The 144179-nt window shown below is 44.9% G+C and overlaps 1 protein-coding gene across 1 annotated transcript; it reads left to right on the forward strand.

Moving 5' to 3' along the window:
• Positions 1 to 18680: 18680 nt before the first annotated feature.
• Positions 18681 to 84403, forward strand: LOC309393733 (vomeronasal type-2 receptor 26-like; the record flags this gene model as incomplete). Its single annotated transcript, XM_081956228.1, has 5 exons — positions 18681 to 18828; positions 32941 to 33059; positions 39771 to 39905; positions 82394 to 82520; positions 83493 to 84403. The coding sequence occupies 5 exons, from the start codon at positions 18681 to 18683 to the stop codon at positions 84401 to 84403; spliced, it is 1440 nt and encodes a 479-aa protein (XP_081812354.1).
• Positions 84404 to 144179: the final 59776 nt, after the last annotated feature.

The following is a 144179-nucleotide window of genomic DNA, read 5'->3' on the forward strand; positions in this document are numbered from 1 at the left end:
TCTAAGTTGGATCATGCTTTCACTTGTTACTTTCTGTCCTTCCCTCTTATGCCTCGGAGAATCCCTCTTCTTTATGAAAACCCTTCCAAGTATTGGAAGACAGCTATAACAGAATAACAGAGTTGGAAGGGATCTTGGAGGCCTTCTAGTCCAACCCCCTATGCAAGCAAGAGACCCTACCATTCCATGGCAAGCTGTTCCACTGGTTAATTGTTCTGTTAGGAAATTTCTCCTTAGTTTCAGGTTGCTTCTCTCTTTCTTTAGTTTCCATCCATTGCTTCTCAACTTGCCTTGTGGTGCTTTGGAAAATAGTTTGACCCCATTGTTGTAGGAGTCCCTCAAATATTGGAATGCTTCTATCCTGTCTCCCCTAGTCCTTCTACCCAAATCTCATTCTCCTGGAAAGCCCTGTGAAGAGGGGCGGGGTCATCTCCTGAGTTGTCAGGTTGCCCTGGGCTGATCTGGCCTCCTCTCCATTCTCCATGCTTGGGGATGGGGGGGGAGGGGGAGGTAATTGCTCCTTTGCTCCACTCCCTGCCTTCTCCTCCCCCCTCGCCTGGTCATCCTGTGCCCCCTCTCCCTCACTGAGGGACCCAGGCCTTCCTCATCCTGCTCCTCAGGCCATTCCTCCATCGGCCCTAGCTCCGTCTCGTCCTCCTCCTTGGACTTGGGCTCCGATGGGTCCATGACACAAGCTGTCCTCAGACAGGAAAGCTTTAAGTGGGATTCCTGCAGGGAGGAGGCCCCTGGGCATCGTTCAAAGTTTTACGGGTAAAATCCCACGATGCTAATTCTTAACTCCTACTATTGAAAAAATGTATACATAATTTTAAAATGACTCATGTTTAATGTTGAAGTTAATCCATCATAGTGCCTTTTCTTTCAAACATTGTGCCCGAAATGATTACTCACATTTTGTATCATAGGGAAGTTGAGGTGGTTCCCCTCTGGATCCCTTCTCCAAAGGAACTAGGCTGATGGATCCTTGTCGATACCCCTTACCTGCCACGGCTGCAGCCTTGGAGCCCCCAACCTCTCTTCACCCTCCTTCCTTCTTCTCCTGGATCGGGAGGAATAGGCGGCATTCAAGGCCTGAGCCAGAGTCTTAACGACATTAGAAAAAGGCTCTTTGCTTGTGGTCTGAACACCTATATACACCCCTCCGACATAGAGCGGCTCCTTCTGGGTGCATCTTCTGCGGCCTTTGACAGAGCAGACGTGCTTTGAAAAGGAACAGCGAAAATACTCATCATGGAACTGGCGATCCACGAGGACACTGGGTTCAAAGCCCTCATCTTTAGCTCCGTTTTTCAACTGGGGAGGAAAGCTCCAAAGACTATGGACATACTTATAAAGTTTGTGACTTCTCATGATCAAAACACCCAAGGCTGACAAGATCCAGACTTTCCCTTCAATGGGTCCTGGCAAGCGCATAAATGTTACATGGAAATGACGGATTCTGTCCAAAAGGGGACTATTTTCTATAAAGTGGACAAAGACGTTGACTTGTCTCCACTTGGAGATGGCACCCCTGAGGGATGTTCTTCGTCCAGTTGTTGAGAATCGTTGTGACATAACAACACAAATTCCATTCCGGACAAGAACAGGACTAAAGGTCCTCATGAAATTTTCTCCATTTTGTGTGTCTGAAGCAAAGAGGCCAATCAAGGTCCATCTGAAATGGAGCAGCAGTTGGACAATTGCTGGGTACTGGAATCCTTCTTTTGGGAACATCCGATAGAAAAAAGGGAATTGACTTTTATCTCTTAGAGCCTCTGAAGCAATTCCATACAGAATCTGAAAGTTCAATAGTGATTTATATTGGAGGTCAATTTAAGACCAAAATATTAGCTTTTAAAAAATCCAACCTAGATGACACGTACATATTAGAATAATTTATTGTTTTTTTTAATTGAAAAAGTTTTATACAAACAAATTTTCCCCCTTTCCCCCCCCCCGCCATATAATGTAAATCACATACAAATACTGTACCCCCTCCCCTCCCCCGGTCTTAAAATAGATTTCTCATTCAAATATTGTGCCCCCTCACCTCCCAACAATCATAGTATAAGTTTCTCTTAAAGTAACAATAGCCCAATAACCCCATCATCTAAATTAATTAAACATATATAAATCATAATATAGGTAACAATATCTCATTAATCCCATCTTCTAAATTTATTATGCATATATATTTCCCCACCCTCCACCCTAACCCTCCCCCACCTCCCAATCGAACCCACCCCCCTGACTTCCGCTATACACCACTCTAACAATTCCAAGCATCCCATATATTATTTACTCTGATCACCTGTCAAGAACCCAATCTAAACATTCTTACCTAAAGGCTACATAGTACTTCCTAGTCTGATATTTATTCTGTATATAATCAATCCATTTTACCCATTCCTGTGTATAATTCTCCTGCTTCTGACCTTTTAGAAAAGCTAAAAATTTTGCCATTTCGGCAAACCCCGCCACTTTCTGAATCCATTGATCAATTGTCGGTAAAAAATCTTTTTTCCAATGTTGCGCAATCAACAACCTAGCTGCTGTAACCATATGCAAGACCAATTTTGTTTCCCCTTTAGTAAAATTCTTAGTTATACCCAGTAAAAACATTTGCGGAATAATTTATTGTTGATGAGCCATTAGGCCTTATCAACGTAACAATTATTAATCACAGAACATTATTAGGTTCATGTATTAAAAACAGACTGCAAGAAAAAATTAAGCGGAAAAAAGAATGAAATAAAGAATGTAAATCATTTCTGTATCACCCTGAGGTTTATTACAATCAAACCCACCTATTCAGCTGAACTGTTTTCTCAAATAAGGGCCATATTAAAACAATTTTTAAATTCTGACTCCACAGGAAATCTGCTATTTTAATATATGACCCCAGTAGGTTATTTGTCTAATATGCAAGATGCTGATTTCTCTCTTTCTTGGACAGTTGACATTCCAGTAATATATGTATTACATCTTTCATCCCGAATTGCCACAAATAAAATTCCATTGATTACAAGGGATTTGATTAAATTTTTTGCATTGAACTGCTGCTGAAATATTGGTCAAATAAATACCACCCTAATGTTTCTGCATTTCTGTGTCTCAATACTAGGCAATTTGGAAGTATTTTGATAGCTGCTCATCCGTCTCAATTTGCCAATCTTAGTAAGGATGGCTATATAGTTTTCTGCCTGGTATCCAAAATGCTTGTGGTGCCATTTTTATAGCTTGTTCCTAATACAAATTGTCAGTTGTACAAACCAAGATGTCTTTAATTGAAATGTCAGTTCCAATGCTGAGAATTTTGGGAGTCTGTCAAGTTCCATAGATTAATTGTACTATAATAACTATATACTTAGACAAAGGACAAATTGTATAAATTCCCAATTCAGCTCTGAGGGCAGCAGATGTAGTCCTTTTATCCACCCTCAGGATTCTCCTTAAATGCTGTGATTGTGATTGTTCTAGTAGTGATATAGTAATTTGGTACCAAAACTCAGTTTGGGGCTAATTTTGGAATTACATACTTTAATAAAGGGCAAGAAAAATGGATAGCCATTTTTTTTAAAAAAAGCAATAAGTTCAGTTGTGCCCTTTCTCTAAGCAAGCTGCATTGATGATGATGAGGGATCCAAAAGGGATCCAAGATTCCATCTCAGAGGAAACTAACTCAGGTAAAGAAATGGGTTAGTTGCTCTATTGGTTCACCATCAAATAGTCATGGCTATGATGTCATTTTCCATAGCCCATACATTTTGAATTTGATTTATTAATAATCAATAATCAATTATTGTGAAAGTAGGGTCTAAGTCTTCTTAACAGCCTACATCACGCAACATGAGTAGGATAATATCATATTATCAGCATAAACCAGGGTGTTTCAATATGGTATTTAACACAATAGATAGGTGTACTTCAGGTTCCTTTATTAGTACAGATAAATCATTCATATCTAGACTGAATAACAACAGTTCCTATATGCACCATTGTCATATTCCTTTGGTAAGTCTAGGGTAAAACATAATTGAAAAGTTCACAAAAATGGGGGGAAAAGCAGCTCTTGAAGTCCGGGAGAAGATATGGTTGGATCTATTGCTCATCCATCACCACCTCGCTCACTTTACCAGAGAGAGAACAACACACACAAACCTGTGGGACTTTGTAGCTTTCTGCTAACGTGGACATCTGGATGGAGATGTCCCCTTTAGCTCCATCAATCAGAGCCAGAAGGTTCTCCTTCCTTCCACAGCTGTAGTTGGGGATATTGGCTTCTCCAGTGGAGAGAATGTCCAGCAAGGCATCTGAAGTGCCAAGTATATTATAGTAGTTGTCAAGGATATTATAGCCAAGTGTGAGATTGTGCAGGAGCTGTTGATTTTTGTTGATTTCTTGAATATCAAAAATATAGAATAGTATTCCTGTATTCAGATGATGTAAACTAATATAAAAATGCTCATGTTAGTATCTATAGTCTACCTGTAGTCGACAATGACTAGCGGAGTAAAATCCACAGGGACTCCTTTACCTTTGCATGCTAATATCAGCACCATCCAACAATATCAAAATTATTTTTCTATTTAATCCTCTCTATCCCCACAAGCCTACTGAGTCTTAAGGCAAAGCCAGAGGAAAACTATGGTTACTCATCACCATTTAATATGTGTCAGCATTGAGTAGATGGGTTCAACCATAATATGTAGCAATACTAATTTTCCAAAGCTTATTAAAGACCAATAAGCTTTTGTAAAGCTTATGGAAATGAGCTGGAGAAAGGGAACTGCAACAATCACAATTACCTTAAACAAAAGTCAGTACTGAAGTCAGGAAGTCGGGATAGAACAGGGAGAGGAAAATAGCATGGATTTGTTTAAGGGTTTTTTTCTGTCCCATCTTTGGATCTGAGTCCCTTTCACAAAATGAGACAAAAGAGGGAAGCCATGGAAATCAAAACAATTCAAGAAATTAGTCAGGTCCTGCAATACAGGAGTAAGAGGAAGAAGGAGAGAGCTGCAACGGGAGGGACTGTATCTCTACCACAATGAATGACTTACGATGATGCAGACTTAATAGAAGGAGGCATGTTGAAAGGCAACATTTTATGTGATATTGTTGACGCAGTGCTGATTATAGCAATGAGATGGTCTCCTGGCCTGTAATAGCTCCATGGTTTCTTTTCGTCTTGGTGCTCGAAATGCAGTGGGCATCTCCTTCGAAGCTTCCCAGAGATCGGCTGGGACAGCAACAGCATCAGAACCAGAAGCAGGAGGTCCATGTAATTCATGTAGCCTGGCCTAAGTAACCCTCTGCCTGTTTCTAAAGAGGAGTGAGAAGAATTCAAAGCATCCTCGCAAAATGGAAAAGTCAAAAATTCTCTAACACAAACAGAGAAACACGCAGCTTCCTCTGGAAAGGAGAGAAAGGTACATTCAAGAGCAGAGCCCCTGCCTGTCCCAACAGTTGAGGCACAGAAAGTGTCACCTGAGGCCTTTATCCTTTCCTGATGCAAGATCCCTTCCCTGTTGCTTCAGTCTGATGTTTACATCAAAGGAAAAGAGACAAAGGCCACAATGTTGATAATTACAGTGAGGAGCGACTTTTCCTCTGGGCATCCTGAAGTCCTTTGCCAGCACCATAAGCGGAAAAGAAGCTGGAGAAAAGAGTGTTAGTGACAAGAAACAGATACATCTCTGGGGGAAACTTACCTGCATTGGTTGCCTTGTCTGGACATGTCCAGAAAGTGATTCTGTAGGAAGATAGTTCAACACCCAGAAAACTGACTCTTCTCTCCAGGGGTCACTCAGAGCCATGGAGTTTGGGGCAACTCTAGATTGGTGACATTTAACTCTGGAGCTGCCTATCTTGTAACAGCTAGGAAGCCATTGCTACTTTTCAACCTGCCTAATGTTCAAACTAATAGGGACACGGTGGCTCAGTGGCTAAGACGCTGAGATTGTCAATCAGAAAGATCGGCAGTTCGGCGGTTTGAATCCCTAGCACTGCGTAACGGAGTGAGCTCCTGTTGCTTGTCCCAGCTTCTGCCAACCTAGCATGTAAAAATGCAAGTAGAAAAATGGGGACCACCTTTGGTGGGAAGGGAACAGCGTTCCGTGTGCCTTCGGTGTTCAGTAATGCAAGCCACATGACCACGGAGATGTCTTCAGACAGCGCTGGCTCTTCAGCTTTGAAACGGAGATGAGTACTGCCCCCTAGAGTCGGGAACGACTAGCCCATATGTGCAAGGGGAACCTTTATCTTTACCTTTAATGTTCATACCTGTGTTGGAAGAAATGTCCTTCTGGGTTCAGTTCCAAGTGGGGAAAAAGACACTGGAAACATGGAGACTGCTTGGAAAGATGGTTTTAATGGTGGACAGGACAACATGGCTTGAGCTCCTGAACAGAAAAGGGGGATCACATGCTTCCAGATGTTGGGTGAAGAAGAAAAGAGAGCGATATTCTGAAAGTTCCTGGTTTTATGACCTCTTTGGCCTTTGATCTTCATCTTGTATTCTGATTGGTTGTCAGACTCCTATGGGGCCATGCAGGGCCAACCCTCTAGGCTGTGTTTTGAGTCCAAGTTTAGTTGAGCATTGCTTCTTCCCAGGTGCCCTGTGAATGAGATGGGTAAAGCGCTAGTACTATCATGCCTTAATCCCATCACCCTGGAGCTGAAAGGGGGAGACCTTTGTTATGTAGAATAGACGGGCTCTGGCATTTTAATTGCCCATTGACAAAGGTGGGGGCTATTAAGAGTGAGTCTGTTTCCTGCCTTTCTTGCCTGGATTTCTGATCCAGGAAAATGTAATATTTTGCTTTTTCAATATTTCCCAGGATATTTCATTTTTCTAGGGGGGAGGGATTAATTTCCTACACCTCTTTGGGATTTTCTGCAGGACATGGGCAGGCTGAGCCTGAAGGCTTAAAAGAGACCTAAGCCCAGCCACCCTTGAGCTCCATTGACTCTTGTCTAGTGCCAATTTGGCTTGACCATAGTAGATCAGATTCTTCTTTACAGGTAGCAGGTAGCAAACTTTTAGTGCTTTGAGCTGTACTGCTGTTCCTCTTTACTAGCACCTGAGCTTTTCTCTTGAATTAAATCTTCTTATACTAATTTTACATTGGAGCTGATTGTAAAATTATTTGTGCCATTTCCCATCTGCTCTAAAAATATTTCATTTTTGGATGACAGCTTATTAAGTAGCAGGAAAGTGACAGAATTTGGATCGTATTATTGGGTAAACAGGAAGAAAGTTACAGAAGTGGGTGAAGAGCAGATAGGATGATTAAAAAAAAAGTCCATGAGAGAAATCTCCAGAAGCCAAAAGAACAGCCAAGTGATGGTAGAGTTGGTCAGAAAATATCATAACCTGTCTGCATTTGGTATTTTCCAGATACTCCTCACAAACCAGAGGGGGAGAGCCGACTGTCAACTTGGAACTGAGCCTGACCGCAGCCATCTCTCTGTTCCTCAGCTGCCACACTGGGGGGAGGGGGGGAGGTTGGAATGCATTCCTAGACACAACAAAGACCTTTCTCCTGAGAACCAAGGTCATCTCTACTGGCAACTGATAAGGTTGGGAAAGAAACACCTGAAGAGTCCACCAATTAACCCAATTGGCCAACGTGGCCTGTGACAAAAGGGGTTGGGGTTATTTCCTAGTTTAATTATACCGAAACCACGGGAAAGATTTAGATTTGGTTTTCCATTGAAGCTGTTTTCCATTGAATGGTTTTCCATTGAAGCTTCTTTAATGTCCCTTTGAGAAGGAGCCAAGTCTCAGAGTTCTGATTTGCTTCATTAGTTGGAGCCTTGACATTAGGCTGATGTAACATTATTAGCGATTCAGCTAACGTTATTAGCTGAAAGTAATATCCCCCTCCCATCCAAAAAAGCTAAAAGAGAGAAAGAAATTAATGAATGACATCTTATTTCCTTTTAATCCTACGCATGCAAATCTAGGAGCACGTCTCAGGGAAAGGAATGGGACTTTTCAAAGATATGTATAAGAGAAGCATTTTAACACACACTTCAGCTGCCAGCTGGGGAAGGTCTTCTCAACCTGGACCTCCAGGGCAGGGCTGCTGGGCTGCATCTTCCTCCCCAAATGTTGCAGGATTTTACTAAGACTGGACCTGGACACGATGGGAAATCTAATAATCAAAGTGAAATAGAAAACCTAAAGCCTCTGGATTTTTATTCAGGAAAACAATTTAATATAATTAATGGGTTTCAAGGAATCTAAAGATATTCTATAGTTTGAGGTGATATTCTGGTAGTCCTCGACTTATGACCACAATTAAGCCCAAAATTTCTATTGCAAAGTGAGATATTTGTCAAGTGAGTTTTGCCCCATTTTACGACCTTTCTTGCCACAGTTGTCAAGTGAATCCTTGCAATTAAGTTAATAATCTGGTTGCTAAGTAAGGAAATCTGGCTCTCCCATTGTTTTTGCCTGTCAGAAGTTCACAAAAGTTGATCACATGACCCTGGGACACAGCAATGGTCATAAGTACGAACCAGCTGCCAAGCATATACATTTTGATTACAAGACTGTCATAAAGAGGACCCAATTGCCCAATATCTAAATTTTGATCACGTGACCATGGGGATGTTGCGATGGTTGTAAGTATGAAAAATGGTCATAAGTCACTTTTTTCAGTGACATTTTAGCTTTGAATGGTCACTAAATGAACTGTTGTAAGTGGAGGACTACCTGCACTGTTTCTGTCTATTTTCTGATGCCTTCATTGAAGGTCCCAAAGAGGAAGAGGTGGAAAAGTGGAGACGCAAGGCAAGGCTTCCACAGGAGAAACCTCCCCGAGGGCTGCTAACCCTCCTCTTTTCTTCAGTTTACTTTTTGTGATCTTTCCATCCACACTTCAAATTCCGTCCTTTGCATTTGCACCAAGAGTTCACGGAGTGTCTGTGCATGTGCAGAGTGCAAAGCCTGCAACTTTCAGCCACCAGGAACCACGAATCCTCGAACAGGACGAGAGGTTTACCGAGTGAGATGCTGCACCAAGAGAACTGAGAGGAGCCTTGGGATCCAGAGCAGGGGTGGGCTGCTGCCGGTGTTACTGCCAGTTCTCTTCGCACTCGCTTTGTGTGTGCACAGCGTGCGTTGCTTGCACATGCCCAGTTGCCTGTAAATTGTTCTGTGTATGCGCAGAACATTATCAAAAGACTAAAGAAACATGCCGGCAACAGCATGGGTGACTGGGGAACCGGTTCAGGGACGTGGCCAGCCTGCCACCCCTACCGGTTTGGTAACCCAGTCCCAATTTCCACTACCGGTATGCCCGAACTGGTGCGAACCGATAGCAACCCACCTCTGATTCAAATGCCACAGAGGAGAAAGAGAAGATCCAGAAAAAGAGGCCATCGCACAAAAAGTATCGGCCATGCTGGTCACACACAAACCCAACAAGACACTCAGCCCAGAAGGAGCAACGCTCCTTGAAAGGCCGGAAACAAGATCAGGAGGTTATTATTTCACGGTCAGGAAAAGGCCTCTCAACAGTGGTGATGAACCGCTCAGATCCTGAACCTAAGACCTTCGCCCTCCTCAAGGATCCCTCTGCATGCAGACCAGCAAAAGCACCAGAGATGGGAATGACGGTCTCACAACTACACACTTCTCTCACACAACTCAAACCAAAGAAGTGAATAATGGAAAAGGAGTGTTGGACAATGAGAGTTGCAGTGAGATTTCATGGACTCCCCAAGATACCCAAAATACCCAAAATAGGAGCCCCCCTCAGACCTATTTAGCACTGTGAGAGACCCCTCCCTACAACTGACACAACTCTTAAGCTTCTGACCCCCCCCCCCTCCCCTCGAACAGCACAGTCACATCATCCACACCAGTTGTGAGAAAAACTACAAGGCTTCAATGTGCTCCTGGTGAGATCATGGTGATCCTTGAAGGTAGTATCTCTATTTCCATCCCTCCCTCTCCATCCACCATGCAAAAGAATAGATAGAAAACTAGAAGAGGACAACACAGATCAGAACAATACAAATCAGGAAGCTACTCCAGTATTGCCAAGATCCCTTCTTCACTTTCAAAAGGGAAATGTAGGAGCAAAGAAAAGGGGTACTTGAGGGACCCCCAATATCAGGAGTCATTGCATAAACTGTCCTCCCTGAACTAGAACACTGTGTATTTCAAAACCACACCTACATTTTGCTGCCACTTCACGGATGACCTGTGTGTCGTCATCAAAAGAAATGCACTGAAAGACTTCCATACCCCTCTGAACTCCATCTTCCTACGCAGACAATTCACAACAGAGGAAGAAAGAGCCAGACAATTGCCACTTTCAGATGTCCTTCTCCACTGGCAGGAAGATGGAAGCCTAGAAACCATGGTTTATCCCAAGGCCACCAACACTCTATGTATTCTTAGTTTCAATAGGAACCACCCACTGTTACACAAAAAGAGTTGGGTCATCCAATTGAGTTTGACACCCCTGGCTTAGAGCATTGTAAGAACCAACCAAGATGGCTTCCAAACCAGGATCAGGATCTTAGGGTTATATGTAAGTCCAATTATGGTAATTGTGGACTGTTTCACTTTTGATGGTCATACGAAATTGTGGTTTGTACATTACAGAAAATTGGTTAGTAATGAATGATCTCTTCAGTTGTGTTTGTTCTTTTCAAAATGGAGGTAACATCTTCAGGCCATTCTGGGGGCTCTGGAAGGCCCACAGGGACCCCCATCTTCCTCAGAGTCATGGAGAATCCCCTCCAGGGTGAGACTGGTCACTTTTCCTCCCGGTCAATGCTAGATCCCCCTTGGAAGACCCAGCCCTGCATGGCTTCTCATAAACCAGGTTAGTCTCTTACCAAGAATGGGGGGTAGGGGGCTCCCCAAGGTGCCCTCCTTCTTTCTGGCCATCTTGGGCCTTTTCTATGGGTCTGGGCTTTGCTTACCCCTGAGTGCCCCATGCATGGAAAGGGGTGGCAGTGGGACTTGGGCTCCTCCTTCCCAGGTCTCAGAAAATGAAAGTTGGAAGAGCATTTTGCATGTCTGCTTTCCATCTGCAACACGAAGCTCCTGAGATCCCCTTCCCCCCTCCCTCCCTCCCTTCCATGGGGAGAGGAGCTTCCTTTCTTTCTCCATCTCTTTTCACTTCACTTTCTCTAACTTCTCTCTCTATGTTTGTGTGTGATTTTTTTAACAATTCAAAGTTATGATAACTAGTTTTTCACTAAACTTGATTTTGTTCAATGCACTATTGCATCAGCCCTTTTGTGTGGTGCCCTTGAGCATTAGCTTTCAAAATAAAGTAAATTTTGGCTCTAACTCAGCAGGTAGCTATTTCAGATCTGTGACATACTCAGGCATTAACTGCCTCCCCCCCCCCCCCGTTTTGTCTTTATGCAAACAAATCTCAGATTTATTTGTTTCTTCAACCACAGGTGCCGTGTATTCCCTCCGGGACCAGTTTCAAGGATGGAGACCCCAAACCTCTAGATTACAGATTTAATTCTATCTCTGCCCCTGTTATTATGAATCACATCGAGATTATTTCCCTTTCATTTCCCTCCAGAGAATTTCCCAACAATCTTTGAGTCCGAGAGCGAGTTGAATTATCCAGGGATCCCTCCTGAGAGGGAGAATTATGATAAAAGTTTCAGCTCTGCTCTTTGGCCGAATCCTCCAGGGGAGACTTTGGGCAGAGAAATATGGAGTTTTGGGACAGGCAGGGTCTGTGCTCTTGAATGTCCATCTCTCTCCTTTCCAGATGAAGCTGAGTGTTTCTCTGTGTTTCAATCAGGAAAGACACTGGATGATATTCCACCTTGTGAGAGTCCTTGGAATTCCTCTAATTCTTCTTTAGAAACAGGAAAGGGATTCATTGATTCACCCCATGAATGATGGACCTCCTGCTTCTGCTTCTGATGCTGCTAGTGTCCCATCCAGTCTCTGGGAAGCTGAGAATGAAATGCCCGCAAAGATTGGAGCGCCAGGATGGAAAAAGACCCCAGAGCTTTTACAGGCCAGGAGATCATCTCCTTGGTATAGTCATCAGTGGAGATGAAATATTGCATGTAAAGTTGCTTTTCAATGTGGCTCCTTCTGTTCAGTTTGTTTTCCATGATTCGTAAGTTATTCAGAGTAGTGGAGTTGCATTCCCTCCATTCTAACACTCTCCTTCTTTTCTGTTCTTTATTTTTTATTTATTCCTATATTGGGGAGATATGTCTAATTTCCTGAATGATTTTGATTTCCATGGCTTCTCTCTTTTGTCTGATTTTGTGAAAGAGACTCAAAAATGTGTCTGAAAAAAGCTGAAAGGGCTGCAGATTATTTTCCTCTCTCAGTTCAATCCTTAATTTATCCCTTGGATAATGAATTTTATTTAAAGTAGTGGTGGAATCAGTTGTAGTTGATGTACCTCAGCAAATTTACATGTTTGTGTAACTGATCATTGCTTTGGATCAATGTTGCCTTAAGGCTCAGTAGGTGTCTGGAAGATTATACAATAAAAGAAGTATTTGTTGTTGCTGTTGATTATAATAATACTTTTTTTTTACAATAGGGATGTTTATGATTTTACATATGGCTTACGCTTCATTTTCGCCATTCAAATGGTCAACAAGCATTCCCAGCTCCTGCACAATCTCACACTGGGCTACAACATCCATGCTAACTATTTGAGCAGTTTCTGCACTTCAGATGCCTTGCTGGACATTCTCTCCACTGGAGAAGCCAATGTCCCCAACTACGGCTGTGGAGGGAAGGAGAACCTTCTGGCTCTTATTGATGGAGCTAGAAGGGACATCTCCATCCAGATATCAACATTAGGAGGCATCTCAAAAGTCCCACAGGTTTGTGTGTGTTTTTCTCCATCTGGAAAAGTGAGTGGTGGGGGAACAATAGATGGAATCATGTCTTCTCCATGGAATTCAAGAGCTATTTTTCTCCATATTAGCAAAAATGTCAATATTTTACTACATTATGTTCATGAGTCGCGGTTGCGCAATGGTTAGAGTGCAGAACTGCAGGCTACTTCTGCTGATCACCAGCTGCCAGCAGATCAAATCTCACCAGGCTCAAGGCTGACTCAGACTTCCATCCTTCCGAGGTTGGTAAAATGAGGACCCAGGTTGTTGGGGGAAAGAGGCTGACTCTGTAAACTGCTTAGAGAGGGCTGTAAAGCACTATGAAGCAGTATGTAAGTGCTATTGTAAGGATCTACCTCTCCTTCTTTCCCAAGAAACTATAGACTCTTGAAACGTGATATTTCAAAAGGAACCTTTTATTGAGAAGAAGTGATAGGAGGACAGGTGAAGCAGACTCTAAATTCCCTCCCAAACTACACAGTTAGAAATAGGGCTTTAGAATCCCTCCAGTCCGAATGTGGATTAGCCAATCCACAGGTGTGAAGATGTTTCTTGTAAAGGCTGTCTTGAGAAACAGGTAAGGAGCTGTTCCCAGGATCTTCTTCCACTTTCAGCAAACTAAAACACTCCACATGGCCCTCCCTCCTTATTAAATTTCAAAGAAGGTGAGAATGCTGCAGGACGCTTAGAAGCCAGGAAAAAAGTTATAAATATACAGCTTAACCCCATGTTCCCCCCCTCCCTCAATTCAAATGGCAATATCATGTTGGAGCCTCTATTGGCATCTTCATTTTCACATATAAAATAATGCCAGCCCTATCCACTCGGATTGAAATTGGCAATAATAGCTTTTTATCTCTCTAAAAATTGGAATTAAAAGGACTTTAGAAATTATAGACCAAATAAACTAGCAGATATTGTGGCTAAAATTTATGCCACAATCCTCTTAGTTAAACTTGAGAAAAATTCATTCCTTGCAGAAGAACGAAAAGATTTTAGGTAGAGTTAAAAGCTATATAGATTTTATATGAAATAATGCATGTTAATAATCTACTATTGGCAACAAATTTGTCTTGAAATATCTAATGCATAGCAGTGAGGTAAAACAAGGTTTGCATGGCATGCTTTCTAGATGTTAGTGCAGCATTTGACTCAATAAACAGAGAAATATGTTGGAGGAAATTGATTGCCCTCAAAATGGAGCTCAGACTGTTGGCCCTGATCCAAGCCCTTGCTTAAGAGGGAGGTTTGGGCTCAATGGAGCCATGAGAAGAAGGACCTATGCTTACCAAGGAGGAAGCAAAAGATGCATATTTGAACCCTTGACATTGAGTATAGATACGAATGACTTACTGGGACTGACGCAGGATCAAAAAAGAAATCATAAATTAATGTTATTTCATTATTAGACAAAAATTACTAAATTAGTGGACCAGTGAAATGCAGTGCACGTAGTATACAGTACTTGGATTTCAAAAAGGCTTTGATACAATAAACCACAACCTCTTTCTCAGTTAAGCTGAAAATATGTGGGATAGACAGCATCACCCCCAGATGGACTCAGCCTGTGGTCCTCAATGGAACTACATCTACATGGAGGGAAACAAGCAGTGGGGGACCCCAAGGTTCTATTTTGGGCCCAGTCCTCTTCAACATCTTCATCAATGGTTTGTGTAAGGGAAGAAATGGGGAAATCATCAAATTTGAAAACACTAAAGTGGCAGGAATAGTCAACACCCCAGAAGATAGGCTCAAGATCCAGATGGATCTAGATGGACTTGAACCCTGGACCTATATAACAACATGAAACTCAATGTAGAGAAATTTAAGGTTTTACACTAAGGCTAGAAAAACCAAATGGACATTTACAGATTAGGTGAAACCTGGCTCAATAGCAGTAACTGTGAGTGGGATCTTGGAGTCCTAGTGGACAATCACTTAAATATGAGCCAGCAATGTGTGGCAGCAGCAAAAAAGCCAATTCCGTCCTAGGTTGCATTAACAGAGGGATAAAATCAAGGTCATATGAAGTATTGGTACCGCTTTATAATGCCTTGGCAAGACAACACTTGGAATAGTGCATCCAGTTTTGGCCACCATGTTATAAAAAAGTTGTAAAGACTCTGGAAAGAGTGCAGAAAAGAGGAACTAAGACGATGAAGGGCCTGGAGACTAAACCATATGAGGAACAGTTGCAGGAATTGAGTATGTCTAGTCTAGTGAAAAGGACTAGGGGTGACATAATAGCAATGTATCAATGTTTGAGGGGCTGCCACAAAGAAGAGGAGGTCAATCTATTTTTCAAAGTACTAGAAAGCAAGACAAGAAACAATGGATGGAAACTAATCAAGGAGAGAACCAACCCAGGAATAAGAAATTTCCTAATGGTGAGGAATGGAATGTCTACCCTTCAGAAACTGTGGGTTTCACTGGAGGCTTTTAAGAAGAGACTGGATGGCTGCTTGTCTGGAATAGTGTAGACTGATACAGATTAACAGAGTTGGAAGAGACCTTGTAGGTCGTCTAGTCCAAACAGACACCATTTCTGACAGATGACTGTCCAGTCTCTTATTGAAAGCTTCCAGGGATGAAGCTCCCACAGTTTCTGAAGGCAACTTCTGTTCCTTTGGTTATTCGGTCTCACTGTCAGAAAATTTCTCCGTATTTCCACGTTGAATCTCTCCTTGTTCTGTTTCCATCCATTATTCCTTTCCAGCCTTCAGGTGCTTTGGAAAATAGCTTGACCCCCCTCCTCTCTGTGGCAGCCCCTCAAATATTGGAAAACTACTATCATGTCTCCCCTGGTCCTTCTCTTCACTAGACTAGCCATGCCCAGTTCCTGCAACCATTCATCTTATGTTTTAGCCTCCAGTCCCCTCATCATCCTGGTTGCTCTTCTCTGCACTTTTTGGCTGCTGCTGCACACTTCTGACTCATATTTAATAGGTTCTCCACTAAGACTCCAGGATCCCTCTCACATTAAGCCTGGTTTCACCCAGTCTATATGTGTATAGGGTCCGCTGCTTGAGCAGGGGGTGGACTAGAAGACCTCCAAGATCCCTACTAACTCTTTTATTTTGTTGTAAATTGTGTTTTAGGTACAAATTTCTAGCATGCTAAATTCATATTGGAACATGCTGATTTACACTGATAATGTGATATTATCATACTTACACATTGGATTGTAAAGAAGACTTGGCTATTGGCATAAAATTTAATCTATGGAAACTAACAGACTCTGAAAATTGTGGCTGTTAGAACAGACAAAACTTCAATTAAAGACCAATCTTGGATTCTACTACAGACAAATTGTATTAGGAACTGAGGTCTCCCTGTTTCTTGTACAACTGGAGAAGAAGCTAAAAAGTTTCCTACACAAAGAATCTTGGCCATAGAAGCAGAAAAGAATTGTAATAGGACTTTTATTTCAATAGAATCCTTCAGTTGGCATTTGCACATGTTAACCTAATTGCAATAAATTGTAGGGGTGATACAGTAATATGATTTACATTTTTATAGTTTTTTTATTTTTTTATTTTCCACTTTTATTATACAATCTTACTAATATTCTGACTTTAATATTTTAAACAATGTCTAATTAACAAACTATTCTAATACATTCATGAGAACCAGGTTGGATTTATTAAAATGTAATATTCTGGATTTGATCTGACCCCAAATATAACAGAAAAAACACATTTTTCAAGTCAATCATGAAATAGCTGAAGAGGCTCTGAGTGATAAAAGGAAATTCCCTTTTTTCCACCGAATGGAGCCCAAACAAGGGTTCCAGTACCCAGCAATTGTCCAACTGCTCCTCCACTTCAGATGGACCCTGATTGGCCTCTTTGCTTCAGACACAGAAAAGGGAGAGAATTTCATGAGGACTTTTACTCCTGTGCTTGTCAGGAGTGGAATTTGTGTGGTTATATCACAACTGTTCTCAAAGACTGGATATACAGCAGCCCTCAGAGATTCCCTCTCTAAGTGGAGACAAGTTAATGTCTTTGTTCATTTTGTAGAATATGATTCCATTTGGGACAGAATTCTTCCTTTCCATTTAGCACTTATGCGTTTGCCAGGACCCATTGAAGGAAAAGTCTGGATCCTCACAAATTTTGAAGGGTATGAAATGAACAAGCGCAGACTTCTCAAATACATCTATAGTATTTCAAACTTTAGTTATCTGGAAAAAGAAAGTGCAATGGATGAGGCCATTGAACTCTTTTTCTTTGTGGAAGAAAAGTTTCAAGATCATTATTTCCGCTGTTCACTTTCAAAGAACGTCTTTTCTGTCAAAGGCCGCAGAAGATGCACCCAGAAAATGTCACTGGAGACCCAGGAGAAAAGGAACAGAAAACAGATCATAAATCACTACCAACCTTACAGTCTCATAAAGACTCTGGCCCATGCCATGAATGCTGCCTATTCTTCCAGAACGAGGAGGAGAACCAAGGAAGGTAAAAAGATGTTGGGATCTCCAAGGCTGCAGCCGTGGCAGGTATGGGGGTACTGATATGGATCCATTAATCTTAGATCCTTTGGAGAAGGAATCCAGAGGAGAAGGAGGGGAAGCATCTCAACAGATCTGGCCAATTTAGTTAATCAGGGAATCATGGTTCCAAAGAGTAGATTCCATCGCATTTTTATATTAAACACTGCTAATTTGAAAATGCTGTATTCTTTTAAAAATGATTTCCCATATGTAAGGGACGTGGTGGCTCAGTGACTAAGACACTGAGCTTGTCAATCAGAAAGGTCAGCAGTTCAGCGATTCGAATCCCTAGCACCGCGTAACAGAGTGAGCTCCCGTTACTTGCCCCAGCTTCTGCCAATCTAGCAGTTCGAAAGCACGTAAAAAATGCAAGTAGAAAAATAGGGACCACCTTTGGTGGGAAGGTAACAGCGCTCTGTGCGCCTTTGGCATTTAGTCATGCTGGCCACATGACCACAGAGACGTCTTAAAGACAGTACTGGCTCCTCGGCTTAGAAACAGAGATGAGCCTAGATCAGTGTTTCTCAAACTTGGCGACTTTAAGTCCTGTGGACTTCAACTCCCAGAATTCCCCAGCCAGCTATGCTGGCTGGGGGATTCTGGGAGTTGAAGTCCACAGGACTTAAAGTCGCCAAGTTTGAGAAACACTGGCCTAGATGAACCTAGAATTGGGAACAACTAGCACATATGTGCGAGGGGAACTTTACCTTAATTCAACTTGGTAAGATTAGAGACCTATAATCGTGATTACCTTGGCAGGGACCCAGGCCGCTGTATAATTTTGGGCATATACTAGGTCCCCACTGTTAAATGATCGGTGTTGGTTGGTCGAATCTGTGGCTGTCTCTGTGTTATAACTTGGGTGTAGTCTGTCTAATTGTGATCTGAGTTTGCAGCCCATCAGCAATTTTGCTGGGCTGCGGTTTGTAGTTGCGCTAGGGGTGATAAGTTGTACTAGCAGGTATTTGTCAAGTTTGGTCCCATTTTAGCTAGTAAATTAAACAAGCAGAGAACTTGGCCCCCATTCCCTTAGTCTCCACATCACTGCCCACCACCAATTCGACTGCATGCAGCTCCAGACGAGCCATGGCAGAGTGGGCTGAGGAGAGTGCCATAAGCCAGGTCGATCAACGCAGCGTGCTGCTGCAGGACTCCGCACTTGAGCGGCTTCCACCTGTAGTTGGCGGCTGAAGCAGTCCGGGTGCAGTGAGCGCTGCAGGGCCAGGAAGCATTGCCAGAGCTGGGACAGGTCCAGGGAGAAGCCACACGGGCAGCCCAGCAGGGTCTGCATGGGGCTCTGGCAGCTGCAAAGCGTAGCATGAAAGGCGGAAGCCCCCAAACCCAGCGGGGCAATGCAGCTCCAGCAGCAGCAGCACCCAGCCACCTGGGATCGGGTTTCCACGGGGCCCTCATGTACAACGTCTGCCGCCACATCCGCTCCGGCAGCTGGGTGCCCTGTGCATGCAGTAGGGGCTCTTCACTGTTCTGCTCGGAAGACGGAGCCCAGGGAGAAAGGAAACAGCGGTTCAGGCAGTCCCGCTCTGTATCCCCACCAACTAGGGAACACACGAGCATCAACTGAAAGGATTAGCAATTGTTGGCAGCCAAACAACTACTTTTGTATTAACACTCCTGGCTAAAGTAACATTGCCATGCATTAATACATGATACGTAATTTTGAGGCAGTGGGGAGGTTGCCACTCGATTCTAAGATATGGGAAGAATGCATAGATATTTTAGCCCTGTAACATTTTGCAATCCACCAACCCCTTTCTCTGAGAAGTCCATTAAAATGTAGGATGTGCATCATCATCATCATCATCATCAATGACATTGATATTATTGGGCTTTTAAAATTGTTGATCAAATTAAGAAAGAAGCCAAGTGGGGCTGGAGGAGGCGCTGCCGCAACTGACGACCCTTCACTCTGGATTTTGTGGCTTTTTCAGGATTTTCTTTTTAAAAAGCCTCTCCAGATAAGCCTCTCCAGATAAGGTTGCTTCTGGAGGGGGCAGGAAAATGGGCAGCATCCTCCCCCGCCCCCCGTTCCCAGGCACCTCCAGCCTTGGAGCCTGCAGCAAGTCCCGTCCCTTGCACAGTAAAGGCAATTAACAACTTCTCGCACTCATGAGGGCTGACAGTTGCTCCAAGGCTTCAGGCTCTGAGGCTCCAAGGCTTACAGGAACCCAGAACGGCGGGGGGGGAATGCTGCCCATCTGCCTCCTCCCAAAGCAACCTTGAAGGTATTCAAGCTCGTCTGGAGAGGTGTTTTTTTAAAAGAAAAAGCCGAAAAAGCCGCAAGATCCGGAGCTGCCAGTCTCCGGTAAGATGCGCATCTCGTGGCCTCGCTTGCTCAGAGACCTCCTACCCTCCCGCTCACCCAGCCCCCCCCAACATCCCACTGCCTGGGCGCAGCCACTCAGCGGTTCTTTCTTCTTCTGTTTCCAAACTAAGCCCCGGTGGGTTGATTGGTTGGTTGAAGTGCAGTTGGATCCTAATGCTCCATCACTGGAGGCTTTTAAAAGGGAGAACTTTTTGGCTACCAACTGGTAAAGAAAGCTCTCAGCCATGACCAGCGCTGCTCCTGCTTCCCCTAGCTGGGCAGGCAAAGGGAGCGGGTGGCGGCTGCAGCCTCAGTCTGGTGGGAGCTGCGGGCCTGGTCTGGGGAGTTGGGGAGCGCCTCTCCCGGGCGGCTGCTGCGACATCTGCGGGAGGAATTCCCCTTCTCACCTCTGACAGGCCTTCCTTGCGGTTGTAGCCACAGCATGCCGCTCCTGCTGGCATGCTAAGCTGGGCTACAGGAACAGGCGGGTCCCATCCCGCATGTTGCACCCCCCTCCCAGCCTTCGCCCATGCCTTCATGCCATTTTTGGGCGTGCAACACGCGGGAGATTTGAGCTGCAGTTTACTCATGAGCAACATTGGCTGGGAGAGGCAGGGAGAAAGGCCAATAGTACTCACAAGTACACTGAGGCTCCTAAGTGGGATCAAGCCAGGGGTGGGTTCCAGCTGCCGCTACTGCTGGTTACTCTGCGCATACGCTGAAGACAAAAACAATATGGTGGCACCATAAGAGGCACCGAGAGAACTGGTTCAGGGGCATGGTAGGCCTGGGTCACTGCTGGTTCCAGCAACCCAGGCTGTGAAGTTACTACCAGTTCGGCCAAACCAGTCCATACTGGTAGGAACTCACCTCTGACATGTACCCTAGACCATGGTGACTTAGGGGCCTCCCATTCGTGAGGAGACGCAACAGGGGAGGGGGGTGCTGGTCTGGATTCCTGACATGGTATACATGTAACGACCCATTCTATTATGCCCTTGTCCATGCTTGGCCACCAGATGTAACTCCTGGCTAATGCTGGAAGTGACTAGCACACATGTGCAGGGCAACCTTTACCTTTATGTGTGGGTTTGTGATTAGCTTCACTTTTGTTCCATCCCCACTGCACATGGGTCCATGTGCAGCTCGACAGGCAGCTAAATCCCCCTATGTGGATCAGGATGCTTTATTGGGAGAAGAGGGCAGGTGAAACTGAGGAGATGCAAAGAGTGCAAATCGAATAGAAAGACGAGATAGGCAGCATTCACTAACAGCCAGCAAAGAAGCAGCTGGAACCTCTCCAGCGATGCTCCGTGTGAGGGAGGGAGGCCGTCTCCGGATGACCAGGGGTCTCGGTCACAACGGCTGCTTCCATCTTCTCCAAAGGCTGACAGAAAATGGAGTCTGGCTTCAGACCTTATAGTGAGGCTTATCTGCCCCCGGCCACTAGGTGGGGCTAGAGCAACAACAGCATAACAGTTACATGTTGTGGCATGACAACCTTTATAAATTAGGAGGAGACCCTGAGACCATCTAGCCCAACCCCTCCTCTCTGCAGGAATCTCAGTTCAAGCTTCTCTGACTGATGGATGCTCCGTCTTTGCACTCAGATAATCCATGAAGAGGAAACTGAACTTCTCTGCTTTACTAGCTCAGCTCTAAAAGAGCTCATCCTTTCATCTATTCCTGGGCTTCATTGTCCTTCCCTGATGTAGATTTTGTGCAAATTCTCCTCCACGTGTGGTGCCTGCAAGGGGACCTGGTCCTTGAGTTGGGGTCTCCCCAAACCAGAACGTTCACTTCCTGAGATTCTTACGGCTGCATTTGCCTTCTTTCCATGGGCATCTCCCGGCTGACTCAGATTCTGTTTCCAGTTAACTATGATTTTGAGATCATTTTCACAAGCATACATATCAGGTTTTGATAGATCGGCGCAAATGCAGCAGGCGACTCGCTAGTGATTTCAGGACTTTTTATTTCCAGCAAAATGTGACTCCACTCTGCCGGCTGGGCTGCCGGAGCTCACCCTTTAAGGAGCTCCAGGCAGAACAGCCAGCCAATGACAACAGGTTAAATCTCCCACGGTCAGCACACCCAATCAATGGAGAGCATGAAACCTTATGTAGATTCCTGACGTATGTACGTACGTACATAACAGGTTTGGTATCCCTCGTCTTTCTTCCAGCCCATCATTCATGTTCTTATATGAGACTCTATTGTTAGTCAAGTCCTAGTTGCTAAAAATCAGATATTGTTCTACTACTTTTTACTTATGCACCCTTTTCTGTGTGCTAATCATAAATATTGTTTCTGGAAACTTGATATTCCTCTCATTATATTTTATTTTATTTGGAACAGTAAAATACAAGTTTTGGGAAATAAAACTATTGCAAAGACAAAACAAAATGAGACAGATTTTTTTTAAAGTGTGCATTAAAAACAGAAAAAAATATGCATATTGTCCCCCCAGTTGAATACAATACAGCTATAATAGTTTCTCCCCCTTGCAAAACAGGCCCACAATTATAAACTACACATCTATTTCCAACTACTTGACTTGTCATCTACTGTATTTGCTGTATATAAAAAATGTAGTTAACAATCCAACAATAAAGTTACATTTCAAAAATTCAAAATTGTCTGTTATCTGCTATTGTATTTAACTCACAGAAAATTTACAGGGGTTTCTTATCTACCACAGACCACCACAATCATTACCTCTGATCCATGCAGAATTTGTCCAGGGTTAAACATCATTGTTTGATTCTTAATAATAATACATTTCCTTAAAATTTTAATTAGGATCTTTCCCAACAACTGCTTTCCATTCCCCAAAGTCATAGGACCTCCTGTAAATTGAAACATGATGACATTTAAGACTTGTTTTCCAGGTAAATATGACAAGTTCATTCCCCAATCTCCCTCAATCTTCTTGAAAGAATCCATTTCATCAGTCATCCGTTCTGTCCACTTTGAGTCTTCAGGGTCCATGGCCTCTCCAACCATCTCCAAGCAGCCTGCTGTCAAACTAGACTCCTTCCTCAGGGATGCAAGTTAATTTCCAGTCCATCCATCCAATCCATCCGATTCAACGATTGTTGCTTGCTTCTGATTATCGCCTTGTTGATTTAAAACCATTGTTATTTTTTCAAACTTTTAAAATGATGTTTCAAATAAGGCTTCTAAGTTGAAAGACTTTATATTCTTTAAATCACATCAAATTAGCTTACTCTAAGATCGTATTAATGACCATGTTAATGACAACATAAAAAAATTGATGACCAATGGCAAATTGTTAACCATCACCTTTAGGATTCATAGGAAAGATTTTAAAAGGTTACAAATTATTTGAGTATCATTTTGAAGACAGTTTTTATCCACTTAGTTATCATATCATCCACCCCTCAAATTTATAATCCCATCACACAGTTGTTTGTGGGTCCTATATTGAAATCCAGTTCTATCACCAGAGTTCCCATAATCTATTCAGGAAGTGTAATGATATCTGAGAATGACTTTTGGGATGAGGGGAAGAGAGGCTGCCTAGGGAAGGATCAGAGAAGAGGGGAGAATCCTGCAGCTGCATAATGGGAGAGAAAGAAACTCAGAAAGGATCCTCACTAACTTTTCAGGATGAGAAAACAGTTGGTGAGAGATTTGTTCTTTCAGATTTTCAAAATTTTGTTAATGTCGCATTACAGTTAATTAGAATTAGCACATCTGGAGATGTTTTCCATCAGGATGACCAGGGAGAAGATTAGCCTGACAGATTTCTTCTTGATCAACCCATGCTTTCTGGCAATCAACCTGTTGTTTTCAAAGAGTTTATGGATCATCTTTTTTTCTCTGTTCATTTTAGCTGTCATCTGCTCTAGAATGTTTCCTGTAATTGACCAATTGTGTTGATTATATTTTCTCTATATTTTGTCAGTATATGATTGGCAAATTTTTGTCAAACTTTTTCATTCACTTATGAAGATATTGGCAGTATTTGTACCCTATTTAACCATATTTGGAGATTGGATAATTATAGAAGAAAGATTCAATGTGGGATAAGAAACAAAGTTTTCTGTTTTTCAAGTTATTGGATGTTCCCATTCTAGTTTCATCCCTTTCTGGAGAAGAATGAATTTTGGAATATTTCCAGCATTGAATTGTACTTGGATCAAAATGGGGAGATAACAGCTGATCTGGGCATTGATATCTTCTTGGTTCTCTCCAAGGAGGATGCCTGGCAAGAGATTCTGGCGCATTTTGAGAGACAGAGACTGACTATCAACCAAGATGCTCTTTCACAGCTAAAGTTGCTCAATAAGGTAGGATAAATTTTGGTGTCTTTTCTCTGTTTCCCAAAGCCTGAGGTCCCATTTCAAGTGGGCAAAGTCTATAGTCTTCAGGGTGGTTGGCCTTCCATGCCAGTTGGTGTCATGCAATTTGTCAGAGTTTGAGGCAGAAATCAAATCCAGAAAGCACACATAGGTAACTAATTCAGCCAGATTCATTAACTTCTCTTTATATATAATCAAACACATGAAAATAAATATACAATACCAATGGCTGATTGTTCCAACATGGTAGAGAGTACAAGCAAAGACAGGCAGAGGAAAGAACAGTTTCAGTTTCAATTCAGCAGACAGACTGGACTAGTTTGCAGCTTTTGCACAGACTCAGAGCTGAACCATGCCTAGCCTACAAACTGTTTCAGTTTCCAAACAGTCCCCATTGGCTGACTCAGTTGCTATGCTTATTCATTGGCTGACCTTGTTGCCATGTTTCTGCCAGTCATGAATTCTCTGACACTCCTCCCTTCATGACTGGGGTAGACATAAATCCAATTAACTTAATATTTCCCCATGGTGTACTCCACCCAATGGCTTGGTCATTTTGCCTGCCAAATTGTCCTCTGAAGAACAGTGAAGCAAGCTAATCAATTTATGGTTTTTCGAATAGAGTTTTTATTGTTTTTTAGTACAAATAACATATTTATGAACAAAGCATTGTACAGGTTTTCATCTTTTACTTCCTCTTTTATACATAATCCCTTCCCTCCAGACTTTATTAAGTAGAAAAATATTTTTTTTCCAACATGATATGCTAGAAACAAAAGAGAGGAACTAAATGAAGAATCTGCCAGGGTCACATCTCCTACACCTGTTTGGAAGGAGTCAGAGATTTCATATTCACCTCAATGAAGCCTAGAATCTACTTATCTAATGTCCATTTCTCACACACACACACCCGCAATTTTCCATGGATGGAGAGTCCTAACACATTTTCTTTGCCATTCCTTGTTTCTCTGCTCAGTCCCTGCCTCAGTCCAAATGTGCGGAAAATTGTCATCCTGGATTTGTCAAGAGGGCTCGAGAAGGAGAGCCAGTTTGCTGCTATGACTGCGTTCCTTGTCCGGAGGGGACCTTCTCCACTCAGGAAGGTGGGTCACACTGAGGAAAATGGGAGGCTTTGTGGAACTGGATCAATCCAGAACATTTTGATAGAAAGGGCAAGTTAAAAGACAGATTGAAGTTCACCTGTTTTTTTTAACCTGCACAATTTCTTATCTAAAAGTAAGTAAATCAAAAAGACTTTGAAGGAGGGGCTGGGAAGAGATAGGAGGAGGGGGTGGCAGACTGGGCAAGCTTTACTAACAGCAGAGGAAATTTCTCTTCTGCTTTTTAGTTTGGACTTGTGCTGCTAAATTCACCTTTCTAGGAAGATCTGAGTTCTTTGAAACTTGATGAATTGTTTTAGGTCCACCTTCTGAAAGGCCTTGCAATTCACTGTTTATTGGATCTTCCCTTTGAGGATCACTGAGAAGGTGTCACTGGTCCATAATATGGTGTGGTGGATAGTTATGAGGGGAACTCATTACACAAATAGTCTGCCAGTCATGTAGATCAATAAATGAGAGTAGAGCTGGAAGGGACCTGGGAGGTCTTCTAATCCTACCCCCTGCTCAATCAGGAAACCCTATACAATTTGAGACAAGTGACTGTCCAGACTCTTCTTAAAAACCTCCAAAGTTGAAGAACCAAAAACCCCTGGAGGCCAGTTGTTCCACTGATTAATTGTTCTCACTCATAGGAAGTTTCTCCTTAGTTCCAGGTTGCTTCCAGATGTTACAAGATACTGTAGGTATCCTCCAAGTCCAGTATATTAACTGCTATGTGGCAGGACCCAGGATGTTTGCCTTAAAAGATTATATGATTCAATATTAACCTCTAATAATGTAGCTTCCTATGAATTACATTACACATTACACTTGAAGAAATTAACATCCTAGGACTTCCCTCAATTTCATATACTAGCTACACTTTTAAAAAATATATATCCTTCTTATGCTCTTTTTAATGAAATCATTAAGAAATACTTCTTGGAAAATGCCCTTGGTATCAGTTGTTATCCAAAGAAGGTATTTCTTGTAAGATGAAAGGACAGAATGTTAAAGAAATATTGTTTTGGGGTTTTTCAGATACAGAAAAATGCACCAAATGTCCAGATGAAAGATATCCAAATGAAAACAGAATCCACTGTATCCCCAAACTTATAACCTACCTGTCTTATGAAGAACTTCTGGGCATCATCCTGGTCTCTTTTGCTCTATTCTTCTTCCTAATCACAGGGCTTGTTTTAATCATTTTCATTAAATACAGAGAAACTCCCATTGTCAAAGCCAACAACCGGGACCTCTCCTACATCCTCCTGGTCTCCCTCCTGCTTTGCTTCTTGTCTCCTTCTCTGTTCATTGGTCAACCCAGGAAAGCCACCTGCCTTCTACAACAAATGGTTTTCAGCTTCGTCTTCTCAGTTGCCATTTCTTCTCTCTTGGCCAAAACCATCACGGTGGTCTTGGCTTTCCTGGCCACAAAACCAGGAAATCGAGTGAAGAGATGGTTGGGGAAGAGCTTGGCCAACTCCATCATCCTTTCTTGCTTTGCTGTCCAAATTATCATCTGCTCCATCTGGCTGGGAGTTTCTCCCCCCTTCCCTGACTCTGACCTCCACTCCCAGCCTGGAGAGATCATCCTGCAATGCAACGAAGGGACCGTTGTCATGTTCTACGTCACCCTCAGCTACATGGGCTTCCTGGCTGCCATCTGCTTCACGGTGGCTTTCCTGGCCAGGAATCTGCCTGGGGCCTTCAACGAAGCCAAGCTGATCACCTTCAGCATGCTGGTCTTCTGCAGCGTCTGGGTGACTTTTGTGCCCACCTACCTGAGCACCAAAGGGAAATACATGGTGGCTGTGCAGGTCTTCTCCATCCTGGCCTCCAGTGCTGGTCTGCTGGGCTGCATCTTCATCCCCAAGTGCTACATTATCCTTCTGAGGCCAGACCTGAACACAAAGGAGCATCTCACAGCCAGAACAAATGTAAAAACATAATACCATTATGACATTGGAATTATTAATTGTTTTTATTTGAAAGGAGATATTAATTCTTTCTACAGTATGCCGGAGTCAAAGAAATCTATGTGTTTCAAAATGGGAAATTGCTGAATGACTGGAATTCCTGTAGTTTCCTTCCCTTTCAATAAATCTTGTTAAAGATAACTCTTTGAAAGTTATTCAGAGTAATTTGCTGTTCAGCAACAGCTACTGAGTGTGACATCTTATAAAAATAATTTGGGCACTAGTCACTATGGCTGAAAGTGTGTGTGTGTGAAAGAGTGTGTAGGAAAAAAGGTCAGAAGGAAACTGTGGGAACCAAGCACCAGCCTGGTTGCCTGATCCTCTCCCTGAGAATGCCAGAATGATGTGAAATGCCATGTTTCACTGGCTCTTAGCTGGGGAGAGAAATCTTCATCCCTTTTATATAGTTCTTTCTTGATTTCCTGATAAAACCTCCTTTGCCAAAAGTGGTCAGAAGAACAGCTGTCTGGGATTTCAGTTTGGAATTGTTTTTATTTTGGTATGTACTTCACAGCAAAAGAATATTAAATAAATAAAATGTGTAAAGAAATTTCCACTGTATTTTTTCTTTCTTTCATCAGCCAGAGAAACAAAATAGCAGTTTTCAGATCCTTTAATTTTCCACTCTACAATTTCTACCTAAAGCATTTTCTCTTCTCATCTTCCAAGCTTGTATTGTCTGTGAAGGGCTGGAGAAGATGCCCAGAGAAAGGGGACCTTGAGACTCTCCCCAGGAGGAGGTTGAAGGGATCCTGTCTAAAGGCAGCCGCATCATTGACCAGGTCACAAACCTTCAATGCTGCATAATACCCTCCTGAGGAAACCTGCCCATCTCCCCAAGCAAGGCAGGGACAGCAAACCTTCAATGCTGCATAATGCCCTCCTGAGGAAACCTGCCCATCTCCCCAAGCAAGGCAGGGACAGCCTTCACAAACCTTCAATGCTGCATAATGCCCTCCTGAGGAAACCTGCCCATCTCCCCAAGCAAGGCAGGGACAGCCTTCACAAACCTTCAATGCTGCATAATGCCCTCCTGAGGAAACCTGCCCATCTCCCCAAGCAAGGCAGGGACAGCCTGTGCTCTGTGGCTCTTCTCCAAAGGACGCTGGGGGGTTGCGCTTGGGGGCAATTACTTGAAGGGTGGCAGAAACGGTGAGTGGGTAGTGTGGGATGTTCTGGCTAACCCGGGGGTGTGGGAGCAGTGCAGGTGAGGGGCGGGCAGGATGGCTTTGTGTTTGGCTGAGGGGGGAGGGGAGAAGGGATGCTGCAGAAGATGCTTGTGGAGGGGCAAGAGGGGCGAGGGAGGGAGATTTGCTAAGGGTAGCGGGGTGTGTGTGTGTCTATGTGTGTCTGGGATTGTGTGTGGGAGGTTGGTTGTGGGAGGTTGTTTTTGTTGTTGCCTGTTTTGTGGGTGAATGAGAGCATTTGAGGAGGGGGCTTAAATCCAGGGAGGGAATGGGAGGGAAAGTGAGAGCAGTGGGTGAAGATCGGGCAAAGCGTGTGAGAAAGGCTGCGGAGGAGTTGCAGGAGAAGCGAGTTAAAGAGGCCAAAAGAACCGCCATTCTCCTGGAGCGTCTTCGGTGCTCAGCAGGGATGCGGAGGGCAGGGGAGTCTTTTCCTCCCTCTTTCTCCCCGTGAAGAAAGGTCGGGCTCTCCCCATTCCCCCCCCTTCTCAGAACCCCGGCCCCTCCCTTCACTTTGCTCTGCCCGACAGTCCCATAACTCCCACAGCTCCGAAGCCTCTTGGCACCCCCTGCTAGCCTAGCCAGAGCGCTGCGTCGCTCTTCCCACAGGGGGCGCTCCGATCATACTGTTCGCGGACGCAGCCAGGCGGAGCTTGTACTGATGTGTATGTTTTATGTTATATCTTAAGTTCAATTGTTATGCCCAGTTCTTTATGCATGTTAGGAAACAGTTAACATTTCTAGTCATGTGATCTGGGGGCAGGAAGTAGCTGCTGCTGAGTAAAGACAAGCCTCTGGTTCAAGCTCCTTGCTGTCTGCCTTTATTTGTATTAACTCATCACATGGTACCAGGAGTGGGATGAGAAGAGGCATGGCAGCAAACAGCAACACAAAGAACACTCCTTCCCTGGATTTGGAATCAGGGAACATATCTGAAAACTGGTTAAGGTGGAGGGAGCTGATAGAGCTTGTGTTTGCAGGACCTGATACAGACAAATGGACTAATCAGCAGAAAGCAGCACACTTTCTAATATGTGTGGGACAGAAAGGATGTGATGTGTGCAGAGCCTGGCAAGCAAGTGGGGAGATCACTGCACAGAACAAAAAGAAAACAGAGGTACTGTTTGCAAAGTTTGAAGCATACTGCAACCCGAGAAAAAACTCCACAGTGCAGAGAAAACTGTTTTATGAGAGAAACCAGTGTGGAGGTGAATCTGTGGATGATTGGGTGACCCAGCTCCGCTTGCTTGCCAAAGACTGTGCTTTTCATGATGCTGGAGATATGATTAAAGACCGTATTTTGATGGGCAGCAAGTCTAAGGAAGTCCAGGAAAAACTGCTGCAGGAAGAAGACTTAAATCTTGAGAAAGCCGTAAGGATTGCCAGAGCATATGAAATATCAAGAAAAGACATGCAGATACTGGAAGGAACACAGCACCAGATCATTGCTATAGAAACTCAAAGCAGTAGATATGGTCAAGAAAGGGTATACAAAGGAATAAAAGGCACCTATGGCACTGGAACAAGTAACAGAGAAGCAGCTTGTGGATATTGTGGAAATATGCACCATAAAAACAGTGTCTGTCCTGCAAGAGGGCAAACATGCAACAAATGCAGGAAAAGAGGACACTTTGCCAGGGTGTGTAAACTGTCTTTGCAAACCGAAAGGCCACAAACATGGGCTGTATATGCTATAGAGGACAATGATGACAATGCAGGGTCAAACCCGGACTGCTCCTCAATATATCTTGCAGCGATACAGAAAGCACATCAGTCTGCAGATGAAGCCAATGTAACATTACAGATAGGGGCCAACAAAACTCCAGTCACATTCAAAATAGATACTGGAGCACAAGTAAATTGTGTGCCGAGCCACATATATCTGGAACACCTCAGGAATGAATCCCCTTTAGAGACTCTGAACCTACCGAATTTAATGGGATATGGTGGTGAAAAGCTGAAAGTAATGGGTCACTGTCATGTACAATGTGCCTACATGGGATTGGAAAGGGCTTTACAATTGTTTGTGATAGAAACGCAAGCCCCAGCTGTGCTAGGTCTCAAAACAAGTAAAGAGATTGGACTTGTGTAATGACTGTGGATGGTGGGCACAGAGGTCTGATGGAAGCTGACATTAAATGTGAGTACTGTGATCTATTCAAGGGCCTGGGGTGTCTCCCAGGCATAAGCCACATACGTATAAAAGAGGGTGCACAGCTTGTCATCCATGCGCCAAGGAAAATACCTCTAACTCTTGTGGATAAACTCAGACAGGAACTCACTAGGATGGAGAAGTTGGGAGTAGTAAAGAAGGTCACTTAACCATCAGAATGGGTCAGTTCTATGGTTGTGGTGGAGAATAACACAGGTGCAATTCTCATATGCATCGACCCACGTGATTTGAACACAGTAATAATGAGAGAACACTACAAACTCCCCACCATAGAGGACATAGCACACAAGCTAGTAGAGGCAACAGTGTTCAGTGTATTAGATGCCCAGTCTGGTTACTGGCAATTGCGTCTTGACGAAGCTAGCAGTTACCTCACTACTTTCAACTCCTCTGCGGGTCGATGGCGCTTCACAAGGGTGCCTTTCGGCATAGCATCGGCACAGGAGATATTTCAAAAGAAATCACATGAACTAATTGCTGGTCTACAGGGTGTTGAAGCAATAGTTGATGATTTGTTGGTCTATGGAAAGGATCAAGTAGAGCATGACAGAAACCTTACTGCTTTGCTCAATCGATGTCGTGAAAGAAATCTTAAACTCAATCCAAATAAAATGCAAATTGGGGTAGGAGAAGTGACATATTTTGGACACCTACTAACCAAAGAGGGTTTGAAGCCTGATCCAAAGAAGATCACAGCAGTTCTTAACATGAAGGCCCCAGCCTCCAGAAAGGAACTGGAGACATCATTGGGCCTTTTCAACTATCTATCGAAATTCTCTAAGGGCCTCGCATCAAACAGACAGCACCGGTATGTGCATTGCTGCAGAAGGATGCCATTTGGTGTTCGGATGCAAACATGGAAAGGACTTTTGACAAAGTGAAGAAACTGATCACCAAATATCCCGGGCCAGTACTGAGATACTTTGACGTAAATGCTGACACTGTGCTTCAAGTGGATGCATCCCAGTTTGGGTTAGGTGCTGTACTGACTCAACAAGGACATCCCGTGGCTTATGCCTCACGTGCACTGACCACGACACAAGCCAATTATGCTCAAATTGAGAAAGAGATGTTGGCCATTGTGAATGGATGTGAGAAGTTTCACCAGTACATATATGGCTGTCCAGTAGTTGTAGAAACCGACCACAAGCCGTTGGAGTACATACTACAAAAACCGCTAGCTTCTACACCTCCATGCTTGCAGCGAATGATTATGAAATTACAGCAGTATGATCTCACAGTGAAGTATAAGCCTGGGAAGGAAATTCCAATGGCAGATTGCCTGTCAAGAGTGTTTCCAGAAGGACATGAAGCCAGGGATGAACCTGAGTTGGAAGAGCAGGTACATACAATACTAGTCAACATGCCAATATCAGATGTACGGCTGGAGAAAATAAGACAAGACACCAAACAGGATAAAGTACTAGAGAAATTAACGTGCATCATGTGCAATGGCTGGCCAGAAAAACGCAAGAAGCTGTGTCCTGAGTTGCAGGAATTCTGTCCTGTGAAAGATGAACTATCCATTTATGAAGATATCATACTAATGGGTGACCGTATTCTTATACCTAAGTCCCAGCGGGCAGAAGTAATGGAACAAATTCATCAGGGACATTTGGGCATCACTCTGTGTAAGCGCAGAGCACGGGAGGTGGTCTACTGGCCTCATTTGGACACTGACATTGAAACACTTGTAAAGAAGTGTGACACCTGCCACACATTTCAAAAAACAATGCGAAAGAACCTCTTACACCGTGGAATGCTCCTTCACGGGCATGGCAGAGATTGGCTATGGACATTTTTCATTTTGGAGACATACACTATCTGATAATAGTAGACTACTACAGCAAATACTTTGAACTAGTGCAGCTGGGAAGTTTAAAAGCGGCAACAGTCATATGGGCCTTCAAGACAATACTTTCACGACATGGAGTGTGTGAAGAACTGGTGTCTGATAATGGGCCACAATTCTCATGTGCCGAATTCCAGTGCTTCCTGCGTGAATGGGGAATTAAGCACAAACCCACAAGCCCTTATCACCCACAGGCCAATGGCCTAGCAGAGAAGTATGTTGGCATAGCCAAATCCATCATACAGAAAGCACAAACGTCAGGGCAGGATGTGTATTTGGGCCTACTAAACTATCGTGCAACACCCATTGAGGGATTATGCTCACCAGCTCAGCTGCTAATGGGAAGAACACTGAGGACTACAGTGCCTACTGCTCCACATAAATTGCAGCCTCGTTCCATTGCACATGAGCGGGTAATAGCTCAGAGGGACATAAACATGAGAAAGCAAAAACTGTATTTTGATAAATCCACCAAGCCTCTTCGTCCACTGTGTGCCGGGCAAGCTGTGAGACATAGAGTCACTGGGAAAACATGGGAACCTGCTCGAATTGTCAAAGAGGGCAATTCACCAAAATCATATGTAGTTGAAACCAAGTGTGGACAGCAATTGAGAAGAAACAGGTGTCATCTGCGTCCAGACCCGGCTGCCGACGCTGCGTCAGAAGAAGAAAACAACAAGGAAATTGAAGCGCAGGCGCATGATGGCACAAAACTTCTGAACACGGATATACAGCCTACCGAAAACGCCAAGAACAATGTAAGCATATCAGCATGTGACAATGCTGGGACCGACTCACAACTTGATAGTAACTTTCCTGATGATCAGACAGCAGTAACATTCTCTCGCTATGGTCAAGCCATTAAACCCAAAATATGGAAAGATTTTGTAACATATTAGATGTTTTATACTTAAGAGGGGAGATGTAATGATGTGTAAGTTTTATGTTATATTTTAAGTACAATTGCTGTGCTTAGCTCTTTAAGGCTAGGAAACAGTTAACCTTTTTAATGATGTCATCCAGGGCAGAAGTTAGTTTACAGATGGCTGCCGCTGAATAAAGACAAGCTTTGGTCAAGCTCTTGCTGTCTGCCTTTGTTTTATGCCAAGGTCATCACAGGCAGGATAAGAAGCAATGGGTGGAAACTAATCAAGGAGAGAAGCAACTTAGAACTAAGAAGAAATTTCCTGACCGTTAGAACAATTAATCAATGGAACAACTTGCCTCCAGAAGCTGTGAATGCTCCAACGCTGGAAGTTTTTAAGATGTTGTTGGATATCCATTTGTCTGAAGTGGTGTAGGGTTTCCTGCCTAAGCAGGGTTTGGACTAGAAGACCTTCAAGGTCTCTTCCAACTCTGTTATTCTATTCTATACTTCCTTGCCATCTTGTCCCATTAGTGGACTGATTGTTCCCTTGACGTTTTTCTTGCTTTTTATATGTTAAAATAACCTTTTTTTAAAAAAAAATTTTTTGACATTTGTTGCAAGTCTTACTTCCATTTGAGTTTTGGCTTCCCTGACTACATCTTTACATCTTTCTAGCTATTCTGCTAGTATTCCACCTTAGCTATGTGTCCCTCTTTCCATTTTTTTGTATTAATTCCTTTTGTCTTTCAGTTTATTCCAATTTAATTAGAAAAAGGTTTTTTTAAGGATTTGAATCAATTGGTTTCGAAATTTATTTGGCAGGGAAGAAAACCAAGAATAAAACTCAAAGCTATGCAAGATACTAAGGAAAAAGGAGGATTTGGCGTACCAGATTGGGAACTTTATTATATTGCGGCTACCCTAACATGGTTAAAAGAATGGATAATGTTGAGAAATAAAAGATTACTCAAACTGGAAGGTCATGACCTTCAAGCAGGATGGCATGCCTTTCTATGGTATGAAAAAGGATCTGCACATAAATATTTCAATAGACGCTACATCAGACAGTCCCTGTTATTAATATGGAACAAAATTAAACACAAGCATTCTATCTTTTGGCTATCTACAATGGAAGCATATATACACCCAAATTTAATTAATATGGAAAATATTGTTACATATAAAGAGTTATTGAATAGACAGGGGGAAATTAAAACTAGATTAGAATTGGCATCACAAGGGGTACAAGTAGAATGGTGGTCTTATTTACAGATAAAATCAAGGTTTGCACAGGATAGGAAGAAGGAAGGTATTGCCAAAGATTATACAATACTAGATAAACTTTTGAAAGAGACAGAAAACAAGTTGATCAAAGTGCTGTATAGATTCTTGTTGGAATATAAACTCAAGCAAGAACATGTCAAAAAAACTATGGTCCCCTGGGCGAAGAATTTTGGTTATCATGTGGAATTGGCTAAATGGGAAAAACTTTGGATACTTAATCGGAAACTAACAATGGCTATGGCATATAAAGAAAATCTTTATAAGGTGTTCTACAGATGGCATCTCCCCCCAGCGTGGCTCTCCAAAATGTTTAAAAATCTGGCCCCAAATTGTTGGAAGTGTAAAAAAAACACCAGGCACTTTTTTATCATATGTGGTGGACATGCAATGAGGCCAAAAGATATTGGAAAATGATTCAATCATGGTTGGAACAAATGGTGGGAGACCAAATTTTGTTTAAACCAGAAGTTTTTCTCCTAGGCATAATACCGGAGGGTTTTAAGAAAAATGTACTCGATCTAATTATACATGTACTAACTGCGGCCCGCATAACTTTTGCACAGTATTGGAGAAAAGAAAACACACCATCAGAACTAGATATAATCAGAAAAGTGTTGGCCTGTGCGGAAACAGATGGGCTCACTCTTGAACTTAAAAATAAAGGGGAATCAGAATATTTTGAAGTCTGGAACAGATTTTATGATTGGTATAAGACAAGGTGACAAGACTGGAACAAACTGTATATATTGTGATAGACGATGTACTACGTAGGCTTATAGTTAATGGTTGAGACTAATTGTGCATAATGTGAATGCATGGTCACTTCGACTTTGTGGTACTGCATTGCTTTAAATGTAAAAATAATAAAAATGTATTCTCAGAAAAAACAATAACTAGGTCATTATTTCATTCAACCGATTTAGTACCTGCTCTTCACGCCCGTCACAGGCCAGACGTCTCAAACCTTCAACGAGATCATCCAGAGAAGTCGCTCCCTGAAGAAGACTATCTGTCAGAAGGAATGAAAGACCACAATGAACAAGAATCGTTCATCTCAAGGTGTACTCCGTGTACTCTTATGCAAGGCAAATGATGAGATTATTATTATCAAGAGTCACAATTAAAAAAAAACTAGTTTTAGATCATAAATATTAGTGTTGACAGATCATAAATTAATTGCTGCCATCTCTACCCGAATAAAATTTGGTTCAGAATACTGACACTATCAAAAGTATAATGCTATAAAATAGGTTTATTGGGCCAAAATGAGTTAAAAGGCAAGTTTCTGGGTGGCAAAGTTAATCATTCTTCACCCAGGAAATTTAGTATTGTATATCCTGAACATATGTTTTAGAAGTATGTGGAAGAAATGTAGTATTTTTTATGTGGCTATATAAATCCAAACAAAAAATGAATAATATTAACGTTTTGGGCTGCTTTTTATACTGAAGATTCTCTTACATGATTTTCATGTCTTTTTTTAAACTTTCTAATAGTTCAATCTGTTTTTATATTGTTTTTAATTGCTGTAAGCTGCCCAAAGTCACGTATTTGAGGCAGCTACGAATGAAGGTGTAAAGGAGTAAAAATAATTAAGATTTTTAAAACTAATTTTTCACACCTACCTTCTCTGGACAGCTGGAAGAAGGTAGAATTCAATAAGTTACCCATGGTAACTTATAGTCCTGCCTAGAGAGAGAGAGAAAGAAAGAAGGAAAAGAGAAAGAAAAGACTGTAGATAGTCTGCTTGCTCTTTAAACGCAGGAGGCAGTTGGACTCCGCCCCCCCTCCTGTGTTCCGTGACATCAGGCTGACATCATCAGCTGGATGACATCACAACATTCTCTCATACAGCCAAGTCCCTCCTGGTCCCCAGTATCAGTGTCTGAAACAAAGTCCTACTCAGGGACTTCCATGTAGTAGTTATACCCTCTTTAGTTGGGCCTGGTGGCCAGAATACATCTGAGAATGTATCTCCTTCTGAGTCCTTCTACTGGAGAAAAGGAGCTCTTTTTTTCAGCTCCTTTTAGGCTACTTCTGGCTGTTTATTTCCAGATAGGAAACTCATCCTTCTCTCCTACACACCAACACCATCACCCCAGCTGTTTTGTCAGCTTTTAGAGCCAACTGGTGGCTTTGCTGGCTGAGGAAAGGGCTTAGAGAGGCAAAACAACCACTGCACAGGTTGTTAGATATTTGCATAAACTGCTGTGGTCTCCACTCAGGTCCGCCACTAGGGCAGGAACAAGGGGTTGTTCTGATTGGACGGGAGGTCTGCCAGCTCCCCATAAAAGGGGAGCTGCACGACCCCAGATTCAGCTGGATCACTTCTACCTAACTAATAAAGAGCTGTTGTCACAATCGTCTGGAGTCTGTCCTCTCGTTGCCCGAATCTAACACAGGTAGAGGCTGTTTTCTAGGCAACCTGACTTCTGACATGGATGAAGTAGATCAAAGTTGCCCTCAAACCAGCTTAGCTCCTCCTAACTTATTGAGCACAAACAGAGTCAGTGACTGGATTTAAAGTTTTAAAACGCCCTGGGAACCTTTTCAAGATCAACTAGATGTGCTGCCAGCGACTAAAGAGCACATCAAACTATTAAGGCAATTCTTTAAATGTTAGCTTCTGGTTTACGGCCCTATGGATGCAGTTCAGCTGTTTTGGGAGAATCTTGGCCTTGCTGCAAACTGTTACAGGCTTAAAATAAACATATCATAAAAACAACAACAAAAGAAAAAGAGAGAGAAACTTGCTTCTCTTCTCAATTTTTAAACGTTCACTTTTTTTAAAAAAAATGCACTTCCCAAAGAAGTGGCACCTGCTTCTTATCTTGTGTTTTCAATGATATGTTTTAAATTCAGTGTTAAATTTGCAAATAGGGAGGGAAGCCAAGCAAAGGCCTCACTGTGGTTCTGGAATTAAATGGCACATTAGCATAACCGCCGCTCATTGGTCCATTCAAGCAGCAGGAAAAATAAAGCAATGTCATTGGCCGGACTGTCTGTCAGAGTTTTGCCTTGTGCTCACCTCGCTCTTATGGCAGAGCTGTGCATAGTGCAGTAAGGAGGCTCATGGCTGGTTGGAAGGACTGACTGAGCCAAGGTCCTCCAGCTTCTGTCACTAAAGGAGGACCAGGACCTGGCTCTTCCGACTGCCCATTCAGCCCTTTAGCCCTCACATCATGAGTGGCTGTCGGTTCTAACAATGAAATCCCACTCGAGTGACTAACAAAACTCTAGTAATCCTGGAAAATAAAGACAGTAAATAGAAATTTCCGCTGCTGTCTGGGAGCTCGATGATGAAGTCCATTGCGATCTCTTCCCATGGTCAGCTAGGGCTGGCTACCCATTGAAGTAGTCCAGGGGCTTCCCTGGCTGTATTTTCATGGTTGTGCAGGTGGCACAGCTGTTTACAAAATCTTCCACCTCCAATTTCATTTTTGGCCACCAAAATTGGCGCCTGGCGAGGTGGAGCATTTTTAGGAATCCAAAGTGGCCTTGTAGTTTCCCATTACAATTTTGTTGTATTTAAGTACTATGACAATAAAGATTATTATTATCATTATTATTAAATCCCAACTTTCTCAAGGTATATTAGGTTAATAGTTTCCTATTTGGAATTGGTTTCTGTTTCTTTCTCTTTCCAAATTTCATCAAGTTTCCTGGTGACTTCCCCTTCAATGCAGAACTCCACTTAGAATCACTCTAAATATGCTTGGTGGTTACCATTCTAATGACAGAAATATTAATGTTTTAATTAATAATATAAATATCCTAACATTAAACTCTTGATAGAATTAAACCTGCTTCTTGGGGAGACAGCAATATTTTCTAGTTGTGACTTGCACTGTAAGATTCATATAGTTCTGTAAGCACAACATGGTTAATAGGTGATTTTAAAAGGAATTAAATTTCTCCAAATATCATATGATACATTGGGAGATTTAATATTGTGAGATTTTGCTCCTTTTGTAATTCATTAAAAAAAGGGATTGTTTTGGGGAAAATGTGATTTCTCTGGGTCCTCTACAGTATTATAGGAGTGATCTAAGCTTCCAGCTTTGTTAAACAGAAATGTACATTATGGAAACCGTTCCTTTTTAAATCCCCGAATGTCTCAGACCTAACAGTAGTAAGTGAGTAGATCAACAGAGCAAACAAAGGCCCTATAAGCAATAGTGAACAGTTCTTGCAGTGGGAACCAATACTTCTTTATGCTATTGTGCACTGGACTTAAAGCATTCTGAATTTTATTTTCAAATCCTGCTATATTAATTCCTTTCAGATCTCTGGGTTTGCATCACACTTGTACCTTTTTTTCTCTGGGTAACTGTACCTGCCACAAGCCACACTTCAAAATGGAGAGGGAAGTGAGACAATGATAAATCAATAAGTAAATATTGAATTAAGAGCTGCTAAATAAAAAACATTTATTTACCTACTTCTCTGTCTCTCTCAATCTGTCATCTACCTATCATCTTTCTATTTCCTGCCTCCTCTCCCCCGATAATTTGAAGCTGAATGCTGGGCACAATGAAGTCAATCTCAAACTCACTAATCTAAATCTTTATTGAGAGAGGTGTATTTTTTGTATATTGTTCATTTATTATAACGACACTTGGGAAGCTATGTCAAAGTTATAAGGGCGAAAGGAGAGAAAAATTAAAATCTGCTTTGGAGATTGGTGTAAATCACTGGGTGGCTGAATGAATGCTAATCCTTCAGAGAGATAAATCAGTTAAGAAGAGCACCAACAAAGGAGAATATTTATAGCTGAGGGAGGACATGAGGGGTCCTTGGTGCTCTCTGAGCTTGCTTGTTTTCCTGCAGACATTTCATTATTCAAACATCATCAGTGCTAGAAGGCAGAGAGGTTTATACTCTCAGTTTATATTGCAGGGGCTTCTCTGAGTGTCGATGGGGATGATGGTCTTGGAGGTCCTTTGGTTGGGCTGTTTTCTGATGGCTTCTTGGGCAGTTCTTTGATTGGGGCGTTCTTGACTTGATTGTTGGGCAGCTGTGAATCCAATTCAATCATCACCCAGATCAGCAGAGATCAACTCCAAGGTTAACATCAGACCAGCCATCAAGTCAACAAAACCCTCAATCAAGGAACCGCCAAAGGAACCAACAGCCCAACCAAAGGACCACCAAGACCCTCATCCCCACACAAATCCTGGCCAGGAAAGAACCCTAAAGAGAAGCAGAGAGCAAATCCTCCTCCTTCCCAACACTGATGAGGTTACCTAGTCCGGCAGTGAGACGTCTGCCAGGAAACCAGTCCGCTGCCATCTGCTTCCTGCGCGCCTCCCTCCAGGTGGTTCCCGAACAACCGTGCGTCGTCCCTGAGCATCCGTGCCTGACCACTAGTGGCAGCTGCCGGGAACTATGCGCTGTGTTGCCCTGCGAAGAGAGGCCTGAAAAGGGAGCCGCCCGGATGGTTGCAAGCCAGGTTTGCTCGTTGGCGGCTTCTTCAGCAACTTGGCTGGCCTGCAAAAGCTCCATTCCAAAGGAAGCTGGTGGGAGTTGGAGGCTTCGTCTGGGAAGACACACCATCCCCTTCCCCAAACACCACCCCACTCGCGGCCAATGATCCTGGGTGGCATCTGGTGGGGAAAGGCTCCATTTGCAAGAGAAGAAGGGAGGGAGGTTGGCAAAGGCCAGCTCCAAATCCTGGCTTGTCTTGAGATGGACAAGGGTTGGTTCAAGGTTGGCCTGATAGCTGGTCTAGATCCTGGTTTGATAGCTGATCTTGGTTTGATAGCTTGTCCAGATCCTGGTTTGTTTCATGATCTGGCTTGGCCTGTATGCCCGTGTCTTTGAAAGTTTTAAGAATAGCAAAAGAAAGTGTTTACTAGACTTATAAGCCACTCCGTGTGGACAATGAGATGCACAGCATATCAATTTAACAAAGAAATAAGTAAAATACAAACAAAAGTCAAGGTAAGGGAATCTTTTGGGGGGGAGGGAAAAGAAAAGAAGAGAAAAGGGAGGGGGAGGTTCATTACAGAAATAAATGTCCTCTCCACCCCCCCCCAGACACCATTGCAGTAATGCCGAGTGATCTTTGTTGGCATCTTTGGCAACTCCAAATTCCAACTAAGAAATGCTCTGTCTTACACATTGGCAACAAAAATCAGAACACCAACTACTAGCTGGGCGGATACAACCTCCTAGATGACCCTCCTTCTGTCAAGGACCTAGCAGTCCTCATCTCCAATGATCTAAGCCCCAGAGCTCTCTGTAACAGCATTGCCCAAAAGGCATTAAGAGTCGTTAACCTAATTTTGCGAAGCTTTTTCTCTGGCAACACTGTACTGCTAACTAAGGCACACAAAATCTTTGCCAGACCATTCCTCAAATACAGGCTCTTCTGCCTGGAATCCATGCTGCATATCAGACATTAATACAATCGAGCGATCCCAGAGGAATTTCACGAGAAGAATCCTCCACTCCTCTACTCACAACAGAATCCCTTATGCCACCAGGCTTGAAATTTTGGGCTTGGACAATCTGGAACTGTACCGTCTGTGGTCCAATCTAAGCATAGTACAGAAAATTGTCTGCTACAATGTCTTGCCTGTCAACAACAACTTCATCTTCAACCGCAATAATACACGGGCAAACAATCAATACAAACTGAAGGTAAACCGCTTCAAATGAGATTGCGGAAAATACGACTTCAGCCACAAAGTGGTCAACGCCTGGAATGCTCTACCTAATTCCGATGTTACATCCTCAAACCCTCAAACAGCTTCAACTTCAAACTATTTACCGTGGACCTCTTTCCTCTGCCTCCCAATGATGTCTGGGATTGGGAGAAAAACGTCTCAATACACACACACAGACGCACGTGCGTGCACCTACACACACACACACACACACACACACACACACACACCATTCCAAGCTTGGAGACTTATCCACATCGGAGTTTACAAACTGCCAATCAGGCCTGGGCTTGGGAAGAAAGCCCTCTCTTTCCTCTTTGCGTACAAATCCCCAAACTTGGAATGCGGAGTGTGTGTGTATGTTTGTGTGTGTGTGTGTGCGCGTGTATGTGCATGTCTTTGTCTGCCAGCAGTTTAGGAAGGTGAGGAGCTTATGGGGCACCAAATTGTCCCCATGTTGACTTAGCTGGTGCAACTTATTCCATCCCGACCCAGCTCCCTCAAGACAGCGGAAGCTAGTGGGCAGCATCTCCCCTTGCCCCCTCCTCTCCTGCTGGGTCGCCCATCTTATTGCTGGGGATGCTTTGCTTACAAAGCCTGGTCTCCTTGCATGGAGAGGGAGGGGGCCTCCCTCTGACACCCCTCCCCCCACTTTGCTTTCTGCTGCCACAGGTCCCTTGAGATCTCGGCTTCCTGCAAACTTTCTCCTCTGCACTTCCACATGCAGCAGCCTCGTCCTCTGCCTCCCAAATGCCAAGGATGCCTGGGATGGGGAGAAGAACGTCTCCATTCACACACACACACACACACACACACACACACACACACAGACACACACACACACACACACACACACACCATTCCAAACTTGATACTTTTATCCACTCAGCTCTCAAAGGGCTCCTCCTTTCAGGATTTTTTTCCTCTTATTCGGCCAGAATCTCCTCTCTTGTCACCGAGTTCATGTTACCAGGACTGACTCTCTGGAATAACCCTGAAAAGATTCCAAGCTTTTGTCTGAGCATCTTTCAGTTAGGCTGTATCCTCCCTTCTCCCACTGGGAGATTTTGTATGTTGGAGAAGTTGCTCCCAGACTCCTTTTTTTCCACTTCCGTAGAGCAAGATGGCTCTTCTCCTCCTTGTCTTTCTTTGAGGCCAAGAGCAGCTCCTTTGAGGTCTTCCTCGGCTTCCTTGCCTGGCCCAGGTTTTCTGCAAGGTCTTCTCCAAGTGTGGGGCCTCCAAGGGGACCTGGGACTTGAGTTGGAGTCTCTCCAAACCAGGATGCTGACTTCCTGGGAGTCTGATGGATGAATTTGCCTTCTTTCCTGCTGACTCACAGTCAGTTTGCAATTATCTAGTATTTTGATATTGTTTTCATAAAGACACTTATTAATTTTGGTATCCCTCATCTGTCTTCCACTGCTTTATTACATGAGATCCTATAGTTTACCAGGTCATAAAAATCAGATATTTTTCCACTGCTTTTTACTCATACACTCCTTTCTATTAGGGAATCAGAAATAATTCCTTAGAAGATACTCTTTAAAAGACATCAAATTAGCTTCATCTGAGAATTGTTATAAACATTGCATCAAACCTTGAATTACAGAGATTTATCAATTCTTCTGTATTGACAGCATAGAAAAATTGATCACCCAAGAGAAGTGATTATTCATAATTACCATATTTTTCAGAGTATAAGAAACATCATTCCTCCCCCCTACACGCCTGCCCCCATCCCCCATGAGCCCTCACAGACTTCAGCAGGGCTGGGGGAAATAATTAGTCCAAATTATCATCTGCTCCCTCTGGCTGGGACTTTCTCCCCCCTTCCCTGACTCTGACCTCCACTCCCAGCCTGGAGAGATCATCCTGCAATGCAACGAAGGGGCTGTTGTCATGTTCTACGTCTCCCTTAGCTACATGGGCTTCCTGGCTGCCATCTGCTTCACGGTGGCTTTCCTGGCCAGGAATCTGCCTGGGGCCTTCAACGAAGCCAAGCTGATCACCTTCAGCATGCTGGTCTTCTGCAGTGTCTGGGTGACTTTTGTGCCCACCTACCTGAGCACCAAAGGGAAATACATGGTGGCTGTTCAGGTCTTCTCCATTCTGGCCTCCAGTGCTGGTCTGCTGGGCTGCATCTTCATCCCCAAGTGCTACATTATCCTTCTGAGGCCAGACCTGAACACAAAGGAGCATCTGACAGCCAGAACAAATGTAAAAACATAACACCATTATAACATTGGAAGAATTATTAATTATGCTTTTATTTGAAATGAGATATTAATTATTTCCATTTAGATAGTATGCAGGAGTCAACGAAAATCATTCCTATATTTTTCAAAATGGGAAATTGTTGAATGACTTGCATTCTTGTAGCTCCCTTCCCTTTCAGTTCAATAAATCTCTGTAAAAGTCATTTAGAGGAATTTGATGTTCAGCAACAGCCACTGAATTCGACACTTTATAAAATAAATAACGCGGGCACTTGTCCCTACTGACAGCAACTAAAAGTGTGTGTGTGTGAGAGAGAGACTGAGCAGGACAAGAGCTCAGGAGGAAGCTGCAGGAAACAAGCACCAGCCTGGTTGCCTGATCCTCTCCCTGAGAATGCCGGAATGATGTGAAATTCCATGTTTGACTGGCTCTCAGCTGGGGAGGGAAATCTTCATCCCTCTTATGTAATTCTTTCTTGATTTCCTGATAAAACCTCCTTTGAAGAAAGTGTTCAGCAGAAGAGCTATTTGGGATTTCAGTTTGGAATTGTTTTTATTTTGGTCTGTACTTCACATCCAAAAAAAGTAAATAAAAAATTAAGTGTGTAAACAAACGTCACATTAACCAGAGAAATAAAACAGTAGTTTTCAGACCCTTTAATTTTTCCACAATTTCTACCTACAGCATTTTCTCTGCTCCTCTTCCAAGCTTGTCTTGTCTGTGAACGGCTGGAGAAGATGCCCAGAGAAAGGGGACCTTGAGATTCTCCCAAGAAGGAGGTTGGAGGGATCCTGTCTAAAGGCAGCCACATCATTGACCAGGTCACAAACCTTCAATGCTGCATAATATTCATCCAGGTTCAAGAAGGGGGAGAATAAGAGAGGAGGGACTTTGAGGTTTCTAGGAAGAGGCACCCATGGAAGCTGCTCTGCTCTCCAACCACAGAGATTGCTGATGAATTGGGAATCAATCCTTAGGTCTGAGAATGGCTCCTAATTGGGAATGGAATCCCTTTGCAAATTCCATTTTAAGGGGATAAGAAAAGATCTGATGGATCAGACCAAGGTCAATCTAAGATTCACAGTGACCACACAGAGGCTTCTGGTTCTCCCACAAGCAGAAGAAGGCAGAGACTGATGGCTTTGCCCAACATGGAACAGGTGTTTCCCCACAATTTCACTTTCCTCAATCACACCATATAATATTGGACACTCAGCCATCTCACACTCTAGGAATCTCTAATTCTGGTATCACACATTAATCTAAACATTTCCTAGTTCCGCAACCCCATCCAGTAAGAATTTAGGTGGGACTGGAACTCACGAATCTCCTGATGATTGGCCCAAAGTCCCCCTGGAAGTTTTCATTCCTATGGGAGGATTAGAATTGGCTGAAACTCACCCAGCTGGCTTTCATGCCTAAGGCAGAACTAGAACTCACAATCTCCCGATGATTGTCTCAAAGTCGCCCCATTGGCTTTTATTTTAAAGCTGGTTTTAAAACTTTAGTGAGTGGAGCAAAGTTCCTTGGGTGTCTTTGATTTCCCCGCACCCTTCCGAGGCACTCCTTGCCCCACTTCCCCCCAGCACAAAAGGCTCCTTCTGCTGCTCCACCTCCCTTCTCCCCTTCCCTCTTGCGCAAATAGATAGATGTCACTCAAGCACCTGTCCTGCCACCTCCCTTCCGCCCAGGTCTGGCAGTGTCACACACACACACCACAGGCAGTCTGTAGGACTTTACAGTACTAATATTTAAGGGGCTGCCACAAAGAAGAGGGAGTCAACCTATTTTCCAAAGCAACCTGAAAGCAAGACAAGAAACAATGGATGGAAAGAAGCAATGAGAGGAACAACTTAGATCTAAGGAGAAATTTCCTAATGGTGAGGAATGGAAAGTCTCACCTTCAGAAATTGTGGGTGATCCATCACTGGAGGCTTTTAAGAAGAAACAGCCAATTGTCTGGAATACTGCAGGAGGTTGGACTAGAAGACCTCCAAGGTCCCTTCCAACCCTTTTACTCTGTTATAAGTTCTGTTATAGGTACACATGTTTACCATGCTAAATACTTATTGGAACACACTGATTTACACTGATAATGTGATATTATCACACTTAGACGTTGGGTTGTATGCCCTGTGAAGAAGACTTGGATTCTTTTGTCATAATAATTATCTGATAATTAATAAATCATGTTCAAAAGTTATGGTCTTTGGAAAACAACATCATAACCGTCCATAGACGCCTATTTGATGGTAATCCAGTAGAGCAAGTAACACCTTCCCTCTTTTTGACTCGTGCAGAGTACAGGTCCTCAGTGGAAGGCAGGTTGGCAGTAATTGCTTTTTATGCAGCTCTGATTATCCTCTGAAGTCTGTGTCACAACCACGTCACGGGGGGGATTCTGGTTCTTCACACAGTCAGCCAGATGTTTGAACTGGATGTCAGCTGTTCCAAGGAAAGCCGCCTTTGGCAATTAACTAATGGTGAGCTTGTCAATGCCATGGGTGTCCACATGGGGCTCCAGTTGTTTTGTGATTTCACCACAGCTGCCGGTTAGTCCTGGGCCAAAACAAGCATCAATTTAATATTTTGATCATAATGAAGTAATAAATAAGCAAGAAACAAAAAAATAATTAAACTTAGCAATCAAATTAATATTAAATATTTCCAGGCTCCCAGTTTTCTTTCTCTTTAGCTTCCAAGGCCAACATCCCACCCAAAAACCCAAAGCAGGAAATGCAAATCAACCAAGGACCCCAGGTGACTTCAAGGGACGCCAAATCCTCTCCCTTCAACTAGGACCTTCTTTTCTTCCTTCCTTCTCTTGCACAAGTCCTTGGTCCACTCAGTTTTTGTGGCCTCCAAGTTGTCCACTGATTGCATCCACCTGGGTTTTTCTGCCTCTTGAATGGAATCCACCTAAGAAAGAAATAACAACAGCAATAATACCATTATATTGGAAAAATAAAGAAAAAGCTGGCAACCAAATTAGTTCAAACACTTACCAACCATCACATTGTAGAGCAGGGAAGGAGTCCCACATCCTTCTTCTCTCATCCATGATGGGGATGTTTGGATTGAAGGATTTAGCAGGGATGGGGGCCACCTCAACACCTTCTGACTGGCTGTTCTCAGTTGGCTGCTCCGGTAACACTCGCAAAGACCTTTTTCTGGGGATGGAAGAAGAAAGAGAGAATAAAATATAATTCAGTGATATGTTATTTTCTTAACTTTAATAATAAGGTTTATTCTTGAGGGTGGGGGTGGGGGGTCCTCCATCCCTGGAGGTTTTCAAGAAAAGATTGGAAAACCATTAGTTCAGGACGATATAAGGACTCCTTGGGCAGGGGGTTGGACTAGAAGACCTCCAAGATCCCTTCCACCCTTATGGGATTCTATGCTTGCTTCTGATAAAGTAAGTGGATGTTAGTTCCACCAAAATTAGCTCCAAATTTTCCAGGGGGTTTTCCATGGCCTTGGCTCCCCAGTTGGGGTGATGCCACTCCTTTGATGAGGAGCAGAGAAACACAGAAGCCAACCGACACAGAGACCCCAAAGATGGCCAAAGTTGTAATACATCTTTTATTCCATTTCTTATTCATATCTGGCCTCAGGGCTCTAATAAATAAATCTGAAAGTCAGGATTGTAATCTAAATATTTCTCAGCTGTTACGTTCTTCTTTCAGATCCTTGTTTTCTTTCTAGAGTTCTGCCATTTTTAGAACCAAGAAAAGGAGACAATTATTCTCTCTTCAAAGGTTTTCTATCTGCAAAGCTGCATTTGACATATTTTCTCTCTAAAACATCAAGGCATAAAATTAATTTTTTTATGAATAAAATGAATAAAATTAGAATAAAATTAGCCCCTTGGGTTTTTACTTGAGTTATCAAACTTGTTTACAATGAACAGTAATTTTGTTTTTTATACATAGCCTTACATTTTAATTCATTTAGTGTTGCTATGTTGGGAACAAGGTGAAAAGAGTCACTTCCAATTTCTGGCCACTTTGTTCCAGGCAGCTGAATTCAACCCAGAACATTGTAGAACATTTGTTCCGATTGAGGGAGCTGGAGAGAATTGAATTGAAACTTCTGGAAGAAAAGCCGAGGTTGCTATCTAAAAGTTCTCAGTCTCTCTTCCAAATCTTTGCAGAGCTCCGCCTTTTCTGCAATTAGTTGGAGATTTTTCTGCCTGACCTCCTTGTTCTTCATCTGGAGCTTTTCTTTTCCCAGCAGCAGCCTTGAAATTTCTGTTGCGTTGTTCCTGTCAATTGCGAAGAACAGAGAGAAATTAGCCTCCATCGTATTCTTTCACTTGAAACTCTTTCCTAAATTAAAAAAAATATATATTAAAAATAACTTCGTGTGTGTGTGTGTGTGTGTGTATAAAAATCCAATTGTGCTATTTTTGTTAATAAATCAGTGGTTTCACCTTACAGGAAACAATGTGCAACCATTTATCCGATAGATTAGAAATGCTCAGCATTTCATAACAGAGGGGGAAATTTTCATGGACTTAAGTTGTAGCTGAAATCAATACAACTATATTATTCTAGTTTTGCATTACATTCCAATTTCATTTTAAATTGTATTTTATTCCAGTTTCATTTTAAATTGTATTTTATTCCAGTTTCATTTTAAATTGTATTTTATTCCAGTTTCATTTTAAATTATTCTTATTGGATCTTAGTCATAATTTGTGCTTGGAACTCAGCACCTTGATATGCACCATGGGTTAATCAATAAAATCAACTTACAAACTAACATTCCAAAATATTATTCCATTCTGTAACATTCCTTTCCCAAACTTTCAATACCTTTCCATTTAATAACATTCCATGATCAAATGGATTCATTCTGTTCCATTCTATTCCACTCCTTTCTATCACATTCCACTCTATTTCATATCATTCCATTCCAAACAATTCCATTCCATTCCAAAACATTCAATTCCATTAAATCCTATTTAGTTCCATTCCATTCCACAACATTCTATTCCATAACATTCCATTCATACCATTCCATAACATTGTATTCCAAAACATTGCACTCCATTCCATATCATTCCATTAGATTCTGTTGTGGCCCAGCCGGTGCCGGTGCCGCTGCCACCAGACTCCGAGAATGATAGTCCCTACGAGTCAGCTCCAGAGGAGATGGGCGATCCTGGACAGGATTCGGAGGCTGAGCAGAGATCCGAGAGTCTGGTCGGCCACCAGGCGGCGCCAGAGGCATGGAGCAGCGGTGAGAGCCAGAGGAGGCGGACTCCCGATGCCATGCCTTGGAGCAGTGGGGAAGAGTCACGTGACAGTGACTCAGGACTCAGCAGGGAGTTTCTAGACGCCCGTTACCGGCGCGCCCACAGACGCAAGGAGCGTGGGCGTAATTATAGGCGGTAAAGAGCTCTCAGGTGCTGTTTGGGCGGCGCCCTTTTTAGGTTATAAAAGGGTTGACTCTGGAGATGCCCTTCGCAGCAGTCAACAAAGGACTTATGCCAGAAGCTCTAGTCTGGGATCCTGGCAAGCTGGATAGCTGCTTTTGTGTTCTGTTCCTGTGAGTTTTGTCTTGGTGGCTTGCTGCCACGGAACCTCTTGTCTGTTCGTGTAATAAACCTTGTTCCCTTGTACTGTTCCGGAGTGTGTGTGCTGTGTGCGCAACGGAGGAAGGGGGGTCAGAACAGATTGACTGCTGCCCCAAACGTATCTCCATTCAGCTGTAATGGAGCAACTTCAGGCGGAGAATGCTCTCTTTGCACAGCAACTTGCCTTGCTAACAGCGCAAGTTGCGCAGCTGTCTGCTCCTGTCAACCCCCCACCCCCCCAGCAGCAATGGAGGAAATGCCCAGTGGCCATGCCGGATAAGTTTGATGGCAGTCCGAAACTTTTCTCGGCGTTCCTGGGCCAATGCCGGTTGTTCATCGCCTTGAGAGCGGAGGACTTTCCCACCGACCAGACGAAGGTGGGATTTGTTATAAGCTTGCTCTCAGGCACAGCAGCGCGGTGGGCTACGCCTTTGCTGTCTCAGCCGAGCCCCCTGCTGGACGACTTTCAGGGTTTTTGCACACATCTTCGGCTGATGTTTGAGGATCCCATCAAGGGAGAAACAGCCACCAGACTCCTGAAAGAGTTGCACCAAGGGCGTGGTTCTTAACTGGACTACGTTACCGAGTTCCGGCTGCTCAGTCAGGACTCTGAGTGGAATGAGCTAGCCCTTATGGATGCTTTTCAGGATGGCCTGTCAGAGGACCTGCAGGATGAGCTGGTGAGAGTGGGCAGGCCTCCAACGTTTGACGCGTTAGTTCATCTATGCCTCCGGATTGACGGCCGGCTGCAGAGGCAGAGGCCTCGCCGAGCGTCCCGGGAGGTTCTGAGAGTGCCAGTTCCACGAGAGACTCCTGTCCTACGGGAGGAGCCCATGGAGTTGGGTGCAGCCAGACCCCGCTTGTCACGCACGGAGATGGAGAGACGGCGTGCAAGGGGGTTGTGTTTTTACTGTGGGGAACCGGGACATCTGGCTTCGGGTCTGCATTTCCCCGTGGTGTTGGGCTTGGCTTGGCTGCGGGCGCACGATCCCCAGATCCACTGGTCGCAGAACAGGATCTCGTTCCCGTCCTTGCAATGCGTGGACCACACCCGTCATGTTTGCGCGGCTCAGGTGCCCAGTTCGGCCGAGGTGACAGTGCCGCCGGATTTAGCGGAGTTCGCGGACGTGTTTAGCGAGCAGGAGGCGGACCAACTGCCACCGCACCGGCCTTACGACTGTCCCATTGACCTGGTACCTGATGCGAAACTCCAGACGGGCCGCCTATACTCCATGTCTGAACCAGAGTTGGCCGCATTGCGGGACTTCATTGACAAGAACCTTGCCCGGGGTTTTATCCGGCCTTCGTCTTCGCCCTTGTCTGCCCCCGTTTTGTTCGTCAAAAAGAAGACCGGGGATCTAAGACTTTGTTGCGATTACCGGCGCTTGAACGCCATCACGATCCGTAATCGCTACCCGTTGCCTCTGATTCCCGAGTTGTTGGAGCGGCTCCTGGAGGCCGCGGTGTTTACAAAACTGGACTTATGTGGAGCTTACAATCTGGTCCGAGTCAGGGCGGGGGACGAATGGAAGACAGCCTTTGGCACCCGATACGGACATTTCGAGTATACGGTCATGCCGTTCGGGTTGACCAATGCCCCAGCTGTCTTCCAACATTTTATGAAGGATATCTTTCGGGACCTTTTGGATCAGTTTGTCGTCATCTACCTGGACGACATCTTGATCTACTCTACGTCTCGGAAGGATCATCAACAGCACTTGCGTCAGGTCTTGCAGCGCCTTCGAAAGCATCGCTTATTTGCCAAGCTGGAGAAGTGTCAGTTCTGGCAGACCACCATCGAGTTCCTGAGGCACCGTATATCCCCTGAAGGAATAGCGATGGAGCCAGGCAAGGTGGAGGCGTTACGAAGTTGGCAATCTCCTCGACGGATGAAAGACGTTCAGAGACTCCTCGGGTTTGCTAACTACTACCGGTCCTTCATCCCCGGCTTTGCTTTCTTGACCACGCCCCTCACTCGGCTCCTGCAAAAGAAAGTGCCGTTTCACTGGGGGTCCATGGAACAACAAGCGTTCGTGGCCTTGAAGCGCGCTTTTACAAAGGAGCCGATCTTGAAACACCCTGATCCCCATCGCCCCTTTGTAGTCAAGGCGGATGCGTCCGACATCGCGGTGGGGGCGGTGTTATTGCAGGCTCACGCCCCTGATGGCACCCTTTTCCCTTGCGCCTATTACTCTCGGAAACTCAATCCTTCCGAGCGCAATTATACCATCTGGGAGAAGGAGTTGCTGGCTATCAAGGCGGCGTTCGAAGCCTGGCGACATCACCTGGAGGGGGCCAGGCATCAGGTCGAAGTCCGGACAGACCATCGGAATTTGGAGTTTTTGACAATAGCGCGGAAGCTCAATCAACGCCAGATCCAGTGGTCTCTGTTTTTTGCCCGGTTCCACTTCAAGGTCACGTATATCCCCAGTGCCTTGAACCAGAGGGCGGATGCCCTGTCTAGAAAGCCGGAGTACTCAGACCCTTCTGATTCACTGCCCCCCCGGACGGTCCTACCCGTCGAGTCCTTCGCTGCAATCCAGGAACCCGTGGATTTACGGTCGTTGATACGGAATGCGCAGCGAAACGACGAGTGGGTGGAACAACGGCGGGCAGAGGTAGGGTCGACATCCCCGTGGACCTTTGACGAGGACCTTTTGAGGTATCGGGATCGGCTCTACGTGCCTGCAGGACCGCTCCGTGGATTGGTTCTCTCCCAGTGTCATGACACTCTGGCAGCAGGACACTTTGGCCTGTTCAAAACTTTGTACCTGGTTTCCCGTACATTTTGGTGGCCTCGCCTGCGACACGACGTGCAGACGTACGTCACGTCGTGTGTGCAGTGTCGACAGGCCAAATCAGCGACGGGAGCTCCTCCAGGCTTCCTACAGCCATTGCCGACCCCGGACAGACCCTGGGGAGCTGTGTCTATGGACTTCTTGACGGAACTGCCTCCGTCGTCCGGTTTCACTACGGTCCTGGTGGTGGTGGACATGCTCACCAAGATGGCGCATTTCATCCCCTGCCGGAGATTGCCGACAGCCTGCGCCACCGCCCGCATGTTCATCCAGCACGTGTTCCGGCTGCACGGCCTACCTGACCGGGTCGTCTCCGATCGTGGTACACAATTCACGGCCCAGTTCTGGAAAGGGCTGATGGCCGCTCTTGACGTTCAAGTTTGTTTGTCCTCGGTGCACCATCCCAAAACCGATGGGGGGGGACGGAGAAGGTGATTGGGATTCTGGAACATTATCTGCGCTGCTTCGTGAACCAGCGGCAGAACAATTGGGCGGAGTACCTCGCCGTGGCGGAGTTTGCGTTCAACAACTCGCAGCACTCCTCCACATGGACGACGCCTTTCATGGCGAACGTCGGGTACCACCCTCGTTTTTTCCCTCTCACCCCCGTGGACTCTCCGGTCCCTGCAGCGCAGGATTTCCTCTCTGAGCTTCAGGCGGTTCACCAGATGGTGCGCCGCTATTTGAATCAGGCGAAGGAGGATTACAAGTGGGTGGCGGACAGGTCTCACCGTGCGGTGCCGGAATTGGCCGTGGGTGATCGCGTGTGGTTGTCCAAGTGGCATCTTCCATCCCACCGGCCTATGAGAAAGTTGGACCACCGGTATCTGGGGCCGTTTCCTGTGGAGGCCGTTATCAATCTGGTGGCCTATCGCCTGACCCTCCCGCGCTCGATGCGAGTACACCCGGTGTTCTATCGCTCGCTCCTGATCTCTGAGCGGTCGGATTGTCCTCTCCGACGTCCCTCTTCGCCCCTACCATCGTCACCTGAGGTGCACACACAGCCATCGCACAGAGTGACCCGGATCCGTGACTCGAGATGGCTCAAGGGTCGGTTCCAGGATTTGGTCGACTGGGCGGACGAGGACTCAGACGGGGGGACCTGGACCGATGCGACGGCTGTGCATGCTCCAGCTTTGGTGCGGGCCTATCATGGACAATTTCCCTCCCGACCGCATCCCAAGCATCAGGCCCGGGGGAAGGGCCCTGCGGTGAGGCATAGTGTTGTGGCCCAGCCGGTGCCGCTGCCGCTGCCACCAGACTCCGAGAGTGATAGTCCCTACGAGACAGCTCCAGAGGAGATGGGCGATCCTGGACAGGATTCGGAGGCTGAGCAGGGATCCGAGAGTCTGGTCGGCCACCAGGCGGCGCCAGAGGCATGGAGCAGCGGTGAGAGCCAGAGGAGGCGGACTCCCGATGCCATGCCTTGGAGCAGCGGGGAAGAGTCACGTGACAGTGACTCAGGACTCAGCAGGGAGTTTCTAGACGCCCGTTACCGGCGCGCCCACAGACGCAAGGAGCGTGGGCGTAATTATAGGTGGTAAAGAGCTCTCAGGTGCTGTTTGGGCGGCGCCCTTTTTAGGTTATAAAAGGGTTGACTCTGGAGATGCCCTTCGCAGCAGTCAACAAAGGACTTATGCCAGAAGCTCTAGTCTGGGATCCTGGCAAGCTGGATAGCTGCTTTTGTGTTCTGTTCCTGTGAGTTTTATCTTGGTGGCTTGCTGCCATGGAACCTCTTGTCTGTTCGTGTAATAAACCTTGTTCCCTTGTACTGTTCCGGAGTGTGTGTGCTGTGTGGGCAATGGAGGAAGGGGGGTCAGAACAAGATTCCATATTCGATTCCATTCTATAATATTCGATTCCATTCCAAAACATTAAATTCTCTCCAGTTCCATTCCATTCCACAGCATTCTATTCCATAACATTCCATTCCATAACATTTTGTTAGATTCCATCCCATACCTTTCGGTCACATTACATTTTATTCCATTCCATTCCATTCCATACCATTCTACTCCATTCCAGTCCATAACATTCCATTTCATAATGTGCCATTCCATAAACTTCCACTCCATTCCATACCACATTATTCCATTCCATAACTTTGCATTTGATAATATTACATCCAGTCCCATTCCATTCGATTCAACAACACTCTATTCCTGTGATGGCAAACCTATGGCACACGTGTCCAAAGTGGCACATAGAGCCAAGTTGCATGTATGCTCCACGGCACCCGTTCCTTTTCCAGGTTTCTGGCACGCCTGCGCACGTGGTGATCAGCTGTCTTCACACGCACAGAAGTTCTGGAAACCAGAAGAGCTGGTCTTCCAGTTTCCGGTGTGCACGTGCACACCGGCCAGCTGATAGTCACGCACGCCAGATAGTCATGTGTGCCAGAAATTAGAAGACCAGGCGGCCGGTGCACATGTGCATGCAGGAAACCAGAAGTTCATTTCTCCGCACGTGCATGCCCCCTGGACAGCTTCTCTTCTGGGTTGAGGCCCTGACGGGCATGCGCACGCTCCCTTTTCAGTGCTGAAAAGGTTTGCCATCACTGCTATATTCCATAACATTCCATTCTATTGCATTCTATTTCAAAACATTCCATAATATTGCATTCCATTCCAATGTAGAAAGCAAAATGCAGAAAGCAAAATGCAGAATGCAAAATGTAGAATGCAAAATGCAAAATGCAGAATGGGGGATGGAATGCGGAATATAGAATGCGGAACAGAATGTGAAATTCGGATTCAGAATGCAGAATTCAGAATTGGGAATGTGGAATTGGGAATGCAGAATTGGGAATTCAAAATATAGAATTCAGAATTCAAAATATGGAATTCAGAATTCAAAATATGGAATTCAGAATTCAAAATATGGAATTCAGAATTCAAAATTCAGAATGCAGAATTTAGAATGTGTAATAAGGAACTCAGAATTCAAAATCCAGAATGTGGAATATAGAATTTGGAATTTGTCATTCAGAACCTACAATTTGGAATGTGGAACTCAGAACTTGGAACCACAAATGCAGAATGCAAAATGCAGGATTCAAAATTCAGAATTTGGAATTAAGAATCTGGAATTTGTAACATGGAATTTGGAATGCAGAATTTGGAATTCCAAATTTGAAATTTAAAATGTGGATTTTAGAATGTGAAATTCAAAATTCATTATTTGGAAAACAGAACTAGGAATACGGAATTGGGAATGTGGATTTCAGAATATGGAACTCAGAATGCAAATTTTGGAAAGCAGAATGGAATGTTGAATGTGGAATTTGGAATTCAGAACTAGGAATTTGGAATGTGGAGCATGGAATTTGGGATATGGGATTCATTATTTGGAATTTGCAATTCAGAATACAGAATTCAGAATGCTGAATACAGAATGCAAATTTCAAAATTTGAAAATTAGAATGTGGATTTCAAAACTAGGAATTCAGAATGCGGATTTTGGAATACAAAATATGGAATTTGAAATGCAGAATTCAGAACTATTTGAAATTCAGAACAAGGAATTTGGAATTCAGAATATTGAATGGCATTCAGAATTTGGAATGCGGAATATGGAATATGGAATTTGGAATCCAGAGTCCATAATCCAAAATCCAGAATGTGGCATTGCGAATTCAAAATGTGGAATTGCGAACTCAGAAAATTGGAATGCGGAATTTGGAATTCTCTATGCAGATTGCGCAATGTGGAAAATGGAATGCGGAAAATGGAATGTGGAATACAGAATGCGGAATGCAGAGTGTATAATACTTAATTCAGCATTTGAAGTTTGAAATGCCAAGTTCCAAATTCCGACTTACGAATAACGAAGAATAAATTCCACAGTCTGAATTCTACATCGTAAATTCTGAATTCTAAGTTCCGACTTCCACATTCTGTGATCCAAGATTCAAATTTAGAATGTGGAATTTGGAATTCAGGACGTGGAGTTCGGAATGCAGAATTTGGGATTCAAAATGCAGAATTCAGAATTTGAAATGCAGAATGTGAAATGTGGAAATTTGGAATTCTGGAATGCTTTAATTCCTGCAGAGAGGAGGGGTTGAGCTAGATGGTCTCAGAGTTTCCTTCAAAGGTATAAATATAAAATTCTATGGTGCTAATTTCAAACCCCTGCCTACAGTATTTTATTGAAAAATGTATGCATGGTTTTAAAATTAGCAATGTTTAACACCCCTTTCCATGAATAATTAAATTGCCCCAAACTCTTGGCCTTTTGTACCCCAAAGAGCTCTGATGGTTCCCCTCCATCTCCTTTGGATGCTTCCTAAAATTTAAGGAAATCTGATGGATCCTTGTCGGGACCCCTTACCTGCCACGGCTGCAGCCTTGGAGGCCCCAAACTCTCTTCGACCCCTTTGTTTCTCCTCCTCAGAATGGAGGAATAGGCAGCATTCAAGGCCTGGGCCAGAGTCTTGGTGATACTGTACACATTGGGGTTATTTAGGACCCGGATCCTGTTCCATTTCCACTGGGTGTCCAGTGGGGCTTTCTGGGGGCATCTTCCCCTGTCTTTGACCGAGAAGATGGACTTTGAAACAGAAGAGTGAAAATGCTCATCTTGATATTGAGGTCCTGCAAAGAAACTGTGTTCAAAGGGATCATCCTTAGGACTTTTTTCCTGAAAAGCAAAGTTCCAAATACTGTGGACATATTTGAAAAGCCTGTGCCTTCTCATTGTCGCTTCACCCAAGATTGACAAGATCCAAACTTTCCCTTCAGTGGGTCCTGGCAAGTGTGCAAGTGCTGAATGGAAAGGAAGAACTCTGTTTGCAAGAGGAACATGTTCCAGGAAGTGAACAAAGACATTGACTTGTCTCCCCTTATAGAGGGGAGCTGTATTTCCATCTGTGGAGAATTGTTGTGATACAACAACACAAATTCCATTCCTGACCAGCATAGGGCTGAAAATCCTCATGAAATTCTCTCCCTTCTCGGTGTCTGAAGCAAAGAGGCCAATCAGGGTCCATCTGAAATGGAGGAGCAGCTGGACAATGGCTGGGTACTGGATCCCTTCTTTGGGGAACATCTGGTGGAAAAAGGGGAACTGATTTTTATCTCTCAAGGTCTCTGAAGCAATTCTATCACTGATCTAAAAAAGCAATGAAGAATGCCGTGTTATATTGGGGGTTAGATCAAATCCAAAATGTTAGATTTTAATAAATCCAACCTGGTTCTCAGGAACCTATTAGAAGAATTTATTGTCATTAGCCATTAAGCCATGTCAAGATGAATAATGTAGAACACAGAGCATAATAAGTCCATATATGAAAATAGAAAGTAATAAAAAAATAAGTGAGAAAGAATATGACTAAAGACTGGAAAACGTATTTATGCATTACCCTTAAAATTTGCCACAGTCATACCCACATATCCAGTTCTCAATGGAAGAGTTTTGCTCCAATAAGGGGCTGCATTATATGTAATTTTGGAATTCTGACCACCCAGGAAATCAATTGTTTTGATTTAAGCAATGGGTCATTTGTCTAACAATGCAGTCCAAGATCTTTCTCTTTCTTAGACAGTAGACATTCCAATAACATATGTATTAAGATGCATGACATCTTCTTAACTGGGGCTCCACAAATAAAATCCTTTTCATTATAAGCAGTTGATTATATTTCTTTAACTAACCATTATGACTAGCTTTTCAAATCTTGCTCAAATAAATACGACCCTGAGATATTAGGGCATCTCTGTGTCTCAATACTTGGAAATTTGGGAGGTCTGTTTGTAGCAGCTCATCCACTTCAATGTGCCAACCTTACTGAGGTTGGGTGTATCTTTCTCTGCTCGGATATCCCAGATTCCTTGTGCAGCCTTCTCTTGAACTTGTTCTCCGAGGACGCAAGAGACAGGGAAACCACAGCTCCTAATAGGATTTGTCAGATGTTCAAGGAAAGTGGGCTGTAATTGAAATTTTGTTGGTTGTGACAGACCAGATTTTGGGGTTCTCTCATTTTCCACTAATTTCATTTTAGATCAATAATAATATTCCCCAATTTTAGTGAGAGAGAAAAATGAACAACTTCCTAAATTAGTTCTGAGGGCAGAAGCTAAAGTTATTTTATCCATCTCTAAGATACTCTTCAGATGCTGGGACTGGAATTGTACTAAGCATGAACTATTTTAACTATAGTTTGATATAGGAGCTTGGAAATACAGACTTTAATATATTGGGCTAAGGAAGATGGATGGTTTTTAAAATTTAAGCAGCAAATTCACTGAGTCCCCTGCTCTAAAGGCGCTTCATTGAACAAGAGTGAGTGAACTTTCAGTTCTGGAGAAAACTACCCTAAATAAGGAAAGATGTTAATTCACTCTATTGACTCACCATCGAATAGCCATCTATGGTTATGATGTTATTTTCCAAACACCCTGTTGACTTTCATTTATTAATTTTAAAACAATTATTAGCACAGTAGGAACCAACTCTTCTCAACAACCCAAGTTGAAACTCTAAAGTAATATCATAACATCAGCAAAGAGGCATTTATCTCCTAAGGCATACTTACTTCATGCCTTGATTTTGACATATTTTCACTCATTTCTTTTAACTTTTATCCACCCCCCTCTCCCCCTCTCCTTCCTTCCTTCCTGCGTTCATTCCATGGGGTGAGAGGCAGCCCTGATTTCGTTTTTTCTAACCTCTGTCTCTCCCCCCTCCCTCTCTATCATTTTTTTTAACTCTGCAAAATTCTGGTAACTAGTTTTTCAATAAAGTTGATTTTGTTCTTGAAGACAGGCCATACTATAGCATCAGCCCTTTTGTGTGGTGCCCTTGAGCATTAGCTTTCAAAATAAAGTACATTTTGATTCCAACTCAGCTGCCAACTTTTTCAGTTCTGTGATATGCTCTGCCATTACCTGATCCCTGGAGTTTTGTCTTTTATCACTATGCCAACAATCTCAGATTTATTTGTTTCTTCAGCCACAGGTGCCGTGTATTCCCTCTGGGCTCAGTTTCAAGCATGGAGACCCCAAATCTCTCAATTCTAGATGATGGCTTTAATTCGATATCTGCCCCTGTTATTATGAATCACATGGGGATTATTTCCCTTTCATTTCCCTCTACAGAATTTCCCAACAACCTTTGAGTCCAAGAACTGGTTGAATTGTCCAGGGATCCCTCCTTAGAGGGAGAATTATGATAAAAGTTTCAGCTCTGCTCTTTGGCCGAATCCTCCAGGGGAGACTTTGGGCAGAGAAATATGGAGTTTTGGGACAGGCAGTGCCTGTGCTCTTGAATGTCCGTCTCTCTCCTTTCCAGATGAAGCTGAGTGTTTCTCTATGTTTCAATCAGGAAAGACACTGGATCATATTCCACCTTGTGAGAGTCCTTTGAATTCTTCTAATTCTTCTTTAGAAACAGAAAAGGGATCATTGATTCACCCCATGAATGATGGACCTCCTGCTTCTGCTTCTGATGCTGCTGGTGTCCCATCCAGTCTCTGGGAAGCTGAGAATGAAATGCCCGCAGAGTTTGGAGCACCAGGATGGAAAACAACCACGGAGCTTTTACAGCCCAGGAGACCATCTCATTGGTATAGTCTCCACTGGAAAGGAAATATTGCATACAAACTTGCTTTTCAATGTGGCTCCTTCTCTTCAGTTTGTTTTTCGTGATCGGTAAGTCATTCAGGGTGATACAGTTGCACTCCCTCCATTCTAACACTCTCCTTCTTTTCTGTTTTTATTTTTCATTTATTCCTATATTGGAGATTATATCTAATTTCCTCAATGATTTTGATTTCCATGGCTTCTCTCTTTTGTCTGATTTTGTGAAAGAGACTCAAATCCAAAAATGAATCTGAAGAAAAGTTGAAAGGGCTGCAGATTATTTTCCTCTCTCAGTTCAATCCTTAATTTATCACTCGGATAATGAATTTTATTTAAAGTAGTGGTGGAATCAGTTGTAGTTGCTGAACCTCAGCCCATTTCCATATTTGTATAACTGATCATTGCTTTTGGATCAATGTTGGCTTAAGGCTCAGTAGGCTTTTGGAGGCTTATATATTTTTAAAAAGTATTTGTTGCTGCCCATTATAATAACATTTTTTTTTACAATAGGGATGTTAATGGTTTTGCAGATGCCTTAATATTCATTTTCAACATTCAAATGGTCAACAAGAATTCCCAGCTCCTGCACAATCTCACACTTGGCTACAACATCCATGACAACTATTGGAGCACTTTCCACACTTCAGATGCCTTGCTGGACATTCTCTCCACTGGAGAAGCCAATGTCCCCAACTACGGCTGTGGAAGGAAGGAGAACCTTCTGGCTCTAATTGATGGAGCTACAAGGGACAGCTCCATCCAGATGTCAACATTAGGAGGCACCTACAAAGTCCCACAGGTTTGTGTGTGTTTTTCTCTCTCTGGTAAAGTGAGGGGTGGGTGGTGGTGGGTGAGCAATAAATGCAACCATGTCTTCTCCATGGAATTCAAAGAGCTACTTTTCTACATATTAGCAAAAATGACAATATTTTACCCAATTACGTTCATGTTGAGATTAATCATAAAAGGCCTGAAATGCAAGCAGTACATTCCCCGGAGAAGACATTCTACCAACTATTTAACTGATGAAAAAATATCCCTGGTTGTTGGGGCCTCTATTGGCATCTTCATTTCCACATATAAATAATATCCAGTCGGATTGAAGTTGGCAATAGTAGCATTTTACCTATCTAAAAAGTGGAATAAAAAGGACTCTAGCAATTATAAGCCAAATAGACTAGCAGATATTGTGGCTGAAATGTATGCCTGGATCCACTTAGTTAAACTTGAGAAAAATGCATTCCTTGCAGAAGAAACAGAAGGTTTTAGGTAGTGAATAGCTATACAGATTTTATAAGAAATATTGCATGTCAATAATCTAATATTGGTAACAAATTTGTCTTGAAATATCTAATCTATATCAGCAAAGTAAAACACGGTTTTGCTGGCTTTCTAGATGTTAGTGCATTTGTCATAATTAACAGAGAAATATTATATAGGAAATTGATTGCCCTCAAAATGGAGCTCTACCTGTTAGTCCTGATCCAGGCTCTTTCTCCAGGTCCTTGTTTGAGAGGGAGGTTTGGGCTCAACGGAGCAATGAGAAGAAGGATTGATACTTACCAAGGAGGAAGGGAAGGATGCATATTTGAACCCTTGTTATTCTCTCTTCATATTGGCAATTTACTTCAACAAATTAACGATCCAAAAACACATCATAAATAAATGTTATTTCTTTCTTTGACAAAAATTACTAAATTAGTGGATCAGTGAAATGCAGTGCACATAGTTTCCAGTACTTGGATTTTAGAAAGGCTTTGACAAAGTAAACCACCATCTACTTCTTGGTAAGCTAAAAATATGTGGGATAGACAGCATCACCCCCAGATGGACTCAGCCTGTGATCCTCAATGGAACTACATGGAGGGAAACAAGCAGTGGGGGACCCCAAGGTTCCATTTTAGGCCCAGTACTCTTCAACATCTTCATCAATGGTTTGGATGAGGGATAGATGGGGAACTCATCAAATTTACAGATGACACTAAACTGGCAGGAATAGCCAACAGCCCAGAAGATAGGCTCAAGATCCAGATGGATCTAGATGGACTTCAACCCTGGGCCTATTTAATAAAAGGAAATTCAGTATAGAGAAAAGTAAAGTAATACAATAGCAGAGTTGGAAGGGACCTTGGAGGTCTTCTAGTCCAACCCCCTGCCTAGGCAGGAAACCCTATACCGTTTCAGACAATTGGCTATCCAACATCTTCTTAAAGATTTCCACAACTTCTGGAGGCAAACAGTTCCACTGATTAATTGTTCTAACTGTCAGGAAATTTCTCCTCAGTTCTAAGTTGCTTCTTTCCTTGATTAGTTTCCACCCATTGCTTCTTGTTCTACCCTCAGGTGCCTTGGAGAATAGTTTGACTCTCTCTTCTTTGTGGCAACCCCTGAGTCTTACACTGAGGCTAGAAAAACCAAATGTACAGGTACAGATTAGGAGAAACCTGGCTCAATAGCAGTAACTGTGAAAGGGATCTTGGAATCTTAGTGGACAATCTCTCAAATGTGAGCCAACAATGTGTGGCAGCAGCCAAAAAAAGCCACTGCAATCCTAGGCTGCATCAACAGAAGGATAGAATCCAAATCATGAGAAGTATTGGTACCATTTTATAATGCCTTGATAAAACCACCCTTGGAATAGGGCATTGATGGCGAACCCTTTTGGCACCAAGTGCTCTTGTCAGGGATGCAATCTGGAAGAGGAGTTGACCAGTGTGCATGTTGGTCCATACATGTGCACCAGGCAGCTCCTCTTCCAGTTCCTGGCACTGCCGCGCATGTAAAGTCCAGCTGATGCTCGTGCTCACATGCACACAAGAAACCCGGAAGAGCAACGGGCAAGGCCACGCTTGCCAGTCGACATGGCTTTGCGTTCCACTTAGCCCAAGCTAAGAATCTGAAGCAGAGGGCACCATTTCCCCTCCTGGGGCCTCCATGCACCCCATTTTTGGCCTCCCCAGCCCCCAGAAGTACTCTGCCGGCCAAAAGCTTTGGTCTTACTTTGCAGCTTCAGTCCGTGGGGCTTGCGAAGGTAAGGCCTGCACTCAGCCGGTGGGTGGGGGCCAGCAGATGGGCAGAGTGATTTGGGCGGGGCAGCCTCGTGGTCCCACGTGGGCTGGATTAATGGCTTCAGTGGCCTGTATCCGGCCCGTGGGACGTAGTTTGACGACCCTTGGTATATGGTCTCCTTCTTGAGCAGGGGGTTGGACTAGAAGACCTCAAAGATCCTTTCCAACCCTTTTATTTTGTGATAAGTTCTGTTATGGGTACATAACAGAGTAAGTTCTGTTATGGGTACATCTGTTATGGGTACAATCCGCTCGCACAGAGAGGGCCTCCTCCAGGTGCCGTCCACTAGACAGTGTCGGGGGGCGGCGCCTAGGAGTAGAGCCTTCTCTGTGGCGGGCCCAGCCCTGTGGAATGACCTCCCTCCGGATATTAGGAATACCTCTGACCTCCGCTCCTTTCGTATTAAGCTTAAGACCCACCTATTCCAAGCAGCTGGCCTGGCTCAACTTTGATCTAACCATATCGCTCCTGACGGGTTTTTACTGGGTATTTTAATTATATTTAATTATCTAGGGGTTTTTAAATACTGTATTTTAATTGTTTTATTTACCAGCCGACCTCCTCCTTGTGTATGTCTCGGTATATGTCTCTGTTATATGTTTGTTTTGTCCACATATTTATTTCATATGTTTCATTGTACGCCGCCCTGAGTCCTTCGGGAGAGGGTGTGGCTAAGAAATAAATATTTATTTATTATTATTATTATATGTTTAGCATGCTAAATACCTATTGGAGCATGCTGATTTACACTGTGATATTATCATACTTGCACATTGGATTATATACCCTGTGAGGAAGACTTGGTTTCTTTTGTCATAATAATTATCGGATAATTAATACCTGTAAATCAAGTTCAAAAGTTATGGTCTTTGGGAAATGACATCATAGCCATAAATAGTCAGCCAATAGAGCAAGTAAGACCTTTCTTTACCTGGGGTTGTTTTCTCTGAGACTGAATCTTGGCTCCCTCATCATCAAAGGAGCTCAGTTGGATCAAAGACATGAGTGAAAGTGGTGCTTAAAAGAAAACCTCATAGCTCTCCAGCTTCCTCAGCCCCAATTATTAAAGTATATGAGGCCAAGGTTTCCCTCATGTTCTTACATCAATCTGATGTTTGGGGCTTCAGAGAGAAACCACCAGCAGAACCAACCCAATCACAGCCTCCGAGGAGTATCTTTGGGTAGACAATAGGACTCCAGCTGCTGCCCTCAGAGCTGATTTGGGAATTTACACAATTTCTGCTTTGTCTAAAATCAGAAAATATGGATATTGGCATTTAATCTATGGAAACTGACAGACTCTGAAAATTGTGGCTGTTAGAACAGAGAAAACTTCAATTAAAGACCAATCTTGGATTGTATTACTGAAAAATTGTATGAGGAACTGAGGTCTCCCTGTTTCTTGTTCAATTGTTGAAGAAGCTAAAAAGATTCCTCCACAAAGAATCTGGGCCTTAGAAGCATTAAAATATGCAGCAATCCTCAAAAATTATAGTAGGCCCTTTATTGGAATAGAATAATTCAGTTGGCATTTGCACATGTAAATCTAATTGCAATAAATTTTAGGGGTGAGATACAGTAATATGATTTATATTGATTATAGTTTTTAAATTTATTTATTATTTTCCACTCTTATAATACAATCTTGCTAATATTCTGTCTTTAATATTTTAAACAATGTCTAATTAACAAATTATTCTAATGCTTTCATGAGAACAAAATTGGATTTATTAAAATCTAATATTTTGCACTTGATCTGACCCCAAATATTACACAGCATTCTTCATTGTGTAAGGTTTTTGAATGCAGCTCAGAATCTGATGTCCAATGAAATTCTGAAGATGAGGCTACTGATTATCAGCTTTTATTTCTGCAGAAAGCAAAAGACTGGATGACCTTTTTGTCTCCCACCTTAACAGAGCAGGCAGAGAGAGAAAAACAGGCATGTGCCAAAAACTTTTCCAAACATCTTATAGCTTGCACAGAACGTCATTGCTATAGAAACATAATTTGATATCACGCAAATTTCATGATTTTTGTCAGCGATCTGAAAACCATAGACTGTAGAAGGGAAAAGAAATTCATTTTTTGGAGTGTAACTCATAGCTTTGTTAGGGAATGCTGAACACACATTTTAGGTTACAAGCAAGGCTACTTGGCAGAATCCACATTCTACTTTTCACAAGACGTTACTTTGCTAGGCTAAGCTTTGCAATTCGCCTAGAAGTTTTATCTATGTAGTTGGCACCTTAGGTTACAATGGAGCTTCTCTCAACAGCAATTTAACAAAAGCTGAATTAGGTTACACTCTGTGTATGCTCTAATGCAGTATGGCAAACCTTTTAGAGACCGAATGCCCAAACTGCAACCCAAAACCCACTTATTTATCTCGGAGTGCCAACATGAGGTTTTAGTTTAGAAAAACAACTCACGCATCATTAACGTCTTTTGTCTGAAAAAAATCCCACAATAACAGTGCTTTCAATGATACAAACACCTTTTTATTCAAAGGTAAATGTTTTCATTTGGCATGCTTTTGATTAATGTGACCTTTGTGTTGAATGCACACTGATAATAACCTTGACTCATACGTTGTAAGTTTGAGAGCAACACATGCAGCACTCAGGTCATCTGTTAGTCCAGGGGTGTCAAACTCAATTTCAATGAGGGCCCCATTGTGGTTGACTTCAGAGGCCATGGTGGGCACGGCCAGCTCCCACTGCTGCTTTGCTCACTCTCCTTGGTTGCCCATGGTGTGTGCAGGAGGTCAAAGTATGTGGGTCAGAGGGAGGCCCACTCCCTCTCCTTACGAGACCTAGCTTTGTAACCAAAGGATCCTCAATGATAGGATGGGAAGAGGTCAGGAGGATGGGACAAGGAGATGGTAAAAGGCAACAGGGCTGTTGGTGATCAAGCGCTAAGGCAGGATTTACCTAACACCCTCACCCTCTCTCTTTATAATCTCCTTCCTTCCCTTCTTTTTACTTCCCTCTTCATTCTTTCTTCCCCTCTTTCCTTCTTTTTGCTTCCTTGCTCTCTTCCCCTCTTTCCATCTTTTTCTTTGTCTTTCCTGTCCCTTCTTGCATACTCCAATGCAAAAGGGGAAACATTCCTTGTCTTGTGATCAACTGCCACTTTTGCTAGTAGTTTGTGGCCACTGAAAAGACTGAGAACAAACCAGGCTCAGTTTATTCCAGGCTTGCATTTCATGGGGACAGACTACAGGACAGCAAAACTGTCAAAATGATGGCTCTGGTAGTTGATCAGAGCTCCTCTGTTTTTTATGTGCAACAGCTTTAGCATTTAAAAGCAGAGCTAAGTTAGTTGCTTTACTATGAATACATAATGATCCTTGAAAGATCTCTTCCGTAGGGACCCTGCCATGCTCTAATTCAGACTGGAAATATAGCAAAGGAAACTATTTTCCCACTTGCTTTGTCTTCCCCCCCCCCCCCACTGGAAACAGCTGTTTGCAACCCACAAGGAGGGGATACTTTCCTAAGAGCTCAGAATTCAAGGATACCAATGTGCCCATGACCACCACCAGATGGATTCATAACTGGCTGACCAACCACACTCAACATGTAGTCCTCAATGGAACTGCAGCTACATGGTGGGAGGTATGCAGTGGAGTACCCCAAGGCTCTGTTTTGGGCCCAGTACTCTTCAACATCTTCATCAATGATTTGGATGAGGGAATAAATGGGGAACTCATCAAATTTGCAGATGACACCAAGCTGGCAGGAATAGCCAACACTCCAGAAGATAGGCTAAAGATACAGAAGGATCTTGACAAACTTGAACATTGGGCACTATCTAATAAAATGAAATTCAATGGTGAAAAGAGTAAGGTTCTACATTTAGGCAACAAAAATGAAATGTGCTGGTACAGTATAGGTGGTACGTTGCTCAACAGTAGTAGATCTTGGAGTCCTAGTGGACAACCATTTAAATATGAGCCAGAAAAGCCAACACAGTTCTAGGCTCCATCAACAGAGGGATAGAATCAAGATCATGGGAAGTGTTAATACCACTTTATAATGCCTTGGTAAGGCCATACGTGGAATACTGCTTTCAGTTTTGATCGCCAGGATGTAAAAAAATGTGGAGACTCTAGAAAGAGTGAAGAGAAGAGCAACAAAGATGATTAGGGGACTGGAGACTAAAACATATGAAGAACGGTTGCAGTAACTGGGTATGTTTAGTTTAATAGAAAGAAGGACTAGGGGAGACATGATAGCAGTGTTCCCATATCTCAGGGGTTGCCACAAAGAAGAGGGAGTCAAACTATTTTCCAAGGCACCTGAGGGTAGAACAAGAAGCAATGGGTGGAAACTAATCAAGGAGAGAAGCAACTTAGAACTGAGGAGAAACTTCCTGACAGTTAGAACAATTAATCAGTGGAACAGCTTGCCTCCAGAAGTTGTGAATGCCCCAACACTGGAAGTTTTTAAGAAGATGTTGGATAGCCATTTGTCTGAAACGGTATAGGGCAGTGATGGCGAACTTATAGCACGCGTGCCACATGTGGCACGCGGAGCCATTTGTCAGGGCATGTGAGGCGCTGCCCTGTCAGCTGGCCAGCGCGCATGTGCGCGCTGGCCAGCTGAGTTCACCTTTTTAAAAGCTATTTTTCACCTTCCCCAGGCTCCAGAGGCTTTATAGGAGCCTGGGGATGGCGAAAAGAGCCTCCCCCGCCCCCCTGGAGGCTTCAGGGACCGTCCCTGAAGCCTTCGGAGCGCTTAAAACCACCCTCCGAGCAAACCGGAAGTGACTTCCGGGTTGCTCGGAGGGTGGTTTTAAGCGTTCTGAAGGCTTCAGGGAATGTCCGAGGCTTCCCTGGTGCTTGGGGAGGGTGAAAAAAGCATGTAAAATGGGGGGGGGTGTCACGCATTGTGCGCACATGCGCACTGGGGGGGGGTCACGCATTGCATTATGGGTGCGGCATGCCCGCACTCGACCCCCCTGCGCTCCCCCCACTTGTGGCACGCGAGCCAAAAAAGGTTCACCATCACTGGTATAGGGTTTCCTGCCTGGGTAGGGGTTGGACTAGAAGACCTCCAAGGTCCCTTCCAACTCTGCTATTATATTGTATCTCAGGGTGGGGAAGGCCATGGGAGTCCTAGTGATAGAAGAGACCCTCAAGGCCTCCCCAACCCACTAAGATACCTCCTGCTTCTCCCTCCCTTCCTGCAACAAGTGCTCACTTACTTTCCAAACCTCTGTCTCCTCTCTTGTTTCTCGGCTTCTTTGCCTTTGAAGAAGGGAGAGGAGAGTTGGCTGGGAAATGCTTTTTGTGCCGAGAATGGACGCTCCTGGGTACTATAATATTGTGCAGATTCAGGCACCCATCTTCTTTTGCAGAGTCAGGGATCCAGAAACTTTCATTCTCGGGGGTGGGTGGGTGGGGAAAGTGGTTACCTGCAGGTCTCCTGCTCCTCCCCTCCCCCCAACTACTTTCCACTTAGCTACTTAATGAGGCTTCTTTGTCTCAAGGAGCAGCAAATGGGGCCAGACAGAGACAGGCAATCCAAGTGTGTTTGGCAGAGAAAGCATACTTCAGCCAAGGCACCCAAACTGCTGCCAATGGTGTGGGCGACAGCTGAGCATGCAAATGGGGCCAGACAGAGACAGGGAGGGTAAGAGGGTAATGTTTGTGTGTTTGTGTGTCTCTCTGTGTGTGTGTATGTCTGTGTGTGTGTGTGTGTCAGGGAAAGCGTGCTTCAGCCAGGGCACCCAAACTGCTGCCAATGGTATGGGCGACAGCTGAGTATGCAAATGGGGCCAGACAGAGACAGGGAGGGTAAGAGGGTAATGTTTGTGTGTTTGTGTGTCTCTCTGTGTGTGTGTATGTCTGTGTGTGTGTGTGTGTCAGGGAAAGCGTGCTTCAGCCAGGGCACCCAAACTGCTGCCAATGGTATGGGCGACAGCTGAGTATGCAAATGGGGCCAGACAGAGACAGGGAGGGTAAGAGAGTAATCTAAGTGTGTGTCTGAGTGTGTGTGTGTGTGTGTGTGTGTGTGTAAGCGTGCTTCAGCCAGGGCACCCAAACTGGTGTGGCTGACACCTGAGCAGGGAGGCAGGGTGTGTGTGTACTTTCATCCCCATTCAAGCACGGCCTCTTATTTCCTCCCCAGCACAGTTGTGGCATGCAGGCTGCTGCCACCTAAGCACCATGATTGCCCCCTCCCCAGCCAGCCAGCCAGCCCCACCTGACCTGCTCCCTGCTGGCTCCTGCAAAGCCTCGCCATTCTCCTCCTCCTCCTCCTCTTCTTCGTGTGGTCCTCCTCCTCCGCCCAAGTGGCAGTGGGCTCCACAGGACAGGTTTTCATTTCTGCCCTGGGGCAGAAAACTCTGGTGGGCTGGAAGTGAGTGTGAATGGCCTGGCTCTCCAGTGTTTCCTGGGTCAGTTGGAGGCTTCCTTCAGCCTTCAAACAGTTGCAGGGCTTGTTTGGGGTTTTTTGCTTCCAGGTTGGTGCAGGAGGCTTTCCAGGGCCAAAATGGGGGGGGGGGGGGAAACACACACACACACACAAACACACACACACTGCATACTCATGCATCCCTCGCCCTGACCCTTGGCAATTTTAAAACCCACCATTGTTAGCAACCCACAAGGAGTGGATTCTTTCCTAAGAGCTCACAAATTCGGGAATAACGGGGGGGGGGGGGCTGGAAAGCCTCCTGCACCAACCTGGAAGCAAAAAAAAAAAAAACCAAACAAGCCCTGCAACTGTTTGAAGGCTGAAGGAAGCCTCCAACTGAGCCAGGAAGCACTGGGGGGGGGGGATCCTGCACAATGTGAGCCCCCCCAACTGCATACTCATGCGTCCCCCGCCCGAAAACCAGTTGGCCGCCAGGAGGTGAGCCTGCATGTGGATGCTAGTGGAGCTGGGCTGTGGCGGCTGGCGTGCCAGGAGAGGACGCTCTGCATGCCACACGTTTCCCCATCACGGCTCTAATCCTTTCAATTCCTTTTCCAGATCAATCATGGAACAGCTTCAGAGGCTCTGAGTGATAAACGTCGATTCCCCTTTTTCCACCAGATGTACCCCAAAGAAGGATTCCAGTACCCAGCAATTGTCCGGCTGCTCCTCCACTTCAGATGGACCCTGATTGGCCTCTTTGCTTCAGACACAGAAAAGGGAGAGAATTTCATGAGGACTTTTACTCCTGTGCTTGTCAGGAATGGAATTTGTGTGGTTATATCACAACTGTTCTCAACAACTGGACACACAGCAGCCCTCAGGGATTCCCTCTCTAAGTAGAGACAAGTCAACGTCTTTGTTCACTTCATGGAATTGGATTCCATTTGGGAGAGAATTCTTCCTTTCCATTTAACACTTATGCGTCTCCCAGGACCCATTGAGGGGAAAGTCTGGATCCTCACAAGTTTTAAAGCATATCAAATAAACAAGCGCAGACTTCTCAAATACATCCATAGTCTTTGGAGCTTTGGTTATCTGTTGAAAGAAAGGCCAAAAGATTCTGCCTTTAAACCCTATTACTTTGTGGAAGTAAAGTTTCAAGATCATTATTTTCATTGTTCTCTTTCAAAGAATGTCTTTTCTGTCAAAGGCCGCAGAAGATGCACCCAGAAAGCCCCACTGGAGACCCAGGAGAAAAGGGACAGAAGAAGGATCCACAATAACTACCACCTTTACAGTCACACGAAGACTCTGGCCCAGGCCTTGAATGCTGCATATTCCTCCAGATCGAGGAGGGGAAGGAAGGAGGAAGAAAAGATCTTGGGGTCTCCAAGGCTGCAGCCATGGCAGGTATGGGGGTCCCGATAGGGATCCATTAATCTTAGATCCTTTGGAGGAGGAATCCAGAGGAGAAGGAGGGGAACCATCTCAACAGATCTGGCCAATTTAATTACTCAGGGAATTAATGCTTCCAAAGAGTAGAAACCATGGCATTTTTATATTTAGCACTGTTAATTGGAAAATGCTGTATTATTTTTAAAATAAATTCCTGTATTTGTGGATTTGTGATTAGCCTGGTGGAATTCCACCTTTCTTCCGTCCCCATTGCACGTGGGTCTGTGTGCAGCTGGACAGGCAGCTAAGCCCCCCCTGTTCTCCTCCAATGAAAGGGAGCCTGGCGTGGATCTGGATGCTTTATTGGGAGAAGAGGGCAGGTGAAACTGAGGAGATGCAAAGAGTGGGAATCAAATAGAAAGAGGAGATAGGCAGCATTAACTGACAGCCAACAAAGAAGCAGCTGGAACCTCTCAAGAGATGCTCCGTGTGAGGGACAGAAGCATCTCCGGATGACCAGGGGTCTCGGTCACAACGGCTGCTTCCGTCTTCTCCAAAGGCTGACAGAAAATGGAGTCTGGCTTCAGACCTTATACTTAGGCTTATCTGCCCTCGGCCACTAGGTGGGGCTAGAGCAACAACAGCACAACAGTTACTGTATTTTTCAGAATATAAGACGCACCTTTTTCCCTCAAAAAAGAGGCCGAACATCTGGGTGCGTCTTATACATTGAATACAGCATTTTTTTGCCTCCCAAAGCCACGCCCCCTTCACCAAAATGGCCGTGCATACCCTTATGGAGGCTTTCAGAGAGCTCCTGGGGGCTGGGGAGGGCAGTAATGAGCAAAAAATGGACCATTTCCCTACACCCCAACCCCCAGCAGCACTCTATAAGCCTAAGGCTTATAGGCTATGCATGCAATTTTTTTGACAAAAAACAGGCTTTTTTTTGCAGAAAATGGGCCATTTTTTTCTCATTTCCTCCTCCCCAGGAGCACTCTGCAAGCCCCCCCCCCCATGGCTATTTGTGATTTTTTTTAAAGGGGGGGGCGTTTTCACAAAAACGGGCTGTTTTGGGGAGGTTTGTAGAGTGTAAAAACTTTTTTTCCCCTCTTGGAAAGCTCTTTAACTGGTTGATGAGAATTATATTGATCAAGTGCTTTGCCAGCAGAAAGAAAGTTTTAGGTGCTGCAGATTGTCAGCAATTTCCTTCTCCAGCACATGGATAAATACACCTGGAAACATCTACCTATCTACCTACTCTCCCTCCCTCCCTCCCTACTGTATTTCTCTCTCTATTTCTTTTTATTTCTCTCTATATATCCCTCCATTTACCTACCCTCTCTCTCTCTACCCCTACCTACCTACTGTATTTCTCTGTCTCTATATCTCTCTCTATTTCTCTCTATCTCTATCCCTCTATCTACCTCCCTTCCTCCCTACCTAATTACTCTCTCTCTCTCCCTACCTACCTACTGTATTTCTCTCTCTTTCTCTCCCTCTACCTACCTACCTACTTTTTTAAAAAAAAAAATTGCCTCTTCAAAACCTTGGTGGGTCTTATACTCTGGTGCATCTTATACTCCGAAAAATACGGTACATGTTGTGGCATGACAACCTTTATAAATTAGGAGGAGACCCTGAGACCATCTAGCCCAACCCCTCCTCTCTGCAGGAATCCCAGTTCAAGCTTCTCTGACTGATGGCTGCTCAGTCTTTGCTCTCAGACGATCCATGAAGAGGAGACTGAACTTCTCTGCTTTACTGGCTCAGCTCTAAAACAGCTCATCCTTTTATCATATTTTTTTCTTTCTCATTCATTTAAAATCTCCTCTCTTGTAACTGAATTCACTTTTTCCACGTCTGACACTCTGGAATAAGAGTGAGTGGATCTTACACTTGTGTGTAACAGGAGTCAGTTATTGGAAGAGGGTTGTATCCAGTGGTGGGATTCAAATGTTTTTACTACTGGTTCTGTGGGCATGGCTTGGTGGTCATGGGACTGGGTGGGCATGGCTTGGTGGTCATGTGATTGGCTGGGTGTAGCCAACTTGACATCATTCACGTCAAGGGGTACCTTGCCTGGCCTTTCCTTGCGTCAACAAGATACAATTTCCCTGTATATTTATTTACTACTAATGATCAATCCAAAATGCACAATTTAATCCTATGTATATATGCCATATGTGTACATACATATTACAAGGTATAGTCTGTGTATAGGCACACAAAAAGATACATTATTTACTTTATACACTGTATGAGTATGTACACACACACACACACACACACACACACAAACACACACAGAGCTCTTCTAAAACTATACACATTCAACCTCACTTATTGCGTTTGGAAAAACACACCCAGAGTCCACTTTCTGCCACACATTTAACTATCACTTCTGCACATTAAAACATCACATAGGCCTTCAGATGTTCTTCCCTAGCCCCCACATGACTGTTAGAGCCAGGAGATGTCATGGATTGAGTAAAATGTGGCAAAGCTCACTTAGCAACGCTCTTGCTTAGCAACCAAAATATTGGGCTCAATTGTCTTAAGTCAAGGAATGTCTCTTCCTTCCTTTGCATGGCAGTCTTGTCCTAGTAAACTCCTTCCCTTTTCTGGCAATTTTCCTCTCTGTTAGAGGCACCAAAATAATCCAGAGGATACAAGGTCTCCAGCTGGAGCAGGGGGTTGGACTAGATGGCTTCTAAGGTCCCTTCTGACCCTACTAGAGCAGGGCTTGGACTAGAAAATGACCTCCAAGATCCCTTCCAGCCCTTTCAAACATTGTTGTGCTGTTTGAAAGAGTTTTCTGAAGCCATGGTTTGTGTCCTTCCTTCCTCTCATTTTCTCTTTCCCTCCCTCCCTCCCTCCCTCCCTCCCTCACTCCCTCCCACCCTCCATGTATCTATTGACCCATCCATCCAACTATATCTCATTCACTTCCTCCTCCCTCCCTCTCTTTCTTTTTTCCCTTCCTTCCATAACTCCCTCTTTCTTTCTCTCTCTCTCTCCTTTCCTTTCTTTTCCTTTCCTTTCTGTTTCCTTTTCTTTCATCTCTCTCTCTCTCTCTTTCTACCCCTTCCTTTCCTCCTTCCAAAGCTAGGAGATCCACCTGAAACAAAAACTCCTTTGGATGAAACCACCCATTTTACACATACACAAACACACACACGTGCACACATTCTTCCAACCAGCTCTGCGCCTCGCCTCATTGTTTGATTTTAGTGGTGGGCTGGTGGCCGAAGTCCTTTCCAAGCGCCCGGCAGCATCGCTTGCATCCCAGGGAAGCCCGGCTGATTAACTTATTAGGACGCGCTTCGATCGGTGCCTCTTCTGCGCAGGCAAGCTTCTCTCTCTGGAGCAGGCAGAGAAGGGGGACTTGCAGGCATAAGAGTCTGTGTGTGTGTGTGTGTGTGTGTGAGAGAGAGAGAGAGAGAGAGAGAGAGAGAGAGAGAGAGAGAGTGAGTGAGTAAGAGCAAGAGAGGGGGGGGGGGAAGAAAAAAGAAAAAGAGAGTGAGAGTGAGGAATCAGAAGCTTTTCAACCTTGTGGGCTGCCTGGGAGGAGGTGGAAACTGGACGAGGGCCTCTCCCCGTTTCCTCTGGATCTCCCTCCCTCTTCCCCAAGTTTTTCTTTCCTCCCATCCATTCTCTCCCCCACTCCTGAGAGCAAGGCGGCGCTGCTTTGCCTGGGAGTTTTCTGGGCTCTGGAAGGGGCAGCAGGGCAGGGGGGGTTGGGTTCCCCAGAACTTATTTTGGAGAAGCGTCATTCAGAACTCTGCGTTGGGGGGCGTGTGCGTGGGGTGTCCACTGAGGGGCTTTTAGCTGGAGGTGCCTCTGGCCAGGGGGGAAATTGGAGTGGCTCGGGTGATCCAGGAGGGATGATTGAAATCTGTTGGCTGAGCTGGTCAATCCCCCCCCACCCCGGTTAGACCTGGCTGAACTTTCCTCCCACCCTCCGGTCACCATGGAGCTGCTGCAGCCTCTCCCCCAACACACTGCCCAGTTATGGGGCCATCCTGCTCTTCCCTGCAGTATTAGGGTGGGGGGGGGGTCCTCTGTTTGGGGGTAGAATTTGGTTGCAAAAACGCAAAGGGGTGGGCAGCCTTGGAGGGCCTGTTCACCCTTCGCCTTTTCCTCTCAGCCCGGTAAAACTAGAAATCTCCCCCCCCCTCTAAGCAGCAACTGAGACTGTGCAGGGGGGAGGAGGGGGGGCAGTAGAAGAAGATCTGAAAGATCCCAATTCTGCATCCAAAGGAGTTTCTGCAATGGGGAGGGGGAGGGGGTAGCCCCAGCTTCCAAACGCCTTTTAGCCATAATTGCCATCAGAGCAGATGTTGGGGAGGGGTTCAAGGAGGAAAGGGGTCCCTTGACTCTCCCTCAGACCCCCAGGAAGGAGGTGAGGGAGGGAGGGAGGGAGGAAGGAAGGAAGGAAGGAAGGAAGGAAGGAAGGGAAGGGAAGGGAAGGGAAGGGAAGGAAGGGGGAGGGAAAGGGAAGGAAATGGGAAAGAAGGAAAGGATGAAAAACAGAGGGAATGGGAAGGGAAGGAAAAAGAAAAGAGAAAGGAAAGGAAAGAGGGAAAAGGTGAAGAATGGCCACTGCTGGAGTGGTTGGGAGCAGTCTGAAGTGGGCATTCGGGAGCAGACCAAGATGAGCAGGTGGCCACGGCAAAGACAGGCAGACAGGCTGGGCTGCGTGGCCACGTGGTTGAAGCAAGGGAGCCAAAGAGCAGCTGCAGCTATGACTCTAAGGCACCAGCCAAAGCCTGCGAGGCAAGGAGTGCTGGGGCAGGGTGTGGCCAGGCAGAACTTTTACTACCGGGGAGCCTGAACTGAATCCCACCATTGGCTGTATCTTCCCTTCTCCAACCAAGAGATTGTGTCAGTTGGAAAAGGGGCTAACAGACTCCTCCTGGTCTTCAGCTCTTCTCCTTGTGGTCTTTTCTCAAGGCTAAGAGCAACTCCTTTGATCTCTTCCTTGGCTTCATTGTCCTTCCCTGAAGTTCACGTAGATTGTGTGCAAATTCTCCTCCAAGCTTGGTGCCTGCAAGGGGACCTGGCCCTTGAGTTGGGGTCTCCCCAAACCAGAACGTTCACTTCCTGAGATTCTTATGGCTGCATTTGCCTTCTTTCCATGGACATCACCCTGCTGACTCAGATTCTGTTTCCAGTTAACTATGATTTTGAGATCATTTTCACAAACATACATATCAAATTTGGTATCCTTCATGTTTCTTCCAGTCCATCATTAATGTTCTTATATGAGACTCTATTGTTAGTCAAGTCCTAGTAGATAAAAATCAGATACTTTTCTACTGCTTTTTACTTATGAACCCTTCTCTGTGTGCTAATCATAAATATTGTTTCTCGAAACTTGATATTCCTCCTATAAAATTTTATTTTATTCAGAAAGGTAAGATACAAGTTTTGGAAAATAAAACTATTACAAAGACAAAACAAAACTAGATAAAACATTAAAAACAGACAAAGACATGCATATTGTCTCCCCAATTGAATACAATACAGCAATAATAGTTTCTCCCACTTGCAAAATAGGCCCACAATTATAAACTATATATCTACTGGACTTGTCATCTATCTGCTGTATATAAAAAACATAGTTAACGAACCTGTCACTTCCGGGTTCCAACGACGACGGACGTGTTTGTCCACCGCTCATCTTCCTGGTGGGTTCCTGAGGGGACACAGGAGCCCCTGGAAGGGGGTCCTGCCGAAGGGCGGCCGGCCGAGGCACCCCACATGTGGCGGCAGCCAGCTGGGGTGCTTTTCGGCTTCGCCTAGGAGCCGGGGAGCGGAGGGGGGTCGAGAGACAGCATCGCGCTGTTCGCCCTCTCATCAGATGGCTCCGGAGGCTAAAAGAAAAGTTGGAGAAGTGCAGCTGGAGACTGAAAGTGGGGATCCTGACCGGTGCTCTTGGAGGACTTAAGAGAAAATCAGCAGACACTTTGTGAGTTCTTTGTGTTTCTGTTCTTGAATGGAGATTAGAGGGGGGGTTCTATTATTTCCCCCCCCCTCGGATTAAGAGGCTTTGAAAATGGACTCTCTTGAAGAGAGAGGATAAAAGATTGACTTGATTTGTCATTTTGGACTTTCAATTGAAAATGACTTTTCACAATTGCTGGAAACGATCCTGAGCTGTTGCTCTAAAATAAAAAAACTTTCTGCGACTTCATTCCCTGTGAAAGGGAGGGCCAAGATGGCGCTCGCCCTTCTTTCTTTGTCAATATGCAAATGAAGGCTGTCCTTTGAAACTACTCCCAAAGAGAGAATAAAGAAAAGTGGAGTTCCGGTTCCGGCGGCGGCGGCAACGGGCAGCTCTTTGCCCGCTCCGGCTCCCTGGTGGGCTTCCCCACTCCTTGGGGGGCACAGGACACCCCGCAGAGGGGTCCTGCCGGAGGGGCGGCATCGCAGAGGACTCCTGCAGCGGCGGCGGCCGGCGGGAGGTCTCGCGCGCGCCCAAGCCACCGGGGAGCAAGCTCGGAGGGCGCTTCGCGTTTCTGCGCCTCGCGCCTCGCTATAAGCCGACTGGAGAATGCAACAATAGAAGGAAGCGGCTGCAGTGCGGTGAGGTTGCTTCTCTCTTCATTCCCTACTTTGCATGAAGAACTATTCAGCTTTTTTAAAAGATTTTTACTTTCGGAGCATTTTGGAGGCGCGGCTGGAGGGAGGGGGGTTTCCCCCCCCCTTGGACAAGCGGCGAGGAACAATTCTGCTCTCAGCCCCCGGGGAAGGAGGAGGGGGGAGAGCCAACGAATGAAGCCTCACCCAGGCTGAGATGATTTTCTCTTCAACTTATCTCTACATATTACTGTGATTTGAGGACTTTTGGAACTTTTTAAAACTTTGTTATGCCTCTGTGCCCAAAACTGGCAGGGCAAGATGGCACACTTCCGTTGTCTTTATGAACTGTGAAACTTGACTCCACCTTTAAAATTCAGGCTTCCGGTCTTTGTCTCCGTGTCTCCCAGAGGAATCTCTTGTGGATTGGTATTTTTTAAACTTCCTAGGGGAAACTTTCTATCTACTGCCAGACTTATTAGAGAGACTCTCTTCTGCCTGGCTCTTCTGCTCCCGAGACTCACCTGGCTACCCTTCTTTTCTAACTGTCTATCTTATATATGGACTGAACTTCTAACATTATAAAGGATGGCATCTAAAAGACCACCTCCTGGAAAACCTGGCTTTGCTACTTCTGCTCCAACATCCGCAACATCCAGTCCAGCCACACAGTCAAAGATATCAGAACTGATGCAACCTAAGACTACAGAGATGGACTTTCAACAAATGCTTCAACAAATTTTACAGGGCCAGGAGGAAATCAAGAAACAGCTAAGGGAAATGAAAGATGAAATTAAAGAAAATCAAGCCCAAATATATAAGAACTCATAAAGACTGAATCTTGTGGAAGGGGGGGTGGAAGAGGTGAGGGGGGGGGGGTAGAAGCTGTGCAGAAAGGGAACAAAGATCTTGACATCCAACAGATGAAAATAGAATTTGAGAGAATGTCCTATTACCTTAGATTTCAAAATGTTATAGAAGAAGATGGGGAAAACATAAAGGACATCATGACAAACATCCTGGCTGACTACACACACAAAGAAAAACAACAGATGGGGTGGGATATAGACCTGGTTTATAGAGTGAACTCAGCTTATGCTAGAACACACAATGTACCTAGGGAGGTTCACATTAAATTTCTTAGAAAAAGCACAAGAGATGAAATTCTGGGTGTACAAAGGGGGCAAGCATTGACATACCATGATATGGAGATAACCATTCTGAAGCAGATCCCTAAGAAGATTAGAGAAAAAAGGAAGAATTATTCGCAATTAGCGAATAAATTATACCAGAAAGGGGTGTGGTTTAGATGGTTGATGCCTGAAGGTATGCTGATATTCTGGGAGGAGACAAGAATCAGAATTAATTCACCCATAGAGGCGCAGGCCTTTATGGAAAAAAACAAAACACTCCTAGAAAAAACACAAGACACTACAACGGACACACAGGACACGGGAGGGGCCAGAGCTCTGCCAGTGGAGGGAGATGGGGCAATAGCAAGAAGACTCAGATCACAAAAATAAACAAGAAAATCATATTATTATAAACTGACCGAAAGTGATAATGGAATTATATCTGGATTTTATACTGTAATGCCTAATCTGATTGAATTTAGTAATAGAACTAATATGCTGATTGTAATCAATTATATACCAATGCATTATATATAAATGTATACTATGAGTATAGAGGGAGGGACGCCTGCCAAATTTTGCAACTGCCAAAATTTGTATACCTGTCCATTTACCCTTTTCCCTATAAATGTTGAAAAACCAATAAATTTTTTATTAAAAAAAAGAAAAGAAAAGTGGATTGATTGTTTACTCTCCCAAAGGGAAACTGGGACCTCCCCCTGTGTGTGGATCCTCTGATCATCGGCTGACTTTCTTTTCTCTTTCATCTTGGTGTATTTTACTCCTGGAACTGTAAATTGGGTGCCTTTGTGATTGTTTTCCTTTGGAGACCAGTGAAGCTGCGACACCCTCTGACATCACCTTTCCTGGTAAAGACTTGCATCTCTGAATTTAAACAAATGGCTGCAAGGAAACCTCCGACCGGCAAGGCTCACTCAGCCCCTTCATCTGCTGCCCCAAGCCCCACGATGCAACAGACTAAGATTTCTTCAATGTTGCAGAAAGGAGCAGCTGGAGAGGACCCAAAGGAACTATCTGTTATGGAAATGTTTAAAGAACTTATGAAAGGACAGAATCAAATGAGGGCAGAGGTCAAAGAAGAACTCAGAGTGGTTAAAGAACATATAGCTGGAAATACACAGCGAATTTTGGTGTTAGAGGTGGCGGGGCTGGGGGAAGAAGTGAAAACAATGCACAAGGGAAACACAGACATGGAAAATTTTCAGACAAAAGTAGAATTTGAAAGAATGTCCTTTTTTCTTAGATTCCAGAAGCTACCAGAAGCAGAGAACGAAAACCTTAAGGATATTATGAGTACAATCTTAGCAGATTATCTCAAGAGAGATAAAAAAACAATTATGGTGGGATATGGATCTGGTATATAGGATAAACTCAGCGTATGCTAGAATACACAATGTTCCAAGGGAGATACATGTTAAATTTGTCAGGAGATCCACAAGGAATGAGGTACTTGCGACCCAAAGGGAGGGACCATTGAAATACAAAGATGAAGAGATCACCATTCTCAAACAGATCCTGAAAAAAATAAGAGATAGAAGGAGGAAATATTCCTCTCTATCAAAAAATATATATGAAAAAGGGATTTGGTTTAAATGGTTGATACCAGAGGGGATGTTAATCTTCTGGGAGGGAAATAGGATCAGAATTAATACAGCTCAAGAGGCGGATGCCTTTATTAAAAAGAATTTTCCGCTCTCAGAGGAGGATTTGAGTGGGAGTAGTGAAAGAGACAGTAAAACACAGGATAGTAAGACTCAAGACGGAAAGGAGGGGGGCACTGAGGCTCTCTCTGGGGACAGGGAAGAAGAAGAAGAAGAAGAAGAAGAAGAAGAAGAAGAAGAAGAAGAAGAAGAAGAAGAAGAAGAAGAAGAAGAAGAAGAAGAAGAAGAAGAAGAAGAAGAAGAAGAAGAAGAAGAAGCAATATCGAAAAGGCTCAGATCACAAAAATAAAATTATCTGGAACAATAGCATTTAGTGATATATTAGAAAAGGACAAAGAGAAACATGTAGGAACACAAGATTAACAATATAGAGTAAGATTTGGTCTACTATTTTCTTTTATAATTTTGTTTGTATGATGTTAAATATGTGAGTATCGTGCTGGGATCTCTACCAACAGTTTGGAAGTTGCCAAAAAAAATTGTATACCTATTTTGTATACCTTCCCTAAATATTTGAAAAACCAATAAAACTTTGTTTAAAAAAAATAAAATAAATAAAAAACATAGTTAACAGGCAATCCAACAATAAAGTTAAATTTCAAAACTTAAAAATTGTCTGTTATCTGCTATTGTATTTCACTCACAGAAAATTTCTACCACAGACCAACACAATCATTACCTGTGATCCATCCATAATCTGTCCAGGGTTAAACATCTTTGTTTGATTCTTATAATAAAAATACATTTCCTTAAATTTTTAATTAGAATCTTTCCCAACAACTGCTTTCCATTCCCCAAAGTTATAGGATGTCCTGTAAATGCAAACACAACTCTTAAGACTTGTTTTCCAGTTAAATATGGCAACTCCATTCCCCAATCTCCCTCAATCTTCTTGAAAGAATCCATTTTATCAGTCATCCATTCGGTCCACTTTGAGTCTTCAGGGTCCATGGCCTCTCCAGCCATCTCCAAGCAGCCTGCCTTCAAACCAGACTCCTCCTTCAGGGATGCCAGCAGCAAGTTAAATTCCAGTCCATCCATCCAATCCATCCGATTCAACAATTGTTGCTTGCTTCTGATTATCGCCTTTAATTGATTTAAACCATTGTTATTTTATTAAACTTTTAAAATGAAGTTTCAAATAAGGCTTCTAAGTGGAAAGACTTTATATTCTTTAAATCACATCAAATTAGCTTACTCTAAGATCATATTAATTACCGTATTAATGACAACATAGAATAATTGATGACCAAAGGCAAATTTGTATCCATCACTTTTAGGTTTCATAAGAAAGATTAAAAAGGGTTAAAATTATTTGAGTATCATTTTGAAGACAGTTTTTATCCACTTAGTTATCATATCATCCACCCCTCAGGCTTCTAATCCTATCGCAAAATTATTTCTGACTCCTTTACTAAAATCCAGTGATATCACCAGAGTTCCCATAATCTATTTAGGAAGTGTAATGATGTGTGAGAATGATTTTTGGGATGAGAGGAAGAGAGGCTGCCTAGGGAAGGATCAGATAAGAGGGGAGAATCCTGCAGCTGCGTAATGGGAGAGAAAGAAACTCAGGATACTCACTAACTTTTCAGACTAAGAAAAGAGCTGGTGGGAGATTTGTTCTTTCAGATCTTCCAATAAAATTTTTTAATGTCGCATTATAATCAAGTAGAATTGGGACATTTAGAGATGTTTTCCATCAGGATGACCAGGGAGAAAATTAGCCTGACAACTTTCTTCTTGATCAACCCATGCTTTCTGGGAAACCTGTTGTTTTCAAAGAGTTTAAGGATCATCTTTTATTTCTCTGTTCATTTTATTTGCCATTTGCTCTAGAATGTTCCCTAAAATTGACCAATTGTGTCGATTATATTTTCTTTATATTTTGTCACTAAATGATTGACAAACTTTTCTCAAACTTTTTCATTCACTTATGAAGATATTGGCAGTATTTGTATCCTATTTTGCCATATTTGGAGGTTAGACAATTGTAGAAGAAAAATTCAATGTGGGATAAGAAACAAAGTTTTCTGCTTTTCAAATTCCTGGATGTTCCCATTCTAGTTTCATCCCTTTCTGGAGAAGAATGAATTTTGGAATATTTCCCAGTTTAAACTATACTTGGACCAAAATGGAGAGATAAGAGCCGATCTAGGCATTTGGGGCTTCTTGGTTCTCCCCAAGAAGGATGTTGTGGAAGAGATTCTCGCGTATTTTAAAAGACAGAGACTTTCTGTCAAAGAAGATGCCCTTTCACGGCTAAAGTTGCTCAATAAGGTGGGATAACTTTTGGTGTCTTTTCTCTGTTTTCCAAAGCCTGAGGTCCCATTTCAAGTGGGCAAAGCTTATAGTCTCCAGTGTGGTTGGCCTTCCATGCCAGTTGGTGTCATCTAATGGAAGTTTTTCAACAGACGGGACCTAAGTGAAGGGGCTTTGACATGTTTTATGGAAATCCTTCAAGATCTTACTGGTCAGAGATTTCTTTCTTCATCACAGTTTTATTCTTTATTGAAAAATCTAATGGAATAGAAATTTCTGAAATCTGTTACAATAAATGTTATTCTCAGTTTTAATACGAATATATCATTGTATGTAAATCTTTTTTCAATTCCATCTCTGCTGACTTTATTAAGTAGAAAAGTACTTTATTGTAATGTTAAATGCCAAAAGCAAAAGGGAGGAACTGAATCTGCCAGTAGTTAGTTATACCTTCTGCATCTTCTTAGTAGTAGTCAGGTATTTCATATTTACTTACATGAAGACCAGAGGCTATTTGGCTAATGTCAGTGTCTATCTCTATTTTCATGAATGTTGACTACTAATACATTTTCTTTGGCATTCTCCATTTTTCTGCTCAGTCCCTGCCTCAGTCCAACTGTGCGGAAAATTGTCATCCTGGATTTGTCAAGAGGGCTCGAGAAGGAGAGCCAGTTTGCTGCTATGACTGCATTCCTTGTCCAGAGGGGACCTTCTCCACTCAGGAAGGTGGGTCACCCTGAGGAAAATGGGAGGCTTTGTGGAACTGGATCCATCCAGAACGTTTTCATGAAAGTGCAAGTTAAAAGACACAAGCTCACCTTTTTTTAAATTTCTAACATGCACAATTTCTTATCTAAAAGGAAGTAAATCAAAAAGTCTTTGAAGGAGGGGTTGGGAGGAGTTGGGAGGAGGGGGTGGCAGACTGGGCAAGCTTCACTAATAGCAGAGGAAACATCTCTCCTGCTTTCTAGTCTGGATATGTGCTGCTAAATTCACCTTTCTAGGAACACCTGAGTTCTTTGAAACTTGATGAATTGTTTTAGGTCCACGTTCTGAAAGACCTTGCAATTCACTGTATATTGGATCCTCCCCTTGAGGATCACTGAAAAGGTGTCACTGGTCCATAATGTGGTGCTGTGGATAGTTATGGGGGCAGCGCATTGCACACATATGCTGCCAGTCATGTAGATCAATCAATCAATCAGAGTAGAACTGGAAAGGACCTTGGAGGTCTTCTAGTGCTACTCCCTGCTCAAGCAGGAGACCTGATACCATTTCAGACAAGTGACTGTCCAGTCTCTTCTTAAAAACATCCAATGTTGAAGCACCCACAACTTAAGGAGGTCAGCTGTTCCACTGGTTAATTGTTGTCACTGTTAGGAAATTTCTCCTGAATTCCATATAGCTTCCAGATGTTAAAAGACACTGTAGGTATCCTCTAAGTCCAGGATATTAATTGCCATGTGGCGGGACTCTAAATATTTGTATAAAAAGATTATATGATTCATTATTAACCTGTAATAATGTAGCTTCCTATGAATTACATTACACATTACACCAGAAATAATTAACGCCCTAGGACTTTCCTCAACTTCATATACCTAGCTACTTTTAAAAAAATTACATCCTTCTTATGCTTTTTTTAATGAAAAATAAAAGGAATGAAATATTAAAGAAAATTGATTTTTGGTTTCTCAGATGCAGAAAAATGCACCAAGTGTCCAGATGACAAATATCCAAATGAGGCCAGAGTCCAATGTTTCCCCAAAGTTGTAACCTTCCTGTCTTATGAAGAACATCTGGGCATCATCCTGGTCTCTTTTGTCCTACTCTTATTCCTAACTACAGTCCTTGTTTTAATTATCTTCATTAAATACGGAGAAACTCCCATTGTCAAAGCCAACAACCGGGACCTCTCCTACATCCTCCTGGTCTCCCTCCTGCTTTGCTTCTTGTCTCCTTCTCTCTTCATTGGTCAACCAAGGAAAGCCACCTGCCTTCTCCGACAAACGGTCTTCAGCATCATCTTCTCAGTTGCTGTTTCTTCTCTCTTGGCCAAAACCATCACAGTGGTGCTGGCTTTCCTGGCCACAAAACCAGGAAACCGAGTGAAGAGATGGTTGAGGAAGAGCTTGGCCAACTCCATCATCCTTTCTTCTTCTGCTGTCCAAATTATCATTTGCTCCATCTGGCTGGGAGCTTCTCCCCCCTTCCCTGACTCTGATCTCCACTCCCAGCCTGGAGAGATCATTCTGCAATGCAACGAAGGGGCTGTTGTCATGTTCTACGTCACCCTCAGCTACATGGGCTTCCTGGCTGCCATCTGCTTCATGGTGGCTTTCCTGGCCAGGAATCTGCCTGGGGCCTTCAACGAAGCCAAGCTGATCACCTTCAGCATGCTGGTCTTCTGCAGTGTCTGGGTGACTTTTGTGCCCACCTACCTGAGCACCAAAGGGAAATACATGGTGGCTGTTCAGGTCTTCTCCATCCTGGCCTCCAGTGCTGGTCTGCTGGGCTGCATCTTCATCCCCAAGTGTTACATTATCCTCCTGAGGCCAGACCTGAACACAAAGGAGCATCTCACAGCCAGAATAAATGTAAATGCCTGAGATATAATACATTATGATATTGGAAGAATTGTTAAAGTTTATTTTATTTGAAAGGAGATATTCTTTCCACTTAGATAGTATGCAGGAGTCAAAGAAAATATTTATATGTTTCAAAATAGAAAATTATTGAATTGATCTAGCTCCCTTAGTAGATATAGTTCATACCTTTTTTTAATGAAAATTATCAGTACTTTTGATCAGTGACGTCATCAAAGTAAACAAACCCACGTGCTGATTACGTCACCAGATCATGCCCCTAAGCGGAAGTGACGTGCACAGCCCCCACCCTCCAGATGTGGCGTGCATAGCCCTCCTCCCCGGCTGGGATGTGTATAATTGAACCCCCGTGGTACAGGGTTCACAAATGTCATAGCCCTAGCCGGATATTTGTATATTGGCCTAAGCCCATCATGATGAGTAGCCCTAACAGATAAGGCGTTGTGCAATATCCTAGCCCTATTTTTTCAGATAAGACGTGTTGAAACTTACCCCATCAGGAAAGATGGCAAGATTCTGTGTACATGATTAGTTTAACCCTAGATTAATTCTATGGACATTCAAGGGGGAGGGGGGGGTTGTGAAATAAAAAAATGTTTTTTATTTGTAATCATTCTCCTAAGGGCTGCATTTAAAGCCACATTTTTTCCCTAGAAGGTATTTATTTCTAGGCAATGTTGGTTTTAATTTTTGTGGAGACAGGGGTCTGCATTTAACCCACTTTTTTTTCTAAAAGGTATTTATTTCTAGGTGGGTTTAAAAACATTTCCTTGAAGCCTGGGGGAAAAAACACAGCCCTTTTTAAACCCTGCAGCTGGTTTTTACCTTTGTAAAATCTAAAGACACATATTTTGCCAATTGCACACTCAAATACTCATGTAACCGTTTTGAAGCCCACCTACAGGAAAAGACAAGGAATATTAACAGGAATTAAAATGTTCACAAGAGGAAACTCACCAGGTTGCATGCAGGGGATAAGTCTTGTTCAGGCATGCCTGGGAAATGCCCTGGCATGTCACACCCACCCGCCAACCTGACCCCCTGTGATTCTGGGCATGCGCAAGAGACATGTGTGGGACATGTCCGGGCATGCCTTACCCACCCACCCACCCAGCCCACTCCCCTGTGATTCTGGGCATGCGCAAGAGCCATGCAGGGACATGCCTGGGCATGTCATACCTCCCATGATTCCAGGCATGCGCAAGGTTCACTTGTCATTACAAGGGCTGGGTAGTTTGCCTTAATTTCAGCAGTCTCTTGAAGATGGCAACCTCAGATGGAGATTTGTTTGATATAAATTTGACCCCCAAACCTCCGAAGCGTTGGCGTAGAATAAGAAAAAGACCTGGATTCATTGAAGAGAATGAACTTATAAAGCCTTGTTATTGCAGGTTCTGCAAAATATCAAATGGTAAGGCAATATAAAAATTAAGAAAACACTATTTTGCTTAGTTGAAACATCCCAATCTAATTCTATCTTATTTCCTGTTTTAGAAACAGTGGAGCCTCAAAATGTCAGCATGTCACAAGTTCTGAAAGCATGTGTTATTAAAATAATACATCATTGTTTAATGGGATGTTTAAAATCAGAAGATGTTGTAGATGGAAACAGTGAAACCGAACTTATTAACAAATTATGTATTCGGCTTTCTATGCCGCATGTTCTCTGGATCATCATCAGTATTACTGACAAAGTGAATAAATTATATTTCACCCGGGATACACTTGGTGATCTCAAGACATTCATACAGTGTATCGAGAAGAGTCATAACCCACTGTCATTAATGTCAAAGATTGAAGCTGAATTGCCATTGGCTCTGAAGAGGATCATATGCCAGAATGTAACAGAAATTAATTACAAGAAACTGTTAAAGCTATGAAATTTATAATAAAATGTGCTTTACAAAACACATGAAAGGTGCATTACGTTTTTTTCTTTTGCTGACCCTATTGTTTAATCTTGTCAGATGTTAAACACAGAGATACAGTTTAATGAAAGCTCATGTGATGTTATTCATTCGGGATTTCCTATGCTGGTTGGGGCAGGGGAGGGCTGGTCAGTGTTTGCAAAAAGTCTGAAGAACTCACCAACTCTGACGGGATTAATTTGCAACATTATCTTCTATTCAACTGCATCTTCCGGATAGACAGGGGGGGCAGTTTTGCAAAAGGTGTGAAGAACTCCCCTTTTCTGATGTGATTAATTTGTGACGTCACCAGGGTGTATAAAAGTAGGACCGATACTTGTCTAGTCATGTTTACTGGTTTCAGGCATAACCATACCTCTGGATCAATTTGAGCTGCTAAGAAGACCCCTATTCAGAATGGAAGCTACTATTGTAAGTAATTTTATGCCTAATTTTGAAACACTTAGATGCAAAATGGTTTTTATAGAGTTCTTGTCTGCCTGCTTGCTTGTTTGTTTGATTGAATATTTTCTTTCACTAGAATGAATTGACAGATTCAGAATGCTTGATGGGAGCTACAATTGTAAGTAGTTTTATGGCTATTTTTTTTTTGAAACACTGACCCCTCTTAGATGTAAAATGTGTTTATAACATTCTTGCTTTCTTGCTTGTTTGTTTGACTGTTTGTTTGTTTTTCACTAGAATGAATTGACAGACTCAGAATGTTTGAGGGCATATGAAGGTATTTATCTTTCATACTTTCATATATTTAGATTCTTATAAACATACTGCAACAATTCTGACTATTGGGGTGTTTTCTTTTCCTCCAGAATGGGAGGACGATCAGCCATTTGTGGATCTCACAATTCCTGCAGAACCCCAGGGGTCCCCACATAACATGACCCCTCAGCCTTCCACAAGCCACACAACACGAATGATGTTAGGAGGTATAATATCTACCATTTCACCCAGCTACAACTCTATTAGTATTATTTTTAGAAACTAAAGGTGTGTGTGTGTGTGTGTGTGTGTTGGCATTACTTTATTATGTTGGCGATAACTTTTTGTTTGTTTGCTTGTTTGTTTAACCAGAGCCGTCCTGCAAAAAAAGCAAAAATGCATGGCACCGGACTTCCTGCATCCCCAGCAGACAGTGTTAGTTATGATTCAATGATTGTCTCTCAACCAGAAGAAGATACATGCCATTCTATGCCTCAGCTACAATCCTCTAGCTCTGCAAACTCTCAGAATATGAACAATGTTTATCTGGATATGGTGCAGGCATGGGAAAATCCTATCCGAAATTTCAGAGCTGTGGAATACTATCAGCGATACAGATTTGTTAATCTTGACCAAATCCGGTCCTTTGTAGTTGCTATAGAGGCTATTCATAATGTGTTACAGATTCTTTTGAATAATGTAGCTATGAACATAGGCCCAAATGATTTTGTTCAACTCCGGTTGGATGCAGAGGGTTTAAACCATCCTCTCTTTTCTCTTAGGAGGTGTGTGAATGATTTAAATGCTGATGATTTTCTGACCAGTGTTGAAAATCTGCTTCAAAGTAAGGCTGAGATATTGTGGGGGGGGGGGGGGTAATTTGCAATTAGTTGTTACCATCGTGAAGAACAAGGAGGGAGGAGGGCTTAGGAAGTTAAACACTTTGCTACTCACCAGAGTACCGGAGAAAAAAAGACAGCACCTAGTAGATTTCAATGTGGAAGGCGAATTTCTTTGTTTTGCTAGCTGTTTGCTCTGTCTGATAGGTGCTGATGTTAGAAATCAAGAAATTATTACCAGGGCCAGGGAACTTCACAGCAGACTGGGTATTTCCACAGAAAACAGGATTGACTTTTCCCAGATACACATCTTTGGAAAACATTTACAGGTCACTATAAAGATCTTGTTTTATATGCAGGATGGGTGGCGGTTTTTTGTCACAGGTTGCCCACAGCAAGAAAAAATAGTATTTATATTATTACACAACAAGCATTACTATGGTATAAAAAATATCAAGGGCTTTCTGGGTGAACGCTATTTCTGTAAATTCTGCCACACGCCCTACCACCACAAATTTTGTCATGGCTGTCAATATATTTGCAGAGCTTGCCTAAAGCAAGAATGTCAGCAGATTGAGGTGGAGAAGATGCGCTGCTGTAGGTGCAAAGTGCATTGTCGGTCTAAGGAATGTGTTGAAAGGCACACACAACTCGCTAAGGAGGGAAAAGTAGACTGTAAGAATAAGGAATATTGTGAAACGTGTGGGGTTTATGTCTTTACCCCACACAAAAAGTGCAAGGAAGTCAAGTGTGGGCAGTGCTCTGAGAAGGTTGAAAGCTTGGAAGGTCATTTATGCTTTCTAAAATCGTTGGACCGACCATTAATTGGCGAAAGATACATCATTTATGACTTTGAATGCTGCCAAGAAACAGGCACACATATACCTAATTATACATGCGCCAGGGATATGTTGAAGGATGAGGATGATAAAGATGTTGTGAGGTGGGATTGTTATGGTATTAGATGCCTAGAACAGTTTGTAAAGAAATTTATAAATCATAAGTTTAAAGGATGTACTTTTATCGCACACAACTCCAAAGGTTATGATGGGTACCTAATACTGAGGCAGCTGATCCGTGAAAAGGTTAGGGTTCAACTTATAAGTCAGGGGGGAAAACTTCTGTGTATTACCCTTCCAGATTATAAGATTCGGTTTATCGATAGCCTGTCATTTCTACCACTTAAATTATCCAAATTACCAAAAGCTATGGGGTTTCAAGGCTGCAAAGGATATTTCCCCCACTTGTTCAATACAATGGCCAATCAAGACTACGTGGGACCACTCCCTGAAACCAAGTATTACAGCCCAGAAACCATGATGCCCGGGGAGAGAGAAGAATTCCTGAAATGGCACACTGCTAATAGAGGTACTGTGTTTAAACTAAAGAAGGCTCTGGCTTACTATTGCAGACAGGATGTAGATATATTAAGAGAGGCCTGCATTCGATTTAGGGATCAAGTGATGAAAATGACTGAGCGTGAGTACCACTGGGGGGTCAGGGGGGATATTGTTGAGGAGATTCAATGCATTGACCCCTTCCAATATATCACATTGGCATCTGTATGCATGGCTCAGTACCGGTTCATGTATTTGAAAAGCAATACCATTGCTTTAGATCCTTTGGACAATTATCACAATACACAGAAAAGGTATTCAGCTCCAGCGATTCAATGGTTGTTGCATATAGAACACACTGAGAAGCTCAATATTCAACATGCTCTGAAGGGCGGTGAAAAGAAAGTGGGCAAATATTTTTTGGATGGTTTTGCTGTCATAAATGGAACCCCCACGGCTTTTGAATTTCATGGCTGTTTTTTTCATGGGTGCCCTGTCTGCTACTCTGAAAAAGACTTCAACAAATTACTTGATTCAACATATGGCAGCCTGCACAGCCGTACTAGGATTAAAGAAGAGTACCTCAGGGCACAGGGTTATGCTGTGCGCAGCATCTGGGAACATGAATGGCGGGCCATGGTGGAGGATGACACCTCTTTGAAGCAGTTTCTAGTCGAGAATAAGCTCCCAACTCCTTTGAATCCTCGAAATGCTTTTTTTGGTGGTAGAACAAATGCTACATGTCTGTACTACAAACCAAAACCTGGTGAACAAATCTTATACTACGATTTCACCAGTTTGTACCCTTTTGTGAATAAGACCAAGGAGTATCCAGTTGGGCACCCTCAAATCATCTATCAAAACTTTGGGGACATAAAGCAATATTTTGGGCTAGTCAAAGTCAAAGTGTACCCGCCAAGGAATCTCTATTTCCCAGTCCTACCTCACAAATCAGGGGGCAAATTAATGTTTAGTTTGTGCGCAACCTGCACAGAAAAGCTGCAAACATCCCCCTGTAAACACAGTGATGAGGAAAGAGCTCTGACGGGGACATGGTGTACTGTTGAATTGAATGTAGCCTTAGAAAAAGGTTACAGAATTGTTGAAATCTATGAGGTCTGGCATTTTGAAAGAACTTCAAATGAGCTATTTTCAGGATATATGAACATGCATCTTAGACAGAAACAGGAGGCCAGTGGTTACCCTGAATGGTGCAAAACAGATCAGGATAAAGAGCAATATATTCAGGATTACGAAAAGATGGAAGGTGTCCGTTTACGACGTGACCACATTGAAGTAAATCCTGCTAAAAGACAGATTGCCAAGCTCTTTTTAAATTCGCTGTGGGGCAAGTTTGGCCAGAGCACCAACCACCTGACCACATCAGTGGTGACAAACCCTGAGGAATTATTCAAATATCTTTTTGTACCCTATTATGATGTTTCCTCATGTGAGTTTGTGGATACAGAGACAGCCGTCGTGACGTGGAAAACAGCCAAGAACCACCCCACCAAATCCTCATGCACTAATGTATTCATTGCCAGCTTTACGACCGCCTATGCACGGCTGGAATTATACAGACTACTGGAGGGGCTGGGTGATAGGTGTCTGTACCATGACACCGATTCAGTCATCTTTGTAAGTAGAGAGGGGGCGTGGACACCCCCTTTGGGTGATTATTTAGGACAACTGACAAGCGAAATTCCACCAAACACTACGATAACAGAGTTTGTTGCGGCCGGCCCCAAAACGTATGCTTATGCTTTGTCCAACGGTGAAGCGGTGGTAAAGGTGAAGGGAATCACACTAAATTGTGGTAATAGCAGTAAAGTTAACTTTGACAGTTTGAAAGATTTGGTAGACGATTATTGTCTGTGTGATGCAGAGAGAAAAAAAGAGATCAGGGTAGAACAGTTGGGGATTGTCAGGATTAAGAAACAGTGGACCCTAGAAACAAGGGTCCTCCGAAAAACTCTAAAAGTAGTGTATAATAAAAGGTTATTAAAGAGTGAGGATTACTGTACACTGCCTTACGGTTATTAAGGATTATGGAAAACATTGCACAATTTGTACACCCTTTTTCCTGTATTATAAGTGGACCGTCCAATTCTGGCAAATCTTTTTTTATCAAACAAATGTTAGAACATGGCGATGCGGTATTGTCTCAAAGTCCTCAAAATATTGTATGGTTTTATAGCTGTTGGCAACCTCTGTACAAAGATCTGCTTAATAAATTCCCTTATATTAAGTTTATGGAAGGTCTACCGTCTTCTTTTGAAGATGATGTCTTGTTTCCGCCAAATCAAATAACTCTAGCTGTGATAGATGATCTCATGGCATCCGCCGGTGACAGTGACCAAATAGAGAAGGCTTTTACACAGTACGTTCATCACAGAAACCTGAGCATTATTCTCATACTACAAAACCTGTTTTTTCAAGGTAAGAAAATGAGGACAATAGCTCTGAATTCCAAATATTTGGTATTATTCAAAAGCCCCCGTGATCAGATGCAAATTGTCACACTGGCCAGGCAGATGTACCCCACTAACACAAAGTATTTTTTAGAAGTATTCCAAGATGCCACTCACAAACCACATGGGTACCTATTAGTAGATTTGTCAGCCACCACTCCAGAATCCTATAGGCTAAGAACAGGTCTCTTTCCCCCTGATTGGCCTACTGTTTACACAATGAAAAAGAAGAGTAAAAAGTTGTAGCTCGGTTACCTTAGTGCTAGTTCATTTAAGATGTCAGAGAGGTTACGTAGAAATTGGGGGCTTTTAAAAATCTTAGTAAAGGCCGGACCAAGACAGAGAAAAGCCATCTTATGCAATGCTAATAATGACCTGGTGGGGTCAATAGCAGAAATAGCACTGAATACCCTAAAAGGAAATCTTCCTCTGAAACCTTCACAATTCCGGTCTCTAAAGAGTAAGAAGGGTGTCATTAAAAAGTTGAGTGATAGAAAGGTTTCACTCAAAAAGAAGAAGCAGATCATACTTCAGTCGGGTGGTTTTATAGGGCCCTTACTAGGGGCGGCTATTCCTCTGTTGACTAGCCTGTTAGCAGGCTAAACCATGGACCATGCCGAGAAAATGTATCTGGTGTCGCGTCATCAGATGGAGCAGCTACAGGGCAGGACGCCTACTATGGGGACTACAGCCACTAACCGGTTGGATGATGAGATGCGCAACATCCTTCAGAGGCCTGATTTGAGTGAGGATGACAAGATTAAGCTCTACAATTCTGTACTGCAGAGGTATCTAAGACTGACCAGGCAAAATGAGTCTGAAAAGGACAAACTGAATCTCATTTATCCACCGGGACACCCTCAGCCACTTCCAACATTACCAGAACAGCCGCCACATCCAACTCCACAGGGCACAGCTATGGATGATATCCTAAGCGGTGTGAGCGCTCGTTATAGGAAAAATGCAGAACTTCTGCTGAACAAAATGAAGCAACACCAGGACGTCTCAACCTGGGATGATCGCGGTACCTTTTTATACAAAGGTGTACCTGTTCCCGGTACTAATATTTTAGACTTGGTGAAAGGCGCCTCGCAACGCCGAGCCCCTACTGAGAAGCGGAAACCTAAAGGATGGGATGGCTGAGGTGAATGTTCCAACTTCTGTGTTGGGGTCTACTGCTGTTAAAGAGCAAATAGAAAAGTTGAAAGATACTCTGGTTGTTAAGGATGAAACTGCTGCTAGCCCCGACTCTGTTATGACAGCACCTTTTGGGGCTCAGAAGCCTATGTTTACAGGCACCCCCACTAGCCCTTGGACAATAAAACCTAGAAGTCAGCTCAAGTTTGGTGACTGGCTCAATTTTTAAAATGAATAAAAACACTGATACACGTAAAAACGTTTAAGTCTTTTTCTTTATTTTACAGTAAGGCATGCATGCCTGCATGCACTGATGACGGTTACAGATTCCAAGCCCCCTCCCAACCTTTATAGTTTTTACAAACAGCTTTACCATTTGATCATTTTTAATATCAGCATTGGAGTACATCTTTAAAATATTTTCATAGGTCACTCCTTTAATACGGTTCAGTAGAAAAAACGCACAGTGTTGTCCGCAGGTCACAGCACTGGGGTGTTGCAATTGCCGTTGGTGAAATGTGTACTTCTCAGCTTGCTGCTCTAAAAACATCACTATGGAGCCAGGAAAGTCATGGCTATCCGGAGGTCTTCCATAAGAATCAAAAAATTCACCATATCCGGGAGATGGGAAGTAGAGGGCCAGCCAGTGTTCGCCAGGAAATGTGTGAGGATGGGTGTTTACGATTAATCCAAAAGGTCTTTTGGAGATTTGTCTCTGGGGTAACAGGTCACAAGGGTAGACCCCTAGAAAGGTAGTATTTCCAGAGAACAAGTGGAGGAGCTGCTGTGTATCCATACTCACATATAATCAAAAAGTACATTCCTTGTGTGACTTATTTCAATAAGATTTTCAAAGATTGCATAGAGTATCATGTTAACGGTGTTGGGGAGGGGCTGTGCAAATCTAATTTCGGCTCTGAGGTTACCGTTCCTGATCAATGAATAGTGCTCAGAGCATCCCTGATCAGGACTCAGGTCAAAACAATACAAAGTATACCCTCGGTTAAACTCTTCCCGGCTGATTAACATCGGTCTGTCTTTCATGCCTTTGCCTGTTGCTTGAACCATCTGCATGTACTCTCTCACAAAAAGACCATGCTCATAATCGGGCTGAAGAGGCTTTGCGGGGATCTGTTCGCCATCACAATGCAGGGTGCAAAAACTGACATTGCAGTGTTGAAAATTGAATGGATTTCTTTCATAATCCCCACTAAAAGCTGCATTGTCCACAAACCCAATCACTAATTGTTTAGGTAGTTGGCCCAGAAATAGATTTTCCTGATTACACACAAGACTACCTGCGGGAATGCTGTAAACCTTCATCCCCACTCGATCAATGGGGTATTTGGCATTGGAGGTGAGCAAAGCTTCTGCATGGCCAAGACGCACTCCCGGGGCTACTTTTACACGTTTTACAAAGAGAGAAGCAGCCAGGAGTTGCACTTTGTAATTCTCATTGCCATCCTTCATCACACAAAATTCATTTCTGCTTCTTGTGAGTTTGACTTTCACATCTACGCCATTAATTAGCAGTCTGTCTTGAAAAAACAGATCACTATGCAGAGGCCCAAGCAGGTCCCATTTACGACTACCGGCCATGTGTCTGGCTCTCGCTTTGAAACCAGAGTTCCCAGCCGCTGTCAGTAGAGTACTCTCCATGAGGTCCGAATCATCTTTGTAAAAACCCCCAGAAGTAAATTGGGTGCCCAACGCATCACCACCAAAGTTGAGAATCAGTTCAATTATGGCCCTATATGAATAGCAATGATGGCTCTGTGTAATGAGCCGATCTCCCAATGTAACATCCAGCTGGTTAAACAGCGATGCTATGGGGTAGTTGGCCAGGGCCACCCTTGCCCCATCATCAATATCCGACCCGTCAGCTTTTACAATCTTGCAACTCACATACAGTAGGGTGTTGTTTAAATCGGTGTAATGCTCACCATGCCCTGTGATGAAAAATTCCAGGGGGGCGTTGGGCGTTAGCGCTGATAAAGGAGGGATCTCGATATAGGTACTGTTTTCAATACTGGTCTGTGTAGGCGCCAGTTGAAAAAGATCCAGTTCAGATTTAACACATTCCTCTGAAGCAGAATGAATAAATGCCATAATGTATTAGAATATGTCTTCCTTGTCACAGGGTTTCCTCTTCTGTGCACGTTTCCTCTTGGTATGACGGGGCTTTTTCACAAGTCTTCTCTTTTTAAACGGAATAGGCAGGCCCAATGCGTAATTCTTCCTGGCTATGACCAGCCCTGATCCATCCTGCCCGTTCTCAACAACACGGGATACAAGATGGCCCGCAACATCTCTAGCGATGTTTTTGGCAGCAGATTTCACATGCGGCTTTATGATTTCTAATCCCCGCCTCAAAAAAGGCATTGCTTTTCGAAAAAGTCCACGGAACAACCCTCCTAAACCGGTCCCGTACATAATGGGGGCTCCTCGGAAGCCTGGAAGGCCTCCCCCAGCTTGTGCCCTGTAGTAAGCTACGTAGTCTTGAGGTCTCCCGTGCTCCTTGTTTACAACCATCCTTCACTTTTCCAAGGCCTAAAATGAAGCTTGACAATCACCTTCCCGTGATAAAAATGCACGTTTTTGTCCTGGTCGGTTTTGATTTCTATAGTAACGGTATCAATGTGATGTTTGCTGACTGGCACATAATGTGGACGGTCATAGGTCACAGTTATGAAATCATTGTCTTGCCCCCGCACAGGCACACAGCGTAGTAATGGCACATAGAAGTCACCTACTATCTGGAGCTCTACAATGTCTGTGTAAACATATAAGGTGCTGAATCCTGGGAACATACCTAACAGATGTCCAAGTTCTCCGCTAACTAGAATGGTATGCGGTTCATCTCCTTTAAGATTAATTTTTCGACCCACTGAATCATAATGTAGGGTTGTCTTAGGTCCATCCTTGGCATTTGATATAAGCTTGTTCATATTTTCTAACAGTTGTCGGATGCTATTATAGTACCCGCTTCTCAAAGAAAAATGCCATTTCTTTCTCTCGTTAGCAATTTCAAAATATCCAGGAGAAGTTAATGTGTGCCAACTATGTGGATACTGTATCTCTGCTAGACCTACTTCCCATGACCCTGGAAGATCCAACGATCTCGCTAATTGAATAGTAAAATTAGAATTTTTGTTTTGGGGGAAAATTTCTGCTGATGCATTGCTGGGGAGGGTGATGTAAAAATCTGACATTTCAAAGATGTTGTACCTCAGTAGCCTTAACCCAACTGTTGAACTTCTCTGGCCAGCCATTCCATTTGACTAGAAACTCTCTGCGTCTCCCCTGCCCTCTTTTTTGGATAATTTTCTCTATTCTGTATATACGCTGATGGTCAGCAGGAACCTTTTGGAGCTCCTCAAAGTAAAAAGCTCCCTCTACAGGGTCACCTGCGTAATCATTTAATCTATACACCACTCTTTCCCCCCTTGTCCCCAGTTCTTTGACGATGAATATCTCATCCGTATAGGTTTGCTGATAGCCCTTTTCAAACTTCCCCTTCAGTCTAGATACCCTGACATGATCCCCCACCTTAAGACATTTTTCCTTTCTTTTACTTTTTAAACTTACCCCATAAAGTCTCAGCCACACATCCCTTTCGTTAGACAAATTTACGGCTTTAGGAGCAGTCCCAATGCTACGATGGTAAGTGCTATTGTACCCCTGAAGAGTTTCTGCCAAAATGTCCACATAGCGACGGGTATTCCTAGCTGTGAAATATCTCCAGAGTTTGTTTTTTAGGGTTCTATTAAACCTCTCTATAACTGCTGCTTTAGTTTCACTATGGGTGACAAAATGATGAATGCCATAACGTGTTAAAAGTTTCTTCAGCGGCGTATTCAAGAACTCTTTACCAGCATCTGTCTGTATTTTTCGGGGTGCACGTCCTGTTTCAAAGATATTCTGGAAGGCGGATGTAACTTCCCTCCCTGATTTATCAGATAAAGGGGAGGCCCAGGCATATTTAGATAACACATCGATAACTACTAAGATGTATTTTTTTCCCTGGTTCTCTTTAGAAATTTTGGAGACATCTATGAGGTCGGGCTGCCATTGATGATCTAAGCCAGACACTACTGTTTTATTTCTAGGAAAGTTAATTCTTGCAGGCTTATGAAGCGTATAAGCATCTTGCCCTGACAGCCACGTCTTGACTTGCTTCATGGTCAGGTTTTTATCATGTTTTCTAGCTTCCTGAAAAAGGGTATTTACTCCTCCATAACTCCCTACATATCCTGGAGTATAATAAATATGGCTTAGAACTTTTTCATGCATCATTATATTGAAAGAACACTGACAAATGGATCATGCGTTGACATTAACACAATCTTTTATTGGTTATACAGAGTTCAAAGGGCCATGCCCCCTCCATCAGAAAAATAGCCCTCATCACTACTATCAGAAGCAGAATATAGAGGTGCATAACACGCTATTTTACAATTCGTTGTGTCTGTATTCCACAAATCATGTCCGCAGCCGCAAGCAAACCAGTCTTTACACAAATTGCAGCTCTCTAGCTCACTGGGTAGATAGTGTGGTCTCTGGGATAGCTCAGAATCCCAGTTATAGTCTAGATCATAAAAATCTGCAGAAGCTTTATGGCCGCGGTAATTATCACTGGAATATAAAATCGGGGTGTCTTGAAGAGTTTGCTGTCTAGGAGTTATTATTTTGGAGTCTGGAAAATATAAATCGCATCTTGTTAGTGAGTTATCCACTCCAGTGTCATTTACAATATCATAAAAAACAAAAACAAAACAAAAAAACATATTTACTTACCATTGCTGGAAGATAGTGAAGCATCATTCGCTGTTTCACATACTGTCCGGTAAGTACTCTGGACATCATCGTTAAAATTACAACACACCATGCTGCAGCCATGCAAAACAGGTCTGAATAAAAAATTTTCTTTATCAGAACCTTTGCAACAGGGTTTGCTGCATTCTGGCGGTTGGGGTCTTGTGTCAGAGCATGCGATGCTGGCTTTTGCTGCTGTTTTAAAAACATCTTTGGAATCTGAGGTTGCCATCTTCAAGAGACTGCTGAAATTAAGGCAAACTACCCAGATCTTGTAATGACAAGTGAGCCTTGCGCATGCCTGGAATCATGGGAGGTATGACATGCCCAGGCATGTCCCTGCATGGCTCTTGCGCATGCCCAGAATCACAGGGGAGTGGGCTGGGTGGGTGGGTGGGTAAGGCATGCCCGGACATGTCCCACACATGTCTCTTGCGCATGCCCAGAATCACAGGGGGTCAGGTTGGCGGGTGGGTGTGACATGCCAGGGCATTTCCCAGGCATGCCTGAACAAGACTTATCCCCTGCATGCAACCTGGTGAGTTTCCTCTTGTGAACATTTTAATTCCTGTTAATATTCCTTGTCTTTTCCTGTAGGTGGGCTTCAAAACGGTTACATGAGTATTTGAGTGTGCAATTGGCAAAATATGTGTCTTTAGATTTTACAAAGGTAAAAACCAGCTGCAGGGTTTAAAAAGGGCTGTGTTTTTTCCCCCAGGCTTCAAGGAAATGTTTTTAAACCCACCTAGAAATAAATACCTTTTAGAAAAAAAAGTGGGTTAAATGCAGACCCCTGTCTCCACAAAAATTAAAACCAACATTGCCTAGAAATAAATACCTTCTAGGGAAAAAATGTGGCTTTAAATGCAGCCCTTAGGAGAATGATTACAAATAAAAAACATTTTTTTTATTTCACAACCCCCCCCCTCCCCCTTGAATGTCCATAGAATTAATCTAGGGTTAAACTAATCATGTACACAGAATCTTGCCATCTTTCCTGATGGGGTAAGTTTCAACACGTCTTATCTGAAAAAATAGGGCTAGGATATTGCACAACGCCTTATCTGTTAGGGCTACTCATCATGATGGGCTTAGGCCAATATACAAATATCCGGCTAGGGCTATGACCTTTGTGAACCCTGTACCACAGGGGTCAATTATACACATCCCAGCCGGGGAGGAGGGCTATGCACGCCACATCCGGAGGGTGGGGGCTGTGCACGTCACTTCCGCTTAGGGGCATGATCTGGTGACGTAATCAGCACGTGGGTTTGTTTACTTTGATGACGTCACTGATCAAAAGTACTGATAATTTTCATTAAAAAAAGGTATGAACTATATCTACTAAGCTACCCCATAACCCCACCTTATAATTTCAGGTCAGCTTCTTCATTGACTGCTTGGTGGAAGTTAGCGGGGAAGCATGGAAATGGAAATCACATGACTGTGGGATTGGGGGGAGGGGACTCTCATAAATTCAAAGACTGTCCGTAATGTTACTTTTTCAGTGCTGTCATAACTGCTAAATAATGGCTAAACAGGGCAGTTCTTAAGTGAGGACTACCTCTATGCTTGGGTCCAAGTCAAATTAGTTAAAATGTCAGAGGCAACTTTCAAGAATGACCACCTGGGTACATCAGCAGAAGGAATCCCTTGTTCTCATTCCACCCGAGAGAAATGGATTGTGTTGTTCTACACCCCAGGAAAGCAATCCAGCACAACCTGTGTGCCCAGGAAGGCTGTGAAAGCAACTGGAAATGATGAATCTCCTTGCATGGTATCTGACATGTACACTTCTGTTGAAGCTATGCAATGACGGTCTTAAATACCCACATTTAAAAAGCCTAATGTGTGTCATCCTTACATGAATGAAAGGAAAGGTCTTCCCTGAATGTTTACAGATGAAGAGGGAGTGTAAGTTGCTACTGATTTTTCACTCTTGTAAATGGATTCCTTCCTTCCTTCCTTCCTTCCTTCCTTCCTTCCTTCCTTCCTTCCTTCCTTCCTTCCTTCCCTCCCTCCCTCCCTCCTTCCTTCTTTCCTTCCATGGGGTGAGAGGCAGACTTGATTTCACCATCTCTTTTCACTTGTTTTTTTCCTCACTTCTCTCTGTGTTTCTGTCTCTGTGGTTTTTTTTAACTCTGCAAAGTTCTGGTAACTAATTTTTCATTAAAGTTGATTTTGTTCAACAGACTGGCTGCACTATTTCATCAGCCCTTTTCCAGTGATGCCCTTGAGCATTAGCTTTCAAAATAAAATATTATTTTCTTCCAACTCAGCTGGCAGCTATTTTTCAAATCTGTGACATGCTCAGGCATTAATGAGACCCCAAAAGGTTTAATGGTAGACAGGACCACCTGGAGCTGAAGGGGAGAGATCTTTGTTATGTAGAACAGACTAGCCCAGGCCTTAATGGCTCATTGCCAAAAGTGGGGGGGGGGATGAGTTTCTTCCTCCCTTTTAGGGGGAAATATTCTGCCCTTTAATATTTCTCAAAATATTTCATTTTCTAGGAGAGAGGTGGGTGCGAACTTCCTACAGGAGAAACTGCTGGTTGTTATAACAGAAATCGCAAAATTGGATTTCTATACACATGGACACACACACACACACACAAATACATGAAGTTATATTTAATATTTGCAATTTAAGAAAGTGTTCCAAGTTTTTTTAAAAATGGAGTCTAATTGCTTTCTGTTCTCCATAAGTGACAGGAACCCAACAGAAAAATCTCCAACTAATTGCAGAGAAGGAAGAGCTCTGCATAGATTTGGAAGAGAGACTGAGAACTTTTAGACAGCAACCCCAGCTTTTCTTCCAGAATTTCATATTAAATTCTCGACAGCTTCCTCCCATGAACAAATATTCTCTAATGTTCTGAGTTGAACTCTGTTGCCTGGAACAAAGTTGGGGAAAATAAGAGGTGACTCTTTTCAACTTCTTCAAAACATAGGAAAATGACATTAATGAAAATGTAAGGCTATGAATAAAAAACAGATTATTGTTTAATTAGGTTTTATTTTAAACAAGCCTGATCATTCAAGTAAAAACCTAAGGGGGCTAATTTTATTCTACTCTGGATATTTTAGAGAAGAAATATTTCAAATGAAGCTTTGCAGATAGAAAATATTAGAAGGGAGAACAATTGTCTCCTTTGCTTGGGTCTAAAGCAAGATGGGAGAAGGCAGAACTCCCAAAAGAAAACAAGGATCTGAAAGATGAACTTAACAGGTGAGAAATATTTAGACAGCAATCCTGACTTTCAAATTTCTTTATTAGAGCCCTGAGTCTAAATATAAACAAGCAATTGAATTCAAGATGTATTACATTGTTTTATATATATGTACTGCATACGTGTATAAAGAAAACACAATAAGCATAATGTAAGTTTAGTCATCTTTGGGATCTCTGTGATGGTTGGCCTCTGTATTTTTCTGCACCAGGGAAGGGAAGTTGCTCCTGATCAAGGTTTAGTTACAGAGATCCATAGATAGTTACACAGGTACATAGATAGTTGTATAGATAGGTATATAGGTAGATACAGAGAGACACATGGAGAAAATCCATTCTGTAGATAAGCAGGACTTGGTTTTTAGTGTTGAGTATTTTTCTTTCTTCCTTAGGAGTTTGGCCTTGGGATGGAGAGTCTTGGAGGGAACCACCAACCATCAAAACCAGAAATTGACTCTTCTCCCTCCATCCCTTTTCTCTTTCAGAAATGGATGAAAATGAGCTGATGTGGCCCTCCAGTGAGAGACCCCAGAACTTCCTTGGAGACCCCTGGAAAATGACATTGTTTGTCTTTGGGGTCTATTTATTCATTGGCCTCTGCATTTTTCTTCATCAGTGCAAGTAGGGTGGCCCTGATCAAGGGAGTGGTGTCATCACAACCTGGGAGCCCTAAGAGACTGAAAGCTCCCCAGAAGGGGGAAGAAAGAAGGGGGAAGAAAGAAGGGGGAAGAAAAATAAGGGGGGCGGAGTAGAATAGAAAATAACAGATAGCAGATTTCGCATTCAAATCTTGAAGTTCTCAGGGAAGACAAAACTCCTGCCCCTCTTTCTCTCTAGTGGCTGCCTCTATTCCTGGCCCACCCCCTTTGTCATGACAACCCTGTAGCCAATCACACGGGGGAAGAGACGGTTGCCTGGGAGCTTCCCTGCCCTCAGCCTGATGGAGAAGAGGCTGAAGAAGCCAAGCCAAAGGGGAGGGGATGAGGAAGAGACAAAACCTCCCAGAATTGCAGAGGGAGGAGGGCTTAAGCCCCCTACCCATAAAAGGCTGCAATGAAGAGGGTCTCCTCAGCTGGGGGCTCTGAGAGCCTGGAGGGACCACAGGAGAACCCCATCTTCCTCAGAGTCACGGAGGGTCTCCTCTTTTCCTCCAGGGCAACCCCAGATCCCCCTTGGAAGACCCAGCCCTACATGGCTTCTCTCCCACAGGAGCCTCTCCTGGAAATACATGCAGCCCAAGCAAGGCTGGAGGAACCCCGGGGGCTACATCCCCCCAACATCCAACCCTGGGACCCATAAACCCATTCTCTTCCCAGGAATGCCCCTGACCCCCCTTCTCCTTCCTGGCCATCCTGGGCCTTTTCTGTGGGTCTGGGGTTTGCTTTCCCCTGGGTGCCCCATGCATGGAAAGAGGTGGCTGAGCAACATGGGATATGGTCTCCCACCCCTTCCCAGGACTCAGGAGTTGGAACCTGGAGGGGGATTTTGCAGATCTGCTTCCATTCCCCAACATGAGGCTCTCCAGCTTCCTTCTCTCAAGAGGGGCTCCCCACAGCTAGGCAGAGTCCTCTCTGGCATCCCTGCAAGAGCCCCCTTAGCTGGCCTCTGCATGGAAAAGGGTGGCAGGGGAACATGGGATATGGGCTTCTGCATTCCCAGTCTCTGAAGATGGAAATTTAATTTTGTAGGTCAGCTTTTTCATCTGCAACAGGAGGATCCTGAGCTTCCCTTCCCTCCCTCCCTCTCCTTCCTTCCTTCCTTCCTCCCTTCCTCCCTCTCCTTCAGTCCTTCCTTCCTTCCTCCCTCCCTCCCTCCCTCTCCTTCCTCCCTTCCTCCCTCCCTCCCTATCTTTCCTTCCTTCCTTCCTTCCTTCCTTCCTTCCTTCCTTCCTTCCTTCCTTCCTTCCATCCATCCATCCATCCATCCATGAGAGGCAGACTTGATTTCACCATCTCTTTTCACTTGTTTTTTTTCCTAACTTCTCTCTGTGTTTCTGTCTCTGTGTTGTTTTTTTACCTCTGCAAAGATCTGGTAACTAGTTTTTCACTAAAGTTGATTCTGTTCAACAGACTGGCTGCACTATTGCATCAGACCTTTTCCGGTGATGCCCTTGAGCATTAGCTTTCAAATTAAATAATTTTTGGTTCCAACTCAGCAGGCAGCTATTTCAGATCTGTGACATACTCTGGTATTAAATGGCATCTGGGATTTTTCTCTTTAACCACAATGCCAACAAATGTCACATTTCTTTTTTTTTCTTCAGCCACAAGTGCCGTGTATTCCCTCTGGGGCCAGTTTCAAGCCTGGAGACCCCAAACTTCTCAATTCTAGATGATGGATTTAATTGCATCTCTGCCTCTATTATTATGAATCACATGAGGATAATTTCCCTTTCATTTCCCTCCAGAGAATTTCCCAACAATCTTTGAGTCCGAGAACTGGTTGAATTATCCAGGGATCCTTCCTGAGAGGGAGAATTATGATAAAAGTGTCAGCTCTGCTCTTTGGCCGAATCCTCCAGGGGAGACTTTGGGCAGAGAAATAGGGAGTTTAGGGACAGGCAGGGTCTGTGCTCTTGAATGTCCGTCTCTCTCCTTTCCAGGTGAACCTGAGTGTTTCTCTGTGTTTCAATCAGGAAAGACACTGGATCATATTCCACCTTGTGAATCCTTTGAATTATTCTAATTCTTCTTTAGAAACAGAAAAGGGATTCGTTGATTCGCCCCATGAATGATGGACCTCCTGCTGCTTCTGCTTCTGATGCTGCTTTTGTCCCATCCAGTCTCTGGGAAGCTGAGAATGAAATGCCCGCAGAGTTTGGAGCACCAGGATGGAAAACGACCACAGAGCTTTTACAGCCCAGGAGACCATATCATTGGTATAGTTATCAGTGGAGAGGAAAAATTGCATACAAAGTTGCTTTTCAATGTGGCTCCTTCTCTTCAGTTTGTTTTCCAAGAACTGTAAGTCATTCAGGGTGATGGAGTTGCACTCCCTCCATTCTAACACTCTCCTTCTTTTCTGTTTTTTATTCTTCTTTATTCCTATATTGGGGATTATGTCTAATTTCCTGAATGATTTTGATTTCCATAGCTTCTCTTTTGTCTGATTTTGTGAAAGAGACTCAAAAAGGGGTCTGAAAAAAAGCTGAAAGGACTCAAGATTATTTTCCTCTCTCAGTTCAATCCTTGATTTATCACCTGAATAATGAATTTTATTTAAAGTAGTGGTTGAACCAGTTGTAGTTGCCATACCTCAGCCAATTTCCATATTTGTATAATTGATCATTGGTTTTAGATCAATGTTGGTTTAAGGCTCAGTAGGCTTCTGGAGGATTATATATTTTTAAAAAAGTATTTGTTGTTGCTGTTCATTATAATAACACTTTTTTTAACCATAGGGACTTTTATGGTTTTTACATTGGCTTACGGTTTATTTTCAACATTCAAACGGTCAACAAGAATTCCCAGCTCCTGCACAATCTCACACTGGGCTACAACATCCACGCCAACTATTGGAGCACCTTCCGCACTTCAGATGCCTTGCTGGACATGCTCTCCACTGGAGAAGCCAATGTCCCCAACTATGGCTGTGGAAGGAAGGAGAACCTTCTGGCTCTTCTTGATGGAGCTTACAGGGAGATCTCCGTCCAGGCGTCAATGTTAGGAGGCACCTACAAAGTCCCACAGGTTTGTGTGTGTTTTTCTCCCTCTGGAAAAGTGAGGGGTGGGTGGTAGTGGGTGGTCCTCAATGGAACTACATCTACATGGAGGGAAAGAAGCAGTGGGGGACCCCAAGGTTCCATTTTAGGACCAGTCCTCTTCAACATCTTCATCAATGGTTTGGATGAGGGATAGATGGAGAACTCATCCCATTTACAGATGACACTAAACTGGCAGGAATAGCCAACAGCCCAGAAGACAGGCTCAAGATGCAGATGGATCTAGATAGACTTGAACCCTGGGCCTATCTAACAAAAGGAAATTCAATGTAGAGAAAAGTAAAGTCTTACACTGAGGCTAGAAAAACCAAATGTGCAGGTACAGATTAGGTGAAACCTGGCTCAATAGCAGTAACTGTGAAAGGAATATTGGAATCTTAGTGGACAATCTCTCAAATCTGACCCAACAATGTGTGGCAGCAGCCAAAAAAAGCCATTGGAATCCTAGGTTGCATCAACAGAAGGAGAGAATCCAAATCACGTGATGTATTAGTACCACTTTATAATGCCTTGGTAAAACCACCCTTGGAATTGGGTATTGATGGTGAACCTTTACAGCATCAAGTGCTTTTGTCAGGGACACGATCTGGAAGAGGAGTTGCCCAATGCGTATGCCACTGCGCATATGTGCACCAGGCAGCTCCTCTTCCGGTTTCTGGTGCACACGCAGGTGATGATCAGCTGGCTGGTAGGCAACCAAAGACCAGCTCTTCCAGTTCCTGGCACTGCTGTGCACGCAAAAGCCAGCTGATCGTCACGTGCACATGTGCACCAGAAACCCAGAAGAGCAACTGGCAAGGCCACACGTGCCAGGCGACATGGCTCTGCGTTCCACTTAGCCCGAGCTAAGAAGCTGAGGCAGAGGGCAGCATTTTCCCCTCCTGGGGCCTCCGTACATCCTCTTTTTGGCCTCCCCGCCCCCCAGAAGAACTCTGCCGGCCAAAAGCTTTGGTCTTACTTTGTAGTTTCAGTCCGTGGGGCTTGTGAAGGTAAGGCCTGCACTCAGCCGGTGGGTGGGGGCCAGCAGATGGGCAGAGTGATTTGGGTGGGGCAGCCTCGTGGTCCCATGTGGGCTGGATTAATGGCTTTGGTGGGCTGTATCTGGCCACGTGGGCCGGGTTTGAGGACACCTGGTGTAAAGTCTCCTGCTAGAGCAGGGGGTTGGACTAGAAGACCTCAAAGGTCCTTTCCAACACTTTTATTTTGTTATAAGTTCTGTTGTATGTACATATGCTTAGCATGCTAAATACCTATTGGAACATGTTGATTTATACTGTAAAATAGAAAATGTGGATATTGGCATTTAATCTATGGAAACTGACAGACTCTGAAAATTGTGGTGGCTGTTAGAACAGACAAAACTTCAATTAAAGACCAATCTTGGATTGTACTACTGACAAATTGTATTAGAACTTGAGGTCTCCTTGTTTCTTGTACAACTGGAGAAGAAGTTAAAAAGATTCCTCCACAAAGAATCTGGGCTATGGAAGCATTAAAATATGCAGCAGGACTAGGTTTCAGCCGGTACTGACTAGTACGGGCGCACCGGTTGGTGATATTTTGCATGCCTTCTCGTACCCGTTCTTCCGGAGTCCCCGTACCGGAATCCTCACCTCTTGTTCCTTCTTCAGCTGTTGGACAAGCCCACGTGGCCTGCACTGTCCTCTGCTCTTTGATAGCCGCCTCTTTTCCAATGAAGGTAGTGGGGAATCCATGCAGAGGGAGGAAATTGCATGGATTCCCTACTCCCTTCATTGGAAACGAGGCGGCTGTCAGAGGAGAGAGCAGCGAAGGCCGTGGTCTTGTCCTATGAATCCTCGCTTCCTGTTCCTTCTTTGGCTGTTGGAGAAGCCCACGGGACATGTGCTGTCCTCTTCTCTTTGACAGATGCCTGTTTAAAAACCCATTCCCACTTAAAAGTACCTGGCAACGGCATTTTTCCTTGGGGGGCTCCGCAGAACATCCCAAGATGGATGCCACCACATCTGTCCTCTTCAGGAACAGGCCCTCTTTGGCAGGTCCTCTTCAGAAGGATGAGGCCCCCCTGGTCCCCCTCCCATTCCTCGTCTTCCTGCCCCCACGGATGGGCTACGGAGTCATCGCCGGCAGCGCAGAGCCTCGACAGCTCCCTGCCATTGGTCCTGCAGTTCAGGCCAGTGGCTTTGTTCATACTCTCTCCCCTCCTGGTTCCTCTTTTTATGCGCTTCCTGAAGGGTAGCTGCTAGTGACGCAAAATGACGGCTGCTACCCCATGCCATGGAAAACATAGGCGCGCACACACACTCACACAATTACAGCCCCAGAGAGTCTTGGAGGGAACCCTCTGTACAAGCCCGGGCAAATGAGAACAAGTCGTTACGAAGGTTCCGGGATGAGGCTCCAGAGGCAGCGGGGCAGCCAGGTCCCTCACCCTCAGAGGGAGGAAGGGCCAGTTGGGAGAGGGGCTTTGGTCCTGCTGCCTCTGGCGGATAGGGGTTTTCTGTCCCACAGCGAAGATTCCGTCCCTCATCCCGGAGCCTTCGTAACAGAGGGAACTTGTTCTCACTCACCCGAGCTTGTGCAGAGGCTTCCCTCCGAAAGACTCTGGGGGTGTAATTGTGCGGGGTGTGCACTTGCCTATGTTTTCCATGGCGTTTTTTGGGCCACTAGCAGCTACCTTTCAGGAAGCACATAAACAGAGGAACCAGGCAGGGGGAGAGTGGGAACAAAGCTGCTGACCTGAACTGCAGGACCGATGGCAGGGGACTCACGAAACTCTGTGCTGCCAGCGATGACTCCAGAGCCAATCCATGGGGACAGGAAGATGAAGAACAGGAGGGGGACCAGGGTGGCCTCATCCTTCTGAAGAGGACCTGCCAAAGAGAGCTTCTCCCCGAAGAGGGCAGATGTGGTCGAATTGGTCTTGGGATGTTCTGCAGAGCCTCCCAGGGAAAAATGCCGCTGCCAGGTACTTTTAATCATATATTTTGGTCCCATGACTGCAGAATGCTGCAAAAAACCATAAGAGCAGGCCAATTATTGAGTGTTTCAAATGTGATAGGAACACTCAACAAGGTGACCACAGTATGTGTGTGTGTGTGTGTGTGAGTGAGTGAGAGAGAGAGACAGACAGACAGGGAGGGAATCAGAGAGAGAGAGACAGACACAGAGAGAGACAGCAGGGAGGGAGAGACAGACAGATAGAGAGAGACACACAGAAAGAGATACACAGAGAGAGTGAGTGATTAAGTGAGTGAGTGAGTGAGTGAGTGAGAGACAGACAGACAGACAGACAGACAGACAGAAAGATACACACACATACACACACACAGTGACAGAGAGAAAAGAAGGGAGGGGGAGAGAGAGAGATACAGAGAGAGAGACAGACAAACAGGGAATCAGAGAGAGAGAGAGAGAGACACAGAGAGAGACAGCAGGGAGGGAGAGACAGACAGATAGAGAGAGACACATAGAAAGAGATACACAGAGAGAGTGAGTGATTAAGTGAGTGAGTGAGTGAGTGAGTGAGAGACAGACAGACAGACAGAAAGATACACACACATACACACACACACAGTGACAGAGAAAAGAAGGGAGGGGAGAGAGAGAGATACAGAGAGAGAGACAGACAGACAGACAGAGACAGAGAGAGGCACAGAGAGAGATAAAGACAGAGAGACAGGGAGGGAGGGAATCAGAAAGAGACAGACAGACACACACAGACACAGACGGGGAGGGAGGGAGGGAGAGACAGACAGTGAGAGAGAGACACATAGAAAGAGACACACACAGAGAGTGAGTGATTAAGTGAGTGAGTGAGTGAGTGAGTGAGAGACAGACAGACAGACAGAAAGATATACACACACACAGTGACAGAGAGAAAAGAAGGGAGGGGAGAGAGAGAGATACAGAGAGAGAGAGAGACAGACAGACAGACAGACAGACACAGAGAGAGAATGACTTAGAGAGACAGAGGGAGGGAGGGAGAGAGAGACAAAGAGCTACACAGAGAAAGAGACAGAGATAGACAGAAAGAGAAAGAGAGAGAAAGAGAAAGAAGGAAACAGGAGGGAAGGAAGGAAGGAAGGAAGGAAGGAAGGAAGGAAGGAAGGAAGGAAGGAAGGAAGGAGAACTTATGACCACAATTGAGCCCAAAATTTTGGTTGCTAAGCAAGAGCGTTGTTAAGTGAGTTTCACCACATTTTCCAAGTTGGCCATGACCACGCAGTCACATGACCACCGAGCCACTCCCACAAAACAGGCCACACCTACAGAATAGGTTCTAAAAAAATTTGAAACCCACCACTGACTGATATGCACCAATCCTCAAAAATTATAGTAGGCCCTTTATTAGAATAGAATACTTCAGTTAGCATTTGCACATGTTCATCTAATTGCAATAAATTGTAGGGGTGAGATACAGTAATATGACTTACATTGTTTATAGTTTTTTAATTTATTTATTATTTTCCACTTTTATGATTCAATCTTGCTAATATTCTGTCTTTAATATTTTAAACAATGTCTAATTAACAAATTATTCTAATGTTTTCATGAGAACAAGATTGGATTTATTAAAATATAATATTTTGGACTCGATCTGACCCCAAATATAACACAGCATTCTTCATTGTGCAAGGTTTTTGAATGCAGCTCAGAATCTGACTTGTCCAGTGAAACTCTGAAGACGAAGCTATGGATTATCAGCTTTTATTTCTGCAGAAAGCAAAAGACTGGATGACCTTTTTGTCTCGCAGGCAGAGAGAGAAAAACAGGCATGCACCAAAAACTTTTCCAAACATCTTACAGCTCACATAGCTTGCACAGAACGTAATTTGATATCACACAAATTTCATGATTTTTCTCAGTGCTCTGAAAACAATAGACTTTATAAGGAAAAAGAAATCCATTTTCTGGCGTATAACTCAGATCTTTGTTAGGGAATGCTGAACACACATTTTAGGTTACAAGCAAGGCTACTTGGCAGAATCCACATTTTACTTTTCACAAGAAGTTACTTTGCTAGGCTAAGCTTGGCAAATCGCCTACAAGTTTTATCTATGTAGTTGGCACCTTAGGTTACAATGGAGCTTCTCTCAACAGCAATTTAACAAAAGCTGAATTAGGTTGCACTCTGTGTATGCTCTAATCCAGTGATGGCAAACCTTTTAGTGACCGAATGCCCAAACTGCAACCCAAAACCCACTTATTTATCTCAGAGTGCCAACATGGCAATTTAACCTGAATAATGAGGTTTTAGTTTAGAAAAACAACTCATACACGATTAACGTCTTTTCTCTGAAACCCCCCCCCCCCACAATAACAGTGCTTTCAATGATACAAACACCTTTTTATTGAAAGGTAAACACTTGCCTTTGGCATGCTTTTGATTAATGTGACTTTTGCTGTTGAATGCAAGCTGATAATTTTTCTAACCTTGACTCATACTTTGTAAGTTTGAGAGCAACACATGCAGCACTCAGGTCATCTGTTAGTCCAGGGGTGTCAAACTCAATTTCAATGAGGGCCCCATTGTGGTTGACTTTGGAGGCCATGGTGGGCACGGCCAGCTCCCACTGCTGCTGTGCTCACTCTCCTTGGTTGCCCATGGTGTGTGCAGGAGGTCAAAGTATGTGGGTCAGAAAGAGGCCCACTCCCTCTTTTTACAAGACCTAGCTTTGTAACCAAAGCATCCTCAATGATAGGATGGGAGACCACCAGGAGAGGTCAGGAGGATAGGACAAGGAGATGGTAAAAGGCAACAGGGCTGTTGGTGATCGTGCTAAGGCAGGATTTACCTCACACCCTCAGCCTCTCTCATTATAATCTCCTTCCTTCCCTTCTTTTTCCTTCCCTCTTCATTCTTTCTTCCCCTCTTTCCTTCTTTTTGCTTCCTTGCTCTCTTCTCCTCTTTCCGTCTTTTTCTTTGTCTTTCCTGTCCCTTTTTGGATGCTCCAATGCAAAAGGGGAAACATTCCTTGCCTTGTGATCAAATGCCACTTTTGCTAGTAGTTTGTGGCCACTTAAAAGACCGAGAACAAACCAGGCTCAGTTTATTCCATGCTTGCATTTCATGGGGACAGACTACAGGACGACAAAACTGTCAAAATGATGGCTCTGGTAGTTGATCAGAGCTCCTCTGTTTTTTATGTGCAACAGCTTTAGCATTTAAGAACAGAGCTAAGTTAGTTGCTTTTCTATGAATACATAATGATCCTTGAAAGATCTCTTCTGTAGGGACCTTGCCATGGTCTGATTCAGACTGGAAATATAGCAAAGGAAACTATTTCCCCAATTGCTTTGTCCTTTTTTCCCCACTGGAAACAGCTGTTTGCAACCCACATGGAGGGGATACTTTCCTAAGAGCTCAGAATTCAAGGATACCAATGTGCCCATGACCACCACCAGATGGATGTGTAGTCCTCAATGGAACTGCATCTACATGGAGGGAGGTATGCAGTGGAGTACCCCAGGGCTCTGTTTTGGGCCCAGTACTCTTCAACCTCTTCATCAATGATTTGGATGAGGGAATAAATGGGGAACTCATCAAATTTGTAGATGACACCAAGCTGGCAGGAATAGCCAACACTCCAGAAGATAGGCTAAAGATAACAGAAGGATCTTGACAAACTTGAACACTGGGCACTATCTAATAAAATGAAATTCAATGGTGAAAAGAGTAAGGTTCTACATTTAGGCAACAAAAACGAAATGCACAGGTAAAGTATAGGTCCGTGATGGCGAACCTATGGCACGCGCTGGCCAGCTGAGTTCACCTTTTTAAAAGCTATTTTTTGCCTTCCCCAGGCTCCAGAGGCTTTATAGGAGCCTGGGGAGGTGAAAAGAGCCTCCCCCCCCCCCTGGGAGGCTTCAGGGACCGTCCCTGAAGCCTTCGGAATGCTTAAAACCACTTTCCGAGCAAACCGGAAGTTCCGGGTTGCTCGGAGGGTCGTTTTAAGTGTTCCGAAGGCTTCAGGGACTGTCCGAGGCTTCCCTGATGCCTTCAGAGCGCTTAAAACGACCCTCCGAGCAACCGGTTTGCTCGGAGGGTCGTTTTAAGCGTTCCGAAGGCTTCTGGGACTGTCCGAGGCTTCCCTGATGCCTTCGGAGCGCTTAAAACAACCCTCCGAGCAACCCTGAAATCACTTCCGGTTTGCTCGGAGGGTCGTTTTAAGCACTCCGAAGGCTTCAGGGACCGTCCGAGGCTTCCCTGATGCCTTCGGAGTGCTTAAAACGACCCTCCGAGCAACCCTGAAATCACTTCCGGTTTGCTCGGAGGGTGGTTTTAAGCGCTCCGAAGGCTTCAGGGACCGTCCGAGGCTTCCCTGATGCCTTTGGAGCGCTTAAAACGACCCTCCGAGCAACCTGGAAGTCACTTCTGGTTTGCTCGGAGGGTGGTTTTAAGCGCTCCGAAGGTGCGCCTCCAGACAGTCCCTGAAGCCTCCAGACAGGGTAGCCCCTGTCCCTGAAGCCTCCGGAGGGCCTCTGGGGGGTCGGGGGAGGCTCTTTTCGCCCTCCCCAGGCTCCTATAAAGCCCCTGGAGCCTGGGGAGGGCAAAAAAAAATGTAAAAATGGGGGGGTTCACGCGTTGTGCGCGCATGCGCACTGGGGGGATCGCGCGTTGCATTACGGGTGCGGCACGCCTGTACTCGACCCCCCCTCCGCTCCCTCCACTTGTGGCACGCGAGCCAAAAAAGGTTCGCCATCACTGGTATAGGTGGTACCTTGCTCAACAGTAGTAACTGTGAAAGGGATCTTGGAGTCCTAGTGGACAGCCATTTAAATATGAGCCAGCAGTATGCAGCAGCTGCCAAAAAAGCCAACACAGTTCTAGGCTACATCAACGGAGGGATAGAATCAAGATCATGTGAAGTGTTAATACAGCTTTATAATGCCTTGGTAAGGCCACACTTGGAATACTGCATTCAGTTTTGGTTGCCACGTTGTAGAAAAGATGTGGAGATTCTAGAAAGAGTGCAGAGAAGAGCAACAAAGATGATTAGGGGACTGGAGACTAAAACATATGAAGAACCGTTGCAGGAACTGGGTATGTCTAGTTTAATAGAAAGAAGGACTAGGGGAGACATGATAGCAGTGTTCCAGTATCTCAGGGGTTGCCACAAAGAAGAGGGAGTCAAACTATTTTCCAAGGCACCTGAGGGTAGAACAAGAAGCAATAGGTGGAAACTAATCAAGGAGAGAAGCAACTTAGAACTGAGGAGAAACTTCCTGACAGTTAGAACAATTAATCAGTGGAACAGCTTGCCTCCAGAAGTTGTAAATGCCCCAACACTGGAACTCTTTAAGAAGATGTTGGATAGCCATTTGTCTGAAATGGTGTAGGGTTTCCTGCCTGGGCAGGGGGTTGGAGTAGAAGACCTCCAAGGTCCCTTCCAACTCTGCTATTGTATTGCATCTCAGGGTGGGGAAGGCCATGGGGGTCCTAGTGATAGAAGAGACCCTCAAGGCCTCCCCAACCCACTAAGATACCTCCTGTTTCTCCCTCCCTTCCTGCAACAAGGACTCACTTACTTTCCAAACCTCTGTCTCCTCTCTTGTTTCTCGGCTTCTTTGCCTTTGAAGAAGGGAGAGGAGAGTTGGCTGGGAAATGCTTTTTGTGCCGAGAATGGACGCTCCTGGGTGCTATAATATTGTGCAGATTCAGGCACCCATCTTCTTTTGCAGAGTCAGGGATCCAGAAACTTTCATTCTCAGGGGTGGGGAAAGTGGTTACCTGCAGGTCTCCTGCTCCTCCCCTCCCCCCAACTACTTTCCACTTAGCTACTTAATGAGGCTTCTTTGTCTCAAGGAGCAGCAAATGGGGCCAGACAGAGACAGGCAATCCAAGTGTGCTTGACAGAGAAAGCATACTTCAGCCAAGGCACCCAAACTGCTGCCAATGGTGTGGGTGACAGCTGGGGCCAGACAGAGACAGGAAGGGTAAGAGAGTAATTTGTGTGTGTGTGTGTGTGTGTGTGTGTGTGTTTGTGTGTGTCAGAGAAATTGTGCTTCAGCCAGGGCACCCAAACTGTTATGGCCAACACCTGAGCAGGGAGGCAGGGTGTGTGTGTACTTTCATCCCCATTCAAGCAGGGCCTCTTATTTCCTCCCCAGCACAGTTGGGGCATGCAGGCTGCTGCCACCTAAGCACCATGATTGCCCCCTCCCCAGCCAGCCAGCCAGCCCCACCTGACCTGCTCCCTGCGGGCTCCTGCAAAGCCTCTCCATTCTCCTCCTCCTCTTCTTCTTCGTGTGGTCGTCCTCCTCCGCCCAAGTGGCAGTGGGCTCCACAGGACAGGTTTTCATTTCTGCCCTGGGGCAGAAAACTCTGGTGGGCTGGAAGTGAGTGTGAATGGCCTGGCTCTCCAGTGCTTCCTGGGTCAGTTGGAGGCTTCCTTCAGCCTTCAAACAATTGCAGGGCTTTTGGGGGTTTTTTGCTTCCAGGTTGGTGCAGGAGGCTTTCCAGGGCCAAAATGGAGGGAAAAAAACCTCTGTGCTTTCTGCACCCCATTTTGGCCCTGGAAAGCCTCCTGCACCAACCTGGAAGCAAAAAATAAAAAATAAAACCCCTGCAACTGTTTGAAGGCTGAAGGAAGCCTCCAACTGAGAGAGAAAGCACTGGAGGCCCAGACCATTCACTTCCAGCCCAGAGGAGTTTCCTGCACAATGTGAGCGCACACACACACATGCACACACACACACACACACACACACACACACAATACATACTCATGCATCCCTCGCCATGGCCCTTGGCAATTTTAAAACCCACCATTGTTAGCAACCCACAAGGAGGGGATTGTTAGATTCGGGCAACGAGAGAACAGACTGCAGACGATAGGGACAACAACAGCTCTTTATTTAGTAGTAGTAGTGATCCCGCTTGCTATGGGGTCGAGTAGCTCCCCTTTTATAGGGATCTGGCAGACCACCCGACCAATCAGAACAACCCCTTGTTCCCGCCCTAGTGGCGGACCTGAGTGGAGACTTACAGCGGTTTATGCTAATATCTAACACCCCTCTCCTCTTAGATGGAGTGTTCCGGTTAGTGACAAAGTCCTGTAAGTATGCCGGTTTCTGCCTTGCTCGGGTGGACCTATGAAGTTCGGGTTGCGTGGGAGCGGGCGTGAGATCGGAGTGTTCCTCTTGTTCCGTAGAGCTGGCTGGGGATGGTAGGTTCCCCTCGCTGGGAGGCTGCTCTGCTCTATCGTTGATCTCAGATTCCACCTCAGGCTCCGTGGTGCCGTAGTCATCTGTGTTTGGATGTTCGGGTTGTTGCATCGCTTACTTTCTGTTCTGACCCCCCCTTTTGTCACCAAGTCACTCCAAGACACACAAAGTCTCTTCCAGATGTTTATTGACATACAGGTTCCACCTTGGCAGCAATCCAGCCTGCCAAGGTCAAGATAGCACTCTGGGCAGCAATCCAGCTACCAAGCTCCAGATAATCACCTTAGCAGCACTCCTGCCTGCCAAGGTCCAGGGAACAGATCGGCAGCAATCCAGGTAAATCCTTTGGCAGCAATCCAGCTTGCCAAAGTACGACACAGATCTGAGAGCTTCTCCAACTCCAATGATCAGTTGATTCCTGCAAAGGGTGTGTCCACAAGCAGTCCCTTTATAGTCTGGAGAGGAGTCTAATGATCAGCAGCTGAGAGCCATTATCTCCTATAATTGCTCAATTGCTCCTTACGCCAGGTAGCACGTCAGTAACGAGCATCTAATAGCTCACTGCTGATATCTGACTCACTGTCCTGTGACTCCTCCCCACTGCTCCAAGGCATGACATCAGGAGCCCCCTTCCTTTGGCTTTCACCACTGCTCCATGCCTCAGGCGCCTCCTGGTGGCCAACCAGCCTCTCTGCGCCCTGCTCAGAGTCGGAACCCTGTCCAGGGTCCTCCTGAGCCGACTCCGAGGGACCCTCGCTGTCGGAGTCTGGTGGCAACTCCAACGGCTCCTGCCGCGCCACAACACTTTCCTGCGGAATGAAGTCTTCATTTGCTGATCGTAGGTTGGAGTGCGTTAGGCGACCTCGGAGTTGCTCTATGTGTCTTTTCCAATTTCTACCGTCCTCTAATTCCAACAAGTATGATCGAGGGCCCGTGATACCAATTACCCTTGCCAGAACCCACAGTGTTCCCCCTGCATAGTTGTGGGCGTATACTGAATCCCCTATGCTAAAGTTCCGAATTTTGCTTGTGGAGTCTGGGGGAGATGTGGCAGAGTAATTTGGGTGAAGCCGGTCCAGGTGAGACCTTAAGCGGCAACCCATGATGAGTTCAGCGGGGCTCCTTCCCGTCGTGGCGCTAGGGGTAATGTGTTGGATTAATAGATAATGGTCGATTCGTGTTTGCCAATCACCCGGGCCCATCCTAGCGAGGGCCTCTTTTGCAGATCGCACCATTCTCTCCGCCTGTCCATTCGACGCCGGGTGGAATGGCACGACGAGGGCATGCCGAATTCCCTGACTTGCTAAAAATGCTTCAAATTGCATGGCCGTGAATTGGGGCCCGTTGTCGGAAACCAGGAGGTCGGGCAGGCCATGTGTGGCGAAAAGTCGCCGTAGTACCTTGATGACTGCCTCTGCCGTGATTGAAGTCATCAGGACTACTTCCAACCATTTGGAGTATGCGTCCACAACTATTAGAAACGTTTGCCCTTGCACTGGCCCTGCGAAATCGATGTGTATTCGCGACCAGGGTGCTTTTGGTTTGTCCCATTCCGTAGCGGGCGCTTCAGGGGGGGCTGGTCTGGACTCCTGGCATGGATTACAAGTGGCTACCCATTCCTCTATCTCCTTGTCCATGTTCGGCCACCAAACGTAACTCCTAGCTAGTGCTTTCATCCTTACGATCCCTGGATGCCCAACATGCAAAGCCTCTAATACATTTCTCCGCAGTTTGTATGGTACCACAACTCGATCCCCCCACAATAAATAACCTTGTAAAACTGACAGTTCATCGCGCTTAGACCAAAACAATTTGAATTCGGGTCCCGCAATCCCTTTGGGCCACTCCCTCCATACCCAAGTTTGTACTTGTTTACTTACGTTATCCTTAGCAGAAAACCCAGCAACGTCCACAGAAGAAACTGGCCCTGAGTCCAAACAGTCAATCAAAAGTACCGGTATCTCTGGAGTGGGGTCTGTTAACAGTTCCGGTAACGGGCAACGGTTGAGTGCGTCTGCATGTCCTAATGTGGAACCCGGTCGATGTATCAGTTTGTAGGAATACGCAGCCAGGAAAACAGTCCACCTGGTCATGCGTGGGGATAGGGAGACCGGTGTGGGGCGGTTTCCCGCCAGAAGACCCAGCAATGGTTTGTGGTCTGTTATCAGTTCGAAATCGCGGCCGTAGAGATATTCGTGAAAACGCTTGACTCCAGCCACAGCGGTTAACGCTTCCCTGTCCATTTGGCTGTAGTTGCGTTCCGCCGATGACAAAGTCCTTGAGTAGAATGCGATGGGGGCTTCGTTCCCGTTTGGCATTCTGTGGCTGAGTACTGCACCGACGCCGAAAGGTGATGCATCGCAGGTCAATATCAGTGGTAGAGTTTGGCTGTACTGGATGAGTAGAGAGTCGGTCGTCAGCAGGCGCTTGACGGCGGCGAAGGCGGCCACCTCGGAACGTCCCCAGGTCCATTTCACGTTCTTGGCTAGGAGTCGGTGTAGCGGCTCAGCGACGGTAGCTTTCTGTCTTAGAAAAACGCTGTAGAAGTTAAGAAGTCCGAGGAATGCCTGCAACTCGGTCTGATTTCGTGGTGTGGGGGCGTCCTGGATCGCCTTAATTTTCTTCGATGTTGGGTGTGTACCCAGTCCATCGATTCTATAACCGAGGAATTCTACGCTAGGCACGTTAATTTGGCATTTTTCCTTTTTTAGGCGGCGACCCTTTTCTCTAATTCTGGCCAAAACAGTCTTGACACGTTTTATTAGTTGCTCCTCATTTGCAGCCGACACCAAGAGGTCGTCGAACTACGGGACGACTCCTGGTATGCCCTGCAAAAGTCGTTCCATAACGCTTTGGAACAAACCCGGAGCAATGCTTACGCCGAATTGTAACCGGTTGCATTTAAAAGCACCCCTGTGCATCACTATAGTTTGGGCCTCCGCCGTGGCGCTTTCCACAGGCAGCTGCTGATACGCTTGTGCCACGTCTAATTTTGCGAAAAATTTTCCTGGCCCCAACGAGTGCAATAGGTGTTGGACTACGGGCACAGGATATGCGCTTTGTTGTAGTGCGACATTAATTGTGCATTTATAGTCTGCGCAGATGCGGACTGACCCGTCTGGCTTAACTGGGGTCACAATTGGGGTTTCCCAGCGCGCGTGATCCACCGGTTCCAGGATCCCTTGCTCTACTAGCTTATCGATTTCTTTGTCAATTTTAGGGCGGAGTGCAAAAGGCACTCTTCTAGGTTTGAGTCGGATTGGCACCACTTTGGATCCAAATTGAATGATATAGGCTTTCCCACATACTTATCAAGGCCGGGGCTGAACACATCCTTGAACTCCTTAAAAATTTCTTCAGCGCTGCTGTTCTCCACGGCGTTGATTCTGGTGAATTCTAGCCCCAGGGCTTCGAACCAATCCAGTCCCAGGAGGCTCTGTAATGGCGCGCTGGCGACGGTCACGGGCAGCTGGGCTATGATGTCTTTGAACTGGACCCGAAACGTGCCCTGACCCACGATGGGGACCCTGTTCCCCTGGTAGTCCCGCAGCAGGATGTCTGGTGTTCGCAGTTGGCGCTTCTTAAGACTCGGAATTGCCTTTTTCATGGCTGACCATGAGATGGTCGTCAGGGACGATCCCGTGTCAACTTCAAGCTCGCAAGGGGAGTCCTCCAGGAGGACAGTGAGTTTCAGCTTTTTGGGCCGCTTTGTGCGGACCTGACCTATTGTAGTGAGATAGGTTCTCAATGGTTCTCTCTGGGTATACTCTCTCTCGGCTTCTTGGGAATACTCTCTCTCAGCTCTCTGCGAATACGCCCTTTCAGCTCTTTGGGGATATTCTCTCTCGGCTGACTCCCTTGGTTCTCTCTCTGGGCGCCCTTTGTTTTTTCGCCAAGCCCCTGGGTTGGACTTCTGTCGGCGATACATTTGAGGCTGCCATTGTGTGGCAGGGACTTCGCTCCGGCACACTCTTGCGATGTGCCCCAGTTTGTCGCAATGCGAGCAAACAACGTTCCTGAAACGGCAGGTAGACCGGGGGTGGTTTCCTCCGCAACTTGCGCAGGGTGGCAAACGGAATTCGGGTTTCCCCACCGGTCTCGCGTGACTGCTCCGCATGCGATGACTGTCTTCGTATTCGTTGTCCTCGGTGTCTTGATCGGCGGCCTCATAATGCACTCTGGCTTGTCTGGCTCCCGCTTGGATCGCGCTGTAACTGCGTTGTATTGTTTCGGAAGATCTGTCCGCTGATTCAGAAGCTCTCGCCTCGTCTAGCGCAATTTGCAGGCTTAGGTTGGGTTTGGCCAACAAACGTTTTTGTAACGAAATGTCTTTTAACCCGCATATGAGGCGTGCCAGGATTTGCTCGTCCAGGTCCCTGAACACGCAATGCGTTGCTGCTTTTCGAAGCGCTGCAACGTACTGGTTGATGGATTCTCCCGCCTTCTAGTTCGTCGTGTTGAATTCCTGGCGGCGAATGTGGCGGGAAGGTTTTGGCACGTAATGTGTTTGCAGCGTCTGTTGTAGCGCCGTCCATGTTACTGCCTGGATGGGGGTTGGCTCAGAGAGATCCCTAGCCGTTTCAAAAACCTCTCGACCGCAGTAGCTCAGGAACATATTCTTTTTCCGGTACTCCGGTACTCCTGTGAGATCGTTTGCCTCAAGGAAGCATTCGAATCTCAGCATGTAGGATTCCCAATGCTCGGCGATTGGGTCGTATGGAGTTGGTGGAGCGTGCATCGACATCTTGTCTGCATTCGAATTTGCCGCGCTGAGATGGCTGCCGGGATTTCCGCCGAATCCCGGGGCTGGATTGGATCTGTAGATTCTGGAGGTGGCTTCTTCGTCCTATCTGTCTCTCTATCCCATCCTCGTCGCCAATGTTAGATTCGGGCAACGAGAGAACAGACTCCAGACAATAGTGACAACAACAGCTCTTTATTTAGTAGTAGTAGTGATTCCGCTTGCTATGGGGTCGAGTAGCTCCCCTTTTATAGGGATCTGGCAGACCACCCGACCAATCAGAACAACCCCTTGTTCCCGCCCTAGTGGCGGACCTGAGTGGAGACTTACAGCGGTTTATGCTAATATCTAACAGGGATACTTTCCTAAGAGCTCACAATTCGGGAATAATGGTGGGGGGGGAACCCTGCGCTTTCCATGCCCCATTTTGGCCCTGGAAAGCCTCCTGCACCAACCTGGAAGCCAAAAAAAACCCAAAACCCTGCAACTGTTTGAAGGCTGACGGAAGCCTCCAACTGAGCCAGGAAGCACTGGAGAGCCAGGCCATTCACACTCACTTCCAGCCCACCGGAGTTTCCTGCGCAATGTGAGCCCCCCCCTGCATTCTCACGCATCCCCCACCCTGGCCCTCCACAAAGGCCCGAAAACCAATTGGCCGGCAGGAGGTGCGCCTGCATGTGGATGCTAGTGGAGCTGGGCTGGGGCAGCTGGCGTGCCGGGAGAGGACGCTCTGCATGCCACAGGTTCCCCATCATGGCTCTAATCCTTTCAATTCCTTTTTCAGATCAGTTTTGCAAGAGCTTCAGAGGCTCTGAGTGATAAAAGTCGATTCCCCTTTTTCCACCGGATGAATCCCAAAGAAGGATTCCATTACCCAGCAATTGTCCAGCTGCTCCTCCACGTCAGATGGACCCTGATTGGCCTCTTTGCTTCAGACACAGAAAAGGGAGAGAATTTCATGAGGACTTTTACTCCTGTGCTTGTCAGGAATGGAATTTGTGTGGTTATATCACAACTGTTCTCAACAACTGGATATACTGCATACCTCAGGGATTCCCTCTCTAAGTGGAGACAAGTCAACGTCTTTGTTCACTTCATGGAATATGATTCCATTTGGGACAGAATTCTTCCTTTCCATTTAACACTTATGCGTCTCCCAGGACCCATTGAAGGGAAAGTCTGGATCCTCACAAATTTTGCAGCATATCCAATAAACAAGCGCAGACTTCTCAAATACATCCATAGTATTTGGCTCTTTGGTTATCTGCCAAAAGAAAGGCCAAAAGATTCTGCCTTTAAACCCTATTACTTTGTGGAAGTAAAGATTAAAGATCATTATTTTCATTGTTCTCTTTCAAAGAATGTCTTTTCTGTCAAATGCCGCAGAAGATGCAACCAGATAGCCCCACTGGAGACCCAGGGGAAAAGGGACAGAAAAGGGTTCCAAAATGACTACAATCGTTACAGTCTCATGAAGACTCTGGTCCAGGCCATGAATGCTGCCTATTCCTCCAGATCGAGGAGGGGAAGGAAGGAGGGAGAAAAGATCTTGGGGTCTCCAAGGCTGCAGCCGTGGCAGGTATGGGGGTCCCGATATGGATCCATTAATCTTAGCCTTTGGAGGAGGAATCCAGAGGAGAAGGAGGGGAACCATCTCAATAGATCTGGCCAATTTAATTACCCAGGGAATTAATGGTTCCAAAGAGTGGATACCATGGCATTTTTATATTTAGCACTGCTAATTGGAAAATGCTGTATTCTTTTTCAAATAAATTCCTGTATTTGTGGGTTTGTGATCAGCCTGGTGGAATTCCACCTTTCCTCCGTCCCCATTGCAGGTGGGTCTGTGTGCAGCTGGAGAGGCAGCTAAGCCCCCCTATTCTCCTCCAGTGAAAGGGAGCCTGGCGTGGATCTGGATGCTTTATTGGGAGAAGAGGGCAGGTGAAACTGAGGAGATGCAGAAAGTGGAAATCAAATATAAATAGGAGATAGGCAGCATTAACTAACAGCCAGCAAAGGAGCAGCTGGAACCTCTCAAGTGATGCTCCGTGTGAGGGACGGAGGCCGTCTCCAGAAGACCAGGGGTCTCGGTCACAACGGCTGCTTCCGTCTTCTCCAAAGGCTGACAGAAAATGGAGTCTGGCTTCAGACCTTATAGTTAGGCTTATCTGCCCCTGGCCACTAGGTGGGGCTAGAGCAACAACAGCACAACAGTTATCGTATTTTTTAGAATATAAGACCCACCTTTTTCCCTCAAAAAAGAGGCTGAAAATCTGGGTGCGTCTTATACATCAAATACAGCAATTTTTTTACCTCCTGAAGCCCCACCCCCTTCACCAAAATGCCGTGCATAGCCTTATGGAGGCTTTCAGAGAGCTCCTGGAGGCTGGGGAGGGCAGTAATCAGCAAAAAATGGACCGTTTTGTGTCCCCCCCAACCCCCAGCAGCACTCTGTAAGCCAACATAAGGCTATGCATGCAATTCTTTTGACAAAACAACGGACTTGTTTTTGTGAAAAACAGTTCATTTTTTGCTCATTTTTGCCCCCCCCCCATCAGGGTCACTCTGCAAGCCCCCCCCCCCAAGGCTATTCATGACTTTTTTTAAAGGGGGGGGGGCGTTTTCACAAAAACGGGCTGTTTTGGGGAGGTTTGCAGAGTGTAAAAACTTTTCCCCCCCTCTTGGAAAGCTCTTTAACTGGTTGATGAGAATTGCATTGATCAAGTGCTTTGCCAGCAGAAACAAAGTCTTAGGTGCTGCAGATTGTCAGCGATTTCCTTCTCCAGCACATGGATAAATACACCTGGAAACATCTACCTACCTACCTACTCTCTCTCTCTACCTACCTACCTACTGTATTTCTCTCTCTATCTCTTTTTTTCCTCTCTCTCTATCCCTCTACCTACCTACCCCCTCTCTCTCTATCCCTACCGACCTACTGTATTTCTCTATCTCTATATTTCTCTGTATTTCTCTCTCTATCCCTTTATCTAACTCCCTACCTCCCCACCTAACTACTCTCTCTCTCTCCCTACCTACTTACTGTTTTTCTCTCTCTTTCTCTCCCTCTTCCTACCTACCTACTTTTAAAAAAAAAAAGCCTCTTCAAAACCTTGGTGCGTCTTATACTCTGGTGCATCTTATACTCCGAAAAATATGGTACATGTTGTGGCATGACAACCTTTATAAATTAGGAGGAAACCCTGAGGTCATCTAGCCCAATCCCTCCTCTCTGCAGGAATTCCAGTTCAAGCTTCTCTGACTGATGGCTGCTCAGTCTTTGCTCTCAGACGATCCATCAAGAGGAGACTGAACTTCTCTGCTTTATTAGCTCAGCTCTAAAACATCTCATCCTTTTATCATATTTTCTCTCTCATTCAGCTAAAATCTCCTCTCTTGTAATTAAATTCACTTTTTCCATGTCTGACACTCTGGAATAAGAGTCAGCGGATCTTACACTCGTGTGTAACAGGAGTCAGTTATTGGAAGAGGGTTGCATCCAGTGGTGGGATTCAAATCTTTTTACTACTGGTTCTGTGGGCATGGCTTGGTGGTCTTGTGACTGGGTGGGTGTGGCTTGGTTGTATGACTTGCTGGTCATGTGATTGGGTGCGCATGGCTTGGTGGTCATGTGATTGGGTGGGTGTGGCTTAGTGGTCATGTGATTGGGTGGGCATGGTTAACTTGACATCACTCATGACAAGGTAGATACCTCTCCTTGCGTCAACTACATATAATTTCCCTGTCTATTTATTTACAACTACTGAACATCTAAAATACACAATTGAATCCTATGTATAAATGCCATATGTGTACATACATATTACATAGTGTGTAAAGTATATATTGTATACTGTATGTACACACACACACACACACACACACACACACACACAAAGCTCTTCTAAAACTATACACATTCAACCTCACTTATTGCGTTTGGAAAAACACACCCAGAGTCCACTTTCTGCCACACATTTAACTATAACTTCTGCACGTTAGAACATTACACAGGCCTTCAGATGTTCTTCCCTAGCCTGCACATGACTGTTAGAGCCAGGAGATGTCATGGATTGAGTAAAATGTGGCAAATCTCACTTAACAACACTCTGGCTTAGCAACCAAATTGTTGGGCTCAATTGTCATAAGTCAAGGACTGTCTCTGCCTTCCTCTGCATGGCAGCCTTGTCCTAGTAAACTCCTTCTCCTTTTCTGGCAATTTTCCTCTCTGTTAAAGGCACCAAAATAATCCAGATGATATCAGGTCTCCTGCTGGAGCAGGGGGTTGGACTAGATGACCTCCGAGATCCCTTCCAATCCTAGATTGCTGTGCTGTTTCAAAGAGTCTTCTGGAGCCTTCCTTCCTCTCTTCTTTTTTCTCTCCCTCCCCCCCTCCCTCCATATATGTATATATACATCCATCCACCCATCTATATCTTATTCACTTTCTTTTCCCTCCCTCCCTCCCTCCCTCTCTTTCTTTCTTTACCTTTTATTTCTTTTTTCTTTTCTTTCTTGTTTCTCCCTTCTTTTTCTTTCTCTCCCTTTCACCCTTTCTTTCTTTCTCTTTTATCCCTTCCTCTCCTCCTTTCAAAGCTAGGAGATCCACCTGAAACAAAAACTCATTTGGATGAAACCAGCCATTACATATACACACTCTTTCTCCCTTCCTCCCTCCCTCCCTCCCTCTAACAACCATCTCTGTGCCTCGCCTCATTGTTTGCTTTTAGCGGCAGGCCGATCACCAAAGTCCTTTCCAAGGGTGCTCTGGGGATTCCCCCCCCCCAAAAAAAAACCCAGGTTGCTTCTGGAGGGGGCAGGCAGATGGGTAGCATTCCCCTCTCCCTGGGTGCCTGCAGCCTCGGAGCCTGCAGCAACTCCCGGCCCTTGCACAGCAAAGGCAATGAACAACTTCTCACTCGCCAGAGGATTTTCTTTAGTGTGGAAGGGCCCAGAGTTGCTCCAAGACTGCAGGAACCCAGGGAGGGGGGGTTGGGGATGCTGTCCATCTTCCCTCTCCCAAAGCAACCTCGGAGGTTTTCAGCTCCTCTGCAGAGGCATTTTTTAAAAGAAAACCTCCCAAAAGCCACAAGATCCGGAGCTGCCAGTCTCCAGTAAGATGTGCATCTCGTGGCCTGGCCCAGCCCATCCCCTGCCCCACCCACCACCCCCAAATTGCACCTCATTGTGAGCGTCTCTCAGCCATTGTGTGCAGGGAAAAACCTTGCACAGTAAAGAAAAACTTCCCAAGAGTTTGAGAAATTGTTAATTACCTCACACTCACAAGAAGGTTTTCTTTACTGTGCAAGGCTTTTCCCTGCACACAACGGCTGAGAGACGCCTGCAGTGGGATGCAATTTGGGCCCACCCCTCACCCCAAGGCAAGGCCAATCAACCCAATAAGACTCAATAAGTCAAGGGTTGCTCCCTCGACCGGGTCCACCAAAGATCCCCTTCATCCTATTTGAGTCGGTCTGCTTTGCCGCCCGGTGAACAACTGAGCCAAACCGCTCCTGCCAAGCAGCGTCCCCCACCTCCCCGTGTCCAACCGTTAAGCCAACCGATGGTTATGCAACCGGAGCCAACTGGGCGCAAAGTTGGGTTGACAATGAGCCTCCGAGGTCTCCCTCCTGCCTGCTTGCCCAGCACTCGCTCAGCTGCCCCCTCTGATCCCCCGGCTGGACTCAGCCACTCACCGGCGACTGGAAAGTGAAGTCATCCACTGCCTTCTTGTCCAGCACTTGCTCAGAGACCTCCTACCCTCCAGCTCCCCCCCCCAGCCTCCCCACCAACCTCCCCCATGCCTGGGCACAGACACTCACCGGTTCTTTCTTCTTCTGTTTCCAAACTAAGCCCCGGTTGGTTGGTTGGTTAAAGTGCGCTTGGATCCGAAAGCTCCATCACTGGAGGCTTTTAAGAGGGAGAACTTTTCGGCTGCCAGCTGGCAAAGAAATCTCTCAGCCATGACCGGCGCTGCTGAGGCTCCCGCAGGCTGGGTGGACAAAGGAGCAGGTGGCGGCTGCGGCCTCAGTCTGGCACGAGCTGAGGGCCTGGTCTGGGGAGGTGGGGAGTGGCTCGCCCAGGCAGCTACTGCAACAGCAGGGCTGGCTAGGTCCCACCCCGTGTGTTGCACCCCCCTCCCAGCTTTCGCCCATGCCTCCATGTCGTTTTTGGGCGTGCAACACGCGGGAGATCCTAGCTGCAGTTAAGCCGTGAGCAACATTGGCCGGGAGAGGCAGGGAGAAAGGCCAATGGGGCTCACTTGTAAACTGAGGTTTCTAAGTGGGATCGAGCCAGGGGTGGGTTCTGGCTACCGCCAGTGCCGGTTGCTCTGCGCATGCGCAGAAGCCAAAAACAATATGGCCGAGAGAACCGGTTCAGGGGCGTGGCCACCCTGGGTCGCTGCCGGTTCCAGCAACCCAGGCCACCAGGTTACTACCGTTTCAGCCAAACTGGTCGAAACAGGTAGGAACCCACCTCTGATCTGGAGGTGTTTTCCATCAGGATTACAAGGGAGAAGATTAGCCTGACAGATTTCTTCTTGATCAACCCATGATTTCTGGGAATCAATCTGTTGTTTTCAAAGAGTTTATGAATAATCTCTTTTTTCTCTGTTCATTTTATTCATTCACTTATGAAGATTATGGCAGTATTTGTATCCTATTTAACCATATTTGGAGATGAGACAATTGTAGAAGAAAGATTCAATGTGGGATAAGAAACAAAGTTTTCTGTTTTTCATATTCCTGGATGTTCCCATTCTAGTTTCATCCCTTTCTGGAGAAGAATGAATTTTGGAATATTTCTCACTATAAACTGTACTTGGACCAAAATGGAGAGATAGCAGCAGATCTGGCCATTTGGGGCTTCTTGGTTCTCCCCAAGAAGGATCCCAGAAAAGAGGCTCTGGCACTTTTTCAAGAACAGAGACTTTCTATCAGACAAGATGCTCTTTCACGGCTAAAGTTGCTCAATAAGGTGGGATAAATTTGGGTGTCTTTTCTCTGTTTTCCAAAGCCTGAGGTCCCATTTCAAGTCGGCAAAGCTTATAGTCTCCAGGGTGGTTGGCCTCCCATGCCAGTTGGTGTCATCTAATGGAAGTTCTTTAACAGATGGGACCTAAGTGGAGGGGCTTTGCCATGTTTTATGGAAACCTTTCAAGATCTTACTGGTCAGAGTTTTCTTTCTTCATCACAGTTTTATTCTATCTTTAAAAAATCTAATGGAATAAAAGTTTCCTAAAAATTTTATAGTAAACTTTATTCTCAGTTTAATATGAATATATCATCATACTTAAATCTTTTTTTCAATTCCATCCCTCTAGACTATTAAGTAGAAAAGTACCTTATTGCAATGTTAAATTCCAAAAGGAAAAGGAAGGAACTAAATAAAGAATCTGCCAGTTGTTCTACCTCCTGCATCTGTTTAGAAGTAGTCAGAGATTTCATATTTACCTCAGTGAAGACCAGAGGCTACTTGTCTCCATCCATTTCTACCTCCATTTTCCATGGACGGAGAGTCCTAACATCTTTTCTTTGCCATTCCTTGTTCTTCGGCTCAGTCCCTGCCTGAGTCCAGATGTGTGGAAAGCTGTCGTCCTGGATTTGTCAAGAGGGCTCGAGAAGGAGAGCCAGTTTGCTGCTACAACTGCATTCCTTGTCCGGAGGGGACCTTCTCCACTCAGGAAGGTGGGTCACATTGGAGGAAAGGAAGTGGAACTGATTCATTACATACATCAAATAATAAAGTTTGGTTCTGAACATCACACAGGAAATTATTTGGGTCCCAATTCTTCTCTCACTTTCATAGACGATTAAACAAAAAATTATTTTTTAAAAAAGTCTTATACTTCTTACCATCTCTCACTAGTGGTACTAATAAATGTGTCCTAGACAATATCTCCTGGTATCATTGTTGTCCAAATAAGGTATTTCCTGAAAGGTAAAAGAAGAGAATAGTAAGGGAATATGGTTTTTTTTCTCAGATGCAGGAAAATGCACCAAGTGTCCGGATGACAAATATCCAAATGAGGACAGAATCCAATGTATCCCCAAAGTTATAACCTTCCTGTCTCATGAAGAACATCTGGGCATCATCCTGGTCTCTTTTGCCCTGCTCTTGTTCCTAACTACAGGCCTTGTTTTAATTGTCTTCATTAAATACCGAGAAACTCCCATTGTCAAAGCCAACAACCGGGATCTCTCCTACATCCTCCTGGTCTCCCTCCTGCTTTGCTTCTTGTCTTCTACTCTCTTCATTGGTCAACCAAGGAAAGCCACCTGCCTTCTCCGACAAACAGTCTTCAGCATCATCTTCTCAGTTGCCATTTCTTCTCTCTTGGCCAAAACCATCACGGTGGTGCTGGCTTTCCTGGCCACAAAACCAGGAAACCGAGTGAAGAGATGGCTGGGGAAAAGCTTGGCCAACTCCATCATCCTTTCTTCTTCTGCTCTCCAAATTATCATCTGCTTCATTTGGCTGGGAGTTTCTCCCCCCTTCCCTGACTCTGACCTCCACTCCCAGCCTGGAGAGATCATCCTGCAATGCAACGAAGGGGCTGTTGTCATGTTCTACGTCACCCTCAGCTACATGGGCTTCCTGGCTGCCATCTGCTTCACGGTGGCTTTCCTGGCCAGGAATCTGCCTGGGGCCTTCAACGAAGCCAAGCTGATCACCTTCAGCATGCTGGTCTTCTGCAGCGTCTGGGTGACTTTTGTGCCCACCTACCTGAGCACCAAAGGGAAATACATGGTGGCTGTTCAGGTCTTCTCCATCCTGGCCTCCAGTGCTGGTCTGCTGGTCTGCATCTTCATCCCCAAGTGCTACATTATCCTTCTGAGGCCAGACCTGAACACAAAGGAGCATCTCACAGCCAGAACAAATGTAAAAACATGAGAAAAAACACCATGATATTTAAGTGGTATAATGTCCATTTATTTGAACGAATACCTGAATTATTTCCACTTAGATAGTATGCAGGAATCAAAGAACATATCTAGATGTTTCCAAATGGGAAATTGTTGAAGGATTTTAATTCTTATAACTGCCTTCCTTTTCACCTCAATAAATCTTGCTAAAGAGAACTCTGCTAAAGTCATTCAGAGGAATTTGTTGTTCACCAACAGCCAATGAATTTGACACCTTTTAAAAAACATTTTTTAAAAAAAAAATGATTCCTATGAACAGCACTAAAAGTGTATGTGTGAGAGAATGAATAGGAAAAGTGGTAAGATGGATTCTATGGGAGCCAAGCTCCAACTACCATGTTATTTGATAATCTCCATGAGAACCATTGGCCATCCCACCAAGCCAGAGAATGTGGGGGCCTCCAGGTCCTCTTGCTTAGATGTTCTCATCCAAGGAGACCTGCTTAGTTCACCTTTCCCATAGTTGCTCCTGCCCTGTTAAAGAAGCTTTTCTATGAGATCCACCATCCTGTCTCCATCCTGTTTTTGGGGTGATAAGGACAGTAGAAACATCCGGTTCTTTTCCCCATGGTCCAGGTTGAGACTGGAGTCCAGAAGGTGTGGGTGGAGAAACCCCACAGGAGAGTCAGACTGCATCCTGAGGAGATTGGGCTCCTTGTGGCTGTACCAGGTGAATAGTTGCAAGCAGGAGATCGGGTGTGTCTCAAACTCCATCAGAGGAAAGAAAGAGGGTCTCCCTCTCTTCAGGTTAAAAGCCCAGCAGTGCAACTCTTGAAGGTCTGACCTGCTGGGTTGCCCTCAGTCATCTCAGGCTGCTTCCAGCCCCAGAAATAAGCCCTACCAAGAACTCAGCTCCAGGCTCCTCAGAAGCTAGCAGAAGGGGAAATTCTTATTACAAGATCCTGAACATCTCTGGAGATAAATTCCAATGGACTATCAGCCAATCAAGGTAGTCCTCCATGTATGACCACAATTTCTGTTGCTAAGCAAGGCAGTTCTTAAGTAAGTTCTGCCTCATTTTACAACCTGCTTGCCACAGTTGTTAAGCAAATGAGCGTGGTCATTAAGCAAATCTTAGATTGCTCCCATCTTCCTTGTTGGCCTTTTGTGGAGGGTTGGAGGTTTCTTCTGAGTGGCTTCTCCAGAGCAGCAAAGGCAGGAGAAGACCCACAAGTGGGAGGTCGCCAATCAGGATGACTCATTGCAGGGGATTCTTCCTCTTTCCTGGAACTGATGAAGGAGACCTGAAGTGGGAGAGGGGAAAGAACTCCTGGGTGCAAACATAGAGTAGATATCCAGGACGGAATCCAGGATGTCTCTTAATCTGTCCCTGGGGTGGCTTTCCCCAGCTTGGCCATTTCAGATAGGTTCAACTACAACTCCCAGAATTCCCAGCAGAGCGTTGATTGCATCATCATGGATACTTCTGACCTATGGGCCACCCAGCCCTGGGCCTTCTTGGAATTGTAGTTGATGCACCTGCTGGATGATGGAACGGAGAAGGAGGCTCCTAGAGGCCAGCCACTCGTGTGCAATTTGCAGACTGGATTTGGATGAAACATGAGGACGTAAACCATGAGGACATAAAGCCAAAGGATCCTAAATGTTGGAATTCCTATACTGTTTAATTCAGTGTTTGTCCTCTCTGGCAACTGAAATGTATTAATTATTAGTTTTAAATTTATTGAATTTAGCTGGAGTAGAAAGAAGAAGAAAAAGATAAGTATAGAAAAAAGACCATTGTGCCACAAGACACAAATACACACGCAAACACAGAGTTCAGAAATTCTTCATATATGCAAGATATAAAGTTTTATGCAGCAGTTTCCGTAAAGGACACCCATAGTTATAACAGCCAAAGCCCAGTTGACACCTTTAAGTAACTGTTCAGAAACAACAGGATTTCCTTGAGGAATCAGGCCCACAAATTTCCCCTTCGAAGGTTGGAGATCAAAAGGCAGAGAGGCCATTTCTGTGCTCTCTCCATCAGCATCCAGATAACTGAGGTGCTGTCAGCCTCTGCATCGTTATTCGTTTTCGGCTGCCATTGAAAAAGGGAGGGGGGGCATGGTATTTGGGAGGGGATTAATTGGTACACGAGAGAAAGTGGAAAAGGGAGTTTTGTTCTCACCATCTACTGCGCATGCTGATGCCTGGGGTTTAGAGTTGGTCAAGGCCAACAGTCCTGCATACCAACCTGATGATGTTTCTTGGAGATGCAACCCACATGACACCTGAGGGATTTACGGATTGGACAATAGGATGGGGGCTGTTGGGGGGAGGAGGTTGGACATATATTGATATGTATGATTTCGCGCGCTTCTGCTTTAGACCTTGCTTTACTTTGCTGCTATATTTTCATAACCAGTAAAAGTACTCTTAATTCTACAAAATGGAGTTGAGTGGTTTCTTTTTGGGTTGCTGAAGGAGGCTGGTCTGACATTAAGCAAGTTCTCACCTTCGCACTCATCCCTGAGCTAACACCTTCCGAGGGGAGTGCAATATAAACAAGCTTCAAAGAAATGTCCAACCCGTGCAGCGACCAGGAGAACAACTTGGGGGCTGCAGGATCCTCATGTCCTTTCGAGACGGAGCGGATGGTGGAACTGAATTTGGAGGAAAGATCCATCCACCCCAGATGGTCATTGGGAGTGGGACAGAAGTATGATCCTGAGGAAATTCTGCCTGGAATTACAACAAGCCAACGTCGGTGACCGGCAGCTGCTTGGCAGGAAGCAGAAGAAGAGGATCTCATGTCCCACACGATGAAACTCTTTCAGGAGGCTTGGAAGAAACGGCGTTTTCATGAGAGCAGGTCTGAAAGAGAAGCTGATTTCCCTGATCTAGAGGAGAGACCTGCAGAGGACTGGTCTCATCCGGGGTGGGGGCACTGGGGGCGGACAGTGGAGCTGATCAGGATGGGAGAGCCCCAGCAGCCGCAAGAGCCCTTTCAAGGGGAGGAGACCCCCCCCCACAGAAGCTAGAAGGGAGTTTTGTTGTCACCATCTACTGCGCATGCTGATGCCTGGGGTTTAGAGTTGGTCAAGGCCAACAGTCCTGCATACCAACCTGATGATGTTTCTTGGAGATGCAACCCACATGACACCTGAGGGATTTACAGATTGGACAATGGGATGGGGGTTGTTGGGGAGGAGGGGGTTGGACATATATTGATATGTATGATTTTGCACACTTCTGCTTCAGATCTTGCTTTACTTGGCTGCTATCTTTTCATAGCCAGTAAAAGTACTCTTAATTCTACAAAATGGAGTTGAGTGGTTTCTTTCTTGGTTTCTGAAGGAGGTTGACCTGAAGGGGGCCCTTAAAGAGGAGAGGGGTCTGGGCAATGACTGGGAGCTACCGGTCCAAGTGAAAGTCCCAGGATCTGGTCACAATGTTGAGGTCCCCTTTTATTCTAGGTCTCCCAGGGCTGCAGCAGCAACAGACACAACATCAAAGGTTCCGTCTCCGGTCTACAAATGGAGCCACACCAGTGTTGGCAAACACACCTGGGCCTCCTTCTCGGAGGAAGGTGGCCTTATTGGTTGCCAAGCATGAATCACGAGGATGCATGAATTAACATCCAGAGGCCACCAGATTGAGGCAGGCTGTTCTTATTCATTATCCACAACTGATGGAGTCTTAACAGCCATGAATCCACAGGTGGAAAGCCCCTGTCCAGTAATTAATGGTCGGTTCTGTCCTATCTTTTGGATATGATAGCTTCAACCTCAGTGTCATGGTGCATTTCTTGAAGACACATGAATTGTTCCTTTATCTGAGGAAAGTATTCACTACATGGGGAACACTCAAGTCTGTCATATGTCTTTTTAGGTCCCCTTCTTGGTAAATGGAATTGCATCAAATCAAATCAAGTTTATTACAATCAAAGACCAGAACAAATAAAAACACTCAAGGAATATCCAGTTAATAATTCTAGAATGAAATAATAGACCACAGATAAAATCTATATTAAAAGCACAATTGGGCATCTGTCAGTTACACATGGCTTAACGATACTATAATATCACTCCTTAACCTGTGAGGCCCATAGCCATTAAATACTAAAAGGCAAAGGAGTAGTAATCCAAAAGAGTTTCCTACATCAGTGGTGTAAAATAGCTATGGTGGATTAATCACGTGTTTCCCATGGATCCCCAGTGCTGCTGTGGAGAATCAAGCCACCTTTGCTGTAACCACAGTCTGTTCGGCCTTAAGCAGCCACTGGAGCTAAGCAATGTCGGAATAACCAGGATGCCTATCGGTTATTGGGAGGATATGTTTCTTTCTGGTATCTCCATAGAAAGAGCATCGAAGGAGTCTGTGTCCAACTGTCTATCCAGGAGATAATGGAGGATTGGGGGAAAGAGGGAGGGAGATGGGGGACTGACTTGCTACTTCGTGTGCCAGGTGAGTCTGGCCAGAGCCAGATCTGGGAGCTGGAACTGAGCAGCCAAATGGGCTGAGCAGTGTGGGGGGGGGGGGGGAACAGCCTGAAGGAGAGGAGGGGAGGGGAGAGCAGCCAGAAGCTGAAGGGGAGCCCAGGGGTCCCCAGGAGAGGCCTTGGGGGAGCAGAGAGCCCCGAGGCAGCAAGGCTGAGGGAGCAGGAGGGCAGAATGGGAGGAAAGGGCTGGGTGGAGGGTCTCGGGGACAGGCAGAAGCTCCTGCTGCTCCAGAGCCTCTCAGGGGGAAGCAAGAGATGGAGGACGCCCTGCCTAACATCTACCTGTACTTTCACTTTCCCCTCTCATGCATACACCCAATGCCACCCCATAGATGGCCTCTCCCACCGGTCAGACAAGCACATCTACCCCCCACCAGACCCAACTCTCCCCCCATAAAGAAACTAGCAAACATCCCATTCAACCCCTCTGGCTCTAAGCCTATGGGGAGCCCCCCCAAACATCCTTCATCAAGCACAGGGAACTTCACCAACCGTAACAGTCTAAGAGGGTTGGAAGGGACCTTGGAGGTCTTCTAGTCCAAGCTCTGCTCAAGCAGGCTAACAGTGGAGTCTTTAAGAGAGTTCTGACTTCAACAAGCTAAGAGAGATCTAAGAAAATGAAATTCAAAGTAGAGAAAAGTAAAGTTTTAAACTTAGGCAAGAAAAGCCAAAAGGACACATATAGATTGAGTAAAACCAGGCTTAATAGCAGAAACTGTGAGAGGAATCCTGGAGTCGTAGTGGAGAAACAATTAAATATGAGCCAGCAGTGTGTGGTGGCAGCCAAAAAAGCCAATGCAATCCTAAATTGCATTAACAGAGGGATCCAATCAAGATCAAGAGAGGTACTAATACAACTCTGTAAAGCCTTAGTAAGACCACACCTAGAGTACTGCATCCAATTTTGGTCATCACACTATTAAAAAAAGATGTTGAGACTCTAGAAAGAGTGCAAAGAAGAACAGAAGGTTGACTCAGCCTTCCATCCTTCCATCCTTCTGAGGTGGGTAAAATGAGGACCCAGACTGTTGGGGGCAATATGCTGACTCTGTAAACCACTTAGAGAGGGCTGTAAAAGCACTATGAAGCTATATATAAGTCTACGTGCTATTGCTATTAGGGGCCTGGAGGTTAAAACATATGAAGAATGGTTGCAGGAACTGGGCATGGCTGGTCTAGTGAAGAGAAGGACCAGGGGAGACAGGATAGCAGTCTTCCAATATTTGAGGAGCTGCCACAGAAAGGAAGGGGACAAGCTATTTTCCAAGGCACCTGAAGGCCGGACAAGGAATAATGGATGGAAACTCATCATGGAGAGATTCAACCTAGAACTAAGGAGAAATTTCCTGAAAATGAGACCAATCAACCAATGGAACAGAAGTTGCCTTCAGAGGTTGTGGGAGCTTCATCCCTGGAAGATTTCAAGAGGAGACTGGACAGCCATCTGTCAGAAATGATGTAGGGTCTCCTGCTTGGGTGGGGGGTGTTGGACCAGATGACCTACAAGGTCTCTTCCAACTCTGTTAATCTTTTCTGGTTTCTAGAGAGTCTGAGAAAGATTCCACATGTGAATGTAGGAACCTGTGAATGCAGAAATGCTTCATTCCTTCTTTGAATTTCATTTTAGGCACAAAGGAAAAAAATGAAAAGAACGATGAGAGAGATAGAATCGGTATACAATTCCAAATAGGCACAGAATTCATAGAGTGGCTGACCAATTGCACCCAGTGAGTATCCTTCATGGAGCTACATCTACATGGGGTTAAATATTCAGAGGGGGACCTCAAGTTTCTGCCTTGGGCCCCAGACTCTTCCATATCTTCCCAAATGATCTATGTGAGGGGACAGAAAGGGAACTCATCAGGTTTGCAGATGGCACCAAGCTTGTGGGAATTACTAGAAAATAAGCTCAATATCCAGAAGATGTAAACATTGGACGCTACCTAAAGAGATGCATTCACTGGTGAGAAAAGCCAGGATCTGCACTTAGGAGACACCAATGCCCAGGTACAGAACAGGGGGCACCTGGCTCAGCAGTGGTACCTGTGGAAGGATCTCCTGGCAAAGTACTTAAGGATCAGCCAGAACTCTGCTGAAGAGGACAAAATAGGCCCAGGTAGTCTTAGGCAGCAATAAAAGAGGGGCAGATTCAAGAGGGAGAGAAGTGCTGGTACTACTTTCTATCTTACTGGTCAGACCATCCTTGGAATACATTGTCGAGTTTTGGTCAAAAGAATAAGTTGTGGAGATTATGGACAGTGTGAAGAGAAGAGGAACAAAGGTGATTTAAGGTCTAGAGGTCATATCATTTGATGAACGGTTGAGGGAGTTCGCTATGTCCAGTCGAGAGAAGGTGGGAAGGATTAGGCAGCCATGATAGAATCTTCTGGCACTTTCCAGGGCTCCCACAGAGAAGAGGGGAGTGACTTTGTCTCCAGAGGCCTGGAGGGAAGGAGAAGAGGAAATGGGTGGGAGTTTGTTAAAGAGAGACCCAATCTAGAAGTCAGAAGAAGTTTTCAGACAGAAGGAACAATTAAGCCATGGAATAAGTTGCCTCCCAAAGTAGTGAATGCTCCATCTCTGGAAGTTTTCAAAGTGGACAAGAGAACCATTTGACTGGGATGGTATAAAGTTCCTGCCTTGAGCAGAGGGTTGGACTAGAAGACCTCCAAAGTCCCTGTCAGCCCTATAAATCTACCTCCTGTGTTCTACCAGCCCTAAGACTTCTTCACTACCCACCACCCACCGGCTACTGACCAGCTCCAGTTGGCGTTGGTGGGCCCTGGCTTCCCCCTCCTGTTGCTTCTCTCTTGCAGCCTCTGGAGCAGCAGAAGTTTCTGCCTGCCCCCGAGACCCTCAGCCCAGCCCTGTCTTCCAGCTCTGCCACCAGCTCCGTCAGCCTTGTGGCCTCCGGGGGTCTCTGCTGCCTCAAGGCATCTCCTGCAGACCCCTCGGCTCCCAGTTCAGCTTCCAGCTGTTCTCCTCTCTTCTCCTCTCCTGTGGGCTGCCCAGATCCCAGCTGCTCGGCTCATTTGGCTGCTTGGTTCTGGCTCCCAGATCCGACTCTGGCCAGACTCTCTGCCCTCCCCACAGCAGAGCCCTCACCCTCCTCACTGCTGCCCCTCGGCCTCAGATGGCACTCCGAGGCTTGGAGCTGATCCTGGGGATCCACCACTACCAACCTCACCTCACCACTGCCACGGCCATCACCTCCATCCTCCTTCTTGGCTCGGAGCCCTGGGATTCCTCGGTGCTCTCAGGCCCTGATGCTCGGTGGCTGGGAGGCTTTCAGCTCAGCTGACAGTCCTGCAGTGACTGGTAAGGTGGGGGTAAGGGAGGGGCTCCAGCTGGTAAGGGTGGGGCTCTCCTGACTCCACTGGCACACTGGGTGGCAAGTCAAGGGAAGGGAGGGGAAGAATCTCTTTTCTCTTTCAAATGGGTAAAAGGCCGCCATTCCTCCATTCCAGGTATGGGGAGAGAGAGTGTCAGCAAAGTTGTCCCATGTGCTGGTCACTCAGGAGTGCCAACATCATTTCTGAAGAAGGCCACTTGGCTGGTGACCTCCCTGTGGAGATTTTCCCTGTCTTTCTCCAAACACCTGTTCTGCAGCTGTAATTCCTGGATTGCCATTCTGACATGGGTCAGTCCTTCTCTGTTGTCCTCCAGAGTTTTCTGCAGGTCTTCCATTTTGGCCTGGTAAACACAGGTCTGCTGCTGCTGCAGATGGTTGAGGTGCTTCTTCTCATTTCCCCTCACATTCTGAAGAATGGAGACTTTCTGCTTCAGTGTCTTTTCTCCACAAAGTGGAACTTTGGTCCATCTCAGCCAGTTCATGCTGCAGACTCTAGACGTGCTTCTTGAGTTCTTAAAAAAAGGTTCCAGACCTCTTTGAGGAGCTTCTTAGAGGTTCTAAGGCAGCCTTCTCAAGTTTGAGGAAGGCCACTTGGCTAGTAACCTCAGACATTTCCTTCCGGAGTTCTTCAGTGTGTTTCACCAAAAGTTTCTTTCTCTAGCTCTAACTGGTGGATCATCATGTTGGCATGGTCCAAGCTTCCTTTGTTGTTGAGCAGAGTTTTCTGTAGGTCTTCTGTTGTGGTCTGAAGTTGATCCACTCTCTGCTTGAGACAACTGTGCTGCTCTTTCATCCGTTGTTTGTCTTTCATGGATTCCTGGATCTGAAAGTCAAGGGAATCTGGTTAATCTGGAGATCATGGAGGCCATCACTGCTCATTGAGAAAACAGCCCAAGGATATTCCCTAAAGGACCGTTTCTTCCCTGCTGCTGACCTGCTTGAAAAATGGAGAGACACCGTCACATCCTCTCTCAGTTCAGGGGACATTTTACTAACTGCCTAAAGTCCACAGATGCCTTCAGGTGGCCCAGTTTGAGAAGCACTGACTTAATCCATCACAACTGATCTCCCTTCAAACTATCCTCACTTCCCATTTGATTCTGACTGCAATTCGAGGCTTCTCTTCTATCAAGACTCTCCAAAGGAGGCAGAATCTGCAATCGGTCAATTCAGCCCCCTCTGGCATTGCTAGGAGGTTTCACATGAGAGGGAAAGGGGGGGACCATTCAGATTAGGAAATAGCCCTCCCTCCAAGTACTTACCAGTCCCATCCAAGGCAGGAAATCCTGGAGGGTCCCCTTGAGCCAGTCCCTCTCTCTCAGCCACAGCCTACCTCACAAGCATGTTGTTGTGAGGATGATGGAATCTTCAGTGTGTTCACTGCCTTCACCTTTTTACAGAAAGAATAAAGGTGGATAATACTCTGAGAAATAAAAAAATAAAAATATATAAATGAGTCAACCAGCAGGATGAGTCTGTTTGGGAAATAATTACATTTGGCCAATGGAATCCCTTTTTAGCTTAATTTCCCCAGGTCAGTTTCTACCTTTGGAGTCTCAACGCCTCTCCAACTGGGACATCCTGAAGCTATTTTTTTCATAGATCACATTGCCGACCCCCAGCTGGCTGCTCCCAGCCCCTTTTCAGAGACAGGAACCTTTGACATGTTGGATGAGGAGTTTGGTGACAGGTATGGAGGCTGCGGACACGTCAGGTATCAGCACATCTGTCATGTTGATTGAACCCCACTTTTCTAATCTCTCCCCCTTAGTTCTGCCTTAAAGGGAAGAGTCTCTCCCTCCTGAGGAGCCCAGGCGAGGGAGACCCTGCGATGCCCCCAGTGCCAGCCATCCAATCCAGCCACTTTCCAGGGATGTTGAGCAGAGCCTCCATTAGGTGGTCCAGACTCCCCAAGGATGCTGAAGGTTGCCTTGCCGAGCTCCAGCCAATAAGCTCAGGAGGAGCCTCTGATGTCACAAGCCAAGATTTGAATAATAGCCAACTGGCTGCCTTTACGGGGGGGGGGGGGGTGTTATCCATTAATGAGCCAATCCTGAAGAGGCTTCGAGCCCCAAATTCTCTTCAGCCAGAGAGGCTCCCTCTGAAGGGGGAACCCTCGGTCGCCTGGAGAGGTCGGGGAGCCCCAGATTCCACCCCTTCTCTGGGGGTGGAGTCCAGATTGGGAGTTTTGTCCCTTGGATCTGGAATCTGGTATTAGAGATCCAGAGAATCTAGGTTTTCCTGCACCTGCCCAGAGGATGAAAGGGAAATCTATGCATAGAATATTAGATATTCTTCTTCTTAAAAAGGCCTTGGGAGAAGGTGCCTGAAGAAATGATGGATCCATTGATGTACAGTCCCTAACCAAGTATCCTACACATCCACTCATTTAGCAACAGTTCCAAGTTCCACGGTTATTGAATAAAGGGCTTTATGATGGGTCCTCACACTTATGACAACTGCAGCACATAGTCGCCACTTGGGTGCCTGGCAATCAACATGGATTTATGACAAGGAAAATCAGTGGGCGAAATGGTGTTTGTTTCATCACTGCAGGATTCACTCAACAACCGCAGTGATTCACTTAACAACTGAGGCAATAAACATTTTAAAATTCAGCACAACTCACTTAATGACTGCCTAGCTTAGCAATGGCATTTTTGGTCCCAATTCTGGTCGTAGGTCGAGGACTACCCATAGGATGCAGTAGCAGGATGGTTTGGAGAAGCTTAAGCAGGTCTGGATTTAAGCAGGGATGGGAGACCACCAGGAAATGCCAGGGGTAGGTTGAGAAGAAGGCAGTGGCCACCCTATCTTTCTATGAAGAAAATTAGGTGGGGGCCCTCTAATGACTCTGTGCCAATCAGTAAGTGATTCTGAGTTCTAGTCCTGCCTTAGGCATCAAAGGCAGCTGGGGACTTTGAGCCAATCACCAGAAGGCTCTGATTTCAATTCCCAGGGCCCAGCTAGGACTTCAGAGCCAGACTCTACGCTGCCCCCTACAGGCCGTGAGTTCCAGCTGAACCCTGGCAAGAGGGAGGGGCTGTGACTGGGGGAGGGAGGGGCTCTCTGTTTCCAGGAGTTTCTCTCCTTTGCTCTCGGATGGGGCTGCTCTACCCCAGAAGGACCCAGGGGGAAACTTGGGATCCTGCTGGACTCATGGCTCCTGCTGGAAGACAAGGCGGCAGTGGTGACCAGCAGGACCTTTGCCCAAAATCCACCTTGCTTTAACATTGACAAGGGTTAAGGCAGCAGTCTAGGAAGCAGGAGATCCTGAGTTCGAGTCCTGCCTTAGCCCTGAAAGCCTGTTTGCTGACCTCGGGACAGATGCTCTCTTTCAAACAAGCCCACCTCACAGGGTGATTGTTGTGGGGAAAAGAGGAGGAAGAGGAAGACGAGTTGGACATGTTCACCTCCTTTAGTTAGTTGAAAAAATAATAAAACAGTGGGAAAAAGTCTAACAAAAATAAAAATGGACTTTCCTGCTTCTGTTTGCATGGAATCTGTCCTGGCCGTGTGCAGATCCAGGAATTTCTCTTCTCACCAGGGAGGTAGAGGGTTTTTTTAATCATCCCTTCCATTTTCACTTCCTGTGGAGGCCCCAGGGAGGAGCCCAGACCCCCTCCCAGCCATGGGACACAGCCAGTTTCTCTGTTTCTTTGGGAAAGGTTCCTTCCCCAAGCAGAGTCTTCCTGAGCCCCATCATCCACTGCCCTCCCTGCCTAACATCAGCTGAATTCCTCCCTTCAGACAATAGGATAAAGGGAGTTTGGACAGAGTCTCTGGGTGAGTCTCCGTTCTTCCACATGGAAAGGTCACACTGATCCTGTCCCCAAAGCCAAATTCCCCCTCGGTTCCTGGACACCTCCAGCCGTTGCTCAGCTGAGGTCGCAGCAGGGCCAGAGTGGCTGCGAATTGGGATGGAAGGGACCACAAACCCTCTTCAAGCCTCCCCAGCCACAATGGACTCTGAGACACAGACTGTGGCCTCCCAGAAGCTCCTCAATGGGGCCTTTATGGGACAGGGGGAAGGGATATGGGATCAATCTCACAAGAGTCCCCGTATAGGGGTTTCCCATCTGCTGTCCCTGGTGGCAGATCTAAGACTGTGAATCCCACTGCTGACACCAGTTTCTGTGGAATCAAACGCAGGACCCCAAAACCCAATAATCCAAGCTCAGTGGATTTATTTATTCAGTCTCCACTGGAGGAATTTCCCTCCATAAAATAGAGGAAATCTTACAGACAAAAGCATGCACACAAATTATACATTCCTGGAAAGGAGGAGAAAATGACAATCATACAGGTGCATAGTTTATTTAATAGATGTAAGCATTAATATTCATAATTAGTGAGAGTCAAGTTACCTTCCCACCCTTGTAATGTTGCTACCCTCAAGAAAGAGTTATTGTGTAAATAAAAGCAGTTTTGGCGAAATGTACTGAGAAATGAGGGCATCAACGTTGCTCCTTACATTCCTTCTATATTTCTGTCTTGCCAACATGCCCCAGTTCTCCAAAGAAATTGTCTCCTCACAATCTTCCACGCATCCTTTATTTATTTCAAGAAAAAGAGTTGGCCCACTTCTGCATGCAGAACAGCTTGGGCCATTGTCTATGTTGAGACCAGTGGTTCCCAATGTGGAGCCAATGCTTCACAGGGGGGCAATTTGATTTTTAATGGGGGCAATTTGAACCTTGTTTAAACGAATTTAATGGCCTTTTAGGCTTCCTCCATGTGAGCAGAGTTCACTCTTTGAGTAAAATAAGAATTATATGTCACAGGAGGAGGGGGGCATCAGGAATTTAAAGATGCTTAAGTGGGGCATGGCCAAAAAATATATTAAGAATTACTGGTTTAGACTGTGGAACATGTTAAAAGTTGAAATTCCTCAGTCTCACATTTACACATTTGTTCTGGCTGTGAGATGCTCCTTTGTGTTCAGGTCTGGCCTCAGAAGGATAATGTAGCACTTGGGGATGAAGATGCAGCCCAGCAGACCAGCACTGGAGGCCAGGATGGAGAAGACCTGAACAGCCACCATGTGTTTCCCTTTGGTGCTCAGGTAGGTGGGCACAAAAGTCACCCAGACGCTGCAGAAGACCAGCATGCTGAAGGTGATCAGCTTGGCTTCATTGAAGGCCCCAGGCAGATTCCTGGCCAGGAAAGCCACCATGAAGCAGATGGCAGCCAGGAAGCCCATGTAGCTGAGGGTGACGTAGAACATGACAACAGCCCCTTCGTTGCATTGCAGGATGATCCCTCCAGGCTGGGAGTGGAGGTCAGAGTCAGGGAAGGGGGGAGAAACTCCCAGCCAGATGGAGCAGATGATAATTTGGACAGCAGAAGAAGAAAGGATGATGGAGTTGGCCAAGCTCTTCCCCAACCATCTCTTCACTCGGTTTCCTGGTTTTGTGGCTAGGAAAGCCAGCACCACCGTGATGGTTTTGGCCAAGAGAGAAGAAATGGCAATCGAGAAGATGAGGCTGAAAAGCATTTGTCGGAGAAGGCAGGTGGCTTTCCTTGGTTGACCAATGAAGAGAGTAGAAGACAAGAAGCAAAGCTGGAGGGAGACCAGGAGGATGTAGGAGAGGTCCTGGTTGTTGGCTTTGACAATGGGAGTTTCTCGGTATTTAATGAAGATGATTAAAACAAGTCCTGTGGTTAGGAAGAAGAGCAGGGCAAAAGAGACCAGGATGATGCCCAGATGTTCTTCAAAAGACAGGAAGGATATAACTTTGGGAACACATTGGACTCTCTTCTCATTTGGATATTTGTCATTTGGACACTTGGTGCATTTTTCTGTGTCTGAGAAAGACAAAAGGCAATATTTCTTTAACATTCTGTCCTTTCAAATTTCAAGAAATAGCTTTTTTGAACAATAGCTGATACCATAAATATTTTTTGGTATGCATTGCTTAAGAATTCCTCATAAGAAAGATAAGAAGAATATAATTTTTAAATTCTTAAATATCTAGATAGATAAGATGTAGGGAAAGTCTTAGGACAATAGATTTCCTATGCAATGTGTTGCCTTGGGAACCTGCATTATTAGAGGTAAATAATAAATCAGTTACATAAACCTCCTGTGCCATCTGAAGATATTTTGGGACCCAGAGGATGCCTATCTTGTGAAATCTGGCTGGCTGGCAGAGAAAGTCCATCCTGCAAATAATCTGGAATGGCTACTGGGAGTCATGGCAATATAGATATCATGTGCCACGCTCATATCATTATCCACACCTCCTCATTGTGGACCTTCTGAGTGATTCTGAAGGGGAGGCCCATATGATGAATTGCAATAATCCTTCCAAGAGGTGGAACTAGGACAATTTCTAAAGCCTCCAAGAATGCCAATATTCCGTGAAAGCTCAACAGGGCAGGAAGCATAAAACACCCGAGGTGATGTTTTCTCTGGTAGCAGGAAAGGCTTGCGCAATCTGCCATAGCTTCCTTAGAGTTCTTTTTTGCTATTCTTCCCTTTCGATAAGAAATGGCACATTTTGAAAAGAAACAAAAAAGAGTTGAGCTTCAGTGCATGTTTTAATTGTACTTTCATCAAAATACTCTGGATAAATCCATTTTTTTGCAATGCCTGCCATTTCTTTTGTTGTCACCCACCTTCCTGAGTGGAGAAGGTCCCCTCCGGACAAGGAACGCAGTCATAGCAGCAAACTGGCTCTCCTTCTCGAGCCCTCTTGACAAATCCAGGACGACAATTTTCCACACATTTGGATTGAGGTAGGGACTGAGCAGAAGAAAAGGAAGGCCAAAGAAAATGTGCTAGGACTCACGATTCAGGGAAAATGGAGGTCAACATGGACTTAGATGAATAGAAAATATCTAACTCGTACCAAAAGATTATAAGAAATATAACTAAAAGCATTTTTCCCCTTAAAAAGTTTGGAATTGAGAAAATGGAGATTTAAGCTTTGTGACAACTGGTGGTTCCTCCTCATGGCCATATTAATATCCATTCCTCTATTCTTCATACATCCATGTTTTCCAAGTTGATAAACTATTGATGTTTACAGAATACAGATTAACAGAGTTGGAAGGGACTTTGTTGCTATGGTGGGATTCAATTTTTTTTAATTACAGGCTCTGTGGGTGTGGCTTGGTGGGTGTGGCTTGGTGGGTGTGGCAGGAGGAGGATACTGTAAAATCCCCATTCCCTCCCCACCCCACCAACCTGCTTTCCAGCTCCGTTCTCCTGTGCAGGGCAGCAAAATAAGATCCAGCCGATCAGCTGGGACTCAGGAGGCAACGAATAGATTGGGGATGGGGTCCAGCCAGAGGTGGTATTTGCTGGTTCTCCAAACTACTCAAAATATTCGCTACGGTTCTCCAGAACTGGTCAGAACCTGCTGGATACCACCTCTGCTTTGTAGGTCATCTAATCCAACCCCCCACCCAAGCATGAGACCCAACACCATTTCTGACAAATGGCAGTCCAATCTCTTCTTCAAAGCCTCCAGTGGTGAAGCTCCCACAATTTCCGAAGGCAACTTCTGTTCCATTGGTTGATTGCTCTCACTGTCAGAAAATTTCTATTTATTTCTAGGTTGAATCTCTCCTTGATCAGTTTCCATCCATTGTTCCTTGTCCAGCCTTCAGGTGCTTTGGAAAATAGCTCGTCCCCTTCCTTTCTGTGGCAGCCCCTCAAATATTGGAATATTGCTATCATGTCTCCCCTGGTCTTTCTCTTCACTAGACTAGCAATGCCCAGTTCCTGCAACCGCTCATCGTCTTGTCCAGTCCCCTAATCATCTTGGTTGCTGTTTTCTACTCTCTTTCTAGAGTCTCGACCTCTTTTTTATAATGTGGTGACAAAAACTAGATGCAGCAGTATAGGTGTAGTCTTACTAAGGCTTTATATAGTGGTATTAGTACCTCACTTGATCTTGATTGTATCTCTCTGTTAATGCAATTTAAGATTGCATTGGCTTTTTTTGGCTGCCACTGCGCCCACATGACTCCTATTAAAT

The sequence above is a fragment of the Natrix helvetica genome, assembly GCF_964273705.1.
Source record: "Natrix helvetica genome assembly, chromosome: 5".
NCBI lineage: Eukaryota > Metazoa > Chordata > Lepidosauria > Squamata > Natricidae > Natrix > Natrix helvetica.